Below are 144179 nucleotides of genomic sequence, written 5' to 3' on the forward strand. Positions count from 1 at the left end.
AGAATATAACAAGAGAAACTAGGCAGTTGTGACCATGTTATGAATATGTATTGCACTCTTAATTGCACTATTTTTTGTTGCAGTTTATTTCAGTATTGTTATTGTTTTGCATCCCCTGTCATCCTAGTACCACTCCTTCCCCCCCCAGAGAGGAGTTGTACAGTCTGATGATGTGTGGGACAACGGAGTGTTTGAGTCTATTAGTCCTGCACTTGGGATGAAGCAGTCGAGCACTGAACAGGCTCCTCTGGCTACTGATAACGATATGCAGAGGGTGGCTGGCATCATCCATGATGCTCAGTAGTTTTTCCACAGTTCTCTTCTCTGCCACCGTCACCAGCGAGTCCAGTTTTATACCGATCGTAGAGCCTGCCCACCTGATCAGTTTCTCCAGTCTGGAGCTGTCCTTCTTAGATGTACTGCCCCCCAGCACACTACGATGTACAAACCCCGTTTCCATATGAGTTGGGAAATTGTGTTAGATTTAAATATAAACAGAATACAATGATTTTCAAATAATTTTCAACCCATATTCATTTGAATATGCTACAAAGACAACATATTTGATGTTCAAACTCATAAACATTTTTTTTTTTTTGCAAATAATCATTAACTTTAGAATTTGATGCCAGCAACACATGACAAAGAAGTTGGGAAAGGTGGCAATAAATACTGATAAAGTTGAGGAATGCTCATCAAACACTTATTTGGAACATCCCACAAGTGAACAGGCAAATTGGGAACAGGTGGGTGCCATGATTGGGTATAAAAGTAGATTCCATGAAATGCTCAGTCATTCACAAACAAGGATGGGGCAAGGGTCACCACTTTGTCAACAAATGCGTGAGCAAATTGTTGAACAGTTTCAGAAAAACCTTTCTCAACCAGCTATTGCAAGGAATTTAGGGATTTCACCATCTACGGTCCGTATTATCATCAAAGGGTTCAGAGAATCTGTAAAAATCACTGCATGTAAGCAGCTAAGCCTGTGACCTTCGATCCCTCAGGCTGTACTGCATCAACAAGCGACATCAGTGTGTAAAGGATATCACCACATGGGCTCAGGAACACTTCAAAAACCCACTGTCAGTAACTACAGTTGGTCGCTACATCTGTAAGTGCAACTTAAAACTCTCCTATGCAAGGCGAAAACCGTTTATCAAAAACACCCAGAAATGCCGTCGGCTTCACTGGGTTTGAGCTCATTTAAGATGGACTGATACAAAGTGGAAAAGTGTTCTGTGGTCTGACGAGTCCACACTTCAAATTGTTTTTGGAAACTGTGGACGTCGTGTCCTCCGGACCAAAGAGGAAAAGAACCATCCGGATTGTTATAGGCGCAAAGTTGAAAAGCCAGCATCTGTGATGGTATGGGGGTGTATTAGTGCCCAAGACATGGGTATCTTACACATCTGTGAAAGCGCCATTAATGCTGAAAGGTACATACAGGTTTTGGAGCAACATATGTTGCCATCCAAGCAACGTTACCATGGACGCCCCTGCTTATTTCAGCAAGACAATGCCAAGCCACGTGTTACATCAACGTGGCTTCATAGTAAAAGAGTGCGGGTACTAAACTGGCCTGCCTGTAGTCCAGACCTGTCTCCCATTCAAAATGTGTGGCGCATTATGAAGCCTAAAATACCACAACGGAGACCCCCGGACTGTTGAACAACTTAAGCTGTACATCAAGCAAGAATGGGAAAGAATTCCACCTGAGAAGCTTAAAAAATGTGTCTTCTCAGTTCACAAACGTTTACTGAGTGTTGTTAAAAGGAAAGGCCATGTAAGACAGTGGTGAACATGCCCTTTCCCAACTACTTTGGCACATGTTTCAGCCATGAAATTCTAAGTTAATTATTATTTGCAAAAAAAAAATAAAGGTTATGAGTTTGAACATCAAATATGTTGTCTTAGTAGTGCATTCAATTGAATATGGGTTGAAAAGGATTTGAAAATCATTGTATTCCGTTTATATTTACATATAACACAATTTCCCAATTCATATGGAAACGGGGTTTGTAGAACAGAACACTGGCAACCATAGACTGGTAGTACATCCACAAGAGTTTTTTTGCAAATGTTGAAGGAGCGCAGCCTCCTCAGGAAGTACAGCCTGCTCTGTCCTTTCCTGTACAAGTGGTCCGTGTTAACAGTCCAGTCTAGCTCATTGTCCACCCACATCCCGAGGTACTTGAATGAGTATCAATATCATATCATCAATGACTGGAAATGTGCATGTTTTCTTCAGGCAGTCGTCTTCATCAATCTCAAGACAAAAGTTCCAGCATCATCACCTTGCCTAATGCAGACTTTGTTTAGTGTCATGTTTGTTATCTGCTTTTTGTTCTGCAAAGTGAAACAACTAAATGAACATCCTTCAAGTCCGGTGATTCCAATTCAAAAATAACATGTGCGGCTTGTTTCAGAAGTGTTCCACGGGTACAAAAAACACCAAATGAATGCTGACAACCATCAGTGCGAGCCTGGGGCATCAAGTTAGGTTTGAAACCTAGACCCAGAATAGGTTTGTGTTTGCTAATTTTTTATTGGCTGGGACACATTATAGTACATTATGCAATATATATTTTTTATTATTCATTGTACATCATACAGGTTGTGAAATTACCCTAAAAATAGAATGATTATCTTACATCTGGCAATGCTGAACAGAACTTGACAAGCTGTGAGTGTCATCTCTTGGCTACGCCCAGGACCGGGAAAGCGTCTCTAACAATAAAAGAAAACAGTAGAGGGCAGCACAAACAAACTACAGTAAATAACATGAAGGGGTGTGGAAGATGACATGGAGTTTGTTTTCACAGGTGGTAGTAGTTTAATCTGCATGAATAACTTGCCAGGCTCTGCGTGATTTTACAGTCTATTGTTTTGATTGTGGTTAGTGCTGAAAATGTAATCTTACACAAGTTTTTGGACAGTTCTACATAGATCCTTGTATATATATAAACCAAAATGACAAAACTGCAAACATATACCTGCACAAAAAAAGTTTTATATTGCGTCTGGAGGTTTTCTCCTTCCCCGCTCCGGCCTCGCCCATAAAGCGATGCCGGTCCACGACTTGTTGGTTGGAGGCTCCTGTTCTATGGGATTAAAGTCCGCAGACCGGCTAGGCCACTTTAAGATTTTAATGTGGTTCTTCTTGAGCACTCCTTTGCTGCCTGAACTGATCTTTCCCGTTCTTCAGATCTAAGAAGTGAAATCTTGCATTGAATTGAATTATTGAATTATGCATCAGCAGTGTCCCCATATTGCCAGGGACAGGACTAATTTGTTTGCACATAATAGGGATGGGCCTAAAATTTGTATCACGGTATATATTGCATCCTCCTGCTATAACGACATATATCACAATAGTATTATTTGGTATGTAAAGTATAATCGAACCATTTCAAAATGGTATATAAAGGCTACTAATGCAGTTGCTGAGCAATCATATTGCATAATTTATTGTACAAAACCCAAAACCAGTGAAGTTGGCACGTTGTGTAAATGGTAAATAAAAACAGAATACAATGATTTGCAAATCCTTTTCAACCTATATTCAATTGAATAGACTGCAAAGACAAGATATTATTTAATGTTCAAACTGAGAAACTTTTTTTTTTTTGGGAAATAATCATTAACTTAGAATTTAATGGCAGCAACACGTTACAAAAAAGTTGGCAGAGGGGCATTTTTACCACTGTGTTACATGGCCTTTCTTTTTAACAACACTCAGTAAACGTGGGAAGTGAGGAGACACATTTTTGAAGCTTTTCAGGTGGAATTCTTTTTGATTGATTGATTGATTTAAACTTTTATTAGTAGATTGCACAGTGCAGCACATATTCCGTACAATTGACCACTAAATGGTAACACCCGAATAAGTTTTTCAACTTGTTTAAGTCGGGGTCCACTTAAATTGATTCATGATACCGATATATACTATCATCATAATACAGTCATCACACAAGATAATCCTCTGATTATGTACATTGAATTATTTACATTATTTACAATCTGGTGTGTGGGATGTGCTTGATGTACAGCTTAAGTTGTTCAACAGTCCGGGGGTCTCCGTTGTGGTATTTTAGGCTTCATAATGCGCCACACATTTTAAATGGGAGACAGGTCTGGACTACAGGCAGGCCAGTCTAATACCCGCACTCTTTTACTACGAACCCACGCTGTTGTAACACATGCAGAATGTGGCTTGGCATTGTCTTGCTGAAATAAGCAGGGACGTCCATGGAAAATATGTTGCTTGGATGGATTGTTCCAAAAGCTGTATGTACCTTTCAGCATTAAAGGGGAACATTATCACAATTTCAGAAGGGTTAAAACCATTAAAAATCAGTTCCCAGTGGCTTATTTTATTTTTCGAAGTTTTTTTCAAAATTTTACCCATCACGCAATATCCCTTAAAAAAGCTTCAAAGTGCCTGATTTTAACCATCGTTATATTCTCTCGTCCATTTTCCTGTGACGTCACATAGTGATGCCAACACAAACAAACATGGCGCATAGAACAGCAAGCTATAGCGACATTAGCTCAGATTCAGACTCGGATTTCAGCGGTTTAAGCGATTCAACAGATTACGCATGTATTGAAACGGATGGTTGTAGTGTGGAGGCAGGTAGCGAAAACGAAATTGAAGAAGAAACTGAAGCTATTGAGCCATATCGGTTTGAACCGTATGCAAGCGAAACCGACGAAAACGACACGACAGCCAGCGACACGGGAGAAAGCGAGGACGAATTCAGCGATCGCCTTCTAACCGACGATTGGTATGTGTTTGTTTGGCATTAAAGGAAACTAACAACTATGAACTAGGTTTACAGCATATGAAATACATTTGGCAACAACATGCACTTTGAGAGTGCAGACAGCCCAATTTTCATAAATTAATATATTCTGTAGACATACCCTCATCCGCTCTCTTTTCCTGAAAGCTGATCTATCCAGTTTTGGAGTTGATGGCAGCAGGCCAGGGAAGCTAGGGTCGATATTCTTCTCTTGATCATCTTCGGTGGCATAAGGGACGGTGTGAGCCAAGACATCCAGGGGGTTTAGCTCGCTCGTCTGCGGGAACAAACTGCCGCCATTGCTTGCCGTGCTACCGAGGTCCTTTGTCCCTGAATTGCTCACACACTCCGGCAGATTCAATGGGGGTCTGGCGGCAGATTTCTTTGACTTTATCGTTGGAAATGCATCTGCTTTGAGTGTCGCAGGATATCCACACATTCTTGCCATCTCTGTCGTAGCATAGCTTTCGTCGGTAAAGTGTGCGGAACAAACGTCCAATTTCTTGCCACTTTCGCATCTTTGGGCCACTGGTGCAACTTGAATCCGTCCCTGTTCGTGTTGTTACACCCTCCGACAACACACCGACGAGGCATGATGTCTCCAAGGTACGGAAAACAGTCGAAAAAACGGAAAATAACAGAGCTGATTTGACTCGGTGTTTGAGAAAATGTTGTGACGTCATCGCTCCGAGAGCGAATATAGAAAGGCGTTTAATTCGCCAAAATTCACCCATTTAGAGTTCGGAAATCGGTTAAAAAAATATATGGTCTTTTTTCTGAAACATCAAGGTATATATTGACGCTTACATAGGTCTGGTGATAATGTTCCCCTTTAATGGTGCCTTCACAGATGTGTAAGTTACCCATGCCTTGGGCACTAATACACCCCCATACTACAGATGCTAGTTTTTGAACTTTGCACCTATAACAGTCCGGATGGTTGTTTTCCTCTTTGGTCCTGAGAAACGTAACTTTCTCAGTCTTTTGTGCCACTTGTGCCAGCCTTTTTGAAACATGTTGCTGGCCTCAATTTCCAAATCAGCTAATATTTGCAAAAAATAACAAAGTTTACCAGTTCGAACAATAAGTATCTTGTCTTTGCAGTCTATTCAATTGAATATAGATTGAAAAGGATTTGCAAATCATTGTATTGTTTTTATTTACGATTTAATCCAACATGCCAACTTCACTGGTTTTGGGTTTTGTAATATTATCTCAAAACTATTATTAATCTACTTGTTAATTTATTGTTAATATTTGGTTACTTTCTGCTGTAACATGTGTATCAGGGGCCAGCCAGTGTGGCTGCTGTGTAAACCTCACCACCTAACAACTTCAAATAGTGTGCTCACCTCGCATAAGGACGCATAGCTGGGTTTGAGTCCCCGTGCAGACTGGGATAAAGGCAGGGAGCCGAACCAGCTAGGTTAGACACGGGTCTATCTACACTTTGATTAAAATGTTATAAGCACTTATTCTTCTGTTCTGATTTTTACGTTATGGGCGATACTACAAATTTGGATATTGATCCAATACCAAGTAGTTACAGGGCAGTATTGGTCATACCAATACAACTAATGATTCTTTTCTTACCACACCTGTAACCTGACAAAAACTGAGAATGGTGGTGTAACAATCTTAAATACGATTCATACTGTATTATTTTCTTGTTACATTTTATTACATACAACATTTATAATAAAGTCAGTAATGTAAAACAATTAAACATAATCATAAACTACTATTGGATATAATTTCCTTAATTTATAGACATTAACAAAACGATTTTGTGATAACAAAACAAATATTTAATCACTGTTGTATTGACAAGATACTGTACTGTCTGATACTGTACATGGTATCATTCCTGTTGATATTTGTATCGATCTGGCCAACATTTTATACATTTGAGAGATCTTTGTTTCGCGCTCAGCATGGCTTCTAAAGTGTATGTTTAGCTACTCCTCATCTCGTCCTCCAGTGATAATGGTACTTGTAAGAAACACAGTGTTTAGATGATTTAAAAGCAGTACTATGTAGGTACCTTGCGAAAACGCTACATTGCATTGAAGACACCTTCGTTCGTTCGTTTGTCGCTGTCGAAATTGCAGGACACCACGAGAATGGGTCATCGACATGCATTATCACTATAAAATCTCTATCGTTGGCCAAAATTATATTATATATAACGTGTATCATTTATAATGTATATCGTCTATATTGCGCAACCTTTGCGCATAACCAGTCTCTTGGCCTAAGAATTGTTGCCAAATACTAATCATTATTTTATTGTTATATAAAAAAATATTTTTTCCGGATGTTTAAGTTGATAGTCTCTCTTAATCTTTATACATAATAATTGTTCATGTCATTTTAAGGGGGCTAAACTTATCAAATCAGCTAGGCATCAACATATAATTTACCCTATCCTGTATATTCTCCTTGAAAGAGGCTCCTCCCACTGAGATGAAATATTGTAACATTATGATAGTTAACCCTTATTAATAGAGTTATCTTGCTAATACTGGCTGACTGCAACAATTAAAGCATTATAAGTTTTGAGAAGTGCTTCAAAAAAAAAAAAGATTAACCATGTTTATTCACAGGTTATTCCTCGCTTGCTTGATTTAAATTAACTTAAAAAAGAGCCCAATATTTGGACACAAATGCAATTTGTCAATGATGATGAATGCGCTAATGTTTGATTAATCACATGAGTTAACTCGTTATTTGTGACAGCCCTAGTTTTAAGATATGGCAACAGTTGTGTAATTGAACAAATCATTTACAAGATCAATGTCTCTTGTAATCAGAGAGCAGCAGATGCAGACGACCCCCTTTTCTGTGTACCAACACACACTTTTAGCTGATAAGAGCGAGCCTTGAGCTCCTCTTGTGACAATTGTAAATACTGGGGTCAGCTCGTTTGAAGTCGATGCACAACTGGACCAACAGGTTTTGGGAACAACTGTTGCCTGTTTCAGCCTGAAGACAAATACCGCTTGCTTGCACCTCCTACCCCTGGGATTTACTATCACCTGCAGACTAGTAAATACTTATATCTATATAGACATGTGGTTACTTGAGCATTATAGCAGATGTCATCATTGCAATGGGATTTAAGCCCTGCATATCAAGTAACCAAAAGTAGATAAATATAGTGTGTGTGCCTGTGTATGTAGGTGTGAGTTGGACTGAATTGCAACTTGTTTAACTGGTTAGGCCTCTCTTGTACTGAGCTTCACCCTTTTGCCTTTAACTGAAATGCCTTTGCTTTCTTAAAAAGCACCACGCCTTGGCAAGGACAAGGCGTGGCACGAAAACCGGCACTAGTGACCTAAACCATCTGTTCATCGTTAAATAGAATACAATTGTCGCCCGGGCCCGGTAAGCACGTGACGCAAGTTAGCAGATCAAGATACAAATTACATTTATTGTGTATCCGCAATACGATAAGCAGGAGAGGAAATGGATGGATAAAATGGAACATTAAAGGGGAACATTATCACAATTTCAGAATTGTTAAAACCATTAAAAATCAGTTACCAGTGGCTTATAATATTTTTCGAAGTTTTTTTCAAAATTTTACCCATCACGCAATATCCCTAAAAAAAGCTTCAAAGTGCCTGATTTTAACCACCCGTCCATTTTCCTGTGACGTCACATAGTGAAGCCAACACAAACAAACATGGCGGAAAGAACAGCAAGCTATAGCGACATTAGCTCGGATTCAGACTCGGATTTCAGCGGCTTAAGCGATTCAACAGATTACGAATGTATTGAAACGGATGGTTGTAGTGTGGAGGCAGGTAGCGAAAACGAAATTGAAGAAGAAACTGAAGCTATTGAGCCATATCGGTTTGAACCGTATGCAAGCGAAAACGACGAAAACGACACGACAGCCAGCGACACGGGAGAAAGCGAGGATCGCCTTCTAACCAACGATTGGTATGTGTTTGTTTGGCATTAAAGGAAACTAACAACTATGAACTAGGTTTACAGCATATGAAATACATTTGGCAACAACATGCACTTTGAGAGTGCAGACAGCCCAATTTTCATCAATTAATATATTCTGTAGACATACCCTCATGTCATCAGGCCAGGGGAGCTAGGGTCGATATTCTTCTCTTGATCATCTTCAGGACGGTGTGAGCCAAGTCATCCAGGGGGTTTAGCTCGCTCGTCTGCGGGAACAAACTGCCGCCATAGCTTGCCGTGCTACCGAGGTCCTTTGTCCCTGAATTGCCCACACACTCCGGCAGATTCAATGGAGATCTGGCGGCAGATTTCTTTGACTTTATCGTTGGAAATGCATCTGCTTTGAGTGTCACAGGATATCCACACATTCTTGCCATCTCTGTCATAGCATAGCTTTCGTCGGTAAAGTGTGCGGAACAAACGTCCAATTTCTGGCCACTTTCGCATCTTTGGGTCACTGGTGCAACTTGAATCCGTCCCCGTTCGTGTTGTTACACCCTCCGACAACACACCGACGAGGCATGATGTCTCCAAGGTACGGAAAACAGTCGTAAAAACGGAAAATAACAGCGCTGATTTGACTCGGCGTTTGAGAAAATGGCGGATTGCTTCCCGATGCGACGTCACGTTGTGACGTCATTGCTCCGAGAGCGAATATTATAAAGGCGTTTAATTCGCCAAAATTCACCCATTTAGAGTTCGGAAATCGGTTAAAAAAATATATGGTCTTTTTTCTGCAACATCAAGGTATATATTGACGCTTACATAGGTCTGGTGATAATGTTCCCCTTTAACAGATCTGAAGGACTATAACAGCATCTAAAGTGTACAAGCTTTAGTATAGCCTGTTGAGGCCCAATGATCTGGAATGAGATTGATAGCTCTATAAAAGAATCAAATTCTTTAAACATTTTTAAAAAGTGTTTTAAGCTAAAATTACTGTGAAGTTATGCTTAGTACTTTTAACACACCCCTCATGGTTGAGGAATTCACATTAGTCGCATAATAACTACAAATGTGCGCTACATTCGCTAACCGTGTTACAAAAAAGATCAGTTAGAATAATACATAATGTTGGATATAGAGAACACACAAACCCTTTATTTATTAAGTCAGAAATATTAAAGTTTGGTGATTTGGTAAAATTGCAAACAGCTAAAATGATGTACAAAGCAAACTATAACCTGCTACCAAAGAATGTACAACAATTCTTCTCAACTAAAGAGGAGAAATATAACCTTAGAGTAAAAAATAATTTAAAACATTTATATGCACGTACAACACTTAAAACTTTTAGCATATCAGTATGTGGAATTAAATTATGGAATGGATTAAGTAAAGAAGTTAAAAATTGTACTGATATGATCCAGTTTAAGAGGTTGTTCAAAATAATAGTGCTTACAGAGTACAAAAAAGAAGAATTATGAGAAATACTTTCAACCTTATTGAAAATAAGATATTCTTCATCTCAGTATGTTAATAATGACTGAATTAATTAATTAATTACATATTACAAAACTGTTGTATACTAATTCATAGATGTTATTTTATTATATAAAAAGGTCAGTAAATGATTCTATATATTTGTAAACGCTTTGAAGTGGGAAAAGGGTAGGATTAAATAAGCTTTGCTTCTTCCTACTCCTTTTCGGGCATGATGTAAAATTAAATGATATGAAATTGTGTGATGTATTATGATGTAAGTGTGTTCATGTTCAAAATAAACTAAAGAAAGAAAAAGAAAGAAATTTTGGTCTTGACCTCAGTATGTATGATGAGATTATCGCAGATCTTCAAGATGCAACCTTTTAATCAATAGGATATTGAGACTGATTTGCCGGATTTCAAGATTCCTTTTTTATTTATAAATGAAATTGTAAATGGGTATTTGGTGGGTAGATTTTGAAATGTATTGTATTGCACTGTATTTTGTATATTACATGATGATGTATATTTTAACTGTGGGTCCCTGTCCATAGGCTGTTTTTGATTGATTGATTGATTGAAACTTTTATTAGTAGATTGCACAGTACAGTACATATTCCGTACAATTGACCACTAAATGGTAACACCTGAATACGTTTTTCAACTTGTTCAAGTCGGGGTCCACGTTAATCAATTCATGGTACAAATATATACTATCAGCATAATACAGTCATCACACAAGTTAATCATCAGAGTGTATACATTGAATTATTTACATTATTTACAATCCGGGATGTGGGATGTGGAGGGGGTTGGGGGATAGGTTGGGTTGCTATCAGCACTTCAGTCATCAACGGTTATATCATCTGAGAAATGGACATTGTAACAGTGTAGGTCTCACTTCGTAGGATATGTACAGCGAGCGGTGAACATAGTGAGCTCAGAAAGCATAAGAACAAGTATATACATTTGATTATTTACATTTGATTATTTACAATCCGGGGAGGTGGGATGTGGTGGGGGTAAGGGGTTAGGCTAGGGTTGAAGTTGCCTGGAGGTTTTCTTTCTGTGTGCTTCTAGGGATTACCTTTTTGCAGAACGGACTCTGATATTAACAAAAGAAACAATAATTAAATACGAAACTATGTTTGTCTGTAAATAAATAAATATTAAAGTAATTTGATTTGGTAAGTCAAGGCTGCCCTTTGTCACCGATTCTGTTCATAACTTTTATGCACAGAATTTCTAGGCGCAGTCAAGGCGTTGAGGGGATCCGGTTTGGTGGCTGCAGGATTAGGTCTCTGCTTTTTGCAGATGATTTGGTCCTGATGGCTTCATCTGGCCAGGATCTTCAGCTCTCACTGGATCGGTTCGCAGCTGAGTGTGAAGCGACTGGGATGAGAATCAGCACCTCCAAGTCCGAGTCCATGGTTCTCGCCCGGAAAAGGGTGGAGTGCCATCTCCGGGTTGGGGAGGAGATCTTGCCCCAAGTGGAAGAGTTCAAGTACCTCGGAGTCTTGTTCACGAGTGAGGGAAGAGTGGATCGTGAGATCGACAGGCGAATCGGTGCGGCGTCTTCAGTAATGCGGACGCTGTATCGATCCGTTGTGGTGAAGAAGGAGCTGAGCCGGAAGGCAAAGCTCTCAATTTACCGGTCAATCTACGTTCCCATCCTCACCTATGGTCATGAGCTTTGGGTTATGACCGAAAGGACAAGATCACGGGTACAAGCGGCCGAAATGAGTTTCCTCCGCCGGGTGGCGGGGCTCTCCCTTAGAGATAGGGTGAGAAGCTCTGTCATCCGGGGGGAGCTTAAAGTAAAGCCGCTTCTCCTCCACATCGAGAGGAGCCAGATGAGGTGGTTCGGGCATCTGGTCAGGATGCCACCCGAGCGCCTCCCTAAGGAGGTGTTTAGGGCATGTCCGACCGGTAGGAGGCCACGAGGAAGACCCAGGACACGTTGGGAAGACTATGTCTCCCGGCTGGCCTGGGAACGCCTCGGGATCCCCCGGGAGGAGCTGGACGAAGTGGCTGGGGAGAGGGAAGTCTGGGCTTCCCTGCTTAGGCTGCTGCCCCCGCGACCCGACCTCGGATAAGCGGAAGAAGATGGATGGATGGATGGAAGTCCACTAAATTAGGCTCAAATAATTGTGTAATTTGTATTTGTATTTTTACTTTATTTTTTATTATTTAATTCATCTTAAAATAACAATGACCGTGGACAACATAAATATTAACACGACAAAATAAGGAAACAATGATGTTGTATTGATGTTTAACTACAACTACCATGATGCCTAGCGCTCTCGGTTGGCATGGTGATTTGTGACGTCACCCACCCTGCACGGGGGCCGAGTCTTTAAATAGTATAATAGCAGAGAAACCCCGTGGACTGTTCACAGAAAACTGCGAGAATCAGCCGAAGGTTTCGAAGCCGACATCGCTGGTATCCCCCTGTTGCACAGGTAGGAACCGACTAAAAGTTACAGCCGCGCCGTGTTTTTTTAGCTCAGTGGTCGGGTCGATCCTTGTCGTGGAGGAAACACGACGACAAACTGTGCCCATTGTCTGTAATTGACACAATTTCGAACAACGAGTTCCATAGCACGGGAGCTATAAGGAAGGTGTGTCAGGTGGGAAGTTGAGGCTGGTATTGTGTCTCGCTGTAAAACTGCTGTTCGCTAACCGAGTTAAGTTTATTTAGTTGTGATTATGGATACTGTTTGTAGTTCCGTCGCTGTATAAACAAGAAATGAAAGGTGTGAATATGAGCCAGCATACACCCAGTATAATGTTACAACGTGGTTCGTGCGTTTTACACATTAGGGCTGGGCGATATGGACGAAAAATATCTCAAAATATTTTTTCTTAAATTCTATATTCGATATACATCTCGATATATTTTTAGGTGAAAGTATACATATAAATATATTCATTTTTGAGCGATATTCAGTGAAATTGAAGTGAATGACAACTGTACTGTTAAAACAGTCAGTGGTACTTTTATTAACCCAGTTAGACAAGATGGGTATTAACAGCACAGAAAAGAAACTGTTTAAGTAGCACATAAATAAAATGGAAAAATATTATTTCTACGTAAAATAAATAACATAGGTGTACAAAGATTACAAGATTTGCAGACAGGCACTTTTTAATTTCACTTCCTGGTTCGATGACCCGCCCTATCTTGCCTCTGATTGGCCTGTCCCTAACCAATCGTGACTCATCATAGTAAACAACCAACCAATCATGGATGTTCTGATACGTGCAAGCATGTCTTGGAAGGAGGAAGGGGAGGGGTTTAGTAGCCCATGGAGGGGGAGAACAAGGAACACAACAAATAAGCAGCGTTTGGTAATTTTACATGAAAAAAGTTCTATCGATAATACGATATTTTCTTAATTCATATCTTGTTTAAAAATATATCGATGTATCTTACAAACTCAATATATCGCCCAGCCCTAATACACATATACACACAATATATGCAGATACATCATTGCTCTCCAATAATAAGTTTTTGTGTACGGTTTGATTTTCATACGCCTCGTGTTTTGAACGGTTCAGTTTTCGACAAAAAAAAATGCCGAAATGTTACCACAGTTTTTGTCTCGGTTCGCGAACAACCAAAAATTGCAGGCGGGCACTTTTTAATTTCCTTTCCTGGTTCGATGCCCCGCCCTATCTTGCCTCTGATTGGCCTGTCCCTAACCAATCGTGACTCATCATAGTAAACAACCAACCAATCATGGATGTTCTGATACGTGCAAGCATGTCTTGGATGGAGGAAGGGGAGGGGTTTAGTAGCCCATGGAGGGGGAGAACAAGGAACACAACAAATAAGCAGCGTTTGGTAATTTTACATGAAAAAAGTTCTATCGATAATACGATATTTTCTTAATTCATATCTTGTTTAAAAATATATCGATGTATCTTACAAACTCAATATATCGCCCAGCCCTAATACACATATACACACAATATATGCAGATACATCATTGCTCTCCAATAATACGTTTTTGTGTACGGTTTGATTTTCATACGCCTCGTGTTTTGAACGGTTCGGTTTTCGCCAAAAAAAAAATGCCGAAATGTTACCCCAGTTTTTGTCTCGGTTCGCGAACAACCAAAAATTGCAGGCGGGCACTTTTTAATTTCCCTTCCTGCTTCGATGACCCGCCCTATCTTGCCTCTGATTGGCCTGTCCCTAACCAATCGTGACTCATCATAGTAAACAACCAACCAATGATGGATGTTCTTATAGTGCAAGCACGTCTTGGAAGGAGGAAGGGGAGGGGTTTAGTAGCCCATGGAGGGGGAGAACAATGAACACAACAAATAAGCAGCGTTTGGTAATTTTACATGATATAAGTTATATCGATAATACGATATTTTCTTAATTCATATCTTGTTTAAAAATATATCGATGTATCTTACAAACTCAATATATCGCCCAGCCCTAATACACATATACATACAATATATGTAGATACATCATTGCTCTCCAATAATACGTTTTTGTGTACGGTTTGATTTTCATACGCCTCGTGTTTTGAACGGTTCGGTTTCCGACAAAAAAAAAATGCCGAAATGTTACCCCAGTTTTTGTCTCGGTTCGCGAACAACCAAAAATTGCAGGCGGGCACTTTTTAATTTCCCTTCCTGCTTCGATGACCCGCCCTATTTTGCCTCTGATTGGCCTGTCCCTAACCAATCGTGACTCATCGTAGTAAACAACCAACCAATCATGGATTTTCTGATAAGTGCAAGCATGTCTTGGAAGGAGGAAGGGGAGGGGTTTAGTAGCCCATGGAGGGCGAGAACAAGGAACACAACAAATAAGCAGCGTTTGGTAATTTTACATGAAATAAGTTATATCGATAATACGATATTTTCTTAATTCATATCTTGTTTAAAAATATATCGATGTATCTTACAAACACAATATATCGCCCAGCCCTAATACACATATATACACACAATATATGCAGATACATCATTGCTCTCCAATAATAAGTTTTTGTGTACGGTTTGATTTTCATACGCCTCGTGTTTTGAACGGTTCGGTTTTCGACAAAAAAAAATGCCGAAATGTTACCACAGTTTTTGTCTCGGTTCGCGAACAACCAAAAATTGCAGGCAGGCACTTTTTAATTTCCCTTCCTGGTTCGATGACCCGCCCTATCTTGCCTCTGATTGGCCTGTCCCTAACCAATCGTGACTCATCATAGTAAACAACCAACCAATGATGGCTGTTCTTATAGTGCAAGCACGTCTTGGAAGGAGGAAGGGGAGGGGTTTAGTAGCCCATGGAGGGGGAGAACAAGGAACACAACAAATAAGCAGCGTTTGGTAATTTTACATGAAATAAGTTATATCGATAATACGATATTTTCTTAATTCATATCTTGTTTAAAAATATATCGATGTATCTTACAAACACAATATATCGCCCAGCCCTAATACACATATATACACACAATATATGCAGATACATCATTGCTCTCCAATAATAAGTTTTTGTGTACGGTTTGATTTTCATACGCCTCGTGTTTTGAACGGTTCGGTTTTCGACAAAAAAAAATGCCGAAATGTTACCCCAGTTTTTGTCTCGGTTCGCGAACAACCAAAAATTGCAGGCAGGCACTTTTTAATTTCCCTTCCTGGTTCGATGACCCGCCCTATCTTGCCTCTGATTGGCCTGTCCCTAACCAATCGTGACTCATCATAGTAAACAACCAACCAATGATGGCTGTTCTTATAGTGCAAGCACGTCTTGGAAGGAGGAAGGGGAGGGGTTTAGTAGCCCATGGAGGGGGAGAACAAGGAACACAACAAATAAGCAGCGTTTGGTAATTTTACATGAAATAAGTTATATCGATAATACGATATTTTCTTAATTCATATCTTGTTTAAAAATATATCGATGTATCTCACAAACTCAATATATCGCCCAGCCCTTATACACATATACATACAATATATGTAGATACATCATTGCTCTCCAATAATACGTTTTTGTGTACGGTTTGATTTTCATACGCCTCGTGTTTTGAACGGTTCGGTTTCCGACAAAAAAAAAATGCCGAAATGTTACCCCAGTTTTTGTCTCGGTTCGCGAACAACCAAAAATTGCAGGCGGGCACTTTTTAATTTCCCTTCCTGGTTCGATGACCCGCCCTATCTTGCCTCTGATTTGCCTGTCCCTAACCAATCGTGACTCATCATAGTAAACAACCAACCAATGATGGATGTTCTTATAGTGCAAGCACGTCTTGGAAGGAGGAAGGGGAGGGGTTTAGTAGCCCATGGAGGGGGAGAACAAGGAACACAACAAATAAGCAGCGTTTGGTAATTTTACATGAAATAAGTTATATCGATAATACGATATTTTCTTAATTCATATCTTGTTTAAAAATATATCGATGTATCTTACAAACACAATATATCGCCCAGCCCTAATACACATATATACACACAATATATGCAGATACATCATTGCTCTCCAATAATAAGTTTTTGTGTACGGTTTGATTTTCATACGCCTCGTGTTTTGAACGGTTCGGTTTTCGACAAAAAAAAATGCCGAAATGTTACCACAGTTTTTGTCTCGGTTCGCGAACAACCAAAAATTGCAGGCAGGCACTTTTTAATTTCCCTTCCTGGTTCGATGACCCGCCCTATCTTGCCTCTGATTGGCCTGTCCCTAACCAATCGTGACTCATCGTAGTAAACAACCAACCAATCATGGATGTTCTTATAGTGCAAGCACGTCTTGGAAGGAGGAAGGGGAGGGGTTTAGTAGCCCATGGAGGGGGAGAACAAGGAACACAACAAATAAGCAGCGTTTGGTAATTTTACATGAAATAAGTTATATCGATAATACGATATTTTCTTAATTCATATCTTGTTTAAAAATATATCGATGTATCTCACAAACTCAATATATCGCCCAGCCCTTATACACATATACATACAATATATGTAGATACATCATTGCTCTCCAATAATACGTTTTTGTGTACGGTTTGATTTTCATACGCCTCGTGTTTTGAACGGTTCGGTTTCCGACAAAAAAAAATGCCGAAATGTTACCCCAGTTTTTGTCTCGTTTTGCCAACAACCAAAAATTGCAGGCGGGCACTTTTTAATTTCCCTTCCTGGTTCGATGACCCGCCCTATCTTGCCTCTGATTGGCCTGTCCCTAACCAATCGTGACTCATCATAGTAAACAACCAACCAATCATGGATTTTCTGATAAGTGCAAGCATGTCTTGGAAGGAGGAAGGGGAGGGGTTTAGTAGCCCATGGAGGGGGAGAACAAGGAACACAACAAATAAGCAGCGTTTGGTAATTTTACATGAAATAAGTTATATCGATAATACGATATTTTCTTAATTCATATCTTGTTTAAAAATATATCGATGTATCTTACAAACTCAGTATATCGCCCAGCCCTAATACACATATACATACAATATATGCAGATACATCATTGCTCTCCAATAATACGTTTTTGTGTACGGTTTGATTTTCATACGCCTCGTGTTTTGAACGGTTCGGTTTCCGACAAAAAAAAATGCCGAAATGTTACCCCAGTTTTTGTCTCGGTTTGCCAACAACCAAAAATTGCAGGCGGGCACTTTTTAATTTCACTTCCTGGTTCGATGACCCGCCCTATCTTGCCTCTGATTGGCCTGTCCCTAACCAATCGTGACTCATCATAGTAAACAACCAACCAATCATGGATTTTCTGATAAGTGCAAGCATGTCTTGGAAGTAGGAAGGGGAGGGGTTTAGTAGCCCATGGAGGGGGAGAACAAGGAACACAACAAATAAGCAGCGTTTGGTAATTTTACATGAAATAAGTTATATCGATAATACGATATTTTCTTAATTCATATCTTGTTTAAAAATATATCGATGTATCTTACAAACTCAGTATATCGCCCAGCCCTAATACACATATACATACAATATATGCAGATACATCATTGCTCTCCAATAATACGTTTTTGTGTACGGTTTGATTTTCATACGCCTCGTGTTTTGAACGGTTCGGTTTCCGACAAAAAAAAATGCCGAAATGTTACCCCAGTTTTTGTCTCGGTTCGCGAACAACCAAAAATTGCAGGCGGGCACTTTTTAATTTCCCTTCCTGGTTCGATGACCCGCCCTATCTTGCCTCTGATTGGCCTGTCCCTAACCAATCGTGACTCATTGTAGTAAACAACCAACCAATCATGGATGTTCTTATAGTGCAAGCACGTCTTGGAAGGAGGAAGGGGAGGGGTTTAGTAGCCCATGGAGGGGGAGAACAAGGAACACAACAAATAAGCAGCGTTTGGTAATTTTACATGAAATAAGTTGTATCGATAATACGATATTTTCTTAATTCATATCTTGTTTAAAAATATATCGATGTATCTTACAAACACAATATATCGCCCAGCCCTAATACACATATACATACAATATATGCAGATACATCATTGCTCTCCAATAATACGTTTTTGTTTACAGTTTGATTTTAATACGCCTCGTGTTTTGAACGGTTCGGTTTCCGACAAAAAAAAATGCCGAAATGTTACCCCAGTTTTTGTCTCGGTTCGCCTACAACCAAAAATTGCAGGCAGGCACTTTTTAATTTCCCTTCCTGGTTCGATAACCCGCCTGTCCCTAACCAATCGTGACTCATCATAGTAAACAACCAACCAATCATGGATTTTCTGATAAGTGCAAGCATGTCTTGGAAGGAGGAAGGGGAGGGGTTTAGTAGCCCATGGAGGGCGAGCGGGGGAGCACAAGGAACACAACAAATAAGCGGCGTTAGGTAATTTTAACGTGAAATAAATTATATTGATATTACGATATTTTCTTCATTCATATCTTGTTTAAAAGTATATCGATGTATCTTACAAACTCGATATATCGCCCAGCCCTGATACACATATACATACAATAAATGCAGATACATCATTGCAAACAAAAATCATTGTTCTCCAATATTTTTGTGTACAATTTGATTTTTATACGCCACGATTTTTTAACGTTTCGTTTTTCGACAAAAAAAAGGCCGAAATGTAACCCCAGTTTTCGTCTCAGTTCGCGTACAACCAAAAATTGGGCGTAACAAACTAGTCTGTATCATTCTGTGCAATCGAGCCGGTGACTCAGTCTGTGAGTATTGTTTTTTTGTTGCGTAGCACAGGAAATGAATCCACAATGTGGCCAAACAAAGCCTGCACATTGATAAAGAAGGTGAGAAACACTCATATTTATATAGCGGTAACTCTCTCGCTCCTATTTTTGTCAATAAGAGTCTTCAATACAGGTAAATATCGGGGCCAAAATGTGCATGTACCATGTTGGCACATTGGAGGGTGTTGCAGGCTAGGATCTTATTGTGATGTAACCGGAAGGCAACCCGTTTTGACCCCGGTTTGTGTGGAATGTGAGAACTGTCTGGTGTGTCCTTTTGAATATTTCTTTGATCTCTCTTGTCTTTTCATTTACGCACCGCGGAACAAAATTAATGAGTGAAGCAGACGAAAGACACACCCTGCTGTATGAATACTACACGTCACAGCAGGTACAGCGTTTGCTGCCATAGTGTGTCATACTAAGTCAGTTCGAACAACACTTCATTGGCACAGCACAAAGTAAGATTGACATTTCATTTGTGTACAGCTCCACTAATGGACATTGGAGTGTTACTTTCAAAGGCAAAATTAAAGTATTGCTAGAAACATAATTTTATAAGGGACTTTATTGTATTATATGTATAGTACATGTTCCAAAAAGAAAAAAAGCATAAAACACCACCAGAATTAGAGATATTACAAGTCAAAGTGATGAAGCTTAGTGTTACGCTCATGACTTGGTGTAACTAAACATTACCCTACAAGATGAAGGCAATTGCATTTTATTGATATTTGAAATGTATTCAATGTTTATAAATGAATATTTAAATATACTAAATGTAAGAAAGGGAATAAATATTCACAATAAGATCATTAAATGAAATCTAGTTTGGTTACGCCATCATGAGCGCAACACAAGGTTGTAAAAGTTTCAACTACAATTCTAAATAAAGATGTCAAAAGCAAACTGAAATCAAATACACACAGCTTAAATATTGATCAATACCTATTTAAATTTAGTAATACGTAAATATGATGATTTATCAAAATATAAAAAAATATACTTGAACAGAACGCTCATGATGATTACACCAAAAAGTAACGCTATGAATCGCGTTTTTCCACGTTTTTGGGGCATTTTTATGCTATTTCCAAGCATCTCCTTTTTATTATCGTGGTCAAACTAATGCATATTATATATGCATGCCCTAGTAAACAAACAAAAAAAGTCATATTTATTTTGATTGTTACATTTTGAAGTACCGTATTTTCCGCACCATAAGCCGCCCTGGGTTATAAGCCGCGCCTTCAATGAACGGCATATTTCAAAACTTTGTCCACCTATAAGCCGCCCCGTGTTATAAGCCGCATCTAACTGCGCTAAAGGAATGTCAAAAAAACAGTCAGATAGGTCAGTCAAACTTTAATAATATATTAAAAACCAGCGTGATGTGGGCGCGCATGGAGTCGTATATCAACATGGACAGAGCTGCGTGAAAAAAGCCACCCGGCCTCTTCGCGTAAACTTACCTTAACCACTCGCTCATCTTTTCTTCATCCATCCATCCCTTCGAGTTAGCTTTTATGATGACGCCGGCTGGAAAGGTCTCTTTTGGCAAGGTCTTCCTTTTGAATATCACCATGGGTGGAAGTTTCTGGCCATTAGCATGGCAAGCTAGAACCACAGTGAAGGATGACTTCTCATTCCCTGTGGTGCGAATATTCACCGTACGTGCTCCCGTTGTATCCACAGTGCGGTTCACAGGAATATCAAAAGTCAGTGGAACCTCGTCCATGTTGATAATGTTCTCTGGCCGGATCTTTTTTTCAGCTATCTTGTTTTTACAATATGCACGGAAAGTAGCCAGCTTTTCTTGAAAGTCTTTAGGCAGTTGCTGTGAAATAGTAGTCCGTGTGCGGATGGAGAGATTGCGTCTTTTCATGAACCGGAAACCTGTCGCTTAGTAGGAGCCATTTTGTGGTCTTTACAGATGTAAACACACAAAGGAAATGAAACGTAATATCCGCGCGCTTCTTCTTCTTCTACGGGGGCGGGTGGTTGCTTACAGTAGAAGAAGAAGCGCTTCCTCTTCTATGGGGGCGGGTGCTTACCTTGGCGGTTGCTGGCGTAGAAGAAGAAGCACTTCCTCTTCTACGGGGAAAAAAGATGGCGGCTGTTTACCGTAGTTGCGAGACCGAAACTTTATGAAAATGAATCTTAATATTAATCCATATATAAAACGCACCGGGTTATAAGCCGCACTGTCAGCTTTTGAGTAAATTTGTGGTTTTTAGGTGCGGCTAATAGTGCGGAAAATACGGTACATTTGTGCAGGTGGGTGCGAATGTACCCATTACCAGAGCTTTACACATTTATAATTTATATGGATTTTGCAATGTTTTCTGCATGTAAAACATTCCTACATTAATTTGTTTTAGAAGAAATTGCTTCGGTTTTTTGGAACGGGTTACTTCCGAAAACAGACGTACCACTAAATACCAAAACCAGCTAGATCTAGTGCCTTTAATTCTGTATTTTAGTGTCCGCTTTTTGGCAGAACTACAGGTATGAGAATGGGTGTGGTGTGTATGCGGGAGCAGAAGGGTTGGGAGACTTGTCTGTTTTCCCTGCAGGTTTGTAAGGAAGACCAAAACTATTACTTAAGAATGTTGCTATTATGTAAGGCATTTCATTACGTTATTCAGTTGAACTGTCATCTATTATTCATTTTGATTTCACTTTACTCAAATATTTATTTTGCCAGTCTTGAAAAGATGATTCAAGAAAATGTGTTATTTAAAAAAAAATGGTCTTGAAAAAGAGGTCATCATACCAACGACCGTCCTATTTTCTAGTCAATGCTGTCCTGAAATGTAAATAGACAACACATAGGCATAATTATGTGGACCGCATGAACATCGTTCATAACAGCGATAAGGGCGAAAAAACGAAACAATCTCTATTACAAAACCCAAAACCCAAAACCATGAGTCCGTCTTAGATGAGCTCGGGCCCAGCGAAGCCGGCAGCGTTTCTGGGTGTTATTGATAAATTGATTTTGCTTTGCATAGTAGAGTTTTAACTTGCACTTACAGATGTAGTGACAAACTGTAGTTACTGACCATGGTTTTCTGAAGTGTTCCTGAGCCAATGAGGTGATATCCTTTACACACTGATGTCGCTTTTTGATGCAGTACCGCCTGAGGGATCGAAGGTCCGTAATATCATTGCTTACGTGCAGTGATTTCTCCAGATTCTATGAACCTTTTAATGATATTACGGACCGTAGATGGTGAAATCCCTAAATTTATTTGTAACGATTCTTAATCGATGAAAAAAAACAAAACAAAAAAACTTATTTTTTATTTTTTTAAATGTATTTATTTATTTTATTTTGTCCTGTCCAGCCACTCGGGTAAATCATATTGTTGATGTAGATGCCCATATTTTTTGTACAGTTTTGCTTTAGAAAAGAGAAGTGTGGAGTATTTATTTTGTTGCCAGTTTTCCTTTAGGTATTATGGAAATGTACCAGAGTTGTTATTTTATGGAGGACTGCAGTTAATCATTGAACTGGCACCAAATGTTTTTTTTAAAAGTATTGATTTTGAATTGAGAATCGTTTTGAATCGAGAATCGATTCTGAATCGAATAGATACCCCCAAGAATCGAATCGTGTGGTGCCCAAAGATTCACAGCTTTTATAAACAAGCATTTAAGTGGACATGTTCTCCTTAAATGTGATTAGATTGGTGTATTTAAAATCTGTGATTGGCTCAAAAAATGCTGATTGTGTGAAGAAGAGTCCACTGACAGATTGTTTTAAACAAATAACCAAACAAAGAGGTTTTTTTTACTCCGTGTAAAGGAGGTTTTGAGCTATTTTCTCGTTGAGCTCTGGGAAGACATCGCCTACTTCTTAAACCATGATGTAGTTTTAACAAGTAGGGCTGGACGATATGGACCAAAACTGATATCTCAGTACATTTAGGCCGAAGGGCAATATACATTTGTATTTTAAACAAAACGTGCTAAGTGTTTAGTTCAAACTCAACAACTCATGTTAGAACAAGGCAGGTAACTTCGGGACAAGGATTGCCTCTAAGGTCTGCATTGGTCGGGCTGCGGTGCAAAGCAGGGCTGGGCGCGTGTCGCGGCGGGAGGAGTCACCGCCCCGCCAGAGGTATGGTGTGGGCACGTCTGCTGTGCACGAAGAAGAATGTGGCAGGGTGTCGGCAGTCTGCAGTAGCGACTCCGGACGCGCACTAGACCCGTCCTCCGCGGTGTCTGTCGGTCTCCCCGACAGGTCTCCTCGGTTGGTGCCTAGCAGCGGACTTAGATCTGGTACATACAAGGAGAGTCCGACTGCTTTGAGAATCTTGTGTGAATGCTTTGTGCTCTACACAAATAAAGCAAAGCATTGGAGGCCCACAGCGGGTGTTTACGCCATGTGATTTCTGCATAGTGGACTGAATGTCCAAGTGAAGAAATTCAATAAAGCGCGGATAAACGGCGGAAGCAACTATCCAGCACAACATCAAAAGATATTATATCTCGGTATGGCAGTATTGTCTCAAATACATATCTATTTTTAAACTTTACCGGTATAACTCGTAATACAGCCCAGCCCTATTTATGTGGTACTACTAACAGTACATCCAGAAAGTATTCACAGCGCTTCACTTTTTCCACATTTTGTTATGTTACAGCCTTATTCCAAAATTGAATAAATTAATCCGTCAGTGAGGGGCTCGTTCATCCGAGAGACGCTCAGAGTAGAGCTGTCGCTTCTTCACGTCAAGAGGAGCCAGCTGAGGTGGCTAGGACATCTACTATGGATGCTTCCTGTACGCCGTCCTGGTGAGGTGTTTTGGGCATTTCCAGCTGGGAGGAGGTTTTGGGGCAGACCTAGGACACGCTGGCGGGACTATGTCCTGGGAACGCCTTGGTGTCCCCCCCAGTGGAACAAGAGGAGGAAGCTGGGAACAGGGAAGTCTGGGCAACCCTGCTTAGACTGCTGCCTCTGCGACCCAGACTCGGATAAATGGCGGAAAATGGATGAATGGATGGATTACATTCATTTTTGTCCTCAAAATGCTTCAGACAATACCCCATAATGACAATGGGAAAATAATGTTCACATTTATTACAAATAAAAATCAATGTACATAAGGATTCACAGCCTTTGCTCAATACTTTGTTGATGCACATTTGGCAGCAATTACAGCCTCAAGTATTTTTGAATACAATGCCACAAGCTTGGCACACCTATCTTTGGGCAGTTTCCCTCATTCCTCTTTGCAGCCCCTCTCAAACTTCATCAGGTTGCGTTAGTTTTTATCCAGGAAGTCTCTATACATTGCTGCATTCATCTTAGTCTAGTCAGGAAGGTGACCAAGAATGCAATGGTCACTCTGTCAGAGTTACAGCATTCCTCTGTGGAGAGAGGAGAACATTCCAGAAGGACTACCATCTCTGCAGCAATCCACCAATCAGTCCTGTATGGTATAGTGTCCAAACGGAAACCATTTCTTAGCAAAAAAACAAAATGCACCTGAAAGACTTTCAAATCATGAAAATCAAAATTGTCTGGTCTGATGAGACAAACATTGAAGTCTGTGGCGTAAATGGCAAGCATCATGTTTGGAGGAAACCAGGCACCGCTAGTCACCAGGCTAAAACCATCCCTACGGTAAAGCATGGTGGTGGCAGCATCATGCTGTGGGGTTGCTTTTCAGCGGCAGGAACTGGGAGACTAGTCAGAATAAAAGGAAAGATGAATGCAGCGATGTACAGAGACATCCTGGATGAAAACCAACGCTTCCCATCCAACCTGGTGAAGCTTGAGAGGTGCTGCAAAGAGGAATGAGGGAAACTACCCAAAGATAGGTTTGCCAAGCTTGTAGCATTGTATTCGAAAAGACTTGATGTAATTAGTGCCAAATGTGCATCAACAAAGTATTGCGCAAAGGCTGTGAATACTTATGTTATTTTTTTTTTAATTTGCAAAAATTTAAAAAAAAATCCCATTTGTCATTCTGGGATATTGTCTGCAGAATTGTGAAAACAAAAACATAGTTATTTCCTGGAATAAGCCTGTAACATAACAAAATATGGAAAAGGTGAAGCGTTGTGAATACTTTCCGAATGCACTGTTGCTTGATGATATGATTGCCCAGTAATTTTTTCATTTTTTTTTTTTTCATTTATTTATTTATTTCAGGCAATGACATAAAAAAAGTACAAAGTTGACAACACATAATAATATAAATTAATATAGTGCAAAATGTAATGTACAGTATGTAAACATAATTGTCCAGTTTTGCCTGCAAGGCAGTGGGAAGAAGATAATTTATTTAATCCCACCCCCAGTTCTCCATTCTATGAATATGAATGTTCTGGAAATCTATTTTCTAAGTTGCATTTACCTTTTGTGGAACTGCTGTTAATCCATTTTGTTAATGTTTTCATCACACTTATCTTTTTCCCCACTTTTCTTCTTTTTTTTCCAGTGAGGAGCCATGAGTGTGGAATCCATTGAAAACCTGCTCAAAAAGGCCAAGCTGGCTGAGCAAATCGAGCGCTATGATGACATGGCCAAAGCAATGAAGTCTGTGGCAGAGCTTGAAGAGAAAGAACTGGACAATGATCAGCGTAACCTGCTATCTGTGGCCTACAAGAATGTAGTCGGGGCTCGCCGGTCCTCTTGGCGTATTTTGTCCAGCATTGAGGGAATGGGAGACAAAGACAAAAAGCAGGCCTTGACCAAAGCTTACCGGGAGAAAATTGAAATCGAGCTGAAAGACATCTGCAAGGATGTGCTGGTGAGATTTATTGCTATATAATATTTATTGGTTGTTATTTAATTTGTTTGAGGTTTGGTGTGGCAAAGGTATTAAATTAGTGTAAAAATTATAATCTGGTCAAATTATTTTACTGTACTTCTCAAAATCATTTTGAGACGTAGGCACTTTAGGGATGTTCCAATCAGGGTCTGTGTTGCCGATTCCGATCACACGTATTAAACTGTAAATGTTTCTATTTATTTATGGTGAGCGCTATTGACATTTTAACAATATCAACACAAAATTTAAAGTACTTCCATATTCTCTTTTATTCCATAGAATTGTTAGAGGAAAGCAAAGTCAGTAGTACACGATAACTAAACAAAAACTACTACCTACCACTCATTTAAATACATTGGTTTTTGCCTTCAAAGTTGTCCTCTGATTAGGGCAAAGTATAAAATATTAATAAAAAACAAAAATAAAAAAAAATAAAAAAACAATCACTCTAGTATTGATCGATACCAAAATTACCCTTGGTATCAACACCACCAATTTATGGATCAATCAGTTCTCCTCTTACATGTTGTGTCCCGACTGTCACAATGTTGACGTACCAACAGATGTTGTTGTATCATCCTCTGTCTATCTCTCAATAATCTACTTGTTAATTACCTGTTAATAACTGATTTCTGATGTAACGTGGTTCCACCAACACTTCCTGAAGGTTACAAAGCACTTATTTATTGGTGTTCTGTTGTTGTGTTAACCTTAGTGCCGGGGCCCATTGTTGGGCCACGAGCACAAATATCTATGTCTCAGCTATCATCCGTATCAGTATGGGCTGTAGCAGGTACTCAGTTGTAATACACTTTTCCACCACTTGTGGCAGTAATGACAACATCAAACAAACAGAAGAAGCCTAGCTTTTATGTCATAGAAAAGTTTTTAAGCGCAAAAATTGTGAGGCTGTATTTTCATTTTCACTTTAATTTGTTTAACAGTTGAAAAACGTATTCATCATTAATGTAGTTTAATTTATTTTTCGGACTTATTTTTCTAATTACCTGACCTAAGCCTAAGGTGTATGTGTTAAATAAATAAAATTAATGAATACAATTCAAATCAAAAGTAAGATTTCTAATTCAAAGTTAATATTTGAGTGGGCCCCTCCTGTAGTGGAAAATTTGGGCCCCGAAGTCAAAAAGGTTAAAAACACCTGGTTTAAAACTAGCTTAGCTTGTAGCATATCTGCTCTTGGCTTGCTCTGTGTGTAAGATGTTTAGCCTTGGCCTCATAATAATGCATAATAATGTGTTAATTCTACTTGATAATACTTATGAATAAATGCAATTTATTTTCCGTAATTGAGGTGATTATTATTTGCTTAGGGGAGCAGCTACACTCGGTGTATAAATATAAATAATTAGCTGGTAGCTGCTTGTCAGTCAGCAGACTACGAATCAAAAACGTGACAGCCAGATGGGATTGGCGTTAATCGGCATTATTCGGCAATTGCGACAACCTACTATTTCTCAAAAATTGTCTGATGCTGATTGGTGGCCTATCAATGAACACATCTCTAACATACTTTCAAGAAGTTGAATCATTTAAAAGGTAAAAACACAATGTGACTTGAATTTGAATTGTAATTCTACTTCCTGTTTGCAACCCTCAATTAAAAATCATGAAATTGCATTGGGACTTGGGGGAGGCTGTCCATTCAGTTTGTAATTTTGCACAAGCCTGATGCTGATACATGCTTTCAAAGAAGGTGACATGATTAATGTGATATCAGCATGTACGTGTAAAAACAAAAATGGAAATACTTCCTTCAACTGGAATTGGGGCCAAAGTCAAGTTTCAAAAAGTGTATATGAAGTGAACAGTTAAGATTAGGGATGTCCGATAATATCGGACTGCCGATATTATCTGCCGATAAATGCTTTAAAATGTAATATCGGAAATGATCGGTATCTGTTTCAAAAAGTAAAATGTATGACTTTTTAAAATGCCGCTGTGTACACGGACGTAGGGAGAAGTACAGAGCACCAATAAACCTTAAAAGCACTGCCTTTGCGTGCCGGCCCAGTCACATATCTACGGCTTTTCACACACACAAGTGAATGCAAGGCATACTTGGTCAACAGCCATACAGGTCACACTGAGGGTGGCCGTATAAACAACTTTAACACTGTTACAAATATGCGCCATACTGTGAACCCACACCAAACAAGAATGACAAACACATTTCGGGAGAACATCCGCACCGTAACACAACAGAACAAATACCCAGAACCCCTTGCAGCACTAACTCTTCTGGGACGCTAAACACCACCCCCTACCCACCCCCAACCCCGCCCACCTCAACCTCCTCATGCTCTCTCAGGGAGAGCATGTCCCAAATTCCAAGCTGCTGTTTTGAGGCATGTTAAAAAAAATAGTGCACTTTCTGACTTCAATAATAAATATGGCAGTGCCATGTTGGCTTTTTTTTTTCCATAACTTGAGTTGATTTATTTTGGAAAACCTTGTTACATTGTTTACCTACTCAGTGGCCTAGTGGTTAGAGTGTCCGCCCTGAGATCGGTAGGTTGTGAGTTCAAACCCCGGCCGAGTCATACCAAAGACTATAAAAAAATGGGACCCATTACCTCCCTGCTTGGCACTCAGCATCAAGGGTTGGAATTGGGGGTTAAATCACCAAAATGATTCCCGGGCGCGGCACCGCTGCTGCCCACTGCTCCCCTCACCTCCCAGGGGGTGATCAAGGGTGATGGGTCAAATGCAGAGAATAATCTCGCCACACCTAGTGTGTGTGTGACAATCATTGGTACTTTGACTTTAACTTTAACTTTTATTACGATGTCCGTTTTTCACATTCTGCACAGATTGCAAGTAGAACAAACTCCATACAGTAAGACGGTGTTGTCGTCAAAATCACAGAATTGATGTTATCTGCACAACAAATGACACATATCTTTATCCAGTTGTAATGATGGACATGGGCTTGCCAATGTTTTCATGACGAGTTATGATCGACCAATAATGGTGGTTAGTGCAAGAAGGCTGGACCTAAAAAGAAACAGAAGTGCAATCGTAAATGAGATTTTCAGTGTTTTGATCAGATCACGCTTTTCCCAAAGTCCTCTTGGTGTAGCAAAAATTTCACCAGAGCGTTTGATGCATATCATTTGAGTATGGTACTTGCTGTAGCATCTATGCTTTGGCCCAGGTTTAACTCAAAAAGAGTCATCTTATTTGGTGCTGAAAAACTGGGGGGGGAATCATTTTTGATAAACTAACGTCAATAATTCATACAAGCTATTATGACTTGTATTCTTATCTGAACACGTAATCATGTTGATTTAAAAACCTGTGATGTCTTTGTTCAACTTCATATCTCTTAACTCTCCAGGGTCTTTTGGAAACCCATCTCATTCCAAAAACCACAGTGCATGAGAGCAAAGTCTTCTATTTGAAAATGAAAGGGGACTACTACCGCTACCTAGCTGAAGTGGCAACAGGAACAGAGAAGGAAGGTATGTAAAGGAGTTTAGGACTGTAAAAATATGAACATTTCATATCACGGTTATTGTGACCAAAATGATCCTGGTTTATTTTGGTATTGTTGAATGTGTTCAAAAAGTACTTAAACACACACTGAAATCTTTTCACCAAATTATTTTTTTTAAATAACTAAAATAAATACACACTTAGAACCCCACTTTTTTGCATGTTTTGTGTTTCTTATGCTTCAATGACAATGTTTTAGTTTTAGTATTTTATCTGTTTATGGATCATCATCACAGCCCATCCATAAATTTGTTATTAATCTTGTGTCCTAATTTCCATTTATCAGCGTGTTAAGGAGTGTGGCAATAATGTTGTATTGTATTTTTAAGATTCATTCTTGGATTTAAGACTGTAGTTCTCAAACTGGCTGCAGAAAAATATTTAAAGGGGGGGGCATCCATTTTTTAGGGGGGGCGATGCCAAAAACTGATTCCCGCTGCGGTAGGGATGTATTAATTAAATCAATATATTTTTGGTTGCCAAAAAGTGATGGAAAGTAATATTTTGATACATCTCATCTGTGCATACATTAGTTATAGTTTGTGCACTGCAGGAGATGAGCAAGACTCAAAGGTGGAGTTGGCAAACTGTACCTGTAGATTTGATTTGTGCTAACCAAATAGGAAATTACGACTGCTTGAACTAACTAAAGACAAGTTTATTTATAGAGCACAATTCGTACACAAGGCAATTCAAAGTGCTTTACGGAAAATTAAGAGTGCAAAATGAAAAATTATATTTCAAATGTAAATTTAAAAAAATACAATCAAAACATAAAAACAATTATAATTACAATTAAAATCAACTTGAAGGTTCCAGATTTGATCCCTGCTTCCACCATCCTCGTCTCTGCCGTTGTGTCCTTGTGCAAGACACTTTACCCACCTGCTCCCAGTGCCCCCCACACTGGTTTAAATGTAGCTTAAATATGTAGATTAAGCGTTTCACTATGTAAAGCACTTTGAGTCTCTAAAGAAAACCTCTAGATAAATATAATTCATTTCACTTCACCATGTTTGGTCCTGACTCTAGGCACCAGCAGAAACTCCAGGTGGTTCTTATGTCTCTAACCTGTCAGAGATGTACTTTGGCACAAGAACATGAAAATACTTGTACACAAGGAGAGCTTTGTACATCCATCCATCCATTTTCTACCGCTTATTCCCTTCGGGGTCGCGCTGGAGCCTATCTCAGCTACAATCGGGCGGAAGGCGGAGTACACCCTGGACAAGTCGCCATCTCATCACAGGGCCAATACAGATAGACAGACAACATTCACACTCACATTCACACACTAGGGCCAATTTAGTGTTGCCAATCAACCTATCCCCAGGTGCATGTCTTTGGAGGTGGGAGGAAGCCGGAGTACCCGGTGGGAACCCACGCAGTCACGGGAAGAACATGCAAACTCCACACAGAAAGATCCCGAGCCCAGGATTGAACTCAGGACTACTCAGGACCTTTGTATTGTGAGGCAGACGCACTAACCCCTCTTCCACCGTGCTGCCAAATAACATCACATTTATAAATTAGTAGTGAATCTTGTGTCCGTATTTCCATTTGTCAATGTGTTCAGGAGTGTGGCAATCACGTCATATTTTGCTTGTAAACATTTGTAATGGATAATTTACAAATGTAATTCTTAGCTGTAAGCTATAATGTACTAACCTTAGCAGCTGTGATATGGTCCCAATTCCCTTGGTCAAATGTGTTCTGATAAACTGAATGCAATGAACTACAATGTTTTGATTTAACAAAATGTTTTGTTATCTATCTTTTAGAAATCATCAGCAACTCTCAAACTGCCTACCAAAAAGCCTTTGACGTCTGCAAAGAGAGTTTGCCGAGCACCCACCCAATCCGCCTTGGACTTGCACTTAATTTCTCGGTTTTTTACTATGAAATCCGCAACTCACCAACAGAGGCCTGCAGTCTAGCTAAAACTGTAAGTACTGCTGACAAATATATATTATTGCTACTTAGTATTGTATACTATAATTTTTTAATTTCATTCAAACTGTCTTCATTGTTTTAACATGAATACATGGACTTCTCTCTTGGCCTACTGCTAAAAATGTAACCTTAAGGTACCAGTAGAATGGGGGGGAAAAAACAAGTTGCCTCAATATTGAAACTATTATCATATATATGATTTATAACACCAAAGACTTACAAAGTTTGCAAGTAAATAGATATGAGCCATTTTGAGAGATAATGAGCTTGCCAGTCACGAAGAAGTGGGAACCGCAGATCCCTTCCCTATCAACAATGCTAATCATGCAGACTTTGTGAGAGCCAACAGTGATTACTTTGGGAACAATTATGATCCATACCCTTATATTTTTTGCCTGACTATAAAGAGGTAAGCAACCACTTTTAGAAACTCTGCAAAACAGATTCAACACTATTGCATCATGCAGCAGTATTGCTAAGTGCTAAACAAGAAATACAAATATAATAAAAAGATATACTGTAATATATAAGTTTTCAAAATGGCCATTTGAAAATGTGGCATTTTGTGATGTTTGGGCGATGCTTTCCCATACTTTGCAGATTGTAAAAAAAAATTGGATATGGTTTAATGCAGTGGTTCTCAAATGGGGGTACGCGTACCCCTGGGGGTACTTGAAGGTATGCCAAGGGGTACGTGAGATTTTTTTTAAATATTGTAAAAATAGCAACAATTCAAAAATCCTTTATAAATATATTTATTGAATAATACTTGAATGTAAGTTCATAAACTGAACATCAAATCAAGTAGGCTATTCCATTCATTACAATGCAACAATGCAATATTCAGTGTTGACAGCTAGATTTTTTTGTGGACATGTTCCATAAATATTGATGTTAAAGATTTCTTTTTTTGTGAAGAAATGTTTAGAATTAAGTTCATGAATCCAGATGGATTTCTATTACAATCCCCAAAGAGGGAACTTTAAGTTGATGATTACTTCTATGTGTAGAAATCTTTATTTATAATTGAATCACTTGTTTATTTTTCAACAAGTTTTTAGTTATTTTTATATCTTTTTTTCCAAACAGTTCAAGAAAGACCACTACAAATGAGCAATATTTTGCACTGTTATACAATTTAATAAATCAGAAACTGATGACATAGTGCTGTATTTTACTTATTTATCTCTTTTTTTCAACCAAAAATGCTTTGCTCTGATTAGGGGGTACTTGAATTTTTAAAAAATTCACAGGGGGTACATCACTGAAAAAAGGTTGAGAACCACTGGTTTAATGGATACAGTGAAACACAATTAAGCATATAAAGTCAACAGGTTTTTCCATTCTACTGGTACTTTAAGGGCGTTGGATGTGAGAGAAACATGCTGACCTCAAAGGCACTCATTGGAGAGCTACTGATGCCTTGCAGAGGAATTCAAAGTCAGATTCTTTATAATAACTATAATTGAATTTTGCAGGCTTTCGATGATGCCATTGCAGAGCTTGACTCACTGAGTGAAGATTCGTACAAAGATAGTACACTTATCATGCAGCTACTGAGAGACAACTTGTCAGTAAGTTTAAAATACATTACACAACTCCTCTTTTTTTTTTTTTTTTAACATTTGTTTTAACGTGTTCATCCAACATTGTATACATGTTGGTGGACAAAATTTTAAGATGAAATTACATTTTTTGGATAAAACTCCTTTGTTTACCGAATTAAAAAAATTAAAAAAAAATATTTTACTAATAAGCAGTGTTGGGAGTAACAGCGTTAAAAAATAACCATGTTACCAATGCCATTACTTTCCAGTTATAAGTTTTCCAGCAAAGTACTTTTACAGATAATCAAATGTGGCGCGATTTTATCAGAGGTGGGTAGTAGAGATGCGCGGTTTGCGGGCACAACCGCGGAGTCCGCGGATTATCCGCGGATCGGGCGGATGAAATTTAAAAAAATTAGATTTTATCCGCGGGTCGGGTCGGGTCAGGTGTTTGAAATAAAAAAAAATTAGATTTTAAATAGATGCAGGCGGGTGGCAGTTAAACCAATTCGGAAATATATATACATAGTTAAATGTTGTTACCCACATACGAAAAACGAGCAGGCACCTGCAGCATATGCCACAACAGAAGAAAAAAAAAAGAAGAGATGGACACTTTTACGGAGCGGAGAAGGGACGCCTCGCCGGGGTCCGGGACCGAGGCCCCTTCCCCCGAGAGGGCCCCACCGGAAGTTGTAGCTGAGGCGATCCGCGAGAAGGGCCCGACGCACGTCTAGGGTCACCACCGCGCCCACCGCACCGACACCCCGCCTCGTCCGCCTTCGCCGCGGCCGGCGTCACGCGCAGCAGGTAAGCAGCTTACCTGCCCGCCACCCCCTTGGCCGGGGGCTCGTAACAGGGGTCACTCCGCGCGCTCCGCCCGCGCAGCTTACCTGCCCGCCACCCCTGTTGCCGGGGGCGCGTAACAGGGGTCACTCCGCGCGCAGTGCGCTCACGAAAGGGGTGGGGCTCACCCTGGTTGATATAGACAGCAGCTAGGACGGTGGCCATGGAAGTTGGAACCCGCTAAGGAGTGTGTAACAACCCACCTGCCGAATCAACTAGCCCTGAAAATGGATGGCGCTGGAGCGTCGGGCCCATATACCCGGCCGTCGCCGGCAGCGAGACGCGCTTGGAGGTGCGCTCAGCGCGGCTCCCATATGATTGCGCACTGGTGTGCGTCTGGGTCGTGACAGCGTGGCACGCGAATGTCTGTGCTGCATTGGATCAGTCTCCTTTCTTTAACAGGCAAAAGCTTTATAACCTCAATAATGCCTTGCATCGTCTATATTAGATATATAACAACGGGCGGGTGCGGGCGGATGCGGTTCTGATCAAATGTTAGATCGGGTGGATTGCGGATGGTTGACGACTTTCTGATGCGGTTGCGGATGACATAATTGCCTATCCGCGCATCTCTAGTGGGTAGTAAAGTGCTACGTTTACTCCGTTTCATATACTTAGTGTCCATATTATGATTTTTTTTCTACATTTAAAGCACTTCCTTGTGGTCTAGACGACATGCAATGGTGGGTCTTTGGCCAAAATATTGCATAGATTGTTTTTTTTTACAGACCATCTTCGAGCCGCTTTCTGACTGTTTCTTCAGGATGTGCCGTTTTGTGGGCGGTCTGATTTACCTTATTATTGGCCTCCACTTCAACTGCGTCTTCTGCTCATCAGCCAAGTTTAAGTTTTAGCGTTTCCATATAGAGTCTACTGACCGATATAAGTTAGAACTATACACTACTTTGTATTAGAAATGGCAATAGCGGAGGATGCATGTGCATATACAGCCCCACAACAAGAAGATGGAGGAAAAAGAAGGAACTTTTTGACCACAGCGTCAGACTAAAATGGCAGACTTGCGCAAAGCTCTTTGGGTAAACCTTCACTATATACGAAGATATCCACGGATGTAAACAAGGCAAAATACATCACATTCGTTTTAAATTTCGAACGACTTGTTTGGAAATAGGCAAAAGTGTTTTAAAAACATCTCCATCATGCCTCCATGGCTTGAATTCTAATTTTCAGGAGTTACGGAGATCCCAAACACGCAAAAAGAGGTGATTAAGTAACTTCTTGGGTAAATTGTATTTATCAGAGTCATTTTAAAGCAAAATACTTTTTGTGCGTATTTTTGTATAGAAGAAACGCTACATTTTCACTTCGTTACATTGAGTTTCATTCCGCTACATGTACCGTATTTTCCGCACCATAAGGCGCCCTGGGTTATAAGCCGCGCCTTCAATGAACGGCATATTTCAAAACTTTGTCCACCTATAAGACGCCCCGTGTTATAAGCCGCATCTAACTGCGCTAAAGGAATGTCAAAAAAACAGTCAGATAGGTCAGTCAAACTTTAATAATATATTAAAAACCAGCGTGATGTGGGCGCGCACGGAGTCGTATATCAACATGGACGGAGCTGCGTGAAAAAAGCCACCCGGCCTCTTCGCGTAAACTTACCTTAACCACTCGCTCATCTTTTCTTCATCCATCCATCCCTTCGAGTTAGCTTTTATGATGACGCCGGCTGGAAAGGTCTCTTTTGGCAAGGTCTTCCTTTTGAATATCACCATGGGTGGAAGTTTCTGGCCATTAGCATGGCAAGCTAGAACCACAGTGAAGGATGACTTCTCATTCCCTGTGGTGCGAATATTCACCGTACGTGCTCCCGTTGTATCCACAGTGCGGTTCACAGGAATATCAAAAGTCAGTGGAACCTCGTCCATGTTGATAATGTTATCTGGCCGGATCTTTTTTTCAGCTATCTTGTTTTTACAATATGCACGGAAAGTAGCCAGCTTTTCTTGAAAGTCTTTAGGCAGTTGCTGTGAAATAATAGTCTGTGTGCGGATGGAGAGATTGCGTCTTTTCATGAACCGGATCCCTGTCGCTTAGTAGGAGCCATTTTGTGGTCTTTACAGATGTAAACACACAAAGGAAATGAAACGTAATATCCGCGCGCTTTTTCTTCTTCTACGCGGGCGGGTGGTTGCTTACAGTAGAAGAAGAAGCGCTTCCTGTTCTATGGGGGCGGGTGCTTACCTTGGCGGTTGCTTGCGTAGAAGAAGAAGCACTTCCTGTTCTACGGGGAAAAAAGATGGCGGCTGTTTACCGTAGTTGCGAGACCGAAACTTTATGAAAATGAATCTTAATATTAATCCATATATAAAGCGCACCGGGTTATAAGGCGCACTGTCAGCTTTTGAGAAAATTTGTGGTTTTTAGGTGTGCCTTATAGTGCGGAAAATACGGTATTCATATCATCATTATATTTCTTGATAAAAGTGCAGCTGAGACAGTCTCCAGCGACCCCCGACAGGGATAAGCGGTAGAAAATGGATGGATAATATATTAATTACAGCTTGTTAGAGAGACCTCTTCCAGCGGTACACAGTCACATGACTCTGTTTCACCAACCCAACGTAAGCAGTGACATTGTCTTTATTTCACCAATCATACAGAGCCTGACAGTCACATGACCACTCTCATATTACGAACTGTAAAAAGTGACATGACCTCAGCCGAGGCAGCCCAACTCTTCAATGTTTATTACAAACAAGGAAAAAGAACAGCTACATCGTACGCCGTCATCTGTGTTGGTAGACATGTTCACCTTTCAGTTTACAAGAATTTGACTTCCAATTACCGGTAGCCAAAACATGTAGTGGTAAGTTGTAGACCAGGGGTGTCAAACGTACAGGCCATATCAGGCCCGCAAACAGGTTTAATCCGGCCCGACCCACATCACACATGACACTAATTAAAGATGGCGTGTCAGCTGACTTTAAACACCCTCTGGATTGGCGGCCCCTACTCCAATTAGCGCAGGTGCAAACAATCATTTGCTCCTGTTGGGGCTGGCAGCAGATGGCGGCAGACTGATGCAGTAACAACGCACAATACCTTCGTTCATTGTAAATTATCGGTTCACGGATAAAAAACGAGACTGTAAGATGCAAAGACTTGAGTCAACATGACCATCATCTTTGTAGTTGGAGTTCTATGCAGCGCTTGCAATTGGTTGAATGCATGATGCGCACACTGAATGCCATTGTAGAAATGTGTGTCGACACATTTGTTGTTTGTTCTGTTTAATTTTATGCTTAAATCTACCATGTTTACGTTACTTAAGTTTGTTGTTATGTTACTTTGATTTTCGGCTGTGGTGTCATTTTGTTAATTTTTTTGTTTATATTGGGATTGTATTATTTTAATAATGATAAAGGAATGTTTTGGCAGTTGTTGATGTCACCAACGCGGCGGTTTGAGTCAACACTCGGTTGCTTTTCCAAACACTTTTTTAATGGTGAACTATCAACATGAGAATGCTAAACAGGAAGTGCTTAAAGTTTGATGGCTTTGTAAATACACTTTGACAAAGTCTATGTTCATTGTGTTCTTCACGGTGTTTTTGAAACTGCACCATTTTTTTTCCTCAGAATTTTCAACTAACTTAAAGTGTTTTGCCAAGAGGATTATTTGTAATTTGTACATTTTTAGAATATACTTGTTCTATGTTTGGCCAAAGTAAAACAAAGAAAATAATCTGAAGTTGTCTTTATTTTTAAGTTATTATGTCATGATTTTACCAGTCCGGCCCAGGTGGGAAAATAATTTCCTCCATGTAGCCCCTGAGCTAAAAGGAGTTTGACACCTCTGTTGTAGATTATAACATAAGTGACTGTAAAATGTGTTGTAGTACACGCTGTGGAAGGGGGTCTCAAGACCTCTTACACGCACACAAACTATGGTTGTAGTGCAATTGCCATTTTTTTTTTTAAATAAAAAATTAATTTAAAAAAAGTTATTCACTCAGTACTTGAGTAGTTTTTCCACTAAATACCCATTTAATCTGAAGTAATAATTTGGATGACTACTTTTACTTGAGTCATATTACTCCTATATAAAGGGAATATAATTTTAGGCTACTCTATAGCGTGTGATGCACTGATATCTAAATCAACCTTCTGGATGCAGTCGCCATTTTTCACAATTGCCAAACAAGAAGCAGTATAATTACATTTCCTGGTAACTCATTAAGATTCTTTTTTTTTTTAAAGTAATTTGTTAAATACTGCTAAGGTTGAGCATTTACATGTTTTAATGAAAATCATGTTCATTATGTACATTGATATGGATGTCGTATGGCTCTTTGTTTACAGTTGTGGACCACTGAAACCCAGACTGAGGATACAGAAGAACCCAAAGAATGAGCTAAACCCCATTTGTCTTTTTTAGCGAGTTGTCATTATCCCAACTCCTCTTCATCATGACAACTAATTGTGAGACCACCTTAACCATAATTGTTGTCCATCTCTCTGCAAAACGGCTCCTTCTTTTTTGTTTGTTGTTAAAACCCATCTCACTTCTGTTAACTATTTTTTTGGAACGGATTAAGGGCATGGGCATGTCTGGTGTAGAGGACACATAGTATAGGTTTATATTATCACGGTGGTGGGTTGGGGAGCACAATTTCAACTCGTAACTCTAAAAAGCTAGAAAGCAGTATGCTAACACCATTTATAAAGCAACTTACCTCACAAAATCAAACATTGGCTGTTTAAAACGAGGTCAATGAAAGCATTGCAAATTATTAATGTTTGTATTTCTATGTATCGGTTACATGATATAGAAATGTTGCAAAAGCCTACATGTTTGTTTTTTGTTTTTTTGGGGGTTTTTTACCACAGTGGGAAAAAAAGCACCTCATACTCTTATTTATTTCTAATTTGCATTTTAAGTTCTCCTTTTTTTTTCATAACACTAATGCAGTTTTAATTACATTAATACAGTTTTTAAGCACCAAAGTACAACTTTTTTTTTTTTAATTCAGAAACATGTACTTCCATGTGGAATTTAACACTATTTAACATTTTGAATGTTTCCCGATACAAGCAATCTAGACTGGAAGGTTGCTTTTTTTAATGTCTGCAAAAATCCACTGTATTCAAAGGAACATTAGGCTATTTCCTAAAAGATCATATTTTTGGATTGTAATTCAATCATTTAAATTTGGAATCACACTGTAATGCAGAAGTCAAAAAGTTGTCTCCCCGTTGTAATTTGCTGTAAAACTCTTTGAAAGTATATTTTAGAAACTTTTCCACCCACCCAGCGGACGTCATCAAAATATTGTCAATTTGCTGAAAAATGTTATATTTTTATAACCAATATTGAAAACATGTTTAGAAAAAAAAACATTAATCTGGTCCTTGATTTTGTCCTAAATATTGTATGTTGAAACAGGGGCAGTCTTATATTCAAGGTGGTCTTATATATGTTCATTTGTGGTACTAGGATATTGGCCATCTTTTTCACTTTCACATCCTCTCATAGAAGAGCTAAGCGGACGAAAAAACTTAAAGGACACAGTTTGCATGAGTTACCTGTGGTTCTTGACTTAAAGGTGATGCTGTATTCTTATTTAACCATCAATAATGCATAGGTGACATTTATAAAACCAAAATAAATCATCCCCAAGTGGCTTCTTGATTTATTTAAATGGAGACGGTGCCATTCATAGCTGCATTGGAAAATAATGTTCTACTGTATGTTTCTAAAATCATATTGCTCATCTTTGTGCTTTCTAAGTTATCTTAATTCTGAACAAAAAATATAAAGTACATTAATGGTTCTGTAAACATGAGGAACAAAACGGGCTTGACAAAACACTAACAACTAGAAAATGCCGTTTCTGGTGGTTTGATCCTGAGCTAAAATGCTATAGACGTAAATTCATTGAACAGAAACACAATATGGAAAAGGTTTCATGAGACATTTTAAAATATTGGAAAATGACGAATCGTTAATATGTGACAGTGACAATCCAACATGCTAAGGTTGCAATGGTAGGAATCTGAATTTTGTTTTAAATTCTGTCCCTCTGTGTTACAATAAATGTACCATACAAATTCTGGCCTGTTCTTTTTTTTTTTTAAGGAAGTAAACTTACACATTTCGCAGGGCCAAGATCAAACATTTACGATTCATACTTTATACCAGTGGTTCTCAAACTTTTTTCGCCAAGTACCCCCTCAGAAATATATATATATACAAGAAATACTTGACTTTCAGTGAATTCTAGCTATAAATATATATTTATTTTATTTTATATATATATATATATATATATATATATATATATATATATATATATAAAATAAATACTTGAATTTCAGTGTTCATTTATTTACACATATACACACACATAACACTCAACTACTCATTGTTGAGTTAAGGGTTGAATTGTCCATCCTTGTTCTATTCTCTGTCACTATTTTTCTAACCATGCTGAACACCCTCTCTGATGATGCATTGCTGTGTGGCATGCACAAAAGTGCTTTCATCAAATGCACTAGATGGCAGTATTGTCCTGTTTAAGAGTGTCACAACATTGCTGTTTACGGCAGACGAACTGCTTTACGGTAGACGAAAACGTGACAGCTGTTGTTGTGTGTTGTTGCCGCGCTGGGAGGACGTTAATGAAACTGCCTAACAATAAACCCACATAAGAAACCAATAACTCGCCCTCCATCATTCTACAGTTATAACGTGATTGGGCAGGTACGCTGTTTATATTGTGGGAAAGCGGACCTGAGTCTGCCTGAATTCCGGGAGATTTTCGGGAGAAAATGTGTCCCGGGGGGTTTTCGGGAGAGGCGCTGAATTTCGGGAGTCTCCCGGAAAATCCGCGAAGGTTGGCAAGTATGGCGTTAGCGCTTACTATAACAACATTGCTAATATTTGTTAGATATTCAGGTCACGATATGTCTAAAGAGTTTTGTTGGCAGGTTTCGGATTGTTATTTAGAGGGTTTTGTGGGCAAAATAGAGAGCCACCATTGACTTTGTATGTATTTATTTTACGACTTAGAATGCATATAAAAGTAAAAGAATGTGTTCATGTCTTACATAAGGATTGTGAATGATAGACAGCATATCTCTCTCTCTAATTTTGGCATATTTCCAGTATGACTGATCTGATACTATGGTCAGAGTGCTGCTACTGTGACATCAATATCTGAAAATAGCCAAAGGTATTCAGAGTGGAATATTCCAAATGGCTTACTGAATTTGTGGCATTTTGTGATGTTTAAGCAATGTTTATACATACTTTGTGGATTATAAATACAATTGGAAATGGTTTATTGGATACAGTGAAACACAATTAAGCATATAAATTCAACTTGGTTTAATTCCACTCTACTGGTAAAGCATGTCGCCAATGGACTCTAGAGCAGGACTCTAGAGCAGTGGAGACGCGCTCTCTGGAGTGATGAATCACGCTTTTCCATCTGGCAATCTGATGGACAAGTCTGGGTTCGCAGGTTGCCAGGAGAACGGTAAATTTCGGACTGCATTGTGCCGAGTATGAAATTTGGTGGAGGAGGAATTATGGTGTGGGGTTGTTATTCACAATGGCTTACTGAATTTGTGGCATTTGGTGATGTTTAAACAATGTTTTTACATACTTTGCGGGTTATAAATACAATTGGACATGGTTTAATGGAAACAGTGAAACGCAATTAAGCATATAAAGTCAACTTTTTTTTCCCACTCTACTGGTAAAGCACGTCGCCACTGGAGTCTAGAGCAGTGGAGGCGCGCTCTCTGGAGTGATGAATCACGCTTTTCTATCTGGCAATCTGATGGACAAGTCTGGGTTCGCAGGTTGCCAGTAGAACGGTAAATTTCGGACTGCATTGTGCCGAGTATGAAATTTGGTGGAGGAGGAATTATGGTGTGGGGTTGTTATTCAAAATGGCTTACTGAATTTGTGGCATTTGGTGATGTTTAAACAATGTTTTTACATACTTTGCGGATTATAAATATGATTGGACATGGTTTAATGGATACAGTGAAACACAATTAAGGATATAAAGTCAACTTGTTTTTTCCACTGTACTGGTACTTTAATTAACAAATGTAAAATGATGACAGTGAATTTACCAGCACTCAGCAAGATGGTGCAAAGTACCAAAAAAGATTATTAAGAAGACCTAAAGGGAGTTCACTATTATGATCTAACTGATCAAATGCTGCCTGGAACCTTGCAAGGTAGCAGTGAATATTGAAAGTGCTAAATATGCTTAACATGTTGACAATGGAACATCCATCCATCCATGTTCCATCAGCTTGTTCTTATTAAGGTCGCAGGTCAGCTGAAGTAGCAGACTCGGGCAAGAGGAGTGGACCAGTAGCCAGCCAATTATATATATCATGGGTGCTCACACTTTTTCTGCAGGCGAGCTACTTTTCAATTGATCAAGTCGTGGGGATCTACCTCATTCATATATATAATTTATATTTACTTATTTATGAAATATATGTTTTTGTTAATATGTTAAAGGTGTTTAATGATAATGCAAGCATGTTTAACACATATAGTTAATATTGTTAATAAATTAAAGGTGTTTAATGATAATGCAATCATGTTTAACACATAGTTAATATTGTTAATAAATTAAAGGTGTTTAATGATAATACAAGAATGTTTAATACATATAGTTAATATTGTTAATAAATTAAAGGTGTTTAATGATAATACAAGTATGTTTAATACATATAGTTAATATTGTTAACAAGTTAAAGGTGTTTAAAGATAATGCAGGCATGTTTAATACATATAGTTAATATTGTTAACAAGTTAAAGGTGTTTAAAGATAATGCAAGCATGTTTAATACATATAGTTAATATTGTTAATAAATTAAAGGTGTTTAATGATAATACAAGAATGTTTAATACATATAGTTAATATTGTTAATAAATTAAAGGTGTTTAATGATAATACAAGTATGTTTAATACATATAGTTAATATTGTTAACAAGTTAAAGGTTGTTTAAAGATAATGCAAGCATGTTTAATACATATAGTTAATATTGTTAATAAATTAAAGGTGTTTAATGATAATACAAGTATGTTTAATACATATAGTTAATATTGTTAACAAGTTAAAGGTTGTTTAAAGATAATGCAAGCATGTTTAATACATATAGTTAATATTGTTAACAAATTAAAGGTGTTTAAAGATAATGCAAGTATGTTTAATACATATAGTTAATATTGTTAACAAGTTAAAGGTGTTTAAAGATAATACAAGAATGTTTAATACATATAGTTAATATTGTTAATAAATTAAAGGTGTTTAATGATAATACAAGTATGTTTAATACATATAGTTAATATTGTTAACAAGTTAAAGGTGTTTAAAGATAATGCAAGCATGTTTAATACATATAGTTAATATTGTTAACAAGTTAAGGTGTTTAAAGATAATACAAGCATGTTTAACACATATAGTTAATATTGTTAACAAGTTAAAGGTGTTTAATGATAATACAAGCATGTTTAACACATATAGTTAATATTGTTGATAAGTTAAAGGTGTTTAAAGATAATGCAGGCATGTTTAACACATATAGTTAATATTGTTAACAAGTTAAGGTGTTTAAAGATAATACAAGCATGTTTAACACATATAGATTCCTTTCTTTCATGAAGACAAGAATATAAGTTGGTGTATTACCTGATTCTGATGACTTGCATTGATTGGAATCAGACAGTGGTGCTAAAAACGTCCGCATTTTCAAATGGAGGAGAAAAAAGTCCTCCTTTCTGTCCAATACCACATGAAAGTGGTTGGTTTTTGGCATCTTATTTGTCCAGCTTCCGTACTCCTTTGTATACACTTTACAAGAAATACATTGTCGGCAAACTCCGTAGCTTGCTAGCTTGTGCACGCCAGATTTCTGAGACTCGTTTTGTTAGCGCAACTGTGCAACTGTGCAGTCGGTCTTTGGAGTTTTGACGACAGGTACGGCGCCAGAGTCTGTTGAAATAAAGTGTTTCTCGCCTTCCAGTCGGTAATTTTAATGAGCTGGCAGCAGCCAGCGTCATCTCAGAAGACCCTCGGGTGCCGTGAATGTCAATCAAGTGACGAAAGTGACGTCATAGTGAAGATTTATGATCGCTCATTTTTAGGACTATTTTTTTAATGCCTGGCTGGTGATCGACTGACACACCCTCCGAGATCGACCAGTAGCTTGCGATAGACGTAATGAGCACCCCTGATATATATACACACGCACACACAAGTGGAATGTCTCTATGGGGCCGGGCTGACCAGCGTCCCATCAGAGGTAAAAAGTGTGCCCAGGTTCAGCTCAGCAGAGGTGTGGCCCTCGGCAGAGTGGTTGAGAGGTGGTACCTACCTGCCTTCCTCCTCAATCAGCTGGAGATGATGACTGCTGTGTCTAATCACCAATGGAGGACACCTGGGTTCTGATCAGCCTGGGTCATAAAGGCAGCAGATTGAACCTAAGCTCACCCTTTTGTTTTTAGCTCACTCTACCGCTGCACAGGATGCTTTCAGGTGGTAAGACGCACACTCTACTTCCTCTCAAACATAATGCTCGATGTATATACAGTATATACTAATTGATGATTTTGTCGGTTTTCAGGGAACCGATGCTGGACAATGCTAATGTGATGAAAATAAACCCATTTTCTTGAGAACTGAAGCCAGCGTCTTGGTGTTGGTCAGTTTCATGTGTGTGTTTCTACCCTTCTTGAGACATTCATCCATCCATCCATTTTCTCCCGCTTATTCCCATCAACAAGGAAAAGTACCTTCCATATGAATGAGATAGGACATAAATCATGGTCCCAATACGGAAAACCATTGCATCTAATAGAGTGTCTCATTTACACCCTGGTGGTGAAATCTATCAAAATTAGAGTGGTCCCAAAAAGGAGGGATTTTTCAAATTGACTGTCGGTTTTAAAAGTGGGCAGCACGGTGGAAGAGGGGTTAGTGCATGTGTCTCACAATACGAAGGTCCTGAGTAGTCCTGAGTTCAATCCCGGGCTCGGGATCTTTCTGTGTGGCGTTTGCATGTTCTCCCCGTGACTGCGTGGGTTCCCTCCGGGTACTCCGGCTTCCTCCCACCGCCAAAAACATGCACCTGGGGATAGGTTGATTGGCAACACTAAATGGTCCCAAGTGTGTGAATGTGAGTGTGAATGTTGTCTGTCTATCTGTGTTGGCCCTGTGATGAGGTGGCGACTTGTCCAGGGTGTACCCCGCCTTCTGCCCGAATGCAGCTGAGATAGGCTCCAGCACCCCCCGCGACCCCAAAAAAGGGACAAGCGGTAGAAAATGGATGGATGGGTTTTAAAAGTGCTCCCCCTCTGGTCAACATATGAAATAACAAGTGTGTGTAAAAATGTGAAGCGCTCCCCTTCTGACCTACATATGTAATAAGTGTGTGTAAGAAATTGAAATGTGTACCCTTTTGGCCAAAATTAATTAAAAAAATAAAGTAAATATGTATATAGAGACATACTGTAATAACTGGAAGTAAACAATGAAGATTAAAAGCCAATTACAAACAAAAACAAACAAAAAAAATTCACTAAAAGCAGTCTTTTTCTCACAATGTGCCAACTTTTTTCTTATAAAATTGGGAACAATTTGTCATATTCTTTCTTTCTCTGTAATATTGCAATATATTCTCGTCAAATTATTACTTTTTAATGCAAAATCTTGCCAATTTCTTTGGTTGTTCTTGTAAGTACATATTTTCTTGGAGTAAAATAATGACTATTGTCAAAATTTTGCCAGGCAAAATTCCGATTATTATTATAATGCCAACATTTTAAAGTTTTCTTATAATATTGTGACTTTTGTCGAGTAAAATTACGACTCTTTTCATTAAATTGCCAAACTGTTAAGCTTTTCTTGTAAAATTTTTATTGAGTAAAATTTCGACTTTTATCATAATATTGCACAAATGTTCAGTTTGTCTTGTAGAATTTTGACTTGCAATGAGTAAATTGACAACTTTTATTATAATACTGCCTAAATAGTTTTAAAAGTTTTTCTTGTGAAATTGTGACCTTTTTCTTGTGAAATTCCGACTCATTTTTCACAACAAGCTTTTTTTAAATATTTGCATAGTATGTATATATTATTAACGTTCCACAAACCATGTTAAACCCAGATTCCGATCTAACAAAGGTCTAAACTCATTCTCCTTCTATGCCACATCAATATGGAATGCACTCCCAACAGGTGTAAATGAAAGTGCATCTCCATCCTCCTTCAAAACGGCACTAAAACAACACCTCCAGGCAATTTCAACCCTTGACTAACACTCACCCCTTCCACATCCCACCTCCCCGGATTGTAAATAACCAAATGTAAATAATCAAATGTATTTCTAATGTACATACTTGTTCTTATGCTTTCTGAACTCACTATGTTCAATGCTCGCTGTACATATCCTACCAAGTCAGACCTACACTGTTTCAATGTCCATTTCTCTGATGATGCAATTGTTGATGACTGAAGTATACTGTTATCAACCCCCCCCCCCCCCCACACACACACACACACATCCCACCCCCCGAATTGTAAATAATTCAATGTATATACTCTGATGATTAACTTGTGTGATGACTGTATTATGATAGTATATATCTGTACCATGAATTGATTTAAGTGGACCCCGACTTAAACAAGTTGAAAAACGTATTCGAGTGTTACCATTTAGTGGTCAATTGTACGGAATATGTACTGTACTGTGCAATCTACTAATAAAAGTTTCAATCAATCAATCACACACACACACACACACACACACACACGCACATTCGGCCATTGATTGATTGATTGAAACTTTTATTAGTGGATTGCACAGTTCAGTACAAATATCTTACAATTGACCACTAAATGGTATAAGGAGGGGCACAGCTAGGGATTTTGGGCCCCATGAAAAGAATCTTTACAGGGCCCCCAACACAGTGTCATTATTTTTTCTGTATTATAATTTCATCATCATTAGGGGCCTCTCTGGGCCCCCCTCCATCATGGGCCCCTAGAATCCGTCTCCTTTACCCCCCCTTTTTGGCGCCCCTGGGTATAAGAATACGTTTTTCAACTTGTTTAAGTCAGGGGTCCATGTTAATCAATTCATTACCATGAATTGATTACGTGGACCCTGACTTAAACAAGTTGAAAAACTTATTCGGGTGTTACCATTTAGTGGTCAATTGTACGGAATATGTACTGTACTGTGCAATCTACTAATAAAAGTCTCAATCAATAAACAAATTCATTACCATGAATTGATTACGTGGACCCCGACTTAAACAAGTTGAAAAACTTATTCGGGTGTTACCATTTAGTGGTCAATTGTATGGAATATGTACTGTACTGTGCAATCTACTAATAAAAGTTTCAATCAATCAATCACACACACACACACACACACACACACACACACACACGCATATTCGGCCATTGATTGATTGATTGAAACTTTTATTAGTGGATTGCACAGTTCAGTACAAATATCTTACAATTGACCACTAAATGGTATAAGCAGGGGCGCCGCTAGGGATTTTGGGCCCCATGAAAAGAATCTTTACAGGGCCCCCAACACAGTGTCATTATTTTTTCTGTATTATAATTTCATCATCATTAGGGGCCTCTCTGGGCCCCCCTCCATCATGGGCCCCTAGAATCCGTCTCCTTTACCCCCCCTTTTCGGCGCCCCTGGGTATAAGAATAAGTTAATAAGTTAATCAATTCATTACCATGAATTGATTACGTGGACCCCGACTTAAACAAGTTGAAAAACTTTTTCGGGTGTTACCATTTAGTGGTCAATTGTACGGAATATGTACTGTACTGTGCAATCTACTAATAAAAGTCTCAATCAATCAATCAAAGTGTGTGTGATTGATTGATTGGAACTTTTATTAGTAGATTGCACAGTACAGTACATACACCTCGCCCAACTTTTTTAAGAAGAGCATGTATTTCAATACATACTCTATTTTTAAATAAATCGGAATATGTACTGTACTGTGCAATCTACTAATAAAAGTTCCAATCAATCAATCACACACACTTTGATTGATTGATTGAGACTTTTATTAGTAGATTGCACAGTACAGTACATATTCCGATCAATCAATCACACACACTTTGATTGATTGATTGAGACTTTTATTAGTAGATTGCACAGTATAGTACATATTCCGATTTATTTAAAAATAGAGTATGTAATGAAATACATGCTCTTCTTAAAAAAGTTGGGCGAGGTGTATGTACTGTACTGTGCAATCTGATGGACAAGTCTGGGTTTGCAGGTTGCCAGGAGAACGGTAAATTTTGGACTGCATTGTGCCGAGTATGAAATTTGGTGGAGGAGGAATTATGGTGTGGGGTTGTTATTCACAATGGCTTACTGAATTTGTGGCATTTGGTGATGTTTAAACAATGTTTTACATACTTTGCGGGTTATAAATACAATTGGATATGTTTTAATGGAAACAGTGAAACGCAATTAAGCATATAAAGTCAACTTGTTTTTTCCACTGTACTGGTACTTTAATTAACAAATGTAAAATGATGACAGTGAATTTACCAGCACTCAGCAAGATGGTGCAAAGTACTAAAAAAGATTATTAAGAAGACCTAAAGGGAGTTCACTATTATGATCTAACTGATCAATCAATCAAAGTGTGTGATTGATTGATTGGAACTTTTATTAGTAGATTGCACAGTACAGTACATATTCCGATTTATTTAAAAATAGAGTATGTAATGAAATACATGCTCTTCTTAAAAAAGTTGGGCGGGGTGTATATGTGTTTATAAATGGGACATATTTATTTAACAATAAAGTTACCATGAATTGATTAACGTGGACCCCGACTTAAACAAGTTGAAAAACGTATTCGGGTGTTACCATTTAGTGCAATCTACTAATAAAAGTTTCAATCAATCAGTCAAAGTATGTGATCAAATACATGCGTCGGTTTTTCTCGTTAAAAAAAAAAAGTTGGGCGGGGCTGAGTTCGAACTGTGAACGGAGATGATGAAATACAACCTCAAAACCTCGCGAGATGTGTGACGTCTCACGTGATATTGAGCGCCCAGTGGTTTGGACTGGTATCGGAAACAACCTCCGCCGACCTTCCTTTCATTCCTGTAATCCGTCTGCGTTGGGTGTGCTCCGTAGCTAGCCTCGGCACACATTTTATTATTATGAAACAAACCAAAAGCTAAAGCGCACACGCAGACATATTTTTATAAGAAAAAAAAAAAGAAAAAAAAATCGGTGAAGCAGGATTTCATTTGCCAACTCAAGAGGGGAAGAAGAAGAAGAAGCTCAAAAAAACGCAACGAGAAGGACGCTAACGTTAAAGATAACCGCCATTACGGAACGCGTGGGTATAGCTCTATTCGCCCGTGTCACGCACGTTTCTGCCCGCGGAATTACTCCTTTCATATTGTTTTAGATAAAGATAAGTCACGGAGCTTGGGAAGCTTACGGACGATTTAATTTGACTAAGGCGGCAACGAGCAACTAGGCCGCGCTTCGATAGCTTGCTAGCTCAGCCCACGTTGTCACCTCCTGGACTTTAACGTTAGGGGCGGGTATTCGGTGACGACGGGACATAGACGGTAACATTCTTTTTGAAGACTGTATTCTCTTCCCCCCCCCCCCTAAACATTTCACAGAGAAACTCGTCATTACGCGTCTTTAGTGTCTGAACACGCGTCGACATGAACCCCAGCGCTCCTAGCTACCCCATGGCCTCCCTCTATGTGGGAGACCTCCACCCAGACGTGACCGAAGCCATGCTCTACGAGAAATTCAGCCCGGCCGGGCCTATCCTATCTATCCGGGTGTGCAGAGACATGATTACCCGTCGGTCGCTCGGCTACGCCTATGTGAACTTCCAGCAGCCCGCTGATGGTGAGTGTCAACCATGTGTGTTTGACTCCATTTTGAACTGCTAGGCTACTATATGTGTACAGCTCCACAAATGGACATTGGAGTGTTACTTTCAGGTGTACAGCTCCACAAATGGACATTAAAGTGTTACTTTCAGGTGTACAGCTCCACGAATGGACTTGGAGTGTTACGTTCAGGTGTACAGCTCCACAAATGGACATTAAAGTGTTACTTTCAGGTGTACAGCTCCACGAATGGACTTGGAGTGTTACGTTCAGGTGTACAGCTCCACAAATGGACATTGGAGTGTTACGTTCAGGTGTACAGCTCCACGAATGGACATTGGAGTGTTACTTTCAAAGGCAAAATTAAAGTATTGCTAGAAACATAATTTTATATGGGACTTTATTGTGTTATATGTATAGTACATGTTCCAAAAAGGAAAAAAAAGCATAAAACACCACCAGAATTAGAGATATTCAGTGTTGGGTTAGTTACTGAAAACCAGAGGTGGGTAGAGTAGCCAGAAATTGTACTCAAGTAAGAGTACTGTTACTTTAGAGATTTATTACTCAAGTAAAAGTAAGGAGTAGTCACCCAAATATTTACTTGAGTAAAAGTAAAAAGTATGTTGTGAAAAAACTACTCAAGTACTGAGTAACTGATGAGTAACATACACACTCGTATCATACATATATATATATATATACATACATACATACATATACATTGATATATACAGTATAAAATTTATAAGTATTTATTTTGCTGTTTTTGTTTACATGTTAAAGGTGTTTTAATGAATATACATGCATGTTTAACATATAGATTCCTTTCTTTAATGAAGACTAGAATATAAGTTGGTGTATTACCTGATTCTGATGACTTGCATTGATTGTAATCAGACAGTCGTGATGATAACGTTCACGTTTTCAAATGGAGAAGAAAAGTTCCTCCTTTCTGTCTAATACCACATGAAAGTGGTGGGTTTTTGGCATCCTATTTGTCCAGCTTCCATATTCGTTTTTATACACTTTACAAGAAATATATTGGTGTCAAACTCCGTAGCTTGCTAGCTTGTTTGCGCTGGCTTTCGGAGACTCTTGTTTTGAAAGCGCAGGCGCGATGGCGCGGCACTTTTATTGTGAAGACAGGAACGTCCTCATGTGCGGTCAGTATTGAGGCTTTTGACGGTACGGTTGAAATAAAACAAGTATCTTTTTTCCTTCACACTTTTGATTGATTGATTGGAACTTTTATTATTAGATTGCACAGTACAGTACATATTCCGTACAATTGACCACTAAATGGTAACACCCCAATAAGTTTTTCAACTTGTTTAAGTCAGGTCATGTGACCACCTGGCTCTGTTTGATTGGTCCAACGTCACCAGTGACTGCATCTGATTGGTGGAACAGAGTGAACGTCACCAGTGACTGTATTTGTTGAAACGCAGGCACTATGAAGGTCTGTCTGACAGACCAAAACAAACAAAGCGTGCATTAACAGATCGATAAAAATTAGTAGCGAGTAGCGAGCTGAATGTAGATAAAAGTAGCGGAGTAAAAGTAGCGTTCCTTCTCTATAAATATACTCAAGTAAAAGTATGTTGCATTAAAACTACTCTTAGAAGTACAATTTATCCCAAAAGTTACTCAAGTAGATGTAACGGAGTAAATGTAGCGCGTTACTACCCACCTCTGCTGAAAACTAGTTACAGTTACTAGTTACTTTATTTCAAAAGTAACTCAGTTACTTAAACCAAAAAGTAATGCGTTACTGTGAAAAGTAACTATTTAGTTACTTATATATATTTTTTAATTTTTTTAAGGCCCCATTTAATGCCCTTTTAGCCTTCATTTTAGTACGGTACTGTTATTGCACTGGAGAATAATACAATCTGTTGATCAACTTGACATGCATTTGCATCACTGAACTCTGCTAAGCAATGTGGTCTACATACAACACACAAAGACAAAGATATGTTTTAAAGGGCCAATTTGTTTCAGACCACAACAAATTGACAAAACTATTTTAAATAGCTGCAACTTAACATACATAAGTAACAAACAGCATAATAACAACATAGCTGTAAAACAAGAAAGGCACACACTACATACATAAAGCCTAACCAGGCGGTTTTTTTATCTCAAGGAATTCTGAAAGAACACTCTACACATTTCCCCACTTAGTTTAGAGAAAAGGAAATATTAGCCTGGCCCACTAGTATCCCTCTTTATGTTTGTGAACTTTATAGTCTAAACATTTAGAGTGATGTGATAATCAAACACTCTAAAAGTCTAAAATGAAAGAGTATATAAGAGAATTGACAGAGTGTGTGTACCTTCAGTGTGCAGTGCCTCATTAAAATCCAGCCGCTATTGGAGGTGGAGGTGAAGTGTGTGTCTCTTTACTAGCTTCGTCGAAGCATGTTGTTTTTGTAGCTGTTTCAGCATATTTGAAACTTACATTCAACTAAAATGTTCTTTTCTTTGTGGTCGATAAAAGAAACGTACTGAAAATATCTCCATTTTAAGAAACTCTGCTTCGGGGTTCGCCATGACGTCTTGATAGTAGACACAGACACGCCCCCTCCCACACACACACGTACACACAGACAGCGCGCGGCGCGCCTCTTTTTTGTCGCCTCTTCAGCAGCGCTGCAACACTCAGATCTTCTCAGTTTCTAGCCGATACTACATAAAAAATAACGCAGTAACGCATCATGTAGTAACGGTAACTGAGTTACTGAATATAAAAAATAACGCGTTAGATTACTAGTTACCGCAAAGTAACGCGTTAGTCCCAACACTGGAGATATTACAAGTCAAAGTGATGAAGCTTAGTGTTACGCTCATGATTTTTTGTAACTAAACATTACCCTATAACAGTGGTTCTTCACATTGTTTGAGGTACCGAACCCCACCAGTTTCATATGTGCAGTCACCGAACCCTTCTTTAGTGAAAAATTAAAGTTGTTTTTTTTAAATTCAAGACAGTTATGTTTTTTTTTACCGGTGCACAAAATGAACCGTTCAAAGAACAAAACCAACACAGTGCATAAACTCACAACAAATTACACACCTGCAAATAAGATGGAAAATTAGAGGGAACATTGTTTGGGGGGTATCCATTTGCTGATAGGGAGAAGTTTTTATTTACAAGATGAGTCGGGTGTGTCTTGACCTCCGCGGCGGAGGCTCCACCGAACCCAGGTTAAGAACCACTGCCCTATAAGATGAAGGCAATAAAATAATTAAATGAAATCTAGTTTGGTTACGCCATCATGAGCGCAACACAAGGTTGTAAAAGTTTCAACTACAATTCTAAATAAGATGTCAAAAGCAAACTGAAATAAAATACAGCTTAAAGATTGATCAATACCTATTTAAATTTAGTAATACATAAATATGATGATTTATCAAAATATAAAAGAAATATACCTGAACAGAACGCTCATGGTGGTTACACCAAAAAGTAACGCTATGTATCGCGTTTTTCCAAGTTTTTGGGGCATTTTTATGCTATTTCCAAGCATTTCCTTTTTATTATGTTGATTTTAAATGGTCAAACTAAGGCATATTATATATGCATGCTTTAGTAAACAAACAAAAAAGTCATATTTATTTTTGATTGTTCCATTTTGAAGTACATTTGTGCAGGTGGGTGCGAATGTACCCATTACCAGAGCTGTACACATATGTTGTACTACTCAAAGTAAGGCTGTCTCATGTATTAAAACTGTTTTTCAACCACTGTGCCGCGGCACACTAGTGTGCAGTGAGATACAGTCTGATGTGCCGTGGGAGATTACGGTATGTAATTTCCCCTATTTGGGTAAAAAATATTTTCTGCAAACCAGTCATTAGAATCCGCAAATAATGTGTCGGTGCTGTCTAGAGCTCGGCGGAGTAACAATGTTATTCTCTTCCGTATCAGTAGGTGACACTCTGTCCGCCCTGAGATCGGTAGGTTGTGAGTTCAAATGCCCGGCCGAGTCATACCAAACACTTTAAAAATGTGACCCATTACCTGCCTGCTTGGCACTCAGCAACCATGTTATTCTCTTCCATATCAGTAGGTGACACTCTGTCCGCCCTGAGATCGGTAGGTTGTGAGTTCAAACCCCGGCCGAGTCAAACGCAGGGACTCCATACTGTTTATGGTAAACTTCGTCAGTTCATGGTTTGTTTTTACACTTCAGCGTGAATAGTAGGATATATATTTCAGATTTTGTTTATTCCGTGTCGTGTATATTTTTGAAAATGCCGAAGACAATTTGCACCGTGGTATGTAGTAAACAAACATATCACCTCACGGGATGGAAACAAACTGACATTCATGAGTGTTACTTAAAATGTGGTGATCTCACCATATGGTATCATTAAAATACAAACAAAAAGGAAATCTGACATGTTGCGAAATAACTGTAAGCCTTGCCTTCTTTGTAACTTTGAAGCATTTGTTGTAATCACAATATGCAGGGGACAGCGGGAGGCAATGTGCAGGAAAAAAAGGTATCCAATGCTTAAACCAAAAATAAACAAAATATTAGAGTGCCCCTAAGAAAAGGCATTGAAGCTTAGGGATGGCTATGCAGAACAAAACTGAACTGGCTACAAAGTAAACAAAAATAGAATGCTGGACGACAGCAAAGACTTGCAACGTGTGGAGCAGAGACGGCGTCCACAAAGTACATCCGTACATGACAATCAATGTCCACACACAAAAAGATAGCAACAACTTAAATATTCTTGATTACTAAAACAAAGCAGGTGCGGGGAATATCACTCAAAGAAAGACATTAAACTGCAACTGGAAAATACCAAAAAAACAGGAAAAGCCACCAAAATAGGAGCGCAAGACAAGAACTAAAACTACGCACGGGAAAACACCAAAAAACTCTTATGTCACGGCGTGATGTGACAGGCTGTGACAATAGATAGATAATACTTTATACACCTACTTTGAGACAATAGCTGTAGTGATGCATGGTTGGTTATGGTTTAAATTCATATCCAACAATTGCGACGACTTTTTATTGTCTACCGAGTTTCATTTTTTAAATGATTTCTGCTTGTGGTGTGCCTCCGAATTTTTTCAAAGAAAAAAATGCGCATTTGGGTCAAAAAAGGTTGAAAAACAGTATTAGAATCAGAGCACCCACGGTTGACTAACATACCATGCTTATTGTTACATATCGTTATTGCCCTTGCATAACTGGTAAATTACCGACCGTTTGTTTCAGCTGAGAGAGCCCTGGACACCATGAATTTTGATGTGATCAAAGGCAGACCACTACGCATCATGTGGTCTCAGCGGGACCCCTCCCTTAGGAAGAGCGGAGTGGGCAACATTTTCATTAAAAACCTTGACAAGTCTATTGATAATAAGGCACTCTATGACACCTTCTCAGCGTTTGGAAACATCCTGTCCTGCAAGGTAGGTGGAGAAACGTTAGCTATTTGAGCCTGTTTGTATGTCTGTATGCTTTACATACTCACTACTACTGTGCATGACTTTGGATTCGCAGAGGAATCTCATCGTTGCTTACAATATATTTGAAATGCATGGTGTTTGTGAATGTCACTGAAGTGCTCAAAATGTTCCCTCTCCAAGGTGGTTTGTGATGAAAATGGCTCAAAGGGTTATGGCTTTGTGCACTTTGAGACCCATGAGGCGGCTGAGCGGGCCATTGAAAAAATGAATGGCATGTTGCTCAATGACAGAAAAGTGTAAGTGGGAATATCATTTATGACCCATTGATGTGAATAGTTTGTGTAATGTCTTACTAACATGTGATTTGGTAATCAAATGCAAGCCCCGTTCTGAGTGTTTTGAGTGACAAGATAACATTGCATTGTGCGCACTACATGTTTATTTGCAAAAAACTGATCTGTTTTGAATTTTGCTCTATAAATACATTAATTGGTGGTTTTTAATATAACACTAGATTTGTTTTAACACAACCAGCATTTTAACATTGGAACTAATTTTATTGGGATGTAGCGGGATAGGAAATATAGCCCTAATGCTGTGACAGTAAATGAGAACTGGGAGTACACCCGCCAGTGTAGTTTTTTTATTTAGTACTGTTGAGTGAGCCTGTCTTAGAAGCAGACCGCATTTCCCATAGTCCCCTGCGTAGCCTTGTAAAATATGGGTAGGAAACACATGAGCAGAGTAGAAAGCTCAAGCTTGTGGATCCTCTCGCAAAGTTTAAATCGGACATTTGGGTGCATTTTGGCTTTGTAGTCAAAGAAGAGAAAACATGACGGACATGCATAATACCGTTTGCGGCTATTGCCAGATAGTGATAGTCTACAAAGAAATACAAGCAACACGAGAAGTCACTTGATTATCACCTGCTGCAAAACAAAGATGTAAGCCAGGTCAAACATTAATTTTTAAGGCATTTCAATCAAGTTTCGTTATGACAGCACGTTTACAATTGCCAGTTTAAACACAAAAAACTGAAAGTAATTTATAATTTCTTGTGACTTGAAACATTGTTTATTCACTGTTCTTTGCACTTTGAAAATACTTATTTGTGGTAATAAATAGTATTGCAACATTTGAGCACTAGGTTTGTTTGTTTGCAGTAAGTTTGTTTAACCTTCGCATAAGTAGCCCTTAGGCTCAATTCAAATACCTGTACTCCCCCTTCGCTTTTGCCCTCTCTCCTTGGTTTTGTGGATTCACGTCAATCAAGAGTCATTCAAATTTTCTGTCAGGTAGGGAGGGGGAAGGGCAAAGTACCTTGTTTGAAGCGAAGTGAGCTCGCAGACCATCCTACATTGAGTGTCGTAAGGAGAAAGATGGCAGTGCTACTGCATGTAAATATCCGCTTCAAATACACAATGAAACATTGTACATACCGCTGATGCACCAGCACTTGCATATTTCGCCAAAAACATTATTTTCTAAATGGTCTTATTTTTAAAGGCAAAAGAAAATAAGAGCACGAGCTAAGTTGAACATTGCATGCGCTGACATCTTGAAAGCGAACATTTTGTGCATCTGCCTTTGTTACTGCTGGCAAACGGCGAGGATTGAGGATGTAGCAAGATTCGAGTGACGACCATATGCATACAGGGGTATTTGCAAAACTTCACCATGGCACAAGATGCTAGAGCGAAATGGGGGCGAGGAGGGAGAATTGGAATTGTACCTTAATTTTCCTTACTACATCAATTTTTCAAAGCCTGTTTTTTTTTTTTTTTTTTTTTACATGACTGCAATATCTAACTGTGGCCTGTGATAATGGTGTACCGTGATATTTTGATATTTTTGCATCCCTATTAGATTACTATTTAATGTTAATCTTATTAGACAAAATAAATAACTATTTAATTTTAATCTAAACAAAAATAAATAACACAACATAACAAATTTGAAATTTGGTTAAAAAAAACTTTGGCTAGTTTAGATTAAGTCCAGGCAATCCTGATTAAAATGTTTCTGTATCCGACCAAAAGGTTTGTTGGACGCTTCAAATCACGTAAAGAGAGGGAAGCAGAGCTTGGGGCCCGTGCTAGAGAATTCACCAATGTTTATATCAAGAATTTTGGGGAGGACATGGATGATGAAAAGCTAAAGGAGTTGTTTGGAAAATATGGTAAGTAAACAGCACAGCCAATGCCATAACTTAATAAGTGGGTCATTTGGCACATTACATTTTATTAATTGACTTTCTCTTTTAAGGACCAGCTCTCAGTATCCGGGTTATGACTGACGAGAGTGGAAAATCCAAAGGATTTGGCTTTGTCAGTTTTGAGCGACACGAAGATGCACAAAAGGTAGGGATAGAGTTCAATTAACAATGCAGAGACATGGTCCAATGTGTTTTAAGTTTCCTAAAGTTGTTATTTTTACTTTTAGGCTGTGGATGACATGAATGGTAAAGAACTAAATGGCAGGCAAGTTTACGTGGGCCGTGCACAGAAAAAAGGAGAGCGCCAGAATGAGCTCAAACGCAAATTTGAGCAGATGAAACAGGATCGCATGACCAGATACCAGGTTAGTCTGTCCTTAGTTAAAAGAAAATTGTACACTTGCATACTTTTGAATTGATCTACAAGGAAGTGCACAATTTTGAGGAATAACTTAATTGCAATTTTTCTATCCAAAATTTCGATTCGATTTGCGATTATATTTTATACATAAAACAGCGAAAATAGTGTGGAAAATAGTGAAGGAAGACTGTCAACCAACATATTTTTGTCTTGAGGTGCCACACAGAGCAATATTCAACAATTAACTTTATTCAGAGCTTTTGTCTACATAATTCTCTTAAACTAAATAATTGATAAAAAGTATACAGTGATTATAATGTAATCATAATATAAATTAATGCAGGTAAGCATTAAAAAGGATATCAACTTTTATTTCATTACTGTAGACTATTTTAATCATTGTAATTGTAAAATAGATTTTAATCTCTGAGTTTTTCCTTGTTAAATAAAGGGAAATGAATTAATGTAAGGCAAATAACTTTATCCTAAATTAATAAACCAAAAAAAGACTACTGTAATTTACGAAAGCAAAAATTTAACAAATGGCTCAGTGCGATTTTTTTTTTTTTTTTTTTTTCCAGTTGGAAAAATAAAGTTGTACTTTGTCTTTTTGTGTGTTGCCATCACATGACCATGGCTTTTTTCCCAGTGTTAATGGGATCATATTGCCCATCCGATTTGTAGCTGAACTATTACAACGGGACAGTTGGCTTTGTAACCATATTTTTTTTTCCCCTAATTTTTGTTACTTTGCGGGGACTTCATTGGCGAGTCGTGAAGCTCTGTGTGTGTATAAAGCTGGTGCCCTGCTCTAGTCTCCACTGAGACAATGACTGAATAGAGGGGTCACTCTGTTCAGTTCATTCTACTGTTAAACGTGCCTAGGTGCTGAGAGCGATGCACAAAAAAAACGTTTTTCTTCCTCTTTGAAGTAAGAGATGATCAAACCCGAGGCTTAGCAGTTCTAATTGGTGAACATGGCTGTCACTCAAATGCCGGTGATTGCGGAGGAATACAAATCTCATCCTTTAGCAGTTACTTACCCCACTATTCAAAACCTTGTCGATTCGATTTTGATTAATCGTGCAGTGGTTCATATGATTGACAAAGAATTGCTGTTTTCCAGGGTGTCAACTTGTATGTGAAAAACCTTGACGATGGCCTTGATGATGAGCGTCTGCGCAAAGAATTTTCTCCTTTTGGAACAATAACAAGTGCAAAGGTGAGAAGTGAACAGAATCGTGCTGCGTTTTTTTAACGTGAAAATAACTCGTAATAAAATTGTGATTTCCACCAAGAGTGAAAGTTGACTCTGTTCTTGTCTTCCCCAGGTTATGATGGAGGGTGGCCGCAGCAAAGGCTTTGGATTTGTGTGCTTTTCTTCTCCAGAAGAGGCCACCAAAGCTGTAACCGAGATGAATGGTCGTATTGTTGCCACTAAACCATTATATGTGGCCCTGGCTCAACGCAAAGAAGAGCGCCAGGCCCATCTAACCAATCAATACATGCAGAGGATGGCTACTGTCCGTGCTGTGCCCAACCCTGTTCTTAACCCATACCAGCCCGCTCCACCTTCTGGCTACTTCATGGCGGCGATACCTCAGGTGAGTCCCAAAATGACACACATCCTATTTGAGTACGTATTTTTTATGTTAGGTTGTCTTCTGATGTAAATTACTCTTTTTAAACGAGCGATTCTAATGATTTAATGTGTTCACATCAGGCCCAAAACCGTGCTGCATATTACTCTGCCAACCAGCTTGCCCAGCTGCGTCCCAGCCCTCGATGGGCCGCTCAGGGAGTGCGTCCACAACGTAAGTTTCAACAAGAAATGATCATTTTTTTCTACTACTGTTGAAAAGCTATAAAATGCTTTTGTTTCGCTCCAGACTTCCAGAACATGCCCAATGCAATGCGCCCGTCAGGTCCAAGGCCCCAGACTTACAGCGCAATCCGTCCCACCGCAACCGCCAACGCCCAGGTCCCACGGATGATGGCCTCTCAACGCATGCGTGAGTATACTTCAATGATCGTTAAGTTACTGCCTTCATGATAATGAATTTGAGACGTAATCCATTTTTCTTTACCTCAGCCACCCAGACCCTCAGCCAGCGCCCTGCCAGCGCGTCGGCCACTGCCGCTCCAGTGCGTCCGATGCCCCACTACAAATACGCTGCCGGAGTCCGCAACCCTCAGCAGCACATGGCTTCCCAGCCACAAGTCAACATGCAGCAGGTTTGTAGTCTGTTCTTTCAATTTCAGTTAGACTGTGATACTCAAAATGGCCTTAATGCATAGTTTAATGTACCGTATTTTCCGCACCATAAGCCGCCCCGTGTTATAAGCCGCGCCTTCAATGAACGGCATATTTCAAAACTTTGTCCACCTATAAGCCGCCCGTGTTATAAGCCGCATCTAACTGCGCTACAGGGAATGTCAAAAAAACAGTCAGATAGGTCAGTTAAACTTTAATAATATATTAAAAACCAGCGTTCTAACAACTCTGTTCACTCCCAAAATGTACGGTAATGTGCAAATGTGCAATCACAAACATAGTAAAATTCAAAATAGTGCAGAGCAATAGCAATAACTTAATGTTGCTCGAACGTTAATGTCACAACACACAAAATAAACATAACACTCACTTTCTGAAGTTATTCTTCATTCATAAATCCCTCGAATTCTTCTCCTACGGTGTCCGAATTAAAAAGTTGGGCGAATTACGGGATCCAAAATGGCCGGCTCCGTCTCGTCGAAGTCATCAGAGTCAGTGTCGCTGTTGTTTTTCCAGCAGTTCCGTGAATCCTGCCTTCCGGAAAGCTCGGACCACAGTTGAGACCGAAATATCCGCCCAGGCATTTACGATCCACTGGCAGATGTTGGCGTATGTCGTCCGGCTCTGTCTCCCTGTCTTAGTGAATGTGTGTTCGCCTTCGGTCATCCATTGTTCCCACGCCGTTCGCAGTCATGCTTTAAATGCCTTGTTGACACCAATATCGAGCGGTTGGAGTTCTTTGGTTAATCCACCCGGAATGACGGCGAGTGTTGTATTTGTGTGCTTCACTTGTTTTTTGACACCATCTGTGATGTGGGCGCGCATGGAGTCGTATATCAACATGGACGGGGCTGCGTGAAAAAAGCCACCCGGCCTCTTCGTGTAAACTTCCCTTAACCACTCGCTCATCTTTTCTTCATCCATCCATCCCTTCGAGTTAGCTTTTATGATGACGCCGGCTGGAAAGTTCTCTTTTGGCAAGGTCTTCCTTTTGAATATCACCATGGGTGGAAGTTTCTGGCCATTAGCATGGCAAGCTAGAACCACAGTGTGTCGCTTAGTAGGAGCCATTTTGTGGTCTTTACGGATGTAAACACACAAAGGAAATGAAACGTAATACCCGCGCGCTTCTTCTTCTATGGGGGCGGGTGCTTACCTTGGCGTAGAAGAAGAAGCACTTCCTCTTCTACGGGGAAAAAAGATGGTGGCTGTTTACCGTAGTTGCGAGACCTAAACTTTATGAAAATGAATCTTAATATTAATCCATATATAAAGCGCACCGGGTTATAAGCCGCACTGTCAGCTTTTGAGTAAATTTGTGGTTTTTAGGTGCGGCTAATAGTGCGGAAAATACGGTAGTTTGTGACATTTGTAGGAAATGTCAAAGTCAACATATGTGTACTTTTCCCATTAGCCTGCAGTTCATGTCCAAGGACAGGCGCCCCTGACTGCATCCATGCTGGCTGATGCCCCTCCTCAGGAACAGAAACAAATGCTCGGTCAGTCCTTTGTCTGCTTGTTTTAAAATAAACAGACACTTAAGTGTTAGTAGACACAGTATGAATGTTTATAATAATTTATGTTGTTCCCCCAGGTGAGCGACTGTTCCCTCTGATTCAGAACATGCACCCGAGTCTGGCGGGCAAGATCACTGGCATGCTGCTGGAGATTGACAACTCTGAGCTTCTTCACATGCTCGAATCGCCTGAATCCCTGCGCTCAAAGGTCCGCAATCAGTGTCACAACATTTCAAGCTTCAAAATTCAGTTTTTGAACTTGAAGATTTTTACTCCTATTGCTGTGGTCATTTGTCATGAGCTTGTCATATATAGTGGTTAATTTGGTCTTTGATTTAGGTGGATGAGGCTGTTGCTGTGCTCCAGGCCCACCAGGCCAAAGAGGCTGCACAGAAGTCAACCACGCCCGCTGGTGTTCCCAGCGTCTAAGGTATATACATCTTGGACAACATTGCGGAAGAGTTACAAACAAAATGTAACTTGTGATTTATTTCCCTCTCCGCAGATTGAGCATTTTGAAACCTGCTTCACCGATGGAAAAAGATAAAAAAATTTAAACATTGAAAAATCCAAAACACTGAAAACATTGCAAAATGATAAATTTTTTCTTAAAAAAAGAAAACTATTTACTCTGCCAGGTCTAGGAATGGTTTGACTAGACCTTGATCATAAACAAAAAAAGTCCTTAAAAAAAAAAAGCAAAAAGTTAAAATTCAATTATAAATTTGAATGCATTCCTCTGTTTTGTCATTTTATTGTGTCGATGCCATGGGATAGAATATCAGCCATGGTACAGGATGGAGGTGTCCAAGCATTTTGAAGGTTTATAGTTAACTGATGGATAATAAATTGTTAAATATATGTGTCCTATTTCATTCTTTTACATTCACACTGTTACACAATGTCAACCAACTAGTATTGTGTTTTAAGAGCCCTTGATAACAATTGGAGTTAAGATTGGGCTTAAGTCCACATCTAGGAAATGGTGGACAGCATGGCTGTTTTAAACATGCAGAACTCCATGTTTGGTTTTTCAAGGTGGGCCATAATGTTCAATTCCAAACATTGTGAATAAGTGGATTTATTATGGGTTTTACTAAAGTGTAACTTGGTCATCTTTACATATTTCAATATACAGTAGAGATAGTGGTTGCATATTCAATCCACCTTGAGAAAACAGTGGTCAAAACAGAGATGCATCTGATAGACAAATTGATCGTTCATTGGACAACATAAAGGAAATTACAAGTGTCATTGTAGTTTTTCAAAGACTTTCCATATCTCACTTTGGTACAACAGGCTTAACCAAGTGTGCCTAATAAATTGGCTTCTGTTTTTTTTTTTTTTTTAGAGAAGTCAATTTAGAGAACAGGAAGTGTTTCAGTACTGCATGTTTAGCCACTGTTTCATCAAATACTGAAGTCTTACGTGGCGTGTATTTACTCGAATACTACACACAATAATGCCTGTAAAAATGTAATCTATTCAGTTGCTAATTTAACCGACACCTGAGAATCTTGTCCTTCAGAATCGGCAATTTTAGGGTTGCATATCCGATCCCAGCTCCCTAATGGCGGCCGTTCTGTCTTTCTCCCACTACTACACTAGTGTATGAATGTGCTCCCTTGGAAAAAGAGGTTCTTAATCTCAATGGGACTTCCCTGTGTAAATAAAAGTTAAAACAATACAAGTAATTTAGTCGGCTTATCATTTTTAGCATGGACAGAATTTCTAGGCGCAGTCAAGGCGTTGAGGGGATCTGGTTTGGTGGCTGCAGGATTAGGTCTCTGCTTTTTGCAGATGATGTGGTCCTGATGGCTTCATCTGGCCAGGATCTTCAGCTCTCACTGGATCGGTTCGCAGCCGAGTGTGAAGCGACTGGGATGAGAATCAGCACCTCCAAGTCCGAGTCCATGGTTCTCGCCCGGAAAAGGGTGGAGTGCTATCTCCGGGTTGGGGAGGAGATCTTGCCCCAAGTGGAGGAGTTCAAGTACCTCGGAGTCTTGTTCACGAGTGAGGGAAGAGTGGATCGGTGCGGCGTCTTCAGTAATGCGGACGCTGTATCGATCCGTTGTGGTGAAGAAGGAGCTGAGCCGGAAGGCAAAGCTCTCAATTTACCGGTCGATCTACGTTCCCATCCTCACCTATGGTCATGAGCTTTGGGTTATGACCGAAAGGACAAGATCACGGGTACAAGCGGCCGAAATGAGTTTCCTCCGCCGGGTGGTGGGGCTCTCCCTTAGAGATAGGGTGAGAAGCTCTGCCATCCGGGAGGAGCTCAAAGTAAAGCCGCTGCTCCTCCACATCGAGAGGAGCCAGATGAGGTGGTTCGGGCATCTGGTCAGGATGCCACCCGAACGCCTCCCTAGGGAGGTGTTTAGGGCACGTCCGACCGGTAGGAGGCCGCGGGGAAGACCCAGGACACGTTGGGAAGACTATGTCTCCCGGCTGGCCTGGGAACGCCTCGGGGTCCCACGGGAAGAGCTGGACGAAGTGGCTGGGGAGAGGGAAGTCTGGGCTTCCCTGCTTAGGCTGCTGCCCCCGCGACCCGACCTCGGATAAGCGGAAGAAGATGGATGAATGGATGGATCATTTTTAGCACATTGGATATTTGATTCATCTTAGAGATAAAAATATGGCCTTCAAAATAAAACTTATAGTATTTTATTTTGTCTGTTTTAAACACATCGGATCTTTAATATTCATCCCTTTTATTTATTTTTAAAAACATTTTAACTTTTCCCCCATGTTGATTCTTTGCAAATGTGTTTCATTATCTGATTTTATGTCAAGTGTATAGGATCTGTTTTATTTGATGAATACTAACTCACGTAAGTTCACGCGGCACTAACATGTCCAACTCTCGCGATATGATTTGAATTAGCGAGCTTGAGGGACAGCTTGAACTGAGCCTGCTATGTCTTGCTCGCCCACCAGTGGACCACATCGATGTTATAGTCAAGACCGAAAAAAACAGTACTAGCAATAAAAGGGAATACTTTATTTTTTATTTTTTTGTACTCATTGCCTTTTTGTTAAACACATTTTCCCCCCTTCGCTGTGCCCAGAAGAGGAGCGACGAGCAACAGACGGTATGTTCTCATCGGGTTTTTGCTAACCTTGTTAGCATGATGCTAGCGCTAAATCGTGTTTGGGGAAACCTCAGCTTGCTCAAGGGCAGCCAGACAAAACGTCCAGACTAGTGTGTAAATATAACCACTGCACTTTCATCTGACTTATTTTCGCCTTATTCGTCTGATTTGGCATTAACACGGTCAACCGTACCGAAAGCAAAAGCACATTAGTGTTGACTTACTATTGCATCATAACTACTAGCTGTTGGTAACGACGACCATTTAATTGTGTTTATGTGTATTAGTTACCCAGTGTCGCATTCTATCGGTACCAAATCTGAACTATTATTAGCATTGTGGTCGTCAACGCCACTGTACTGCTGCCGCTCGTTGAAAGGCAATCACAGACTTTGTTGAACTCCACAATCTCTTGGGTTAAAAGCACATTATGCCCAAATAAAATCGAGTACAATGAGACGTGCGGTGAACTATACACCAGGTGAGGCATAGATACTTTTGAGTTTTTCTTCTTCTTTTTTTTTTTAACTTAAATTCATATGTGCAGCTCTAAACATTGTTTGATTTAGGTTGCACATTAGAATAACAGGAACAATAAGGAAGTAATTCGCTTTCATAAAAACGTCATAATGATATGGTAAATGGGTCCAAAAAGTATTTGATAAAGTTGTTATTAAATACTTTTTGGTCCAATTTGCTTGTAACAAAATAAACAAAGTATTGTAAGTGTGTCTTGCCTCTCTGTATTTGTATCTGAAGTAGCAATAGCTATCCTCCATGAAAACGTACTTTGTGTGATCACATTAATTTTGTCTTAAAGTCCAGTTTCGATAAGTGTTTAATCTTGGATACAGTATATTAGCAGAGGTGGGTAGAGTAGCCAGAAATTGTACTCAAGTAAGAGTACTGTTACTTTAGAGATTTATTACTCAAGTAAAAGTAAGGAGTAGTCACCCAAATATTTACTTGAGTAAAAGTAAAAAGTATGTTGTAAAAAAACTACTCAAGTACTGAGTAACTGATGAGGAACATACACATACACATACATATCATATATATATATATATATATATATATACATACACACACACACATATATACATATATATATATATATATATATACATACACACACACACATATATACATATATATATATATACCGTATTTTCCGCACCATAAGCCGCCCTGGGTTATAAGCCGCGCCTTCAATGAACGGCATATTTCAAAACTTTGTCCACCTATAAGCCGCCCCGTGTTATAAGCTGCATCTAACTGCGCTAAAGGAATGTCAAAAAAACAGTCAGATAGGTCAGTCAAACATTAATAATATATTAAAAACCAGCGTGATGTGGGCGCGCATGGAGTCTTATATCAACATGGACGGAGCTGCGTGAAAAAAGCCACCCGGCATCTTCGCGTAAACTTACTTACCTTAACCACTCGCTCATCTTTTCTTCATCCATCCCTTCGAGTTAGCTTTTATGATGACGCCGGCTGGAAAGGTCTCTTTTGGCAAGGTCTTCCTTTTGAATATCACCATGGGTGGAAGTTTCTGGCCATTAGCATGGCAAGCTAGAACCACAGTGAAGGATGACTTCTCATTCCCTGTGGTGCGAATATTCACCGTACGTGCTCCCGTTGTATCCACAGTGCGGTTCACAGGAATATCAGTTGCTGTGAAATAGTAATCCGTGTGCGGATGGAGAGATTGCGTCTTTTCATGAACCGGATCCCTGTCGTTTAGTAGGAGCCATTTTGTGGTCTTTACAGATGTAAACACACAAAGGAAATTAAACGTAATATCCGCGCGCTTTTTCTTCTTCTACGCGGGCGGGTGGTTGCTTACAGTAGAAGAAGAAGCGCTTCCTGTTCTATGGGGGCGGTTGCTTGCGTAGAAGAAGAAGCGCTTCCTGTTCTACCGGGAAAAAAGATGGCGGCTGTTTACCGTAGTTACGAGACCGAAACTTTATGAAAATGAATCTTAATATTTATCCATATATAAAGCGCACCGGGTTATAAGGCGCACTGTCAGCTTTTGAGAAAATTTGTGGTTTTTAGGTGCGCCTTATAGTGCGGAAAATACGGTATATACACACACATATATATATATATATATATATATATATATATATATATATATACATACACACACACATATATACATATATATATATATATATATACATTGATATATACAGTATATAATTTATATTTATTTTTTTTGCCGTTTTTGTTTACATGTTAATAGTGTTTTAATGAATATACATGCATGTTTAACACATATAGATTCCTTTCTTTCATGAAGACAAGAATATAAGTTGCTGTATTACCTGATTGTGATGACTTGCATTGATTGTAATCAGACAGTGGTGATGACAAACGTCCACGTTTTCAAATGGAGGAGAAAAAAAAGTTCCTCCTTTCTGTCTAATACCACATGAAAGTGGTTGGTTTTTGGCATCTTATATGTCCAGCTTCCATATTCGTTTTTATACACTTTACAAGAAATACATTGGCGGCAAACTCCGTAGCTTACTAGCTTGTTTGCGCAGGCTTTCGGAGACTCTTATTTTGAAAGCGCAGGCGCGATGGAGCGGCACTCTTATTGTGAAGACAGGAACTGTGCAGTCAGTCTTTAGGCTTTTGACGGGGTGTACGGTTGAAATAAAAAATGGTCTTTTTTCCTTCATACTTTTGATTGATTGATTGGAACTTGTATTAGTAGATTGCACAGTACAGTACATATTCCGTACAATTGACCACTAAATGGTAACACCCCAATAAGTTTTTCAACTTGTTTAAGTCAGGTCATGTGACCCCTGGCTCTGTTTGATTGGTCCAACGTCACCAGTGACTGCATCTGATTGGTGGAACGGAGTGAACGTCACCAGTGACTGTATTTGTTGAAACGCAGGCACTATGAAGGTCTGTCTGACAGACCAAAACAAACAAAGCGTGCATTAACAGATCGATAAAAATTAGTAGCGAGTAGCGAGCTGAATGTAGATAAAAGTAGCGGAGTAAAAGTAGCGTTTCTTCTCTATAAATATACTCAAGTAAAAGTATGTTGCATTAAAACTACTCTTAGAAGTACAATTTATCCCAAAATTTACTCAAGTAGATGTAACGGAGTAAATGTAGCGCGTTACTACCCACCTCTGTATATTAGGGATGATGTTTGATAAGAAATTATCGAGTTCGAGCCTATTATTGAATCCTCTTATCGAACCGATTCCTTATCGATTCTCTTATCGAGTCCATATTGTTGTATATGGAAAAAAACACAATATTTGGTTTAACAAAAGCTCACTTTTATTATATAAGAAAAAAATAAAATCTAATAAATAAATAAATATTGACTGTTACCACCCTAAAAAAAATAAAAATTGACTGTTGTTACCCAAAGTATATTAAGTGGGATTTTTCAGAAAAACAAATATATACAGTAACACAAAAACAACCTGTGTCTGTGATCACTATAGGGGTATAAATAATAATATAGTGTTAAATAAAATCAGTCCCTTGGGCACAAAACTTAAAATAATATAGTTCTCCAAAAAGTGCACTTCTGCTGCTATTTGACATAACTGTTTGTTATGATGCTTTGACATTTTTGCACGTAATTTCTTTATTGAAAGAAAATTCTATGAAGAGAAAAGTTGTTTGCAAATGTGGTTACAATGCTAAAAAATGAAAAGTTAAAGCTAAAAAAAGAAATACACTTTATTGAGTTAACATTATTTCTTTATAGGGGGAAGGATGTGATGTTATGAGCTAGGCTAGGGAATATAACAACTACACTACCCAGCATGCAACTGGAGTGACGAGCATGTGCGGTAGCCCCGAGAAGTGTTGTTGCATGTCACCACCAGGCAGCTAAGAATGAGGTTATGAGCACGCTGTGAAAGTAAATGTCAAGTACTCAGCCAACACGCCTCGTCTGCATTATTTATAATTAGACAGACAACACATATACAGTGTGATTTTGTTTTGTTTACAAGGAAAGAAAAACAAAAGTTAAAAAAGGGAGATCATGTCATATATGTTGTATATTTATGAATGTGCTGCGGTTGCTTTAAGAACGTTGTGACAGCTGCCGTAAAGGAGGTGCGTTGCTAGCCTGGTTGCTATGTTTCCGGTTGGTCGTAAAAGTGTTCGTCATGTGTTTGTACCCTGCTCAAATCTCTCAGTAAAGTTATTCATTGGATTATACCTTTTGTTTTGAACTTTATTATTGTTTTTCCTGCTTTCCCTATCTGCGCCTAATGACTGAGCTACGCGACATAATTTCTTGTGATGTCTCACGGGGCATTTCTGGTCGGGACGGGATTCCTTTCGAGGGATTCGAATAAAGAACCAACTATTTTTCTTTACTATAGTGGTCTCGATAACGGGTACCGGTTCTCAAAAAGTTATTCGAGTCCGAGGACTCGGTTCTTTTCTTATCGAACCACCGGGAAAACCGGTTTTGAGTATCATCCCTACAGTATATAATCCTCCATATTGGCAGACACATTCATTTAATTCAATTTCCCAATCCAAGCAATAAAACAATATTTTCACATCTGACATAAAACACCCCACAAACGCTGGCTTGCTGAAATAAAAATACCATGTTTGTTTTAAATACAGTTTAAAAGAAAAAGAAAAAGAAAAAAGGCTGGCTTCCGCTGGAGAGACATGCGCTGCTAGCTTGAGCGCCCCCACTTCTCCCAGTGTGGCAAGTCAGAGTACTGCTGAGGCATTGAAGTGCAAGTTGACAATATATCGCCCCCTACCTTGAGGCAGAGGTACTTGTATTACTACGACCATAAAACTAATTCAATGAAAAGCACTGTTGTACACAGAGGCATTTCATTATGGAAAATTATTATTATTTTTTTTAATATTAGGACTATTCCCAGTAAAAAAAAAAAAGCATTTAAGAAACATGTACCGTATTTTCCGCACCATAAGGCGCCCTGGGTTATAAGCCGCGCCTTCAATGAACGGCATATTTCAAAACTTTGTCCACCTATAAGCCGCCCCGTGTTGTAAGCCGCATCTAACTGCGCTAAAGGAATGTCAAAAAAACAATCAGATAGGTCAGTCAAACTTTAATAATATATTAAAAACCAGCGTTCTAACAACTCTGTTCACTCCCAAAATGTACGCAAATGTGCAATCACAAACATAGTAAAATTCAAAATAGTGCAGAGCAATAGCAACATAATGTTGCTCGAACGTTAATGTCACAACACACAAAATAAACATAACGCTCACTTTCTGAAGTTATTCTTCATTCATAAATCCCTCGAATTCTTATCCTTCGGTGTCCGAATTGAAAAGTTGGGCGAATGTGGGATCCAAAATGGCCGGGTCCGTCTCGTCGAAGTAATCGGAGTCAGTGTCGCTGTTGTTGTCCAGCAGTTCTGTGAATCCTGCCTTCCGGAAAGCTCGGACCACAGTTGTGACCGAAATATCTGCCCAGGCATTTACGATCCACTGGCAGATGTTGGCGTATGTCGTCCGGCGCTGTCTCCCTGTCTTAGTGAAGGTGTGTTCGCCTTCGGTCATCCATTGTTCCCACGCAGTTAGCAGTCTAGCTTCGAATGCCCTGTTGACACCAATATCTAGCGGCTGGAGGTCTTTTGTCAATCCACCCGGAATGACGGCGAGTATTGAATTAAGCGCGTAAGCGTGTCTCTTAATGTGATGTTATGAGCTAGCAAATATAACAACTACACTACCCAGCATGCAACGATAGTGACGAGCATGCGCGGTAGCCCTGAGAAGCGTTGTATGCTGGCAGTTAGAATGTGGTTATGAGCACGCTGTGAGTAAATGTTGAGAACTCAGTTAACACGCCTCGTCTGCATTATTTATAATTAGACAGACAACACACTTAATAGGAGCCATTTTGGGGTCTTTACATAAACACACAAATGGAAATGAAACGTCACATATCCCAGCATGCACGGCGTGCTTCTTCTTCTTCCGGGGCGGGTGGTTGCTTACAGTAGAAGAAGAAGCGCTTCCTGTTCTATGGGGGCGGGTGCTTACCTTGGCGGTTGCTTGCGTAGAAGAAGAAGCGCTTCCTGTTCTACCGGGAAAAAAGATGGCGGCTGTTTACCGAAGTTGCGAGACCGAAACTTTATGAAAATGAATCTTAGTATTAATCCATATATAAAGCGCACCGGGTTATAAGGCGCACTGTCAGCTTTTGAGAAAATTTGTGGTTTTTAGGTGCGCCTTATAGTGCGGAAAATACGGTAAACACTTTTTAGACTTAAAGAGTTTAATCTTTTATGTTATCAGTTTTGAGAACTTTTTTTCCCCCTCTTTCACTTTTTCTTTTCTTATAACTGGATTTGCGTATGTTCTGTAACTGTATCTGTGTACTGTTATTTGAATGTATTATTTTGAGAATTTTATTTTTATTTTCCTTTTATCTCTCTTTTATTTGTAACTGGATTTGTGGATGTTTGGTAACTGGATCTGTGTATTATTATTTTACTTTGAACTTTTGAAAAGGACCCCAGGAAGACTAGCCTGGTGTTTGTGCGTCGGCTAATGGGGATCCACAATAAACAATACTATAAAGCTGTGTAACAGCAACATAGTGAGGACTCAACAAGTACATCTTGTGTTTTTTTTAAACACTTTGTTCCTCTTGAAAAACCATTATTGAGTTAAGTTGAGTTTGAGTTTATTTGGAACATGCATGCATACAACATGATACATCACAATTTTCAGTTTCTCCATTGAACATGTTCAAAAAGGTGTAGGAAGAAGCAGAGCTTATTTAAGTCTACCCCTTTTCCTTTACATAGCAGTTGCTAAAACTTTTGTTCACTTCCTGTTCTCAATTTATTCACAATATACTCACAATATACTCCATAAGTAATAACGATAAAAATAAATAAATAATAATCGGTGAAGTAAGTTATATTTCTTATGGTCAGATGAGTAAGATTTATCTTGACAATGAATGGATGGATAAGATAAATTCAGAATTTTCATCATGGTTCTTCTTCTTTGTATTTTGTAAACACTTTATGGCTATAGCAGTATAGTTCGGTTGGTAGAGTGGCCGTGCCAGCAACTTGAGGGTTCCAGGTTTGATCCCCGCTTCCGCCATCCTAGTCTCTGCCGTTGTGTCCTTGGGCAAGACACTTTACCCACCTGCTCCCAGTGCCACCCACACTGGTTTAAATGTAACTTAGATATTGGGTTTCACTATGTAAAAGCGCTTTGAGTCACTAGAGAAAAGCGCTATATAAATATAATTCACTTCACTTTAAGTTTGAAGAGTTTCTTGAAGTGGATCATATTAGTACATTGTTTGAGTTATTTGCTTAATCCATTCCATAATTTAATTCTACATACTGATATACTGAAGGTCTTAAGTGTTGTACGTGCATACAAATGTTTTAAATGACATTTTTCTCTCAGATTATATTTCTCCTCTTTTTTTTTTAAATAATTGTTGTATATTCTTGGGTAGCAGATTATAGTTTGCTTTGTGTATAATTTTAGCTGTTTGCAAATTCACTGTCGTGGAATTTCAGTATCTTTGATTCAATAAATAAAGGGTTTGTATGTTCTCTATATCCAACATTATTCTAACTGATCTTTTTTGTAACACCATTAATGAATGAAGTGTACTTTTGTAGTTATTTCTACATTTCTACTCAAGAATGAATGAATTAATGGATGTTGCTGGATGCTTTCCAGATCGTTGTTCTTCCATTGAGGTTATCAGTTCAACATGACATGTGTGTGTTTGTTTATCAGGACCTGGGATTGACCTGTTTTCTTTCCCCCATTGTAAACACCGCTGCAAATGGTGGTGGTGTTGACATTGTGAACCCAGCATCATCAGTTCGTTTTACATGCTCAAAATCTGTGGTTCTTCAAACTTTTTTCACCAAGTACCACCTCAGAAAACACCTACCTCTGCAAGCACCACCAACATGACCAACATTAAAATACCATAGCGTAATAGGCCTAAGTATTCATTAAAAATAAGGCAGATGTTTTATTTGACAAGTATATTGAATATTTTTGGCAACTGTAACATTACACACACACAGTTTCCCCTAGATTGCCAAGATACCTGTGGCGGTGGGGGCCTGATTAGGGGTGTGACGGGATGTGGCATACTTGCCAACCCTCCCGGATATTCCGGGAGACTCACGAAAATCAGCGCCTCTCCCGAAAACCTCCCGGGACAAATTTTCTCCTGAAATTCAGACGGACCTGAGTGTCGTGTCGACAGCCTGTTTTCACGTCCGCTTTCCCACAATATAAACAGCGTGCCTGCCCAATCACGTTATAACTGTAGAATGATGGAGGGCGAGTTCTTGGTTTCTTATGTGGGTTTATTGTTAGGCAGTTTCATTAACGTCCTCCCAGCGCGGCAACAACACACAACAGCAGCAGTCACGTTTTTGTCTACCGTAAAGCAGTTCGTCTGCCGTAAACAGCAATATTGTGACACTCTTAAACAGGACAATACTGCCATCTACTGTACATGCATATTTGACAATAACATCTACGGCTTTTAGATAGTGCAGTGCACAACTGCGCACACAACAAGGAGACGAAGCAGAATGCATCATCAGAGAGGGTGTTCAGCATGGTTAGAAAAATAGTGACAGAGAATAGAACAAGGATGGACAATTCAACCCTTAACTCAACAATGAGTAGATGAGTGTTATGTGTGTGTATATGTGTAAATAAATGAACACTGAAAATCAAGTATTTCTGTTATTTATTTATATATATATATATATATATATATATATATATATATATATTGCTAGAATTAACTGAAAATCAAGTATTTCTTATATATATATAAAATACTTGACTCCTCCCCTTTTAACCACGCCCCCTGACCACGCCCATCAATTATTTACCTTTAAATTACTTTTCAATCTGGGTTAAATTTGAGAGCAGTCTCTTTTACGTAGTTGGGAAACCACCCTATACTTCCTGAAACTTCACCGAACAACCGTTCAATGTCAGCCTATTTTTCTCCAATTTAAGGAAATAAAGAATATCTCTAATCTAGCGGGTGTGGCAGGGAGGCGCTGCAGCTGGATTTGGGTAGTTTGTTCGCATAAGATTAGCAATAAAAGTAACAAAAAGTAGTGTCGGACTTTGTGACTTCTTCTGAGGGCTAGAATACACATCCATCAATTTTCTACCGCTTGTCCTAAAACATTTGTTTTCATGTAAAAAAAAAAACAACTTCCTTTCAACGTGTGGCTGTTGTGATATTGCCGTGGCGGTGTGCCACTTTCAGTTACATTAAGGGGAAGCCCTGCATAGAGATTGAGCAGTAACAGTTGTTTGAATATTTAATGGATTCTTTGGCGTACCACTATATAGAGCCCACGTACGTACCACCGTTTTAGAATCACTGCTCTAAATGAAACCAAAACAACTGCATTAAATCAACTGAAACACGCTTTATAAAATGCATGAAAACAGCTCGTCTGATCCAAAAGTTGGATTAACACACCACCACTATTTTAATTGGAAACCAGACGCATGTATTGAACTGATTGATTGGGATTTCTTTACTCATGGAATGTGCATACAGACAATATTACACAGAGGACAGGCTGGCCAGGAATGCAGTCAGGCATACCGTCTGGCTAACTGCACAGGCTCAACTGTATGCAGTATGGTAAATAAGTATTTAATCATGTGCTGATTGTGTTAGTTTACCACTTTAACCCTTACAAAGTTATCATCAGGGTATCATTTTATGGTGGGGTCATTGTAACCAAGAGAGACAGAATAAATATTTGATCCCCCACCAACTTGGAAATATTCTGAGACCTAATGTGCTTTTAGGCCTGTGCTTTTAGGAACGTACACCAAAACTCAATTTAGGATAGCATATGACCGACTTAATTCATCCCACAACGAGAAAATTATGTGGTTGCAGTGCAGATACAAAATCTTCACAAAAATAAGGTTAAACCCAATGAAAATAAGAAGTAAAGAAATTAAACGAGCACAGAGCTGATGCAACCAGCTGCCTCTTCAGTAGCACCATTTATACATACAGCTACAAAGTAAAATACAGTTATGCTGCTCCCTGGTCATAGAATGACATCCAGAAAGATCTGAGGCTACCAGAATTGATCACTTTAGGGGAGTTTAAGTCCATTTCAAAAGATCGAGAAACCAGTTCTCTTGGGCAATGTACTTGCTTTTAAATAGAATTATTACTTAATCGTTTTAAATTATTTTTGACCTGTTGTGGTATGACTGCTGACATGTGGTATGCCAAAAAATGACATAAAACTTATGTGAAATAAAGGCACATCTAAACGCAAAAATGGTTTAATCCGTGCAAATATCTCCACCCAAGTTGATAAAAGGACACGATTTTAGACCGGCACAAGACTTGAATTAAGTCTCAAAACATTAGCAAGTAGCTTGGTGACAAAGCACTGCATGCATGTACGCACATTCTTCTTTCAAGATGTTTTTTATATAAACCAAAACATTACCAAAATAAATACTTTATGCAGCTTTCATGCCATGTTTTATTTAAGGTACGCAAGGTTTAAAAAAAAAAAAAAAATTAAACCAGAAAAAAATCTCATTAAGATCAAAAAACTATTTTTCAAAGGAGTCCTGTCCAAGAGGCAGCAAAGTTACACATTCCAAATTGCACATTAAAATGACAAGATGGATATCAAGTAAAACTGTTACATATAACTGAGACTGCTTCAAATGCTCTGTTTAGATTTAAAAACATTTAAGGATAAAAATTCAGTCAGCTTCCAGTCTCTTTGTAACATGTTCTAAGCACAAGGAGCTGCATAGACAAAAGTGTTTTTTTCCCTAGCTCAGTGCGAGCAAAAAGGGACAGAGACCAACAGATGATCTTAGAGCATAAGAGTCTCAGTTACATCTGTGTTTAATCAATGTACAGATGTAAAAGGGTAATAGTCCAACACGAGCTATGTAAATATAAGTGGATCAATGACACTGTCTCCTACTGGGCAGAGAAGGCCATCCTACCCAAGAGTACAAGTCACAATGGTGTGTCATGCCTCTGCAGTTTGTGATGAAGCTCAAAGAAACATGGTAAACATGGAGTCGACCATCTTAAGAGACCCCAAGACCTCTGCAACACTATGCTTTGGACAGATGAACAGCGATGAACATGTGAATCTTTTGTTAACATGAGTTCCACAAAGTAGGATTATTATTATTAATAAATCAATTATTTCTATAGTTAGAGCATAAACAACTGTTTGAGACTTTCTAAATATTTTTAAAAACATTATTAGAGCCCTCTAAACATGAAATAACACCCATATAGTCTTTCACCCTATATAGTAGCCTTGAGTGTGTCCTACTTTAGGTTACACTACTCACCGGTAGCGTCATTGCTGTGGCTGTCAATAGGGATGGAAATTGATAAGAGACTTCCGGTTTCGATTCTGCTTAACGATTCGGTTCCGTATCGTTTCTCTTATCAATTGTTATTTGGGAAAAAAAGAACAAAAATGTGGATTGCCATACATTTTGCTTGGTTGAGAGGTTTATAAAGCCAACATTGAGGATTTAAAAGGCACATCACATAGAACAAAATAACTGTATAATATAATAAATATAAGAAATAAAGTCTTCTGTTTAAAAGGCACATCACATAGAACAAAACAACTGTATAATATAATAAATACAAGAAATAAAGTCTTCTGTAGAAACTAACAAAATAAAACATGTGGAAATTACGCAAGATGGTAACGTACAGTAACATTTTCAAAACCTTTAAGAATCTTTTGTCATTTTCCTAGAACATATGCTGGTGAAACTGAAAATATTAGAATAGTTTGTTTGGATTTATAAAGTGAAACTATCATGTACATAACATGCAACTCAAGATATTTCAAGCCTTCTCTTAATATAATTTTGATGGCTATGGCTTACAGCTGATGAAAACCTTGAATTTAAAATCTCAGGAAATGTGGCCTCTTCAAAAAAAATGTGAGTTATGATCATCAAAATTATAACAAATAAAGGCTTGCCAATCTCACTTTACATGTAATGAGTTAATATCACATATTAGTTTTACATTTGAAGTTGAATTGCCGACATGAATGGACTTTTGCACAATATTCTAATTTTAGGAGTTTGACCTGTATAATGGAAACGACTAAGTGTCAATGTGGTTGCAGGAAAACATGCAACTTTTCTCCAACTACGATTGAACATTCACTTCTTGAAAACCTGTGGCACATTTGTGCAAGCCTTTGACCACAAACGTATTCACTATTTGTCTGTCCTGCGTATACTCTTCCCTGTCGCGTTGAAAGGAGAAGCTCACGCCAGGCGGCAGACATGAACTGGAACTAGTCAGAATCTGTCTCTCGTTTTGCTCATCGAAATGAGAAGGCATTCATTTCAGTTTAACAAATAATCGCACGAACATGATAGGTGATTAATACCTGTTGTATTTACGGCTAATGATGTGCTAGTGTTACTGCTGCTGGTATGAGATCTGGGTGGTTTAAAAACGCAACTTTTCTTTATAATTATCGCATGCTCTGTTTATTTGTTTAAGTATATCGCTTGTATGTCTTCCTCTTGATGAAGTTGCAATCTTTTCTTGTAAAATTTAATTTAAGAGTATTTGTTCCGCTCGGGTGCCGCCATTTTGCTGTCTGACATCACTACGCATGTTGCATAATGACGTAATTCCCATCCGTGGCATCGTTAAAAGAATCGTTTGAAAAATTGTCAAGCGATTCCAAAAAATGTATACATAGGAACAGGTTCTGAACAAAAAACGGTTTTCAATTCCTATCCCTAGCCGTCGACAAGGAAATACTTTGTCACATTCTGGGTAATTCCCCAAAGTTAGAGCAGGGCTTTTATGTGCTGAAACCACAGACGTAAGTTCTGCACAAAGTTGGTCAACAACAGTCGTAGCTACGACCATTAGCTTTGATGTTAGCGTTCCGTGTTAGCTTTGCGTGTCTGCGCTGACGTTCCACAACTCTAAAGCTGTGTTCTTGATGTCAAAGATAAAGTGCATCAAAAGAGTGCATCTCCACTTTGACTGGACAGTTGCAGAGAGCTGATTCCAGGTACTCCTCTCAAATACAAATAAACAAATAAAACTCAATTTAACACTTATTGTTGGCCCAAAACATGTAGAATTACACCAAAAAAAAAAAGAAACATTGTTTTTTCCCCAAAATATCTGAGATGTGTTGCGATGAAGTGTGGGAGGAGTGTAATCCAATTAGGTGTAATGCATTGTTACCCCAACTGTTTTAGGTAACAGTTCTTTCAAATATTATTTTTGATCTGTATATATGTCTTGATATTTACATGACAAATCATGGCCTTGACTCCAAGCACACTCTATATTGACATTGTTTTGCTCTCTTTTATTCTGTCTTTTGCTAGATTCTGTTGCAACCATTTCTGACCACGTGAGCATTTTCCGCAAACATCCGTCTCTTAGATGTGACAGCGAGGTTTATCAGGAGAAGCCACCATGTCTTAAGCGCAGAAGGGCCTTCTGGAGCCCTACCCCCTCCCCACCCTGGACCTTCCCCCATCCATCACCTTACTCCTTCTCCCAGCCCCACTTTACTCCCTGATCTTCCTGCACATGTGAGGGACAGGCTACCCTGCCCTGGCTCCCCAGTGGCTAATCCCTCCCCTCCTCCTGGAGAGATGAGCCTACATAAGCACCATCAGTTTGGCAATGGCAGTAGTGGGGTAACGGGCTCTGACCGGGATCTGCAGTCCACAACCTCCACCATCTCCCTGTCCTCTGTGAAGAAGGCTCCCAAGAAAAGACGTCTATCCCTGGCTTCCCTTTTTAGATGGCGGGGAAGGGAAGCCAAATCGATACGCCGAAAGTCTCGAGAGCTGCACAATCCCGGACCTGGAGGGCTTACAGGGGTGGATGGTATAGCTAACATCGAGAGCATCCACTCCGAGATGTGTTATAATAAGACCTCTGCCGTCTCCACTGTGGCTGGAGCTGCCTCTGCTGTTGATGCCTCCACCTCATCTGCCTCTGGAACCTGTTTGTCTGCCTGCACCACAGCCTCCTCCAAGCAGGGGGTTGAAGTGGAGAAGGACTTCCTGGAATGCCCCCTGTGCCTTCTACACCACTCTAAAGAGAGTTTTCCCGACATCATGACCTGTCACCACCGCTCCTGCGTTGACTGCCTACGCCAGTACCTGCGTATTGAAATCTCAGAGTCACGTGTCAACATCAGTTGCCCTGAGTGTTCGGAGCGCTTCAACCCACATGACATCCGCATGATTCTTAGTGACCGTGGACTCATGGAGAAATACGAGGAGTTCGTCCTCAGGAGATGGTTGGTGGCTGACCCTGACTGCCGTTGGTGTCCGGCACCTGACTGCGGGTAAGTATATTATAGTTTGGAATAATTGAATACTACAGTACTTCCTGTATTAGTTTTATTTATGACTGATTTACATTTGCAATCCCATTCATTAGTGTTTTGAGATAAAGCTGTCTCTCGGCTAATTGTTATGCATTAAGTTGCAAGCAAAAATTTGAGTTACAAGCATCCCAGTTATTAGTTGGTTTAAGGAAATGCCCCAATAAACCTTGTAAAATCTGCCCAAAACATCTGGTCTTAACTCACTAGCATTAGCTTATAGCTAGAGGTTGACATAACTTTGTTTTTCCAACCATGGTAAGGAAGAAAGTGAGAGTAGAGGACAGTGCTGAATACAGTACAAGTTGAGCGTTTCACTGCTAGTCGGCTCCACATTGAAGCAGGAGGAGTTTAAAGTCAGCAAAGGATGTTAAAATATCTAAATGGGGAACATTTATCCATGAAAATATGGCGAAGCTGGTAATGATGTGTTTAACGTAGAAGCAGCTCGTAGGAGATACGGTAGAAGTCTGTTCTCCAAGGTAAATGCTGTACATTATTACATTACTTAAAAAACTACTGTATTTGTTTGCGTTGATTTTCATACAACTTATCTAAAAGTTTGTTTTCTTTGGAAAAAGCATGTTAAATTAGGCTTGGGCGATATGGCTGAAAACCACATCACGATATAAGTGTTTTATATCGGTCAGTATCGATAATAACTGAAATGTTTTATGTCCTATCGAGAATAATGACCAGAAGAAAAATATATTGAATGTAAACATTATTTTCAAATGTAACCTTCCTCTGATTATAATCCCCTTAGCAATCAAGGCAGAAATGAAAGGAAATGTCAACACAACCATGGAAAACACTTAATCAATGTAAACACAATTCTAAAATCAAATTGAACACTGAGCAATAACCTCTTAAAATTAAGGTGCAAGGAATATATAAGAAATGCTTAATAATGTGTAACAAAATAGTGCGAAGTGTGAAAATGTATACATAGAGAAACCTTAGAAGAACTATTTTTTTTTACAGATTTAATGCCAGGAAGTTACATATATGTAACACTTGATTTGGTCTGTTATTCTTATTTAAAGGGAACTGCACTTTCTTTGGAATTTTGCCTATTGTTCACAATTATTATGAGAGACAAGAACATACATGTCTTTTTTTTAGGATTTTAAAGATGATACAAAATGATTCAAAGATGTGTCTAATGGGAGTCATAGTTGTAGCCTTGTAAAAAAAACAACCTTCGAAACCCTCCAGCAACGTTTTATACACACACTGCAAGTATATGTATACAATGTAGTTACAGACACGTTCATAATAATATGTAATATGTTCAATATTTACCGTATTTTGATCATTTGAATCATTGCCTGGAATCATTGATTTCTGTTTCCACAGCAGTCTGACTTCTGGCAACAAATATTTGTTCATACTTCTAGAATCAAACACGGGTGTGTTGTAATCATGGCAGACTTTGTAACAGACAACTAAAGCGATTATTTTTGGACAAATGAAGATTCACCAACTTATCTTTTTTAAGCTAAATATATTATTGAGGATGAACTATACTTATAGAAGCGAGCACAAAGAAGAGGGTGAAACGTTGGAGCAGACTGAAGCCGAGAGAGTGAGGTGAAAGTCACTCAAAGCTGCAAATGTGGATTTTGGAGACAAGCTATTTCGACATAAATTGGCGCGCTTACCCAAAATCAACAGGAAACGTCCCGGGCCAGCTGGACCAACTGTCACACTTTATATTGATCATGATACATGCAGCCCATCATGCGTGTCATTACAACTACAGTGAACACGCTCTCTGGCAAGTTCAGCTTTGTACAAACAAAACATGAAATGTGGGCTAATACTTTACAGACACTGTAATATGATTGTTCATGTTTTTCAGTCAGTACAGATTGGTGTTCTATCACAGTGTTTTGCATTACAAACTCAAACGCTGACATAGAAGCTAGCGTGTCTCTTGCTGTAGTTAGCTTCTACGGCTAATACCGTAAGCATGCCGATGCGTTACTCCAATAGAAAATTAGTTCCTTCAGTGTTTGCTCTTACAATAACAACGTAGCTCCAGTTTGATTCTTCTAGGTTACGGAACATGAATGAAGTATTGTTGACGGTTTTTGAATGCATTTTTTAAGTGATTTAGAGGTAGAATCGATGGCTCCCATTAGCTGCATTGCTCGCCACCAAGGATGAGACGATTTTTGTTGGAATGCAAAAGAAAGAAATCCAGAGAATCAACAGCAAGACAGCGCAACCAAACATGATACTTTTACGTGATTGGCTGTTAGCGTGTCCCTCCCATTACTGATCACTTCCTGTTTTGCTAACCAACCTTGCTTTGTAACTTTCGGTTTCTTCCAACTGAAAGTTTTATCGAACACATTTGTTACGCATATCAATTACGTGCCTATCGCGATATATATTGATATCGTTTTATCGGACCAGTCCTATGTTACATGTTGAAATTGGGTTGTTTTGGGGGGCCAAGGAACGATTAAATTGATATCAATTTCTTTCTTTGGGAGAAGTTGATTTGAGATACAAGTGTTTTGAGTCAAGAGCTCCGTCACAGAACCAATTAAGCTCTATGTTGAGGTATTACTGTATGGCACGTCTTTATATGGTTCCCAAATGTATTCATTGGTGAGTGAGCAAGTCAAGGGTTTTAATTTTCTGGATTATTTTGCATTCTTTCAACTGATTTCTATTTTGTATGGTTTAACTATAAAAACTGGTGAGGAGCGATCGCATTGCTACACTGCACACGTGTTTGTGTCCGCATTCATTTTGAGCCATGGACTGCAGCCATTATGTTATATCACCTTTGTCAAATTAATTACCTTGTACTTAGATGTAGTTATGTCACTATATGTTTGTTTTTTTGCTAGGTATGCAGTCATTGCCTTTGGTTGTGCTAGCTGTCCCAAGATCGCATGCGGGAGGGAGGGTTGTGGTACAGAGTTCTGTTATCACTGTAAGCAGCTATGGCACCCCAACCAGACATGCGATGCTGCACGACAACAGAGAGCCCAAAGCCTTCGTCTGAGGACAATTCGCTCGTCATCTCTCAGCTACAGCCAAGAGAGTGGAGCTGCAGGTTGGCTGACTAAGCACACACTGTCATTCTACATGTTACGTCATCATGTCAAACTATGGACTCTTCACCCTTTTCCGACATTAGGTTGCTGGTCCACACTGCAGATTTTTTTATAAGCCAACATGAAATTTAGGTGGATTTTGCTTTATCCATTAGTAGTTTGAATCTATTATGTGACAATAGTATACGTAACTCAACTTAATAATAATGCCAGATTCCCCAACTTTAGTTTGTTGCAAGGAGATACTTTATAATTTTAAGAGGTCATGTTTTTTTTATATATAAAACAATTCCCTGTGATCTACAAAACATGTAATGGTGGTGCTTTAGTTCACATTTTTTACAGACCATCTTCAAGACGCTTTCTGACTGTCCTCAGAATGCAACATTTTGTGGGCTGTCTTATTTACGTGCCAAAGTCCTCCTCTGTGCCAATCCCCCTTCAACTGCGTCCTTACCCTGTCAGCTATGTTGTATTTTTTAGCGCTTCCATATGGACTTTACTGACAGATTTAAGTTAGAACTATAGCTACTTTTTATTAGAAATGGCAACAACGGAGGACTTTAGCATGCGTGTCCATATATGAGCCAATTTGCCTTACAACAAGAGGATAGAGGGGAAAAAAAGGAAACTGTTGACTAAAACTTTGGACTACAACTGAATAAAAATGGCCCACTCGAGTAAAGCTCTTCGGGTAAACCTCTACCATATATGGAGATATCCGCTGACCTAACTGAGGCAAAATACGTCATTAAAGTCTCAAATTCCAAACGCCTCGTTTGAAAAGAGGCAAAAGTGTTTTATTAATGTCTCTGCCATGCCTCTATGGTTTGGATTACATTTTTGGGGCGTCATGGGAATCGCAAACACACAAAAACAGGTGAGATAACACAATCCATTCTTTTCAACCCGGGATGCTCAGAAAATTCATTCACATCTGAATTGCGTTTTTTATTTATTCCGATTTTTAAATCGATTCATAATTTTCAAACATTTTATATTTTTTTGAAAAATAGGTTTTTTAGGAGATCTGCAGCCAAGAGGAGATTTTTGTAATTTGTAACCTGTTTTTAAAGGTTTTATTATAATTTTTACAAGTTTACCAAATAATATATTGCGAGAATCCGTTTGAATCAAGACTCGTGTTAAACTGAGAATCGATTCTGAATCGGAATGTCACCCCAAGAATCAGAATCGAAACGAATTGTGAGTAGTTGCAAGATTTCCATTTCTATTTTGAACCATTTTTCTCATAACAAAACATAGATATTAGATTAATTTGGTACAAGGGGAAATTGTTGTTTATTGTGCAGGCAATGATTTGAGTGACAATATTACATTCTTAAAGGGGACAACCTATGATGATTTTTTATTTATGATGTTTTCTTATGATGATTTTAAAACCCTTCCTTGTGGTGTATTGAACATGTTTTGGATAAGCTTTGTTTTTAAATTTTGTGTACGTTTTGCTTTAGAGTCACTTTTTTTGAGTCTGTCTGCAAGCTGGTCGTTTGTGGAGGCGTTCACAGATTGCGATTGAAACCACGCCTCACCCCAAAACTATATTTTATCTTTTTTTGTTTTTTCGTTGCCTGAAGCAGAAGGGAGGAGCTCCTCAACCCTCTGGTTGAGAGCTAGGCCTATTGTCCATATAAGGACATCCAACTCGCCGTGACGTCATCTTGTTGCCACTGCAAAACCCCGCGAAGAGGCATCCAAAACTGTATGCAAGCTCACGCCTAAATTTGTGAACTTTATGATTTGATACTTTGACATTGTTTAACACGTGTATCCAACTTTATAACACCATGTATAAGTCAGATAAGACAAATTTCATCATAAATATCACGCGTATATGAGTACCCATCTTTCATGAGGTGAAGCAAACAGCGTGAAACTATTTTTTTTTTGCTCAAGTGTCCTACCACTTGTGCTACTAAATCAAAAAAAATGTCATGACTCATCAATCATCTTAGCGGAATGCATAAGAAAACATATTTTAATCATGTATTTAGCGTTAGTGGATGTCAGTTTCCTTTTTCCTCAGTACCTCAATTTAAAAATATATTTTTAGGCTTTTATTGCCTTTGTCACATGTCTGCCTTTTCTCGGAAAAGAAAAGGATGTAAATGCACTACTGCTGGTTGAAAGTGTGTATATAAATTGTATCAGTCTTATCATAATGTATATTTTGGTGATTGAAATTATATACTGACTGTTAAGTCTTTGATTCACTGTGTCATTGTGCCCACAGCTGATGACATCAAGCCATGCCCACGCTGTGCTGCGTACATCATCAAAATGAACGATGGCAGCTGTAACCACATGACCTGCGCCGTCTGCGGCTGTGAGTTCTGCTGGCTGTGTATGAAGGAGATCTCCGACTTGCATTACCTGAGGTTTGTATGTGCGTGCAAAGGACAACACATACTTGAGAAGTGTTTTTATTGCTTAATGGGGATATTCTAACTTTATGTTCAAAGAGACTGTACTTATGATAGGTTGTGTAAGACAAGTTAGATGTGCTAAATTACGGAAACGTTAATTAATTTGTAAGTTTGATGGTTTTATCAAAAATGGATCTTTCAGCAAGTGTTAAACCAAAATCTAAATGGCCCAGATTTACAGGTGACAGTGTTCATGGGCACCATTCTGCCACAAATTCACAATTATCTTTGCGCGCATGTGCGAGAAAAGAAAGTAATTCTAAATCCCCTTGATTTTTTTCCCCCACCTACTACTTTCTCAGTCCATCAGGCTGTACATTTTGGGGGAAGAAGCCATGGAGCAGGAAGAAGAAGATTCTTTGGCAATTAGGAACACTTGTTGGTGCCCCTGTTGGCATTGCTCTGATTGCTGGCATAGCTATCCCCGCCATGGTTATCGGCATCCCTGTATATATTGGAAGGAAGGTAAGAACTCAAATATTTGGATGAACTACTTTGGAATACAGTACAGTATATGGAATTTTCTCTTTTGGTTTGCAATTTCCCTCAAAAGTTTGAGATAAAGCTATTGACTAACCAAAGAACATTACTGTAAGACCTAAATTTATTGCAGATATCGCCACTAAATTACATGACTACATAGTTTGTGGTCGTCCACCATGATCTATGTGGTACAAACATCCAAAACAATACTTTTACTAAATAGCTTACTAAAATGTAATAAGAAGCCCTATTGATTTTAAAGTGAACTGAACACAAGATGGTAGACATTTTCTGGTTTGAAAGGTTGCTTCAGTACTTGATTGATCCCTCATTTCCAATCATCGTTGACTGTAAAGAGAAAAAAAACATTTCACCTGGTAGGTCTATGTAACTCAGATCAGAATGCAGTTATGAAAAGCTCATTGATATATTTTTTTTAAATATCTGACAAAATATGCTAAATTGCTTCATGCACTTTGTTTCAACCCTCCCTGTCACATTTTTTCCCTTTTAATTTATTTTTGTATTGGAAAAAATCTTTAATTGTGGGATTTTTCTGAGTTCTTCACATTTTCAATACTGATAAGATTTATGTTATTTATATTTGTAGTACATTCAGGAATGATCACATGACTGAGCATTTGTTTATACATTTAATGTACCTTACATTGCCAAGAACTATTTACAATTTGCACATAGTGTTTTCACATATATTGCATTCTTTTAAAAACTGACAATATACCTGATTGTTGATTTTACTCATGTCATTTAAAGGGATGAGTACCAAATTCAGTACTTTTATGCAGACCGACTGTATCCAGTCGGTACAATAAGGTACCTATTACCAATTTTTGATATCTTTTGTGGCACGTGACGTCATGTCTGGTTTCAGACTCGGCCTCGGCTCAAGTACTTGGCGGGCAAACACGTATTTATAGCAGACTGCCTTTAGTTAATTCCATGCCAACAAAGCAATCAATGCCTGCCTGATAGAAAGTGTTTAAAAGCAAGGCTTCACTTTTCAAGCTAGCTCAATGCTAATTTATATTAGATATTCAATATACATGCTACGGATTAGCATTAGAGATTTTACATTGCAATTTCAACACCTTTTGACAACCAAGACTACAGCTAAAATGGGCGTTACAATCTAATAGCTGGTGTGTAATAAGTACAATACTTACAGTACAAACACTTTGTAGGGCTAAAAGACAAGATTGGCAGATTTAACTTCACGGCAAAGACAACTTCCTGACTACGACAACACATGTAGGACAAACTGAAATTTTTGCATACTAGCAAATGAGACTCGGAAGTATAAGAAAACAAGATATAACAACCCGACAGTGCATTGATCATTATCAACTCGGTGTTAAATTAAAGAAAATGGTTTATTGATAAACAACATTTATTAACACATATACGCACACAGAACTATCAAATTAATGATTTCCAGGTATTGGGAATTGAAACCGCATTGATTTAAATGTGAAAGGTACCAATCCCTAGTCATTTATGAATGCATCAAAAACACATGCTGTCTATTAAATCATATTTTATCAGTAATGAGAAATTGATAATGTGCCTTTTTTTTCTCCTCCTTTTCTCTGCCAGATTCACAATCGCTATGAAGGTAAAGATATTTCCAAACACAAGAGGAACCTGGTGATTGCAGGTGGCGTCACTCTGTCTGTCATTGTGTCTCCAGTGGTTGCAGCAGTCACTGTCGGTCAGTCTGTGCTTCAGTTCCCTGCATCTTTTTCCATCTTGTGACATAATAGGAGCCTTTGCTAGAATTTGGCTTGTTTAATATTAAAGTTCACATTATGCAAAACATCATCAGTAAGTGAATGAGGAAAAGTGTGGGTTACAAAAGTGCTATCCAAGCAAAAAACAGTTACCGTATTTTCCGCACCATAAGGCGCCCTGGGTTATAAGCCGCGCCTTCAATGAACGGCATATTTCAAAACTTTGTCCACCTATAAGCCGCCCCGTGTTGTAAGCCGCATCTAACTGCGCTAAAGGAATGTCAAAAAAACAGTCAAATAGGTCAGTCAAACTTTAATAATATATTAAAACCAGCGTGATGTGGGCGCGCATGGAATCGTAAATCAACATGGACGGAGCTGCGTGAAAAAAGCCACCCGGCCTCTTTGCGTAAACTTAAACTTACCTTAACCACTCGCTCATCTTTTCTTCATCCATCCCTTCGAGTTAGCTTTTATGATGACGCCGGCTGGAAAGGTCTCTTTTGGCAAGGTCTTCCTTTTGAATATCACCATGGGTGGAAGTTTCTGGCCATTAGCATGGCAAGCTAGAACCACAGTGAAGGATGACTTCTCATTCCCTGTGGTGCGAATATTCACCGTACGTGCTCCCGTTGTATCCACAGTGCGGTTCACAGGAATATCAAAAGTCAGTGGAACCTCGTCCATGTTGATAATGTTCTCTGGCCGGATCTTTTTTTCAGCTATCTTGTTTTTACAATATGCACGGAAAGTAGCCAGCTTTTCTTGAAAGTCTTTAGGCAGTTGCTGTGAAATAGTAATCCGTGTGCGGATGGAGAGATTGCGTCTTTTCATGAACCGGATCCCTGTCGCTTAGTAGGAGCCATTTTGTGGTCTTTACAGATGTAAACACACAAAGGAAATGAAACGTACGGTAATATCCGCGCGCTTTTTCTTCTTCTACGCGGGCGGGTGGTTGCTTACAGTAGAAGAAGAAGCGCTTCCTGTTCTATGGGGGCGGGTGCTTACCTTGGCGGTTGCTTGCGTAGAAGAAGAAGCACTTCCTCTTCTACGGGGAAAAAAGATGGCGGCTGTTTACCGTAGTTACGAGACCGAAACTTTATGAAAATGAATCTTAATATTAATCCATATATAAAGCGCACCGGGTTAAAAGCCGCACTGTCAGCTTTTGAGTAAATTTGTGGTTTTTAGGTGCGGCTAATAGTGCGGAAAATACGGTAACCGTAAATGAATGGGTATACACATTTGGTCCCAATAGAAACCTTAATTTTCCTAACTTGGCACTGCTTTGTGTGTGTGTTAATCTGTGCTTCAGGAATTGGTGTCCCAATCATGCTGGCGTATGTGTACGGCGTGGTGCCCATCTCGCTGTGCCGCAGTGGGGGCTGTGGTGTCTCGACAGGGAAAGGAAAAGGTGTCCGCATTGAATTTGATGATGAGAACGACTTGAATGTTGCCACTGGGACAGCAACCACCGGTAAGCCCACCACAGTGCACACCACTACCCTTGTGGTCTGCATAGCAAAGAAATGATGAATATTATGACTTACAAGTTAAGTCTTGCCACAACCTGGAATGTGTGAAAAGAGGAACTGCAGAGTACATGGTTTCCCCTTGATTGCCGAAATACCTGTGATGGTGGAAGTCTGGTCACCAGGACGTCATCGTATAATTTGCTATGATGATATGATACTCTTTAATAAGGCTCCAAAAAATTACTTACATTTAAAAAAAAAAAAAATCTGTGTTATTAATAATTTAGGCTCCAAAAAAATATGTTTCCATATATTAGCCGCATCGGACTATAAGCCACAGATATATCCGTTGCGAAACAAGTTCTTTACACAGCAAGAATCTGTAAATGTTTATCTACATAGCTTAATAGTTTCCAAACAATGCTTGTTAAACAGCAGTAAAACGGCTGATCAAACCAAATAGACGTAATTGTCATGGACCCGCTAACTCGCTTTCCAATCAGCTAAACACTCAATAACTCCAAGGTGACATCTTGGTGAGTTTACTGAGGACTTTGTAAAACTGAAACAATACCAAAAAGAATGCCATTGTAAGTTAATGTTACTAACATAGACTACTCGTAAACGTGTTAGCAAGTTAGCTAATACTAACGACGCTAGAGTCATTACATTACGATAGCACGTACACATATGCATTAAAATACTCCTACAGATATCACACATGGGACAGTTCAGTAGGTATAAACCGTTTTAACTATACTGTAAAACTTACCAGTGTTGCGTGCAGTGATGATGGAATAATTCATACGAGTAGGAACGCTATGAACGTCTAAAAAAATGAACGACAATTCAGTTGAAAAAAAAAGCACTTCTGGTAAATGGAGGGACACTGCAGCACCTGCAGTGAGCAAATATGTCCAAAAGATGGTGCCATAGCACAAACAATAAAACATCCTCTCAGTGTTTGTGCTTGTTTTCTTTTTTTTATAAAATAATTTTTCTTAAAGACGCCAGCGGAAAAAAATCCATAAATTAGCCGCTCTGTTTTATAAGCCACAGGTTTCAAACTGTAGGAAAAAAGTAGCTGCTTATAGTCAAGAATTTAGGGTACTTTGATTTATTGTCACGTAAAAAAACCCTCATTAAGAATAGCTATGATTTTGCCGTGGGGGTGTGCCACATTTAGTTACATTAAGGGGAAACCCTGGAGTGTTTTTGTTTTTTTCAGAATGAGAGTTTGTCAAGCATCACTTGCCTTGACAACATGAAATGTCAATATTTTGATTTGTTGGTTGAGCACATTTCGTTATTACATTAATAAGGAACACTTTCTACAAACGCCCATATGAAGTAGGTGTTGCTGCATTTGTGCATGCTTGGATGTTGAGCCTTTCATGCAATACCACTGCATACCATGTTCTTTAGGATATCACATTGACCCTTCAGTACACTGTACAAGTCCCATATTGAACAGGTATTTTTTTGTTACTATTTGAAATAAGTCTCAGAGTTCCCACAACAGTGTAGGCAAACCTAGCCTTGTAAGTCATATTCGGAACATTTACTTCTGTGTGTCGTTTTAATACTAATGAGCTGTTTTTGTCTTTAACCTCCAAATTTAAACATTCGGTTTGACATTATAAATGTTGAACAGGTCTTTATTTAATTTGGCATGGAGCTAAACTAATTAGTGTTTTTGTTTCATCATGACACAAGGATTCATGAACATTTTTACAGACCTTATTCATAATCAACTTTCAGTGAGATGTTTTGTGGATGATATTTAATGTCTTTAAATGTTCTCATTCATCTAGGTCATTGTAATCTTAGGGCATTCAATCAATCGCAACTGGACTGTTTGGTTTGTCTTAGAAGACGTTTACGCCTCTTATCCGAGGAGGCTCCATCATTTCATGCTCATAGACTTAGATTGGTCAGATCTAGTCTAGCGGCTGGTGCCAATACCTCAGTAGGCTTGAGCATGAACTGATGATGCCTACTGATTTTTTGCTGAATCATTGTGTCATAATGAAGCAAAAATGCTATTTAATTAGTTGAGTTCCATGCCAAAGTAAATTAAGACCTGTTCAATATTCATAATGACAAACCAAATGTTTAAATTTGGAGGTTTCAGACAAGCACAGCTCATTAGCATTAAAAGACAAACAGAAGTGCATGTTCCGAATATGACTTACAAGGTTAGATTTAACTACACTGTTGTGGGACCTCTGAGACTTATTTCAAATCAGGTAATGCTCAAGCCTACTGAGGTATTGGCACCAGCCGCTAAACTAGATCTGACCCATCTAAGTCTATGAGCATGAACTGATGAAGCCTACTTGGATGTTGATATTTAATGTTTTCTACACAATTCTAACTGAGCGTTTTTGGTGTTTGTAGATTCAACATTTGTGGCAGACACTAGAAACAACCCCAGTATATGCGAAGGCAGTGTCGGGGGTCTTACAGGCAGTTTAAGTGCCAGTGGCAGCCAAATGGACAGACTTGGGGCCATCAGGGACAACCTTAGTGAGACGGCATCCACGATGGCTTTGGCTGGAGCAAGCATCACAGGAAGCCTCTCCGGCAGTGCCGTGGTCCACTATCTTAGCAGGTACACTACATCATCCATCCATTTTCCCTTAGGGCAAGCCCGGTGCAATGCCAGGGGTTGCACATGTGACCCCGGGGAACATGCCTTATCAGTATCATGCAGTATCATTCTGTACACTACCAAATGTGCTCATTGTAGCCATTAATCCTGGCTTTTATATCGATTAGAAACAAATCTGCACAAATTGTTTTAGTCAATTTGTTTTTTAGGCTAAAGTGTTTCATATATTGTGCTCCAGAGTTATTGTTGCTGATCAATTGTAATTTGCAATTACTTATTGGATTTATTTTATTTTATTTTTCAGTATCAAATGGTCCAAGTCAGTCAAAAAATGTTTCGAGATTCAACAAGGATATGCATATATTTTAAATTTCAGTTAATTTGATGCACTTACATTTTTGTTGTTACATACTAAAAAATAGTTTAAAGTTTTTCCTTGTAAGTTGATGTATACCTTATTTTCCGCACCATAAGGCGCCCTGGGTTATAAGCCGCGCCTTCAATGAACGGCATATTTCAAAACTTTGTCCACCTATAAGCCGCCCCGTGTTGTAAGCCGCATCTAACTGCGCTAAAGGAATGTCAAAAAAACAGTCAGATAGGTCAGTCAAACTTTAATAATATATTAAAACCAGCGTGATGTGGGCGCGCATGGAATCGTATATCAACATGGACAGAGCTGCGTGAAAAAAGCCACCCGGCCTCTTCGCGTAAACTTAAACTTACCTTAACCACTCGCTCATCTTTTCTTCATCCATCCCTTCGAGTTAGCTTTTATGATGACGCCGGCTGGAAAGGTCTCTTTTGGCAAGGTCTTCCTTTTGAATATCACCATGGGTGGAAGTTTCTGGCCATTAGCATGGCAAGCTAGAACCACAGTGAAGGATGACTTCTCATTCCCTGTGGTGCGAATATTCACCGTACGTGCTCCCGTTGTATCCACAGTGCGGTTCACAGGAATATCAGTTGCTGTGAAATAGTAATCCGTGTGCGGATGGAGAGATTGCGTCTTTTCATGAACCGGATACCTGTCGCTTAGTAGGAGCCATTTTGTGGTCTTTACAGATGTAAACACACAAAGGAAATGAAACGTACGGTGATATCCGCGCGCTTTTTCTTCTTCTACGCGGGCGGGTGGTTGCTTACAGTAGAAGAAGAAGCGCTTCCTGTTCTATGGGGGCGGGTGCTTACCTTGGCGGTTGCTTGCGTAGAAGAAGCGCTTCCTGTTCTACCGGGAAAAAAGATGGCGGCTGTTTACCGAAGTTGCGAGACCGAAACTTTATGAAAATGAATCTTAATATTTATCCATATATAAAGCGCACCGGGTTATAAGGCGCACTGTCAGCTTTTGAGAAAATTTGTGGTTTTTAGGTGCGCCTTATAGTGCGGAAAATACGGTAGTTATTTCTTTTTGTTACCTTTAATGTTAATAAGAATACCATCCTTCTTCCTAAGAGGGGACGCAACATAAAAAAATTAAGCACTGCACTAAGTTAAAAGTAACTATTAATTTAACACTAAAATGAGGCACTTAGAGTTACATTGTTTTTTGGTCTGGGTATTATTGTTTAGGTCTGCACCGGTGCCATTACTGTAACAACTTTCAGTACGCATCCTTAAGCCCTAAAGGCTGAAATATGCTCTCGCGTCACATAGCTTGCATGGCTGCGACACCCTATATTTCTAAAATATATTAAATATTTCTAACCTCGCGTCAACGGCAACATGGAGTGCAGAGCTTTGATTGGTCGACTTTTTTAGCCTATCATTGCACAATAAAAGTGACTGTTGTTGCAAAATTATATATTCCAACTCCAATAACAGTGTGTATGTCGCTTCAGTCGCCATGTTTACTTCAACTACTACACATAATAAGCTTAGTCAACGAGAGTTGTGGCTGCTCACTTAGGAAAACACTGCCTCTAGCGTTTTGGAGGAAAATAGTCTGTCATGCGTCAGCCCCCGTCGTTAAGCTATAAATAAATCGAGACGCCGTCATAGGAGACTCAAGCTATGTGACGCAAAAGCATATTTCAACCTTTAGTCTAGCCGGTCATAATCAATGAATTTTCCTTGGGAGACCCTACCAGGTGTGTGACCTGTCTACCCTCTAACATGACGACAGGTTGGAGGTGCAAGCTGATGTGCAGAAGGACCATTGCAGTCTCAGTGGCGAGTCAGGTTCTGTCAGCCTAGGAACAATCAGTGACAATGCAAGTACCAAAGCATTGGCAGGATCCATCCTGAATGCCCACATTCCTTTTGACAGGTATGTCATTTAAAATGTGGCCGAAGTAAGCAGCGTGAAACATGTTTGTTATAAGACCTCAAATCTGCAAGTTATTGGACAGATGATAAAATCATAGACTGCTTTGATCAGCCAGCAGCACATGTGTTTATGTTTAATTGCTTTATTCCCAGCATTCATTTTGGCAAAGTAAACCAGTACCTTGTAGGACAGACACTGTCAGAATTGTGTAAGAAAAAGTAATGAACCAGTTGAACCTCGATTTACGAACTTAATGGGTTGTTAAACATAGTTTGTTAATAGAAAAGTTTGTAAAATAAAGCACATTTATGTAAACGTGAATAATGGGTTGCAGCCTCGACAAAAGTTTATATTTTCGTAACAGTTTGAAACCTTTGAACACAATATAAAGCACTATACCGTCCTGTATATCAAATAAACAACAAGGGAGTGATGATCAACTTTCTATTTAGTAACAAAGTCAAAACAACAACAACAACCAGCGAAACTCATTTTGAGCGGACATGCACACACACACACACACATGCGCGCACACACACACTGTCACTAGCCCTGTGGTGCACTCACAGCCAGGTCACTACAACGATGAGCAATAAAAAAATAAAATTAACTTAACCTTGTCAGTTAATCTTCTTTGCATGCTGTTGTAGGGAGGGGTAGTGGCAGTAGGCAGTGTCGACAACGCTGTGGATACGTCTTGAATGTTTCAAACCACACATCGTTTGTCCGTTGCTTTCATTAGACTCATATTAAACTCGCAAAACTAGAAAAAAATGTCAAAACACTTAAAAAGTACAAAGTTGCACAGTAGCTACCATGAATTGATTTACGTGGACCGACTTAAACAAGTTGAAAAACTTATTCGGGTGTTACCATTTGGTGGTCAATTGTACGGAATATGTACTGTACTGTGCAATCTACTAATAAAAGTTTCAATCAATCAGCTAACAACAGTACTTTGCTGACTGAATGAGCAACGGAGATAGATTAGCCCGCCCACAATGGATGTGCTGCCAAGTATAAAATGGCTGTGCTGCAGACACACAATGAATGGGTGGATGAAACATTCGTACACAAAGCCTATTTATGTGGTCTCTGCATTGTAAATCGAAAGGTTCGTACATTGACGATTTCGTAAATCGAGGTTCCACTGTAACCCCTTCAAGAAAGTCACGCTCCCCAATTGTTTTATTTTGGTAACAGTAAGGACTTGGCGGAGGTTTGAGTGGTGGTCTAGTTATGTGTGGTCAGAAAAACAATCCAATGATTCTTATCAACTGATTAGTATTGAATCAGTAACTGTGAGCTACACACCCAAGTTAGAAAAGTAATACTGATGTTTTTGTGATCAACATCCGATCCAATGTCCTCCTGTGTCTCCTCTCGGTTTTCACCTCGCCTCCAAGAGATGGGAACAGCATGGAAGTCCAGGTTGACATTGAATCCAAACCCGACAAATTACGCCACCACAGTGGCGGTAGCAGTGCCGATCACGGCAGCCATGTTGGCCGCTGTGGCTGGACCTGCCCCTCTAACGACTGCATGTTCTCGGAGGGCCGAGGAACGTCTACCAAATGGGTCAAAGAAACATGCGGCCCCTCCTCTTCCAGTTCAGGAGGCAAAAAGTGCAAAGGCAAACTGCGCAAAAAAGGCGGCGGCGCTAGGATCGATGAGACTAGAGAAGACATGGACACTCAGCTTTTGGAGCAACGTAGCACCAACTCGTTAGAGTTTGACTCTCCTTCTCTGAGCGGCAGCCTGCCGTCTGTCTCTGACTCTCACTCCAGCCACTTCTCAGAGTTCAGCTGCTCTGACCTGGAGAGTATGAAAACTTCCTGTAGCCACGGCTCTGGCGGAGGCGACTACCACACACGCTTCGCCACCATCAGCCCCTTACCTGAGGTGGAGAACGACCGCCTGGAGACATGCCCTGCTTCTCGGACTTCCTGCAAGGGCCCTGATGCCGCCGTCGTCCCCACTCCCCACTCGCCAACATCCTCGCTGAGTCATGCGGAACTTTCCAGCGTAAACTTCATCACAGAGGAAAGTGTCAACCTGGCGTATCACTCTCAGGGCCGCAGTACACAACTCGTCAAAGAAACCAACAACAATTACCACCAAGCAGAACAGTCCAAGAACTTGTGCGTACAGACGGACATTTAGAGTAACACCTGAAGTGCTGCATCTTTTCTTTCAGTGAAATACCAGCCGGCCTTTGACTAGGAGGAAGTCATGTGTGTCAACAGGCTGTCATCTAAAAATGAGCCATGAGACAAATACGACTCACTTGAAAAAGTTAGGGAGATTCAGCTTTCAGGATGTAGCTTAAAAGCGTTTTGCACAACTTGCTGTTCTCGAAAAACACGACATTATTCTCCAGTCTCTTCAGCACTGGTTCACTTCACACTGGAACCTCAGCGGCCACTTCCTCATGAGAACTTCCTGTTTGAAGCCACACCATTTTTTGGTATCATTTTGGTTTCATTACGTGAGAATGTGAAAAGCATTTAAATACCGTTCATAATTGAACCAGGACATTTTTTTGTTGCACTCATGTTGTCATTTTTGTTATTCAGCAAGTTGTGCAGAAGTAGTAAAACGTGAAACATTTGGACATCCAAAAGTTTAGAATTAAATTTAAAAGGGAACTGCACTTTTTTTTTTTTCGAGAATTTTGCCCATCTTTCACAATCCCTATATGAGACAAGAACACATGCCCTTCTCTTTTCTGTGCATTCTAAATAGTGAAAAACTGCTAGCAAAAGTTAGTTATGGTATCCAATCGATTCCGCCTATACCTCCTTTCATATACACACTGTAAGTATATATGTAACAGGCACATTCATAATATGTACCGTATTTTCCGCAACGAGATATAAGCCGCACCCACTTAAATTTTAAAATACATTATTTTTCCATAAATTCGCCGCACTAGACTGTAAGCCACAGATATATACGTTGTGAAATGAGTTAGTTACACAAATATGTTGTAAATGTTTTTTTCCATACCTTATTTGTTTACAAACGGTGTTTGTAACATGGCAGCAAAATGGCTGATCAAACAAAACAGAAGTCATCTTCATGGACCCACTAGCTGCAGAAGCTAACTTCACGGTGGTGTTTTGGTAAATTTACTGATGAATTTGTGAAACAAACAATTCAAACATAGTGCTATTGTAAGTTAATACTTCTAACACAGACACTTGTAGACATGTTAGCATATTAGCTAATGCTCACAAAGCTACCTTCATTACATTAAGATAGCACATACAAATATGCATGAAAACACTAGAGAACCTCTATTGGCAGTTTTACTTTCGGTTCAAGGCAAAACGAAGTAGATTTTCAACTCGAAACACTGCAGTGAGCCACGTCGTCCAAAAGATAGCGCCATAGCACAAACAATAGCACACCATTTCAGTCCTATTCTTGGGTTTAAAGAAAACTATTAAACACAAAACATGGCAATTAGCAGAAAACAATTCCATAAATTAGTCGCACCATTTTATAAGCCGCAGGATTCAAAGTGTAGGAAAAAAGTAGCGGATTACAGTCCGGAATTCACGGTAATATTTACGTATTTTGATAATTTTAAGCATTACCAGAACTTATTTCCTTTCTTTGTATTTCCGTTAACAACAATTACTAATCGATGACTACTTTGGTACAAATGATCCATAACTTTATATTTTTGAGCCTGAATATACCGAATATGAGCTACACGTTTAAGAAGCTGAGTGATAAGCAGAGACAGCTTCAGTGAAGCCTTAAGCATTATGTAGCAGTTTTGCTGGGAGGACAAGAAGTACACTACAAAGAAGGATAAAAACATGACCTACAGTGTTTGCTCTGACTGAGATGCCAACTGTCAGGATGGTTGTATCTTTCAGCACAATACTTAACATGATTAATTCACCACAATACTCACTCCTAGGATTATACAAGCTTCTTGTCACATCTTCCTAGCAATGATTTCTGGTCTAAGTTGAATTTCAAGGTGACCAACTTCTTGGCTTATGGCCACAACCTCGGTCTATAAAAGTGATAGGCTTGATTTATTATCTAGCACACACTTTTACCAACTCGGGCGATTCAGCACCTAAAAGTAGTTCCTTGTTGTTGGCTCTTACAATAAGTGTTGCTACAACTTGGTTAATGTGCAGGTCACGACATGAAAATGGAGTATTGTTGGGAGGTTTTTAGAGGACCTCAAGGCACAATGGATAAATCCCCATTACATGCCTTGTTTTCTGCCTCTTGCTAGCAGTTTTTTATTATTTAGCACGAACCGAAAAGAGAAATATGTGTGTTCTTGTCTCACATAATTATGAATAATGGACAAAATAACATAAAAAAGTGTTTCCTCTTGAGTTTACTGTAAAGGTTATATTGCATCCTATCCTTGTCCTGAAATGTCACCTGGATATCCCAAACTCTTTTGAGTGGTGTGTGTGTCAGGACTCGGGAGTCCTGCAAACTGCTGAGTCATCATAGATGGACGAGGTAGACCTGTGGAGAACCACTGTGCCAGTTTTTAATCACTGTCTTTGGCTGGAAGAATTGTATCCAGATCGCCCTCGAAGGGTTTTGAGCTTCTTGGTGTGTCTTAAGTTTAGGGGTGTGGCCGGGAATGATTACAAAATGTAAAAAGAAATGCTAAAAAAGACGACGTATTTGGGCTTACCGAGTATGATAAACATGTGCTTTGATATCTTTTTGGTGCCTTCATGAAGCAGTTTGTGTTGTGTGCGTGAACAAGCTCACACCACGGGGAGTGTGGAGTTTCTCTAATCAGCAGCATACTTGAGACAAAGTGAACTTTGGTGAATGAAGACTTTTCAATTGCCTACCAAAGACAGCACTCTGGCTCTTGTTAAATCTAACACCTTTGACCTTTGTCTGGAGCAGACACACTGTGGTGCATTCTTTTTTCAGTACTACTGTACCCAAGAAATGATGCTGAGTCATGAACATAGTAAGAGAGGACACATAGCGGCCAAAGGCACATGCACTGTTAGCTGCATTTCTTCTAACCTTGATTTTCCTTGGAGTCTTTGTGTCCCGAGTTGGTGCTGCGAAGCTGACTTGGGCTCAGTTTGTATTTTCTACATCTGTTTTGTTTCAGCCTGCTTTTTACCGCTCAAAGGCTGCATCTTGGCCTCTGGCATGGCTCAGGTCAACCTCTTATCAGGTGGATGAAAACACTTGGATTTGTATTTTGACTCCCGCCAAATTTAACATTTTGTTGGCTGTAACTAGCCCTCTTTCTGTTTCTTCATCTGCAAAACACACTAGTGCCAGATACAATTCATTGTAGGGGTCATACGGTATTTTTGGGGGGGATTTACATTATTTTCTGCATGGAAATGCATATCAAAATTAAAAAAATTAAAAATTACATTTTTGGTTGTGTTTTTTCGTAGCACTTTGAATGCTTACATCATACCTGCCAACTTTTGAAATCAAAAAAACCTAGTAGCCAGGGTCCAGGGGCCGCAGGCCCGGTAGGTCCAGGACAAAGTCCTGGTGGGGGGTTCAGGGGGGCGAAGCCCCCCGACGCAAAATGATTGATTGCATTCAGACAGGTTAAAATGTTGCTAAAACCATCACTTTTCTATCAGTCACAGTGACTTTTCAAAACAAAAATATTACAGCAAAAATCATATGGGTTGATTGACATGTTTATTCTGTAAGCTAACTTCAATAGTTTGAAATTATTTTGACAGTTAATGCCAGTTATCCTGTCAACCTTTCACAAGACTTCAATTTGTTAATTGAAAGTATAAACACTTTTTACAGTAAACAAATGGTAAAACAGTACTAAACAATTCCATAAAAAAAAAAATTGGTGTCATTGTTAACTTTCTGTCCAAGCTTGTATAATCTACTGCCTTGTTCAATTGTATAAAATATTCTGTGCCTAAAATTCACATTTCTATCACAATTATCATACTGTAAACATGGTAAGCTAACTTCATTAAAATTAATAGTCCTGTCAATAGCATGGAATTACAATTCAAATGTAGTTTTTTTGTAAGCCTTTCAAAAGAATTCAAAATATTAAAAATTAATGAAAATTAATTTAAGCCATCAGACACTTGAAAAGTGGCACACTTTTCAACAGAAATAGCACTGCAAAAATATTAAGGACATACTTCTGTATTTTGGTAGTTATGCTGTCAACATTTAACAAGATTTCTTCAACTTGGACTTGAAAGCATAAATAGTATAAACACTTTTAACAGTATAACAGTACTAAACAATTCCAATAGATAACATTGGTGTCATTACCTTTTTGTGGCTAAAATCCAAATTTAGCAACGGCATTAGACTTGTGTTTTTTTGTCCCAACGTGGTCTTTTACATCGCTAATTCCTCCGTGTCCGATCGAAAAATCTTGTCTGCACAAGGTGCAATTCGCGTAGTTTTCACCCTTTTTGGAACGGATAATTATTCCCGGAATATTCTTCACGGAATGACTGCAGTTTTCTTTTCGGTTTAAGACTCGTTTGCGATTTTTCTCCGGCTGATTCCATGATCGTTCGCTCGTTTGGAAACAATGGGCAACAGGTGCCTCATGCTTGGCAGCGGTGCTATAAATAGCCTCGTGCATGGCATTCGGAATGGCTCGATAGGAAGTTACGGGAAGCAGTGTCGATTGTGATTGTTGTTACGCGATTTCGTGAATAAAACTTAAAAAAATAAATAAAATTTAATTAATGAAAAACCGTATTTTTTATCACTGCAACCGTAACCCGGAATAGGTTGATGAAAACCGTACTAATTACGGGAAAACCGGAGTAGTTGGCAGGTATGTTACATTAATTTGTGGCCCACCACAATTGTTTCTCATGCTAAAACATAACGATTACCTAAGACAGGGGTCGGGAACCTTTTTGGCTGAGAGAGCCATGAAAGCCAAATATTGCAAAATGTATTTCTGGGAGAGCCATATAATATGTTTTAACACTGAATACAACTAAATGTGTGCATTTTTAAGTCAGACCACCATTTTTAGAGTATAATATGTCTTGTTCTTTTTACCGTATTTTTCAGACTATAAGTCGCAGTTTTTTTCATAGTTTGGCCGGGGGTGCGACTTATACTCAGGAGCGACTTATGTGTGAAATTATTAACACATTAGCGTAAAATATCAAATAATATTATTTAGCTCATTCACGTAAAAGACTAGACGTATAAGATTTCATGGGATTTAGCGATTAGGAGGGACAGATTGTTTGATAAACGTATAGCATGTTCTATATGTTATAGTTATTTGAATGACTCTTACCATAATATGTTACGTTAACATACCAGGCACGTTCTCAGTTGGTTATTTATGCCTCATATAACGTACACTTATTCAGCCTGTTGTTCACTATTAAAAAAAAAAAAAATTTCTTGGATTTTCAAATTCTATTTGAGCATACTTGCCAACCCTCCCGAATTTTCCGGGAGACTCTCGAAATTCAGCGCCTCTCCCGAAAACCTCCCGGGACAAATATTCTCCCGAAAATCTCCCGATTTTCAGCCGGAGCTAGAGACCACGCCCCCTCCAGCTCCATGCGGACCTGAGTGAGGACAGCCTTTTTTCACAACGGGAGGACAACAGGGTGACAAGAACTAAATCATCCAGACTAGAGATAAATTGTATTATTATGTTTATCTTACCTAAAAATAAATATATTTATTAATTTAAAAAAAAACTAAATACATTTTTACTATATTTTGCTAAAAACATCAAAATTATTATTATTTTTTTTCCTGACTCCTTATTACATCCAGCCATAGAATTATACTGGTACATTAAAATAAACATATTTGAAATAATACATTTTAAATTATCATAATAATTCATTTAAAATGACCATATTTAATTATTAAAATAATTGCTTATTTATCAACAACTTTAGCATTTTATTCATTACATTTTTAAGCTCTCAGAACCCAAGTTATGTTGTATTCATGTTATATTTATGCAAGTTTGAAGTATCAAGTATCTAAACACAGTTTTGTTTGCATATTTTCAGGATGTAGATAAATATATATATATATATGTGTGTGTATATACAGTGGGGCAAAAAAGTATTTAGTCAGCCACCGATTGTGCAAGTTCTCCCACTTAAAATGATGACAGAGGTTTGTAATTTTCATCATAGGTACACTTCAACTGTGAGAGACAGAATGTGAAAAAAAAAATCTAGGAATTCACATTATAGGATTTTTAAAGAATTTATTTGTAAATTATGGTGGAAAATAAGTATTTGGTCACTTCAAACACGGAAGATCTCTGGCTCTCACAGACCTGTAACTTCTTCTTTAAGAAGCTCTTCTGTCTTCCACTTGTTACCTGTATTAATGGCACCTATTTGAACTCGTTATCTGTATAAAAGACACTTTTCCACAGCCTCAAACAGTCAGACTCCAAACTCCACTATGGCCAAGACCAAAGAGCTGTCGAAGGACACCAGGAAAATAATTGTAGACCTGCACCAGACTGTGAAGAGTGAATCTACAATAGGCAAGCAGCTTGGTGTGAAAAAATCAACCGTGGGAGCAATTATCAGAAAATGGAAGACATACAAAACCACTGATAATCTCCCTTGATCTGGGGCTCCACGTAAGATCTCATCCCGTGGGGTCAAAATGATCATGAGAATGGTGAGCAAAAATCCCAGAACCACACGGGGGGACCTGGAGAGAGCTGGGACCAAAGTAACAAAAGGTTACCATCAGTAACACACTACGCCGACAGGGAATCAAACCCCGCAGGGCCAGACGTGTCCCCCTGCTTAAGCCAGTGCATGTCCAGGCCCGTCTGAAGTTTGCCAGGGAGCACATGGATGATACAGCAGAGGATTGGGAGAATGTCATGTGGTCAGATGAAACCAAAATATAACTTTTTGGTATAAACTCAACTCGTCGTGTTTGGAGGAAGAAGAATACTGAGTTGCATCCCAAGAACACCATACCTACTGTGAAGCATGGGGGTGGAAACATCATGCTTTAGGGCTGTTTTTCTGCTAAGGGGACAGGCCGACTGATCCGTGTTAAGGAAAGAATGAATGGGGCCATGTATCGTGAGATTTTGAGCCAAAACCTCCTTCCATCAGTGAGAGCTTTGAAGATGAAACGTGGCTCGGTCTTCCACACACCGCCCGGGCAACGAAGGAGTGGATCCGTAAGATGCATTTGAAAGTCCTGGAGTGGCCTAGCCAGTCTCCAGACCTCAACCCCACAGAAAATCTGTGGAGGGAGTTGAAAGTCTGTGTTGTTCGGCGACAGCCCCAAAACATCACTGCTCTCGAGAAGATCTGCATGGAGGAATGGGCCAAAATACCAGCTACTGCGTGTGCAAACCTGGTAAACCTTTGTTATTGCCAACAAAGGTTATATTACAAAGTATTGAGTTGAATTTTTGTTATTGACCAAATACTTATTTTCCACCATAATTTACAGATAAATTCTTTAAAGATCCTACAATGTGAATTCCTGGATTTTTTTTTTCACATTCTGTCTCTCACAGTTGAAGTGTACCTATTATGAAAATTACAGACCTCTGTCATCATTTTAAGTGGGAGAACTTGCACAATTGGTGGCTGACTAAATACTTTTTTGCCCCACTGTATATATATATATATATATATATGAAATACTTGACTTGGTGAATTCTAGCTGTCAATATACGCCTCCCCTCTTAACCACGCCCCCAACCACGCCCCGCCCCACCCCCCTACCTCCCGAAATCGGAGGTCTCAAGGTTGGCAAGTATGTATTTGAATTTTGTCTCTCTTAGAATTAAAAATGTTGAGCAAAGCGAGACCAGCTTGCTAGTAAATAAATAAAATTTGAAAAATAGAGGCAGCTCACTGGTAAGTGCTGCTATTTGAGCTGTTTTTAGAACAGGCCAGCAGGCTACTCATCTGGTCCTTACGGGCTACCTGGTGCCCGCGGGCACCGCGTTGGTGACCCCTGCTATAACGTAATTGCAAAACGGAACCAAAGTGAGCTACTTGTGCTGTCCCGGTCAGAATTTAAGGCGCACCACATGCTATGCGCGCGCAGCGGTGTGTTGACAGCTTAGTTAGCATAGCAGCGGAGAAAACGTAAAAGCCCACAACAAAGCCAAATTACTTGTATAAGAAACACCCCCCGCGACCCCGAAAGGGACAAGCGGTAGAAATAGATGGGTAAGTAAAAGTTCAACCATTTGTGGCTCCAGAACAATCAGTTTTAATTCATGCTTGAAAGCCAGTGGATGGAAACGTATGACGCGTTAGGACCCGGATGTGGAGCTAGGAGCAGGTAAGCGTAAACATGGCGGTGAAAGTGAATGGAATGATTATGTAAAAGTCAAAAATCGGCAGAGGTGGGACCAAGTCATTGTTTTGCAAGTCACAAGTAAGTCTCAAGTCTTTGCCCTCAAGTCCGAGTCAAGTCCCGAGTCAAGACAGGCAAGCCCCGAGTCAAGTCCAAAGTCAAGACTGGAAAGTCTCAAGTCAAGTCCTAAGTCCTGCATTTTGAGTTTCGAGTCCTTTCAAGTCCTTTTAACCACAGACTAATATATTAACACAGATTGTGTATGCTTTTCAAACGCTGTATTTATTTATTAAAACAAGTGCATTTGAAATTGCAGGAAAGAAAATTGTGCTGACATTGCACTTTATAATAGCACTATTAACCAGTCATTTTAAACATTAACTCATTCCTTTACAGAACCAACACATTGAAAAATAAAGTGCAAATGTACTTATTTGTACAAAAGTGTTAACATTGAAAAAACATGACATATACGTGGACATAACAAAAAAGTTGTACTTTTTATATGTCAGGGCCCTATGCTGCATTGCATTTGCAAAAGACCAAATTAGCCAAGAGTCTGTCAGTCATTTGTGCACGATGGGGGCGTAGTATGATGCCACCATGGCTGAAAACTCGCTCCACTGGAGCACTGGAGGCAGGCACTGCCAAGACTCTCATGGCCACTCGGAACAGTGAAGGAAGAGTCTTCATGTTCAATGCCCAGAACAAAAGGGGGGAGAGAGTTGTTTTGGGTTGGTGCACTACTTGTAAGTGTATCTTGTGTTTTTTATGTTGATTTAATTAAAAAAAGAAAGAAAAAAAAAATTATTTCTTGTGCGGCCCGATACCAATCGATCCACGGACCAGTACCGGGCCGCGGCCCGGTGGTTGGGGACCACTGAGGTAAACAACCAACAGTATGTCAGAAAGCTAGCTAAAACGGTACACATATTCATAATATAGTATACATTTTAACTGACTTTTATTTTACTATTTTTGTCTTTTTTTAGGTGGCTAAAATACGCGGTGCTGCTGACCGCCGTCTAACGTTACGTGTGATATATTGACTAACGTAACCCTGCTTAAAAAAAATCACTGAACAAAAAGTATGAATAAGGTAGTGAACTGCAACAGATTCCCGTGTTTGCAATAACGTTATAACGTTAGCAGTGAGTTTACAGCCTCACTGATTTAACTACACAGCAAATAAAAGTCACGTTACTTAGCCAATAAACGTTATCTTACATTCAAAACTTACCGTTCTTTGTGCAACTTCAAATGCCGGATGAAGTTGGAAGTTGTTGCCTCTCCATCAGTAATTTTCGAACCGCATGTGTTGCATACTGCAAACCGTTTTGTGTTGACCACCTCGTAATTTTTATACCCAAACAAAATTATTTTAGGTATCATTTTTTGTTCACTGGCGTGTGGTTTGGACATGTCTTCTTCGTTGGTTGTCCTGCAATTTGATTGGATGAATGCTGTGTGATGAAAACAAAGTAGATCTAATTTGATTGGCTGTTGTACTGACAGCACACCAGCTGACACACGCAACGCTGATAGACAAGTACACAATGAAAAATACGGAGCGCTCCCGAATAACTTTTTCATCTTTGGGTTTTGGGGAAAGTAGCAAGTCATGTCAAGTCATGTCAATTCAAAAGGCTCAAGTCCAAGTGAAGTCACAAGTCATTGATGTTAAAGTCTAAGTCGAGTTGCAAGTCTTTTTACATTTTGTCAAGTCGAGTCTAAAGTCATCAAATTCATGACTCGAGTCTGACTCGAGTCCAAGTCATGTGACTCGAGTCCACACCTCTGGAAATCGGGGATAAATTTGTGTCAAAAGCTGCTGAAACACCACAAACATTTGCTATATAAGGATCAACTTAACCCTCTGAAGGAGTGTTATGTGGGTAAAGTGCTGCCAATTGCCTAAAAAGATCAATATGAGATGTTTGGTAGTGAAATGACATACAGTAAGCACACGCTCATTTCTCTGTGGTAGTAGAAACAACAACACAGGAAATGTGACCTGAACTCTTAATATCTAAAGTTCCTTGGGTGAATAATGTAAACTCACTACACCGGTATGTTTTAGGGCTTTCATGGCGAGTTTACTGACAGATATAAGCAGAGGTGGGTAGTAACGCGCTACATTTACTCCGTTACATCTACTTGAGTAACTTTTGGGATAAATTGTACTTCTAAGAGTAGTTTTAATGCAACATACTTTTACTTTTACTTGAGTATATTTATAGAGAAGAAACGCTACTTTTACTCCGCTACTTTTATCTACATTCAGCTCGCTACTCGCTACTAATTTTTATCGATCTGTTAATGCACGCTTTGTTTGTTTTGGTCTGTCAGACAGACCTTCATAGTGCCTGCGTTACTGGTGACGTTTCACTCCGTTCCACCAATCAAATGCAGTCACTAGTGACGTTTGACTCCGTTCCACCAATCAAATGCAGTCACTTGTGACGTTGGACCAATCAAACAGAGCCAGGCGGTCACATGACCTGACTTAAACAAGTTCAAAAACTTATTGGGGTGTTACCATTTAGTGGTCAATTGTACGGAATAAGTACTGTACTGTGCAATCTACTAATACAAGTTTCAATCAATCAATCAAAAGTGTGAAGGAAAAAAGACACTTTTTTATTTCAACCGTACATCCCGTCAAAAGCCTAAAGACTGACTGCACAGTTCCTGTCTTCACAATAAAAGTGCCGCTCCATCACGCCTGCGCTTTCAAAATAAGAGTCTCCGAAAGCCAGCGCAAACAAGCTAGCAAGCTACGGAATTTGCCGCCAATGTATTTCTTGTAAAGTGTGTGAAAACGAATATGGAAGCTGGACAAATAAAATGCCAAAAACCAACCACTTTCATGTGGTATTAGACAGAAAGGAGGAACTTTTCTTCTCCTCCATTTGAAAACGTGGACGTTATCATCACTACTGTCTGATTACAATCAATGCAAGTCATCAGAATCAGGTAATACACCAACTTATATTCTTGTCTTCATGAAAGAAAGGAATCCGTATGTTAAACATGCATGTATATTCATTAAAACACCTTTAACATGTAAACAAAAACGGCAAACTAAATAAATATAAATGATGTATTGTATACATCAATTTATGTGTATATAAATATATAAATATATATATATATATATATATATATATATATATATATATATATATATATATATATATATGATATGTGTGTGTATGTTACTCATCAGTTACTCAGTACTTGAGTAGTTTTTTCACAACATACTTTTTACTTTTACTCAAGTAAATATTTGGGTGACTACTCCTTACTTTTACTTGAGTAATAAATCTCTAAAGTAACAGTACTCTTACTTGAGTACAATTTCTGGCTACTCTACCCACCTCTGGATATAAGTAAGAACTTTACGCTACTTTATATTAGAAATGGCAACAGCGGAGGATGAATGTCCCATAACAAGAAGGTAGAGAAAAAGAAGCTTATCGACTACAGAGTCGGCACGGACGACAAAGGCAATCTTTCAGGATTTATGCAGATCCAAAATACAGATCAGAAGGTAAGAAAAGTGGCTTTTGCATAATATTGCGAAACAAAACGCCAGATAATCCATCCATCCATTTTCTACCACCGGCCACTTTCTGGGTCACGGAGGGTGCTGGAGCCTATCCCAGCTGCACACGGGCGGAAGGCGGCGTACACCCTGGACAGGTCGCCACCTCATCGCAGATAATATGTCTGAACTTATACACACACCATAATAATACGCGTATGTTGAAGCACATCAAGCGGTGCGGCTTCATAGCGTACCAAACTCGTACTAAAACATTTTGATAGATTTTTGAGTGCCGTGTGTAATGTTCTATATTCTCAATGGAACATATAAAATGTTGGTGTTGTTTACTTGAGTCATATTGCCATCATAGTGCGGTCTACATGTATCTCTTATGTATGACTGGTCACATGTACCAAATAAAATTGCTTCAAGGTCGGTAAGCAAAACCAGAATTATTCCGTACATTAGGCGCAACGGGTTATAAGGTCCGACTTACTACCGGCAATGCGGACCAAGCTCTGGCACTGATCAGTAGTAAGTCGGACACGTTTCCAGTGAGGGTTGGACTCCGCCAAGGCTGCCCTTTGTCACGGATTCTGTTCATAACTTTTATGGACAGAATTTCTAGGCGCAGTCAAGGCGTTGAGGGGATCTGGTTTGGTGGCTGCAGGATTAGGTCTCTGCTTTTTGCAGATGATGTGGTCCTGATGGCTTCATCTGGCCAGGATCTTCAGCTCTCACTGGATCGGTTCGCAGCTGAGTGTGAAGCGACTGGGATGAGAATCAGCACCTCCAAGTCCGAGTCCATGGTTCTCGCCCGGAAAAGGGTGGAGTGCCATCCCCGGGTTGGGGAGGAGATCTTGCCCCAAGTGGAGGAGTTCAAGTACCTCGGAGTCTTGTTCACGAGTGAGGGAAGAGTGGATCGTGAGATCGATAGGCGGATTGGTGCGGCGTCTTCAGTAATGCGGACGCTGTATCGATCCGTTGTGGTGAAGAAGGAGCTGAGCCGGAAGGCAAAGCTCTCAATTTACCGGTCGATCTACGTTCCCATCCTCACCTATGGTCATGAGCTTTGGGTTATGATCGAAAGGACAAGATCACGGGTACAAGCGGCCGAAATGAGTTTCCTCCGCCGGGTGGCGGGGCTCTCCCTTAGAGATAGGGTGAGAAGCTCTGCCATCCGGGAGGAGCTCAAAGTAAAGCCGCTGCTCCTCCACATCGAGGAGCCAGATGAGGTGTTTCGGGCATCTGGTCAGGATGCCACCCGAACGCCTCCCTAGGGAGGTGTTTAGGGCACGTCCGACCGGTAGGAGGCCGCGGGGAAGACCCAGGACACGTTGGGAAGACTATGTCTCCCGACTGGCCTGGGAACGCCTCGGGGTCCCACAGGAAGAGCTGGACGAAGTGGCTGGGGAGAGGGAAGTCTTGGCTTCCCTGCTTAGGCTGCTGCCCCCGCGACCCGACCTCGGATAAGCGGAAGAAGATGGATGGATGGGTTATAAGGTGCACTGTCAAGTTTTGAGGGGAAAAAAGGATTTTAATTGTGCCTTATAGTCCGGAAAATACGGTACTCACAATTCATTCTGGCCCTCCAATTTTCCTTTGTCTTTGTACTTTTTTGTCCGTATGGATGTGAAATGGTCAAATTATTTCCAATATGGTCTTAAAAGTCTTAAATTTGACTTGTTGAAACCTACAGAGACCCTGATTAAGCACTGCCTTTGTAACGGTCGCTTAAAGAATGACAACATGGGTTAGTTTAAAGCTGTATTTTCAGCAGTTGAACAGCTGGGGTTTGCCATACTGTACTTAACAGTACTAAAGATGATCATGCAGACCTACAGTAAATGTCTTTTATAACAACAATACGGTTATAGAACGTGGTGATCTTCCTCTACAGCAAGGAATGTCTTAAATAGCTTCATGGCAAATTCCCTGAAATAAAAGTCATCATGCTCCTCTATTATAAACATTTGGATATTCAAAGACTGCAGTCCACAAGTAACTGAGAAACCCAACTTATTTTGGACCCAATTGATCAATACCCTCAAGGTCCAAAGTACTGTGCATACTTGAATGGTTAGAGTGGTACAAAAGCAATTCTTTGTAAAAAATATAGATCTTTTTTTGATGCAGTCACTTTAAACATAGTCTCAGATCATTTCCAGCAGTGTTTAAATGTATTGCTTTGGGACACATTCTCTTATCGTGCGGTTTTTGCATAGATCCAAGAGTTGTGGTGCAGGTGCAGCAGCTGATGCGGGCGACGACGATGTGGACGCTTTAGATGTATTTGTTGGCCAGGTTCTGGACGTCATTCTGGGTGAAGTCTGCACTCTCCACGGCAGACAGGCGCTCGAACAGCTGGCCTATGTGGGAGCGCTCGTCCTTCTCCAGCAGGATCAGCGCGATCTGAAGGAAACAAAATATTTGTCATTCATCACTCGTAAAATAAGAACCGCGTGGAGATGGAAAAATGTGGGGGGCGTTTAAAAACCATAAAGATCCTCCTACCGAGAACCTGTCCGCAGTGTGTAGATGACTGAGGTGTTGGTAGACTAGGTTAGGGTCTTTCTCCAGGAGGTGCGAGTCCAGCACCTTCATGATGAAGCTAATGGTCTGCCCGCTGAGCTGAGTGCTCAAAAACTGCGGAAGCTTCTCCGGAGCAGTCGAAGCCAGCAAGTCGGCGCATGCTGCCATGTTGCCGCTGCTGCAGGCGATGTTTAAAGCTTGGCCAAACTCGTAGGCATTGCTTGTTTGCAGTTTATGGCTGAACTCTTCCCTGAAACAAGTGTCAGAACTTGGAACACTTGATGCTTCGTGATCGCCCGTCACCTGCGGAGGAGGACAAAGACCATTACATTGAGGGGAGGCGGTGAACAGGCTTTTTGTGGCCCTAAACAACATTTTGTTTGTGGCCCAATTTCGGTCTTTAATATAGATCGGCCGATAAATGCTTTAAAATGTAATATCGGAAATTATCGGTATCGGTTTCAACCTCCCGATTTTCCCGGGAGACTCCCGAATTTCAGTGCCCCTCCCGAAAATCTCCCGGGGCAACCATTCTCCCGATTTCCACCCGGACAGCATTATTGGGGGCGTGCCTTAAAGGCACTGTCTTTAGCGTCCTCTACAACCTGTCGTCACGTCCGCTTTTCCTCCATACAAAACAGCGTGCCGGTCCAGTCACAAAACATATGCGGCTTTTACACACACAGAAGTGAACTTACTTACTTGATCAATAGCCATACAGGTCACACTGAGGGTGGCCGTAGAAACAACTTTAACACTGTTACAAATATGCGCCACACTGTGAACTCACACCAAACAAGAATGACAAACACATTTCGGGAGAACATCCGCACCGTAACACAACATAAACACAACAGAACAAATACCCAGAACCCCTTGCAGCACTAACTCTTTCGGGACGCTACAATATACACCCCACCTCAACCCCATACCTCCCCACCCCCCACCTCAAAACCCCCCCATCTCCCGAATTCGGGGGTCTCAAGGTTGACAAGCAGAGGTGGGTAGTAACGCGCTACATTTACTCCGTTACATCTACTTGAGTAACTTTTGGGATAAATTGTACTTCTAAGAGTAGTTTTAATGCAACATACTTTTACTTTTACTTGAGTATATTTATAGAGAAGAAACGCTACTTTTACTCCGCTACTTTTATCTACATTCAGCTCGCTACTCGCTACTAATTTTTATCGATCTGTTAATGCACGCTTTGTTTGTTTTGGTCTGTCATAGTGCCTGCGTTTCAACAAAAACAGTCACTGGTGACGTTCACTCCGTTCCACCAATCAGATGCAGTCACTGGTGACGTTGGACCAATCAAACAGAGCCAGGCGGTCACATGACCTGACTTAAACAAGTTGAAAAACTTATTCGGGTGTTACCATTTAGTGGTCAATTGTACGGAATATATACTGTACTGTGCAATCTACTAATAAAAGTTTCAATCAATCAATCAAAAGTGTGAAGGAAAAAAGACCCTTTTTTATTTCAATCATACATCCTGTCAAAAGCATAAAGACTGACTGCACAGTTCCTGTCTTCACAATAAAAGTGCCGCTCCATCGCGCCTGCGCTTTCAAAACAAGAGTCTCCGAAAGCCAGTGCAAACAAGCTAGCAAGCTACGGAGTTTGCCGCCAATGTATTTCTTGTAAAGTGTATAAAAACGAATATGGAAGCTGGACAAATAAGGTGCCAAAAACCAACCACTTTCATGTGGTATTAGACAGAAAGGAGGAACTTTTTTCCTCCTCCATTTGAAAACGTGGACGCTATCAGCACTACGGTCTGATTACAATCAATGCAAGTAATCAGAATCAGGTAATACACCAACTTATATTCTTGTCTTCATGAAAGAAAGGAATCTATATGTGTTAAACATGCATGTATATTCATTAAAACACCTTTAACATGTAAACAAAAACGGCAAAATATATAAATATAAATATACTGTATATATATGTGTGTGTATATATATGTATATGTGTATATATATATATGTATATATATATATATATATATATGATATGTGTGTGTATGTTACTCATCAGTTACTCAGTACTTGAGTAGTTTTTTCACAACATACTTTTTACTTTTACTCAAGTAAATATTTGGGTGACTACTCCTTACTTTTACTTGAGTAATAAATCTCTAAAGTAACAGTACTCTTACTTGAGTACAATTTCTGGCTACTCTACCCACCTCTGTTGACAAGTATGCTCTAGTATACTCTGGACTGAAGCTGTGTGCCTTCATTGTGTTTGTAGCTGTTGTTTTGAGGCATGTTTAAAAAAAAAAATTTTTTTTTTAATTATGCACTTTGTGAAAGTCAAAGTATAGTATTTCCCATAGTTGTAGTGGGTATTAGGATTATCTCAGGGAGAGCATGTCCCAAATTCCAAGCTGCTGTTTTGAGGCATGTTAAAAAAAATAATGCACTTTGTGACTTCAATGATAAATATGGCAGTGCCATGTTGGCACTTTTTTCCATAACTGGAGTTGAAGTTGTTCTCTTATTTTGGAAAACCTTGTTTTTGATTGATTGATTGAAACTTGTATTAGTAGATTGCACAGTACAGTACATATTCCGTACAATCGACCACTAAATGGTAACACCCGAATACGTTTTTCAACTTGTTTTAAGTCGGGGTCCACGTTAATCAATTCATGGTAAAGTTACATTGTTTAATGCATCCAGCGGGGCATCACAACAAAATTAGGCATAATAATGTGTTAATTCCACGACTATATATATTGGTATCGGTTGATATCGGAATCGGTAATTAAAAGTTGGACAATATCGGATATGGGCAAAAAAGCCATTATTGGACATCTCTAGTCTTTAATAATACTTGTGTAACACACTAGGGCATGGATATTCAACTCAATTGTTTTGCGGGCCACATTTCCAGAATTTAATTAGATGCATGGACCTAATTAAGAGTTATTTTAGTTGCAAAAAAACAAACAAATTTAACATAATTAAAACAAATTAGCAAACCTTTCTGCCACAGTTCCTACCTGGGGTCTAAGCCAGTACATCTGGCTTACAAAACAAGTACAGGACTGTGCGTGACTTTGTCAGGGGAAATTCGCCACTACATCCTTAACAGTCATGGAGCAGGAAAGGGCTAGGAATAAGTTTGGAGTAAAATTTCATTTGAAACACCTGGTCATCCATTCATTGACATTTTACATGCCCCTCCTCTCCCACGGATGACATGACGCGACCCACAGTGCGTGGTCTGCTTATAGTTAACGCTGGCCTTTGGGGGTTAAAATGTCAATGCAAAGATTTACACTCATCCAAGTTTTTGGATACAACAGGAGTGCTTTAGTGTTTGAATTATGTTTAATTTGCTGCAAATATATTAATCTTTGAACTGCCCGATTGTAGCTGAGATAGGCTCCAGCGACCCCGAAGGGATTAAGCAGTAGAAAATGGATGGATGGATGGATGAACTCTGGGGCTGGTGTGGTGTCTTTCCCGGGCCGCCAGTTTGATATCTCTGGCATATGCTGTACTGACTTTAGCGGCCATGGTCTCATCTAGCGGACAATACCACCGTAGTATTGATATTATTTGTTAATATTTAGCCATTTTTATGCCTGAAAATACTTTATTCAAGATTTAAAAAAGAAAGTGCAATAGACTGAACCTGCAAACGAGAGACGACTGTATATAAAGTATCTTACAATTAATCAAATGAATACCGATTTATTTATATTACACTATTGTTTCATATTATACTGTAAATGCATTTATTATAGGAACTTTAGGGCCGCTCTGTGTAATTTATAATAAATGATAAATGGGTTATACTTGTATAGCGCTTTTCTACCTTCAAGATACTCAAAGTGCTTTGACAGTATTTCCACATTCACCCATTCACACACACATTCACACACTGATGGCGGGAGCTGCCATGCAAGGCGCTAACCAGCAGCCATCAGGAGCAAGGGTGAAGTGTCTTGCCCAAGGACACAACGGACTTGACTAGGATGGTAGAAGGTGGGGATTGAACCCCAGTAACCAGCAACCCTCCGATTGCTGGCACGGCCACTCTACCAACTTGGCCACGCCGCCCCGTGACACCTGAAAAACAGGTGTGACATTAAGAACTGGGTGTGGTATTTAATGAAGTTGAAGGCACACTTTATTACAAGTTCTGCCTGTTAGAAATAGGACTGACTTCAATGTTTCTGCTTCATTTGTCAAAAATGGACGACATACCAGACATGAAAAATGTTTTCTGCTTAAATCCAGAGGCAGTAGCGTTATTGCAATACTCTCTTTGATGATTAGTGTTTACTGAACTCATGGACTTTAGATCTATGGTTGGGTGAGGTTTCACCGCCCTTATCGGTCTTAACTTTTACCCTTCTTTGAACTTCTTCACTTATCTTCACTTGTCAGTTCTGCTTTGTGAAGGACTTTATAATGCACGTATTAGGTCTAATTATCAGGTGTTATTATTGTATGCCAAGACCGAGGAACTATGCACTAGACCAGGGGTGCTCATTACGTCGATCGCGATCTACCGGTCGATCTCGGAGTGTGTGTCAGTCGATCACCAGCCAGGCATTAAAAAAATAGTCCTAAAAATGAGCGATCATAAATCTTCACTATGACGTCACTTTCGTCACTTGATTGACATTCACGGCACCCGAGGGTCTTCTGAGATGACGCTGGCTGCTGCCAGCTCATTAAAATTACCGACTGGAAGACGAGAAACACTTTATTTCAACAGACTCTGGCGCCGTACCTGCCGTCAAAACTCCAAAGACCGACTGCACAGTTGCACAATAAAAGCTCTGCTTCATCCTGCCTGCGCTACCAAAATAAGAGTCTCAGAAAGCTGGCGTGCACAAGCTAGCAAGCTACGGAGTTTGCCGACAATGTATTTCTTGTAAAGTGTATACAAAGGAGTACGGAAGCTGGACAAATAAGATGCCAAAAACCAACCACTTTCATGTGGTATTGGACAGAAAGGAGGACTTTTTTTCTCCTCCATTCGAAAATGCGGACGTTATCATCACCACTGTCTGATTCCAATCAATGCAAGTCATCACAATCAGGTAATACACCAACTTATATTCTTGTTTTCATGAAAGAAAGGAATCTATATGTGTTAAACATGCTTGTATTATCTTTAACCACCTTTATCTTGTTAACAATATTAACTATATGTGTTAAACATGCTTGTATTATCTTTAACCACCTTTAACTTGTTAACAATATTAACTATATGTGTTAAACATGCTTGTATTATCTTTAACCACCTTTAAGTTGTTAACAATATTAACTATGTGTTAAACATGCTTGCATTATCTTTAAACACCTTTAACTTGTTAACAATATTAACTATATGTATTAAACATACTTGTATTATCATTAAACACCTTTAACTTGTTAACAAAAACATATATTTCATAAATAAGTAAATATAAATTATATATATGAATGAGGTAGATCCCCACGACTTGATCAATTGAAAAGTAGCTCGCCTGCAGAAAAAGTGTGAGCACCCCTGCACTAGACTGAAGTAGGGTTGTACGGTATACCGGTACTAGTATAGTATCGCGGTACTAATGAATCAAAAACGGTACGGTACTCTGTTTAAAAAGTACCGGTTCCCGGGCATGACGCTGCGTCGTGACATTGCTGGTTTTACGAGCAGAGGAGCATGTTCGGCAGCGCACAATCATGGAGTACTTACAAACAGACAATGTGTGTAGACAGAAAAGGAAGAACGGACGCATTTTGGCCTAAAAACCGACGATAAAAGCGAAGTTATAACACTGAAACACTCTCAGAAAGAGGTGCTTTAAGACATGGCTAGCTAGCAAGCAGCGAACATCCATCCGCAGTCGGCAGTGTTTTAGCTACTTCAAAATCACTAATCCTCGCCTCCATGGCGACGAATAAAGTACGTTTCTTACAGTTATCATCGCTGCGGGACGAGGAATAGCTAAACATGCTTCACTACACACCGTAGGAGGATACAACAGCTCACCGACGTCACCGCTAACAAAAGCTAGCGCACCATAATGTAAACAAATGCCATGGGTGGATCTACACCTAACATCCACTGTAATGATACCAAGTACAATAGCATATCTAGTCGTTGATAATTACATCTATATTTTTTACCGTCACAAAATATTTTTTCCTTTTTTAAAAATTCACATTATGTTTGTAATCTCAGGAAATACGTCCCTGGACACATGAGGACTTTGAATATGACCAATGTATGATCCTGTAACGACTTGGTATCGGATTGATACCTAAATTTGTGGTATCATCCAAAAGTAATGTAAAGCATCCAAACAGAAGAATAAATGATGATTACATTTTAAGAGAAGTGTAGATAGAACAAGTTAAAACGGAAAATAAGCAGATATTAACAGTAAATGAACAAGTGGATTAATAATTATATTTTACAGCTTGTCCCTCATAATTTTGACAAAGTAATAGAATGAGAAATGACACAATATGTTACTGCATACGTCAGCAGACTAATTAGGAGCCTTTGTTTGCGTACTTACTACTAGAAGACAAGCTGTCTAGTATGTTCACTATTTTATTTAAGGACACAATTGTTCTTCGGTTGCAATAAGAAGCATATGTTTAATGTACTGTAAGATTTTTTGTTAAAATAAAGCCTATAATGCCATTTTTTTGTGGTTCCCTTTCTTTAGAAAAATATCGAAATGCATTTTGGTACCGGTACCAAATTATTGTTATTGGGACAACCCTAGAAGTGAAGTGAAGTGAAGTGAATTATATTTATATAGCGCTTTTCTCAAGTGACTCAAAGCGCTTTACATTGTGAAACCCAATATCTAAGTTACATTTAAACCAGTGTGGGTGGCACTGGGAGCAGGTGGGTAAAGTGTCTTGCCCAAGGACACAACAGCAGTGACTAGGATGGCGGAAGCGGGAATCGAACCTGCAACCCTGAAGTTGCTGGCACGGCCGCTCTACCAACCGAGCTATACCGCCCCAAGCTATACCCCTGAAGTAATGAACTCAATTCTACTCTACTAACAGATGGGAACACATCCAAAACCCCAAAAATATATTTTCCGGTCTCATCAAGTCTGCATCAAAGATTGAAAGAAAAGAGACTCCATTATCCATCGAATAATAATAATAATAATAACAACTCCAGCTCTATGTACCTCTGTAACGGGGATGACCTTCCTGGGTTTAGCTTGTGATTCGCTGGTCAGACTTTGCTTGAGTAGAAGCGTCACCTCCTCCAGCTCGTTCTCTGCCTCCTGCAAGTGGGGGTCCTGCTGCAGCACCTCCTGCAGGTCTGAGCTGGACGCCAGGTAGTCCTGGGGCAAGGGTTGACGATTCATCAGGTTAATATAATGTTGCAAATACATTCATAATTAGGGGCAAAGTTAACAAAAAGATTTGGTTAAACATTCATCATGTTTCACCTTAAGTCCTTTATTGGCCATCGCTCGTCTGTAGAAGGCCTTTTTATTGCTTGGCTCCACTTTGAGCGCCGTGTCACATTCTTGCTTGGCCTCCATAAATCTCTCCAGTTTCAAGTAGCACAGGGCTCTGCCGACACACACACACACACATATACCTTGTGACTTTTTTGTCTCATCAGCATCTCACCTGATTGTGACTCGCTGTGATGCTAATGTAAAGTTTGTTTATTTGATACACGTACAACATCAAGGCAAAAGGGAATACACACATGAATACATAACGAATAACACTACACTACTTGACAAGCCTGTAAATGTGTGTTGGTCATGTATGATGTCTTTTTGTTATTTTTTATGATGATGTGTAATGTCTATTGTTTAAATGTACGGCAGTGACAATGAATTTCCCCAAGGGGACCAATAAATCTAAATCTAAATCTAAATTTACAATTTAAAAAAAACAGCGCCACAATATTACGTATAATCGTTAGGCTAGCATAGAATCCCACAATAGCCATAACAATACAATACTGTTTACAAAAAGGTATACATTATTTTTTGCACGCATTCAGTTAGAAACCAAATATAGACCATAAACTCAAATCAAATCAAATCAAATCAACTTTATTTATAAAGCACATTTAAAATTTACCACAGGGGTAGTCAAAGTGATGTACAATGGACAGGTTAAAAGATAAAACGAGTACCGAGCCAACACAACACAAACAGAACACGATAAAAAATAAATAAATAAAATAGAATAAATAAAAACATAAAAACAGGTTCACAGCAGGTGTATTATGGGGCGCCATTGCAGGATGGATATCACTCAGTGTTAAAAGCCATGGAATAAAAGTATGTTTTTAAGAGAGATTTAAAAACAGGAAGAGAGGAGGCTTGTCTAACACTCAGGGGTAGGTCGTTCCAGAGCTTGGGAGCAGCAACGGCGAAAGCTCTGTCACCTCTAAGCTTCAGCTTTGTGTCAGGGATCGTCAGTAGCAGCTGATCGGCTGATCTTAAGGATCGGGTGGGGCAGTAAGGCTGAAGGAGGTCTGAGAGATAGGTTGGCGCGAGGTTGTTTAGACATTTAAAAACAAATAAAAGGAGTTTAAAATGTATTCGATAACGCACAGGGAGCCAGTGAAGGGACGCTAAAATAGGGGTGATGTGCTCACGTCTGGGGGTCTGTGTTAGCAGACGAGCAGCAGAGTTCTGCACAAGCTGCAGGCGGGCGAGGGAGGCCTGGCTAATGCCTACATACAGGGCATTACAGTAGTCAAGACGAGTCGAGATAAAGGCGTGGATTAATTTCTCAAGATCATGTCCTGATAGAAGCGGTTTCACTTTCGCTATTTGGTATAAAGAAAACAAATATTGTGTAAATATTAGGGGTGTAACGGTACACAAAAATTTCGGTTCGGTACGCACCTCGGTTTAGAGGTCACGGTTCGGTTCATTTTCGGTACAGTAAGAAAACAACAAAATATAAATGTTTTGGTTATTTATTTACCAAATTTGTAAACAATGGCTTTATCCTTTTAACATTGGGAACACTATAATAATTCTGCCCACGTTAATTAACATTAAACTGCCTCAAGTTGTTGCTCAGATTAAATAAAATTACAAAACTTTTCTTCTACATATAAAAAGTGCAACATTCAACAGTTTCAACTCAACTCATCATGCTTAATTTATTACAGCATTTGGGAAGCCTGTAGTTGATTTGTTTTATGTAAATGTTATATTTGTATCAACATGTGATAGCAGGGACCCTGCCATTCAAAACTAGGCTGCTCCATTACTAATGATTAATGTAACTGTAGCTGACAAAATAGTACTATAGCAATAGGAGAGACTATTCATCCCTTAACACCATGGAGTTCATGTAGGCTTAATGATGCAGTTACATTATTATATCAACTATCAGAGACAGAAACTCTTCATTTAACATAATGTCCTTTTTTGCTGCTTCAACACAGCTCAATCAACACAGAAAAAGGTCAAGTGAAATAACAGACAGACAGGGCTTTGCTGTCCGTAACACACACACCGCAAAATGAGCTAACGTTACGCTAAAAGCTAATTAGCCTTCACCTCAAGCCAGGACTGCGAGTGAGCTGAGCTGCCGTTTACGTTTATGTCACTGCTGATTGGCTGTTACCGCTCTGAATACGCACTGCTGATTGGCTGTTACCGCTCTGTTTGTAACCAATCAGATGGTTGTGTGGGTGGGACAATGCTGGGTGTTGTGTAGAGTACTGACAGAGACAGGCAGAACGAAGCGGAGCAGCTTGTTAAGACTTTAGCTTAGGCGGCTACTTAATATGCTCGTGTGGAAACTCGTTCGGTACACCTCTGAACCGAACCGAAACCCCCGTACCGAAACGGTTCAATACAAATACACGTACCGTTACTCCCCTACCTAATATACAAAGTTTTAATCGTCTACAAAAAGTTACTGAATTCATTCCCATGATGCAACATTGAGGAAGTGAAATATAAGATAAATATTTTAATACATTAAAAAGTGACTTTCTATTGATTAACATGTGGCATCTTGAGGAATATCTCTAAAAATATACACAGTACAGTACAGTACAGTACAGTAAACCAAGCAAGCTGGGAATTCATTTCTATAACACTCGTCTTGAATAGGCATTTAAAAAAAAAAAATTTTTAGTTTCAGCAATTTTAAGAATTTGACCAAATTACAGAACAGTAATCTAAATGTGACAAAACAGTGAAATTCACTTCTTCCAGTGCTTTATTACTGACATGCTTCTGCCCATTTCCAGTACAATTGTATTCATTTGACTGTTCAAATTGAACATTTGACACCAAGTAGCTTTACCTCAGTAACCTGTTTCATGACAGAACTTCCTACAGTCAAATTAGCACAGGTGATTCTTTTAGAATACATTTGGATCCCATCATTCTGTACATTTATTATTTTCTGCATTCATAAGCATTACATTTTCTTTAATCCAATTTGAAAGTGAACACAACAAAAAGGTATTTAATTCTGACGATTTGTCTTCTCGTCACAAAAGGCGCAGCTGGAAATGTGCCGTAAAACGTGTCTCAGCAGCTACGCGTGCGTTTGCTCAGGTGGAGCTTAAGGTGTGAGCTGAGCCACACATAAAACAGCAAACACAATAGGAATGCAATTCTGTCAGCTGCGTTTCACAGTCCACTCATGAAAGAAAAAGGCTTGATGACATGTTGCATTGTGACATGTTCTTTAACGCCCTTTACGGTTAAATAAAGGACGACCCACAGCGTCCAGATGACCAACATTTCACTAACAAGTTCTCCAAATGTATTTTTCCTCCTGAAAGGTAAATCTGGGAGTAATTTCCTTTATTACCCATTAGTTTTTAGCAGAGGTGGGTAGAGTAGCCAGAAATTGTACTCAAGTAAGAGTACTGTTACTTTAGAGATTTATTACTCAAGTAAAAGTAATGAGTAGTCACCCAAATATTTACTTGAGTAAAAGTAAAAAGTATGTTGTGAAAAAACTACTCAAGTACTGAGTAACTGATGAGTAACATACACACACATATCATATATATATATATATATATATATATATATATATATATATATATATATATATATATATATATATATATGTATATATGTATATATATATATATATATATATATGTATATATATATATATATATATATATATATATATATATATATTTATATACACATAAATTGATATATACAGTATATCATTTATATATATATATATATGTATATATGTATATATATATATATATATATATATATATATATATGTATATGTATATATATATATATGTATATGTATATATATATATATATATATATATATATATATATATATATATATATATATTTATATACACATAAATTGATATATACAGTATATCATTTATATTTATTTAGTTTGCCGTTTTTGTTTACATGTTAAAGGTGTTTTAATGAATATACATGCATGTTTAACATACGGATTCCTTTCTTTCATGAAGACAAGAATATAAGTTGGTGTGTTACCTGATTCTGATGACTTGCATTGATTGTAAACAGACAGTAGTGCTGGTAACGTCCACGTTTTCAAATGGAGGAGAAGAAAAGTTCCTCCTTTCTGTCTAATACCACATGAAAGTGGTTGGTTTTTGGCATTTTATTTGTCCAGCTTCAATATTCGTTTTCACACACTTTACAAGAAATACATTGGCGGCAAATTCCGTAGCTTGCTAGCTTGTTTGCGCTGGCTTTCGGAGACTCTTATTTTGTAAGTGCAGGCGCGATGGAGCGGCACTTTTATTGTGAAGACAGGAACTGTGCAGTCAGTCTTTAGGCTTTTGACGGGATGTACGGTTGAAATAAAAACGTGTCTTTTTTCCTTCACACTTTTGATTGATTGATTGAAACTTGTATTAGTAGATTGCACAGTACAGTACTTATTCCGTACAATTGACCACTAAATGGTAACACCCCAATAAGTTTTTCAACTTGTTTAAGTCAGGTCATGTGACCGCCTGGCTCTGTTTGATTGGTCCAACGTCACCAGTGACTGCATTTGATTGGTGGAACGGAGTCAAACGTCACTAGTGACTGCATTTTATTGGTGGAACGGAGTGAAACGTCACCAGTAAGGCAGGCACTTTGAAGGTCTGTCTGACAGACCAAAACAAACAAAGCGTGCATTAACAGATCGATAAAAATTAGTAGCGAGTAGCGAGCTGAATGTAGATAAAAGTAGCGGAGTAAAAGTAGCGTTTCTTCTCTATAAATATACTCAAGTAAAAGTAAAGGTAAGTTGCATTAAAACTACTCTTAGAAGTACAATTTATCCCAAAAGTTACTCAAGTAGATGTAACGGAGTAAATGTAGCGCGTTACTACCCACCTCTGGTTTTTAGTATTTGGTAGATAACTAACTGTACTTGGAAGACCCGCTTTCCATTGCCAGACTTGATATATCGCCCCCTTTTGGTGTGACGTCATCTACAGAACTGGAGCACATTTCCCCACATTGACAGTGTGGATAAACGCATGTAAAAAATTCATTTTTATCATTTAATTGTATGTTTTTGTAGCCCTGGTCCAAGATTACGTTACAATTGATCTGGTTAACATTATGAACAAAAATGAAATATAAAAGAGTCGTCATTTCCAAACTTTCATGCTCTTCCATCTCCTCTTCCATAGACTGTTTCCTCATGCTCTTTCTGTATTTCCTCAAGCATCTTGATAAAACATCAGTAGAAGAGGACAAAAAATAGAATACTGCCAGCCTATTTTCTTTTTCTTTTTTTGTCACGTCTGCTCCTTTCTTCGTTTTCCCTCAGATTCAGACTCAGTCTTTTTCCACTCGAAAATGTTTCAGATTTTTAGAATCGAATTTGGCTTGACTCTTTAAATTTTTTTCAATCTAATCTCCGATTAAAGGCCTACTGAAACCCACTACTAATGACCACGCAGTCTGATAGTTTATATATCAATGATGAAATCTTAACATTGCAACACATGCCAATACGGCCGGGTTAACTTATAAAGTGCAATTTTAAATTTCCTGCGAAACTTCCGGTTGAAAACGTCTAGGTATGATGACGTATGCGCGTGACGTCGATGGTTGAAACGGAAGTATTGGGACGCCATTGTATCCAATACAAAAAGCTCAGTTTTCATCGCAAAATTCCACAGTATTCTGGACATCTGTGTTGGTGAATCTTTTGCAATTTGTTTAATGAACAATGGAGACTGCAAAGAAGAAAGCTGTAGATGCGATCGGTGTATTAGCGTCTGGCTACAGCAACACAACCAGGAGGACTTTGACTTGGATAGCAGACGCGCCATCCGACGCTAGCCGCCGACCGCATCGATGATCGGGTGAAGTCCTTCGCCGCGCCGTCGATCGCTGGAACGCAGGTGAGCTTCGGTCTTCATGAGCAGATGAGGGTTGGCTAGGTGGAGAGCTAATGTTTTTATCACAGCTCTGTCGAGGTCCGTAGCTAAGTTAGATTCAATGGCGTCGTTAGCAACAGCATTTTTAAGCTTCGCCAGGCTGGAAAGCATTAACCGTGTAGTTACAGGTCCATGGTTTAAAAGTATTGTTGATTTTCTGTCTATCCTTCCAGTCAGGGGTTTATTTCTTTTGTTTCTATCTGCAGTTAAGCCCGATGCTATCACGTTAGCTCCGTAGCTAAAGTGCTTCGCCGATGTATTGTCGTGGAGATAAAAGTCACTGTGAATGTCCATTTCGCGTTCTCGACTCTCATTTTCAAGAGGATATAGTATCCGAGGTGGTTTAAAATACAAATCCGTGATCCACAATAGAAAAAGGAGAGAGTGTGGAATCCAATGAGCCCTTGTACCTAAGTTACGGTCAGAGCGAAAAAAGATGCGTCCTGCACTGCACTCTAATACTTCACTCTCACGTTCCTCATCCACGAATCTTTCATTCTGGCTCAAATTAATGGGGTAATCGTCGCTTTCTCGGTCCCAATCGCTCTCGCTGCTGGTGTAAACAATGGGGAAATGTGAGGAGACTTTCAACTTGTTACGTCACGCTACTTCCGGTACAGGCAAGGCTTTTTTTTATCAGCGACCAAAAGTTGCGAACTTTATCGTCGTTGTTCTATACTAAATCTTTTCAGCAAAAATATGGCAATATCGCGAAATGATCAAGTATGACACATAGAATGGATCTGCTATCCCCGTTTAAATAAAAAAAAAATCATTTCAGTAGGCCTTTAAACCCTTATTTTTAGAAGTCAGACTCATTAAAATAATCACTATAAATTACAGGGCAGCACAGTGGTACAGGGGTTAGTGCGTCTGCCTCACAATACGAAGGTCCTGGGTTCGATCCTGCGCTCGGGGTCTTTCTGTGTGGAGTTTGCATGTTATCCCCGTGACTGCGTGGGTTCCCACCGAGTACTCCGGCTTCCTCCCACCTCCAAAGACATGCACCTGGGGATAGGTTGATTGGCAACACTAAATTGGCCCTAGTGTGTGAATGTGAGTGTGAATGTTGTTATCTGTGTTGGCCCTGCGATTGTCCAGGGTGTACCCCGCCTTCCGCCCGATTGTAGCTGAGATAGGCTCCAGCTCCCCCCGCAACCCCGAAGGGAATAAGCGGTAGAAAATGGATGGATGGACTATAAATTACACTCTATTTAACTGGAGAGGTACAAACTTTCCTCATATTCCCGTTATTTGGGAATGTATGCAGACTGACCCCTCCTTTAGTTGTATCGCTACAAACTGCAACAATGCATCTAGCCGACATATTTGATCATTTCTTCAAATAACGTTGTTGAGCTGAATCTCAGGTCTTGGTTCTGTATACTACATTTCCCAGAGTGCACCAGTAACAGCGAACAGGCGCTTGGCACCTAATCGGTCATCACTGATGAAGAGCACCTGGGAAGGACTGGGAGAAGTCATTCTTTGTCATTCAGACAAAGAAACTTAAGAGGAAAGAAGCTCCAAGTCTCCTTAACGCTTTGGTCCAAAGACGGCAATGGTTGGTTGAAATGTTTTCTTTGCTTTCATTGTATTATAAATGTTGCTTAATATGGTCAAATGTAGGTTTAACTGTAGTGTGATTTGTGATTGACTTCACTTCAGAGTTTACATAATTGATTTTGTGGTAAAAGAGTTTGCATTGAGAGATTTCATTTTTGAGTTTGGTAAACTAAAAGTACTGTATAGAATTAAAATGTAACAATTCTGTTAAATATTTTATTAAAAGGTGTTTTTTCTTCATAAAATTTAAAATGCAGGTCAAGTACGATTTTTGTTGTTGCCCATATTCAGCCTGTATCAGATTTTTTGATGTCACTGTGAACAATGCAATTCTGAAATTCGCATGTGGATATAAATCGGATATAAACTGAACAAAAATATGAACGCAACACTTTTGGTTTTGCTCCCATTTTTTATGAGTTGAACTGAAACATCAAAAACTTTTACGATTTACACAAAATACCTATTCCTCTCAAATATTGTTCACAAATCTGTCTTGTGTGAGTGAGCATTTTTCTTCTTTGCCAAGATAATCCATCCCACCTCACAGGTGTGGCATGTCAAGATGCTTATTGCACAGGTGTGCCTTAGGCTGCCCACAATAAAAGGCCACTCTGAAATGTGCAGTTTTTATCACACAGCACAGTGCCACAGATGTCGCAAGTTTTGAGGGAGCATACAGTTGGCATGGTGACTGCAGGGATGTCCACCAGCGCTGTTCTCCGTGAATTGAATGTTAATTTCTCTACCATAAGCCGTCTCCAAAGGAGTTCCAGAGAATTTGGCAGTACATCCAACCGGCCTTACAACCGCAGACTACGTGTAACCACACCAGCCCAGGACCTCCTCATCCAGTAGGTGCACCTCCATTATCATCTGAGACCAGTAGAATGGATTACCTTGGCAAAGAAGAAGTGCTCAGTAACACAGATTTGTGAGCAATATTTGAGAGGAATATGTCTTTTGTGTATATAGTAAAATGTTTAGATCTTTAAGTTCAACTCATGAAAAATGGGAGCAAATACAAATGTGTTGCCTTTATATATTTGTTCAGTATATGTGAACGCTCCCACACTCCATTTGCATTCATCCGGCCAGAACATCCTCAAAAATCGATAAGCGGCCCAATTATTCGCCATAGTTGACGGTCAGCAAAAAACAGCAGAAAATATTGTTTTAGGAACTCGCATCAATGTTCCACCACTCATGTGTCCGACTGCACGCCTACATGCTCTTCAGGGTAAACAGGAAAGTAAAATGTCCGGCGAGAGCCAAAATACCTCTTCCTTCTTGATGTTCTATGCGCAATAATTCAGTTCAGAAAATGTTGAATTTGATTGCACAAAATCCTTAAAATTGTCACAAATGCGCCAAGACTGAGACCTACTAGAATTGGAGCCATGTTTACTTCTGTAAAAACTGTGTGACATCATGTCTGCATGCAAGTCAGATTGCGTTCACATTTGACATCACAGTTTTTTTATAATATAACAATTACATATAAAAATCGAATTAGACAAAAAATCTGAATTGGACATTCGACCCTGCAGTGTGAACGTAATATCCTTAATGATGTTAAAGGAGAACATTATCACAATTTCAGAAGGGTTAAAACCATTAAAAATCAGTTCCCAGTGGCTTATTTTATTTTTCGAAGTTTTTTTCAAAATTTTACCCATTACGCAATATCCCTAAAAAAAGCTTCAAAGTGCCTGATTTTAACCATCGTTATATACACCCGTCCATTTTCCTGTGACGTCACACAGTGATGCCAATACAAACAAACATGGCGGATAGAACAGCAAGGTATAGCGACATTAGCTCGGATTCAGACACGGATTTCAGCGGCTTAAGCGATTCAACAGATTACACATGTATTGAAACGGATGGTTGTAGTGTGGAGGCAGGTAGCCAAAACGAAATTGACGAAGAAACTGAAGCTATTGAGCCATATCGGTTTGAACTGTATGCAAGCGAAACAGACGAAAACGACACGACAGCCAGCGACACGGGAGAAAACGAGGATGAATTCGGCGATCGCCTTCTAACCAACGATTGGTATGTGTTTGTTTGGCATTAAAGGAAACTAACAACTATGAACTAGGTTTACAGCATACAAAATACATTTGGCAACAACATGCACTTTGAGAGTGCAGACAGCCCATTTCAGGCGCGCTAAGAGCATATATTTTTCCACGATTTCAGCACTCAGGTTAACCATACCTAAATAGACACAAAATACTGCATTACACAAGACTACCCGAATGTACTCGAATGATTGAAAAAAATTAATGTTTTTAAGCTAAATTATTGGTAAACACAGTTTATGTATAATCATTTACGTAAAACCGCGAGTAATGAATAAAGTTTTCATCAATTAATTTTTCTGTAGACATACCCTCATCCGCTCTCTTTTCCTGAAAGCTGATCTGTCCAGTTTTGGAGTTGATGTCAGCATCTGCTTTGAGTGTCGCAGGATATCCACACATTCTTGCCATCTCTGTCGTAGCATAGCTTTCGTCGGTAAAGTGTGCGGAACAAACGACTGACCATTTCGTCGGCTTTCCCCACAGCCTCGTATTTTGAACAAATTTTGTCCAATTTCTTGCCACTTTCGCATCTTTGGGCCACTGGTGCAACTTGAATCCGTCCCTGTTCGTGTTGTTACACCCTCCGACAACACACCGACAAAAGTGAGAAAATGGCGGATTGCTTCCCGATGTGACGTCACAACATCGGGAAGCTCCGAGAGCGAATAATAGAAAGGCGTTTAATTCGCCAAAATTCACCCGTTTAGAGTTCGGAAATCGGTTAAAAAAATATATGGTCTTTTTTCTGCAACATCAAGGTATATATTGACGCTTACATAGGTCTGGTGATAATGTTCCCCTTTAATTATTCTTTATTCCATTTAAAATGCTTAGGTGAATGATTGATTTAAAATGTTTAAAGCCTTGTTCACACTGCAGGTCAATTCAGATTGTTTTGCCTATAAGCAACTTTTATCTGATTTTTTAATGTTCGCGTGAACAGTGCCATTACGAATTTTTCATGTCCGATCCGGGATTTTTTCGCATGTGGATATAAATCAGATATATATGCGATGCGTTCTCAATGTGAATGCTCTTGCGCTCAGGTCGCATTCATCCGACCAGAACGTCATCGCCAAAATAGAAGGTTACACAATTAAATAGTTGACAGCAGAGCAGAAAACAGGTGAAAATATGTTAAAGGAACTCACGTGAAAGTTCCACCACTCCTGTCTCTGACTGCTCGCCCACAGACAAACACTCTTAAAGCAGACATCGAAGCAAATTATCCCGTAAAACTGCCAGGCTAAAAATACTTGTCTTTCTTTACTAATCTTCTACGTGCAATAATTTGGTTCACAAAATGTTGACTTTGATTGCACAAAACCCTTGAAATTGCTACAAATGCGCCAGTACTGAGACCGAAGCCATGTTTACCTTTGTAAACGCTGCAGTGTGTGTGACGACGTGACGTTATGTCCGGATGTGGGTCTGATTGCATTCACATTAGAAATAAAATGACAAAAAATTCCACTACAAAGATCGGATTTGCCAAAAAAACCACATAATTGGACAACTTGTGTGAACGTGTGAACGTAGCCTAATATTTTAACTTTTGTCTCTGTTTTAAATGTTTACAACCTTTTGAAATTAATTAACTATGCAACCAACTAAGAGAAAAATCCACTTTTGAGCTTGAATGGAATTGTCCTTGCATCTTTTGGAGGAGAAAGAGGTGGACTTGACAAACATAATTCGGGATGAAGATGCTAGCAAAACACATACTATAGTGTGAATTGCCTCTAGTCTTCTGTAGGTGACGTCAGATTTTTTTGCTAAAAGTGGGCATTTCAAAATGTTCGAAACCCAAAATCACTACTGTTTATTTTGGGGAGGAATTTTAGCTGTAGGCACCATTTTAGGTCAATAACTATGAAATAAGTGCCAATGTTGTCAGCATTAGAAGGATCCTTTAATTCTACTGTACACAATATTTATGACTGAGGATGACATAAAATAGACATTTGATTCTTTGCTGTAAACAACACGACAATTTCTACAACAAAAAAAGCTAATGAATTGTCAGGACTGTCTGTGGAATTGTTTCTAACCTGTTAGTGTAGATCGCACATTCTTCTGGCTTTATCTTAAGGCAGTCGGAATACTTTCCCAGAGCATCTTGGTATTGGCCCTTTTTCACAAATGCGTTCCCTTCCTCCTTCAAAGCAGCAAAACGGACTTGTGCTTTCCTTTCTAAAGGAAGACAAAATAAACAAGTCATTTGAGTCAGCACAAATACATGATGCCATGGGAAAAATACATATTTTAATTTGCTTTTAAATCTGTCAATCATTTGCAGAAAGTCTTCTGAATATTGCAGTAACTACATACATTGTAGCACCATCAGTATGTAGCATGATCAGAAACACATTGAAACATAGTCTGTGCAGTATGACAACTTCTGCTCCTGTAAAGATGTTCTCCCCCAAAGCACCTGTTAAGGACTCACTGAAATTGCCCTTGTCTACCGTGTTGTGATGTTTTGTGTGGATATTAAATATTGTAGCTTTTGCCTGGACGTTGACGGTAATGACGAGGAGGTGGTCTATCGACAGTCACTTTAATGAAACTAACAACCACGACAATACAACATGGCTCACCCTCCTTCCTCCTTGCCTTCCTCACGCTCATCTAATCACACCAGTCAGGAAATATTTACCATACTGTTAGGAAAACTTAAGCAGGAACGAGCAAACATGAACACAGATGTTTTCAAATGTACTCACAGTCCAGTGTTAAGCTACACTGTGTTGCCTACCCAAGAAGTAGTCTTTGCTATCAAGTCGAATGTGCCAGTCTTTTCGTTTGTTGCACCCTACCAAGAGTTTATACTTTTTCGTATTGTATTTATTACACACCAGCTGTTTAATTGTGAAGTGCATTATAGTAGTAGTTTTGATTATCCAATTTGGAGTTGTTGAAATCGCCATAATGTAAGTTAGCATTGAGCTAGAGCCCATTTAAAAAAATGAAACCTTACTGTACATTTAAGTGTTTTCTATCAGGCATACTTTCTTTGTTGACATGTAAATTTGTATCATTACCTAGAGATAGTCTGGCTGAGTTTGCTGAGTGCTTGAGTCTGCAACCCGACGTGACGTCATGTGAAACACTTTTTATTTAACATATTATAGGTATAACCTGATACCTGGGAGCAGGGACAGAATTTGGTGAGTACCTATAAAATTACCGAATTCAGCACCCCTCCCTGAAGTTGTTTTTTTAGAATCCCTGGAACTTTTGAAGCCATACTTTGTACTAAAGAATGCTTAATGGTGGACTCTGTTTCTTTATGGTTTCTGTTCACCCCCCATGATATACAGGTAAAAGCCAGTAAATTAGAATATTTTGAAAAACTTGATTTATTTCAGTAATTGCATTCAAAAGGTGTAACTTGTACATTATATTTATTCATTGCACACAGACTGATGCATTCAAATGTTTATTTCATTTAATTTTGATGATTTGAAGTGGCAACAAATGAAAATCCAAAATTCCGTGTGTCACAAAATTAGAATATTACTTAAGGCTAATACAAAAAAGGGATTTTTAGAAATGTTGGCCAACTGAAAAGTATGAAAATGAAAAATATGAGCATGTACAATACTCAATACTTGGTTGGAGCTCCTTTTGCCTCAATTACTGCGTTAATGCGGCGTGGCATGGAGTCGATGAGTTTCTGGCACTGCTCAGGTGTTATGAGAGCCCAGGTTGCTCTGATAGTGGCCTTCAACTCTTCTGCGTTTTTGGGTCTGGCATTCTGCATCTTCCTTTTCACAATACCCCACAGATTTTCTATGGGGCTAAGGTCAGGGGAGTTGGCGGGCCAATTTAGAACAGAAATACCATGGTCCGTAAACCAGGCACGGGTAGATTTTGCACTGTGTGCAGGCGCCAAGTCCTGTTGGAACTTGAAATCTCCATCTCCATAGAGCAGGTCAGCAGCAGGAAGCATGAAGTGCTCTAAAACTTGCTGGTAGACGGCTGCGTTGACCCTGGATCTCAGGAAACAGAGTGGACCGACACCAGCAGATGACATGGCACCCCAAACCATCACTGATGGTGGAAACTTTACACTAGACTTCAGGCAACGTGGATCCTGTGCCTCTCCTGTCTTCCTCCAGACTCTGGGACCTCGATTTCCAAAGGAAATGCAAACCAAACCAACCCAAACCATGCAAAAGTGTTTTCATTTCGATCAAATTAAGCAAAATACGATCTCTATCTTTTAAGGACGCTCCGTGGACTGCGCTCTCATAAATGACCAGTGCTGTACTAAAAGAAAACAAGTTCTAGTTATGTTTGTGCGACCTGAGAATACATACGTAGCTTTAGTTTGTAATCATAACCTCCATTATGTCTCCCTGAGCAAGGCCAACTTTTCTAGTGTAAAGCAGAAAGTGCAAAACTTATACCCATTTTCACTTCCGTTCATTTACATACATGTACATGTACAGAGTTAAGGCAAAATTCGAACCCAGAGAGTTTTTGCTGTTGGCTAGTTTGGTTAATAATAACAAATACCGTATTTTTCGGAGTATAAGTCGCACCTGCCGAAAATGCATAATAAAAAAAGAAAAAAACATATAAGTCGCACTGGAGCCCGGCCAAACTATGAAAAAAACTGCGACTTATAGTCTGAAAAATACGGTAATACTTTATATGGAATGTATTACCAGGAAGTTACAGTGGTGTGTTATGTTAAAGCTCAATCAATCGGCTTCTCCCAAGTCTTCCTCAGCTTATGGGCTTTCAGATTGTATAGCTAGATATTTATAGCTCTTGTTCTCACACTGTTATCCTCCAGTGTGTCTGTGGACAGGCTAAAAACAGCAAGTAATGCTCACCCCCTTTTTTCCCCCCCCCCCATCACTGACCTGCGTCTCTGGCTGCCTTCTCGGCCCGAGCCTGAAGGACCTCGGCGCTGGGTGGCTCCTCTCTGCGGTGTTGCTGGGCCGACAGAGGAACCGAAGGGATATCTGGGAGTTGCTCTCTCCATTCTGCACCGTCTTGCTCAATAAGCAACCGTGTGATTCTAAATGAGAGAAGTGACGTGGACAAATCAGTCACATACAAAAAAAAAAAAGTATTTAATCTATTGAAGTCTTAAGTCACCATATCAACTCATACGTGTGTGTGTGTGACTTAATCAAGGTCACCATATTCAATGCTAACAGCAGTGCGGTACGATCAAAAGACTTTGGATTTATGTATTTAATGAGTCCGTAAAATGTTTGGCCTCCCTCGGTGAGAGTTGAGACATGAAGGGTAATACCTGTTGACACTGTCGTGTGCTGCCTGCACGCTGACGTCTATCTGCAGAACAGTCTTGTAATCCACGTAGGCCTTTCGGTAGCGCTCCAGGGACTCATAAGCCATGGCCCGGCGCAGGAGGGGCTTGAGGGAGAAAGGCTGTAGCTCCAGAGCTCTGGTGAGTATAAGTAGAAAACAACATATGAGGAGACCGGAGCAAAAGATCAAGTCTGGGAGCTGACAAGATGGAGTCTCTCATACAGTTTGTTGTGTTTAGATGCACAATCTAATGATGTTGATACAAGAGCTGCATCAAAACTTTGAAGAAAATGATAATAAATGCTCACTAATGCAGTTTTACAAATATATATACACACCGGTAAAAGCCAGTAAATTAGAATATTTTGAAAAACTTGATTTATTTCAGTAATTGCATTCAAAAGGTGTAACTTGTACATTATATTTATTCATTGCACACAGACTGATGCATTCAAATGTTTATTTCATTTAATTTTGATGATTTGAAGTGGCAACAAATGAAAATCCAAAATTCCGTGTGTCACAAAATTAGAATATTACTTAAGGCTAATACAAAAAAGGGATTTTTAGAAACGTTGGCCAACTGAAAAGTATGAAAATGAAAAATATGAGCATGTACAATACTCAATACTTGGTTGGATCTCCTTTTGCCTCAATTACTGCGTTAATGCGGCGTGGCATGGAGTCGATGAGTTTCTGGCACTGCTCAGGTGTTATGAGAGCCCAGGTTGCTCTGATAGTGGCCTTCAACTCTTCTGCGTTTTTGGGTCTGGCATTCTGCATCTTCCTTTTCACAATACCCCACAGATTTTCTATGGGGCTAAGGTCAGAGGAGTTGGCGGGCCAATTTAGAACAGAAATACCATGGTCCGTAAACCAGGCACGGGTAGATTTTGCGCTGTGTGCAGGCGCCAAGTCCTGTTGGAACTTGAAATCTCCATCTCCATAGAGCAGGTCAGCAGCAGGAAGCATGAAGTGCTCTAAAACTTGCTGGTAGACGGCTGCGTTGACCCTGGATCTCAGGAAACAGAGTGGACCGACACCAGCAGATGACATGGCACCCCAAACCATCACTGATAGTGGAAACTTTACACTAGACTTCAGGCAACGTGGATCCTGTGCCTCTCCTGTCTTCCTCCAGACTCTGGGACCTCGATTTCCAAAGGAAATGCAAACCAAACCAACCCAAACCATTTGGGTTCTCTCAAAATACAGCCCTGTATTTTGAGAGAATAGCATAGATGAGGTTGTTTTACAGTGAGCGAATAACATACATATGGTATATTAGTTGAAAGTTGAAACTAGAGATAATATCGGCAGGCTAATGTAATATTGGAAAATATCGGTATCGTTTTTTTTATTATCGGTATCGGTTTTATTTTTTTATTAAATCAACATAAAAACACAAGATACACTTACAATTAGTGCACCAACCCCCCAAAAAAACCTCCCCCATTTACACTCATTCACACAAAAGGGTTGTTTCTTTCTGTTATTATTATTCTGGTTCCTACATTATATATCAATATATATCAATACAGTCTGCAAGGGATACAGTCCGTAAGCACACATGATTGTGCGTGCTGCTGGTCCACTAAAAGTACTAACCTTTAACAGTTAATTTTACTCATTTTCATTAATTACTAGTTTCTATGCAACTGTTTTTATATTGTTTTACTTTCTTTTTTATTCAAGAAAATGTTTTTAATTTATTTATCTTATTTTATTAATTTTTTAAAAAAGGACCTTACCTTCACCATACCCGGTTGTCCAAATTAGGCATAATAATGTGCTAATTCCACGACTGTGTATATCGTATCGGTTGATATTGGTATCGGTAATTAAAGAGTTGGACAATATCGGAATATCGGCAAAAAGCCATTATCGGCAGTCCCTAGTTGAAACCATGAAAATAATTGTTTTTAAATGTTGTACACCTGTTAGTAGTACAAAACAGTGTTACTTTGATTTTCGTAAACCCCACTTTTCATATGCAGCAACGTAAGAGTCAGTGTTTTGAGATAAGAGCTGTCTCTCGGCTATTTGTTCTGCTTTAAATTACCGTACAAGCAAAAATTTGAGTTAGAAGCAATCCCCGCCATTAGTTGGCATAGCAAATGTCACGGTGAGCCCTGCAAGATCCCTCCAAAACATCTGGTCTTACTCACTAGCATTAGCTTATAGAGGCCGACTTTGTTTACCAACAATGGGAAGGAAGAAAATGAGTGTGAAGGACAGTGCTGAGAAGAACCGGATTATGTTCATTAAATAAAAAAAATCATCAAAAACATGACTGAACGTGGTCTGTCGCCAACTTGGCAAAGCAAAATACAGAAGCAGAATAAGGCTAAGGCCAGCCAAGAATGTTAAAAAAATATATAGACGTTCGCAATTTGAATTATATACATTTGGCCGATGATAGCACTGTTTATACTATCCTTTTATCGTGATGACACATTCGAGCTGTGTCCCGCAAATATGACCGCGACAAGCGAACAAACGTGTTCTTAACACAATGTAGCATCCTCGCTAGCGGCTAATGTCCCTCCACAGTGCAAAGCCACTTCTTATTCAGCAATTCTAATCTCCATGGCAGCAAATAAACTGTTTCTTACAGGTACCTTATCACCGTAGGACGAACTATAGCTAAACATACTACACTACACACTGTAGAAAAATATGCAAACCGCTAAGCTAGAGCTCTTGAATGAAGGTGGCCGATCAATACAAACAGACAGTAACGATACCAAGGCGTGTCAATATATGGTCGATACCACAGTGATTAGAAGAATATACAACCTTTTTTTTTTAAATCTTTTTGGTTTTTTATATAGTTTCCAATCTCAGGAAATACGTCCCTGGATATAGGATGGCTTTAAGAGCAAAAACCAAAGGATTTAAATCAGAGCCAATAGTAGGAAGTAATTCAAATATTGTGTTGATATTGTTACACCGCCATCCTTTGTTTTTGTTTAAAATAAATTGTGATCCTTAAATTGTAATCATTCAATGAAATTTAAAATTTGAAGCATCAGTATCAGCATTCTGTTCTGTAACGACATTATTTTGTAGTATCGCCCAAAACTAAAGTAAAATATGAATACAACAAAAGAATAATAGCTTATTACAGAAGGTAACCAGCTATTGATAATAAATTAGCAAGTAGCTTAATAATGGTTTTGAGAAAATAATTCAACTAGAAACAACACAATATGTCACGGCATATACCAGCAGCCAAATTAGAAGTCTTTAACTTGTTTTGAAATGGTTCTATGATTGTTTTAAAACCCAAAAATATATCATGATATATATTGTTATTGCAGAAGGCTGCAATACATATCGCAATATAAATCTTAGGCAATATCGCACATCCATGAGCTGTATTTTATATTGTGTTCTGCAAGTACAACTCCAATAATTCTTTAAAATGTGTTAATAATTAGTGTCTGGAACTTATAGGAAAAACTGCTTTGGTTTTTGAACGATTCGGTCTTCGTCTGGCCTTTTTGAACAGATTACTAACGAGAACCGAGGTGCCACAGTAGTACAATAAACATGTTTTTACTGAGGTGTTGTTGGTGGAGGTTACATTAGGGTCATGATTGGTATAAATCACCTTGTGCAGTCCTGTATGCAGTCTTGACTGTTGCCATCTTTCAGGTAACAGGCTGCTCTGTTGGCGTATAGAATACATAAATCCTCTGGACTATCAATACCTGAAAGAAAAGCAAACGCATCATGTGAATGCAAATGCCAAACAATGTACATACATACAGAATCTGAAAGGATATTTTCACCCTGATAATAAGCAAAATGTAATGGTGTTAAACATAACTACGCTATTAAAACTTTGTGTTTATTTATGCAGATGTGTTAATATATTCTTCTTTTTTTGACATCAAACCAACATGATTTAAAGTTCCTGTACTTGCTTAAATGGAACACACAACTTCTCTGTTTCTGTTGGTCATCTCCATTTCCATTTTCTACGCCGCTGGTTCTCAACAAGCCACCCACCGTACGCTGATAAAGGGTTATATGTATTTAAAAAAAAAAACTGATAATACGTTTAGATGAACTCAAGTTTCATTTCGGTCGGTGCCTTTCAAAGGCTTCATGATTCTATCGATCGAAAGTGAGCGTCAACCTACTGTGTGAGTGAAGGCTAAGTTACAAGGTGTTATGTAAGGAGGTGTATTTAGACTGCATTAATACGCTTAGTGTAAGTGAAATTAGCTTATGGGAGGGGACGCAGGCAAGCACAGAACAGTTGAGTTGAACAAACATGACTTAAAACGCTCAGTGGGCTGACTCCCGTCATACCAGTCCTGATTCCACCTTGGGTTGTCACAATGAAAACATTAATGCAGAGCAATCAAGTATCATCAGTCTGTTCGGAAGTTTTAAAGGGGAACATTATCACCAGACCTATGTAAGCGTCAATATATACCAATTGATGTTGCAGAAAAAAGACTATATATTTTTTTAACCGATTTCCGAACTCTAAATGGGTGAATTTTGGTGAATTAAACGCCTTTCTATTATTCGCTCTCGGAGCGACATCGGGAAGCAATCCGCCATTTTCTCAAACACATTACAAACACCGAGTCAAATCAGCTCTGTTATTTTCCGTTTTTTTCGACTGTTTTCCGTACCTTGGAGACATCATGCCTCGTCGGTGTGTTGTCGGAGGGTGTAACAACCCGAACAGGGACGGATTCAAGTTGCACCAGTGGCCCAAAGATGCAAAAGTGGCAAGAAATTGGACGTTTGTTCCGCACACTTTACCGACGAAAGCTATGCTACGACAGAGATGGCAAGAATGTGTGGATATCCTGCGACACTCAAAGCAGATGCATTTCCAACGATAAAGTCAAAGAAATCTTCCGCCAGACCCCCAGGAAAAGAGAGCGGATGAGGGTATGTCTACAGAATATATTAATTGATGAAAATTGGGCTGTATGCACTCTCAAAGTGCATGTTGTTGCCAAATGTATTCCATATGCTGTAAACCTAGTTCATAGTTGTTAGTTTCCTTTAATGCCAAACAAACACATACCAATCGTTGGTTAGAAGGCGATCGCCGAATTCGTCCTCGCTTTCTCCCGTGTCGCTGGCTGTCGTGTTGTTTTCGTCGGTTTGGCTTGCATACGGTTCAAACCGATATGGCTCAATAGCTTCAGTTTCTTCTTCAATTTCGTTTTGGCTACCTGCCTCCACACTACAACCATCCGTTTCAATACATGCGTAATCTGTTGAATCGCTTAAGCCGCTGAAATCCGAGTCTGAATCCGAGCTAATGTCGCTATAAACTTGCTGTTCTATCCGCCATGTTTGTTTGTGTTGGCATCACTGTGTGACGTCACAGGAAAATGGACGGGTGTTTATAACGATGGTTAAAATCAGGCACTTTGAAGCTTTTTTTAGGGATATTGCGTGATGGGTAAAATTTTGAAAAAAAACTTCGAAAAATAAAATAAGCCACTGGGAACTGATTTTTAATGGTTTTAACCCTTCTGAAATTGTGATAATGTTCCCCTTTAACGTACTTATTAACCCCTAAGGTCTCTGGCAACGCATTTTGTGCAGTTTGTCCAAATATTATTTTTTCGGTAATGACAGGCCGCAAAACCAAACAAGTCAAGATAGAAGACCTTCTAGATTGAAAATCTAAGGACAAACAAAACATGACTGAACAGTATTGTATGCTAGTTTATGTAGGTATGTACAAATGAATGTATTAGCATTAATAAGGAGTAACAGGTCCACATTATTATTGGGCAGCACGATGGTAGAGGGGTTAGTGCATCTGCCTCACAATACAAAGGTCCTGAGTAGTCCTGAGTTCAATTCTGGGCTCGGGATCTTTCTGTGTGGAGTTTGCATGTTCTCCCCAGTGACTGCGTGGGTACTCCGGCTTCCTCCCACCTCCAAAGACATGCACCTGGGGATAGGTTGATTGGCAACACTAAATTGGCCCTAGTGTGTGAATGTTGTCTGTCTATCTGTGTTGGCCCTGCGATGAGGTGGCGACTTGTCCAGGGTGTACCCCGCCTTCCGCCCGATTGTAGCTGAGATAGGCTCCAGCGACCCCAAAAGGGACAAGCGGTAGAAAATGGATGGATGGAAGGTCCACATTATGTTATGGAAAACAGTTAACAGTGAACATAATAATGCATTAAGTGCACATATATTACCTTTGTTTGCTCTCAATCGCAATTATTCAAAATGATCTTATTATAAACTCTTTCGCTTTGACAGCACTACCATGCAAATGCTGTAACTCAGCGAGATGCTCAGGATGCATCCGTTTCCCTTCATCCATCTGCCATTCTTTCACTTTCTGGCTTCCCCTGTGAGATGTATAGCTGCAGTCACATCCAATTTGACACTGACCGGCCTGCAGTCATGTGACCCGGATAGACCTGAGCAGAGAGGCTTAGCACCAGGCTGCGGCAACAAAACAAACAGCGTCCATTTGCAGCAAAGTGACGCATCGCTCTTCTTGAAGGAGCGTCGCTCCTCAGGTCCACGTTGGAACTGCGGTGAGGTTCCACGTGTGCTAGAACTCAAAACGGGCTTTTGTTTGGACTTAGCCTGAAACGGACGGGAACGCCTGCAAGGTCACGACCTTAACATTACAACCCGTCATACACTGAAGTGATGTTCATTCAATGTTTATCAGCGTTGCGTCGCAACATGTGCAAGTAATGTCATTTAGTTTTTACTCTGACTTGTTTACCATGAAATACAGTACAAGCAGTACTGTAAATAAAACACCCGGGACTATAACCGCACAATCGAGCTTACCTGCATCTGTACATCCTTGAATAGCCTGAGAGTATTTTTCCAGTGCGTCGCCAAACTGTCCATTCTTAAACAGCAGATTTCCTTCGTTCTTTAAGCGGGAGAGCGACAAGGGGAGGGCTCCACATAGTGCATCAAGATTGACAGGTTCCCCAACATTTCCACACGCTGGACTCTCCTTGCTGCTACTGGCCGGATCAGCCTGCCCCGACACCGTCGAGCCCCTCTTGCTCGTTCCATTAGCTACCTTGGACTCCTGCGGGACTTTAGACTTGTCCGAGCTGCTACCTTTGCTCCTCCAGTGTCCGGGATGGGAGTTGGTGGAATCGCTGTGCGGAGCCCCGTCCCCTTTGCCGTGGGGCCTCTTTTGTGCGTTACCCATGTCTCCCCTCTCTGCAGGAACAGCTGAGCGCTCGTCCCCTCCCACAAGCTGGCTTGGTTCGACCAGACAATCTAGAGGGGTAGAGAGAAGGTGGGGGTGGGTCCCGGGGAGAGGTTAGAATGGAACACACCCACAGGAAGCCGTCAGCGGTTACATCACAGTTGGGGGAGGGTTGGGACATTCATGGGCTACATAAGAGGAGGAGTTCCAGGAAGCGGCTGGAAGAATGACAAGAGCACTGGTTATGGGGGCAGGGCGGAGCACACATGCGTGCATACGGGAGTGAGTCACATGGCCCCCAGGGAGGGGATTTCCACAGCTGTTAGTGTAGTTTGTGGTCAAAATGACATGTGTGGCAGAAATGAGGGCATAATGGCGACTAAATCCTTTAAAAATACATACCTTTTTAGGTCACATGGTTACACTTGCACCATCTAATGGGAGCTAAATCATACACTTTATCAAAAAGTCTGCTTTTGGAATGGAATTAAATAGAATGGACAGTTTTAAAAGAAAGCTGCTTTCAGTGTAGCTGTATATTATATGAAGGAATACTTCAACAAAAACATTTTTTGTGGTATTAATGTGGCTAAAAAATGCCAGATTTTACGGCAAAAGTTGCAATGTTTTGAGTCTTGTGATTGTATGACTTTATCAATGTTTTAGACGTGCTTTGTACCTGTGATACACTGTAATGTGCGGTTGCACTGCAAAAACTGAAATCTAAGTAATATGAAATATCTCAAATAAGGGTGATATTTGCTTATTTTCGGTCTAAGATAATTCTTCTCACTAAGCAGATTTACTTGTTTTAAGGGTTTTGGTCCTAAATGATCTCAGTAAGATATTACAGCTTGTTGCTGAGATTTGATGACCTATATTGAGTAAAACATGCTTGAAACTAGAATATCAACTGATGCAAAGCTGTGTCATTAACACTCACGAGTATAAAACTACTTCTTTAAAGTAATCATTTCTTACTTCAAGCATGAAAAAAAATAAATCATGATTTTGACACGAATGTGTCTCATAATTAAAACAGATGACAGCCAAATGGACTTTGCTGTTTTATTTTCAATGAAACAAGAGAAAATACGTACTCGTATAGTAGTACAGTTGGCACAGTACAGTAAACTGACAGTTAATATTTAAACATTTAATATTTCAAACAATTTTGAACAGAAATAGTTCATGCACATTCAGATAAATTCTTCAAAATTACAATAAAAAATTTTTTGGCCGGGGCCAAGGCTGTATATATGCGCACTAATTGACTGAAAGAGCACGCACTTGGCGCGATGATGTCATGTTATCGATGGAAAAATACATTTTTGAACAATATGATTTGCCTTAGCGGCTAGTAGACCCCGAGAGTAACAAGCGGTTGCCTTGTTGCCTTTCCATTAAGAACAATAAACTAGTTTTTAGTGTAAGTTTGCTGGTTTCAAGAAATATAATGCTGAGCGCATATCATTATGTCAAGATAATGACACTAGCATTGACTTAATTTAAGAATATTTTTCAACATATTGAGCAAAAAAGGTCTTTTTTTTCTACCAAGAAAAGTGCACTTGTTATTAGTGAGAATATACTTGTTTTAAGGTATTATTGAGTTCATTGAGGTTAGCTAATTTTACTTGTTTTGGAAAGTCTTGAGTAGCCGAATTTTCTTGTTCTATTGGCAGATAATTTTGCTTAGTTCAAATAAAATACCCCTCATTTTTGTATTTTTTTTTCTCGTTTTTGAACACTGACTTTTTGCAGTGTGGGTTACATTAAGCAATTTACTTGTATTCAAGGGGGTTCTATTAAGTTAAACCAACTTTTCTTACCTGTTGGTACCTGTTTTGGTTTATTTGGGGTCCCCATAAGTCCTGGAAAAAAATGTTTTTTAATTTTTTTTATTTATGTATTTATTTAATTGGGACAGTGCACATTAACCAACACTTCAATCAACAGTGTAAATGCACCGGACATAGCATAAATGCTAATTTTCAGCCGTAGTACCAAGGCAGGTTTCTAAAATAACACATAAGACTTTAAAACCACGATGACAGAAATAAGAACCGAATAAATAAGACATCATAAAACAGACAAGACAAGTCAATAATCAAACCATAGAACCATGGCGGAGATGTTTATAGAGCTATCGTGCCTTTTTCCAAATTTGTTCTAAACAAATTATTTTGAATTTGAGACTTTACTGACATATTTTGCATAGTTACATCAGTGGATATCTCCATATATGGTCGAGGTTTACCTGAAAGCTTTGCGCAAGTTCACCATTTTTATCCAGTTGTAGTCCAAAGCTGTAGTCAATGGCCTCGTTTACTCTGCACACCAAATCAGATTTTTTGCCAGTCCAAAGTGCCGCTCCAAAGTGCTTCAAACTTATTTTCACATCAAATTCAAGCCACATCAGGAGGTAGTCCAAATCCAGTTGGATCTCTTCAAATGTGACTTCAATCTAAACACAATGCGACCTGTATGTGACTTTTTCGTCAGTTTTGGGCAAGCTACATCATTCATGCTTGCCAGCTGAAGTGGAGGCTATATGTAATAAATGAATATATGTAATAAATGAATATATATTTTGGTTACGATTGACGCTGTGGCATATTTGCTTACATGTTACGTACATTGAGTAAATTGTTTACATAAGTGAGTTGAAAAATAAAGCTAACGTAGATCCACGCTGATGTCTGTGTCTTCTCTACGTAACCGCTATAAAAAGACTAGAACCCTACCAAATATATTACGCTATATATATATCTATTAATGTATTACTTTAATTTGTTTTCACGTAAAAAAACTATCATTTTAAGATGTGGCGACTTAATTTATTTTGCAGTAGTACTAACAACTTCCATGTTCAATTACGCAATCCTTTTTCACTTTATTGATCTATGCATGCTTGACGGTAGGAATGGTGTTCCTGGGATTAAAGGCCTCACCTTTTCTCCTCCAAACATATTGCTGGGTATTGTGGCCAAACAGCTCAATTTTTGTTTCATCTGACATCACATGGACAAAGATAAGACCTTCTGGAGGAAAGTTCTGTGGTCAGATGAAACAAAAACTGAGCTGTTTACCCAGCAGTATGTTTAGAGGAGAAAAGGTGAGGCCTTTAATCCCAGGAACACCATACCTACCGTCAAGCATGGTGGTGGTAGTATTATGCTCTGGGCCTGTTTTGCTGCCAATGGAACTGGTGCTTTACAGAGAGTAAATGGGACAATGAAAAAGGAGGATTACCTCCAAATTCTTCAGGACAACCTAAATTCATTAGCCCGGAGGTTGGGTCTTGGGCGTAGTTGGTTGTTCCAACAGGACAATGACCCCAAACACACGTCAAAAGTGGTAAAGGAATGGCTAAATCAGGCTCGAATTAAGGTTTTACAATGGCCTTCCCAAAGTCCTGACTTAAACATGTGGACAATGCTGAAGAAACAAGCCCCTGTAAGAAAACCAACAAATTTAGCTGAACTGCACCAATTTTGTCAAGAGGAGTGGTCAAAAATGACCTTATACCAAAAGCGCCTTATTGCAGTGAAACTTGCCAAGGGACATGTAACCAAATATTAACATTGCTGTATGTATACTTTTGACCCAGTACATTTGGTCACATTTTAAATTCATAAAAGAACCAAACTTCATGAATGTTTTTTGTGACCAACAAGTATGTGCTCCAATCACTCTATCACAAAAAAATAAGAGTTGTAGAAATGATTGGAAACTCAAGACAGCCATGACATTATGTTCTTTACAAGTGTATGTAAACTTTTGACCACGCACAATACTGGGAGAAGGAGATGCAAATATAATCCATTAGCACTCAATGTGAATCATCAAAACTAAAAATGTTTTGTTGCCCCTGTTTTACGTCTGGAATGTTTGTGCAAACTGGCACAGTGATGCACAAATGCATGAGAGACATGAGGTGATCGCGCTGCAAAGACAGACGATTGAGACAGAGAATTTTCTTTCTGTGTGCATGACAACATATTTGGACTGTCAAAAATGTAAAAAGATCTCAACAAGATATAAGAATTATATTTTAATGTACACTGAACAAAAATGTAAACGCAGCACTTGTTTTTGCTCCCATTTTTCATGAGTTGAACTCAAAAGCTCTAAAACTTTGTCTACATACACAAAAGACCTATTCCTCTCAAATATTGTTAAAAAATCTGTCCAAATGTGTGTTAGTGAGCACTTCTTATTTGTCAAGATAATTCATCTCACCTCACAGGTGTGGCATATCAAGATGCTGATTAAACAGCATGATTATAGCACAGGTGTGCCTTAGGCTGCCCACAATAAAAAGGCCATTTTGAATGTGCAAGCGGTAGAAAAATGGATGGATGGATAAATGGATTTATATTAATGTTGTGCACAGCCAGACCGAAGCAGGAGGAGCTAGATGGAAGACAGAGGGGGAAATTGCGGGAACGAGAGCGGGATAAGACAAAGAGACAACAACAACAACCACAAAAACAGAACAGCATCAGCAAATCCGACATGTACATATATGGTACAAAAAGTGATATTGAAGCAGTAAATTAAATATTAACACAGAAATGACAATTAACATTATTGCACTACACATGGAGCAATAAAAATACCTACAGAAATAGCACTATTGATAATGAATAATAATAATTACGTCTATTATCAACAATACAATTGTTTGAAATGCAACAATACATATACAAACCCCGTTTCCATATGAGTTGGGAAATTGTGTTAGATGTAAATATAAACGGGATACAATGATTTGCAAAT

The 144179-nt window shown here is 39.3% G+C and overlaps 4 protein-coding genes across 6 annotated transcripts in view; 3 read left to right on the forward strand and 1 right to left on the reverse strand.

Moving 5' to 3' along the window:
• The first annotated feature begins 12531 nt into the window (after positions 1-12531).
• LOC133595890 (14-3-3 protein beta/alpha-B-like) lies at positions 12532-39715 on the forward strand. The gene is made up of 6 exons (XM_061948711.2): positions 12532-12679; positions 25871-26182; positions 29562-29685; positions 31501-31664; positions 33151-33246; positions 38394-39715. The coding sequence occupies exons 2-6, from the start codon at positions 25880-25882 to the stop codon at positions 38442-38444; spliced, it is 738 nt and encodes a 245-aa protein (XP_061804695.1). The 5' UTR covers positions 12532-12679; positions 25871-25879; the 3' UTR covers positions 38445-39715.
• A 9467-nt stretch (positions 39716-49182) lies between these two features.
• pabpc1a (poly(A) binding protein, cytoplasmic 1a) lies at positions 49183-62651 on the forward strand. Its single transcript, XM_061948731.2, has 15 exons — positions 49183-50004; positions 55232-55425; positions 55603-55718; positions 57462-57601; positions 57688-57782; positions 57865-58002; positions 59125-59220; positions 59330-59602; positions 59722-59812; positions 59888-60010; positions 60091-60233; positions 61688-61772; positions 61868-61998; positions 62130-62220; positions 62296-62651. The coding sequence occupies exons 1-14, from the start codon at positions 49812-49814 to the stop codon at positions 62217-62219; spliced, it is 1908 nt and encodes a 635-aa protein (XP_061804715.1). The 5' UTR covers positions 49183-49811; the 3' UTR covers position 62220; positions 62296-62651.
• Positions 62652-64660: 2009 nt separating this feature from the next.
• Positions 64661-97256, forward strand: LOC133595915 (E3 ubiquitin-protein ligase RNF19A-like). The gene is made up of 10 exons (XM_061948744.2): positions 64661-64882; positions 78317-79293; positions 82200-82408; positions 84664-84808; positions 85159-85321; positions 86954-87068; positions 88403-88564; positions 90963-91176; positions 93302-93445; positions 94852-97256. The coding sequence occupies exons 2-10, from the start codon at positions 78590-78592 to the stop codon at positions 95606-95608; spliced, it is 2613 nt and encodes an 870-aa protein (XP_061804728.2). The 5' UTR covers positions 64661-64882; positions 78317-78589; the 3' UTR covers positions 95609-97256.
• An 11812-nt stretch (positions 97257-109068) lies between these two features.
• Positions 109069-144179, reverse strand: part of spag1b (sperm associated antigen 1b) — a 48203-nt gene continuing 13092 nt past the window's right edge. For all 3 annotated transcript variants that reach the window (XM_061948755.2, XM_061948771.2, XM_061948762.2), the window contains 9 exons: positions 139016-139465; positions 135822-135921; positions 132189-132341; positions 131791-131948; positions 128965-129106; positions 117298-117424; positions 117031-117189; positions 109830-110150; positions 109069-109727 (listed from right to left, as the gene is read on the reverse strand). In XM_061948755.2, the coding sequence (XP_061804739.2) occupies positions 109599-109727; positions 109830-110150; positions 117031-117189; positions 117298-117424; positions 128965-129106; positions 131791-131948; positions 132189-132341; positions 135822-135921; positions 139016-139465 (1739 nt within the window). In that variant the 3' untranslated portion in view covers positions 109069-109598. The remainder of the gene's footprint in view (positions 109728-109829; positions 110151-117030; positions 117190-117297; positions 117425-128964; positions 129107-131790; positions 131949-132188; positions 132342-135821; positions 135922-139015; positions 139466-144179) is intronic.

Source organism: Nerophis lumbriciformis, linkage group LG04, assembly GCF_033978685.3.
Source record: "Nerophis lumbriciformis linkage group LG04, RoL_Nlum_v2.1, whole genome shotgun sequence".
NCBI lineage: Eukaryota > Metazoa > Chordata > Actinopteri > Syngnathiformes > Syngnathidae > Nerophis > Nerophis lumbriciformis.

What these genes read in the sequence shown, in the direction of transcription:
- pabpc1a (XM_061948731.2), top strand. Translation starts at nt 49,812, where the DNA reads ATGAACCCCAGCGCTCCTAGCTACCCCATGGCCTCCCTCTATGTGGGA. An exon ending in GGAGTTGTTTGGAAAATATG is followed by an intron (nt 57,602 to 57,687) that starts GTAAGTAAACAG and finishes TTCTCTTTTAAG; the next exon opens with GACCAGCTCTCAGTATCCGG. An exon ending in ATCGCATGACCAGATACCAG is followed by an intron (nt 58,003 to 59,124) that starts GTTAGTCTGTCC and finishes GCTGTTTTCCAG; the next exon opens with GGTGTCAACTTGTATGTGAA.
- LOC133595915 (XM_061948744.2), top strand. Translation starts at nt 78,590, where the DNA reads ATGAGCCTACATAAGCACCATCAGTTTGGCAATGGCAGTAGTGGGGTA. An exon ending in TCCGACTTGCATTACCTGAG is followed by an intron (nt 84,809 to 85,158) that starts GTTTGTATGTGC and finishes CTACTTTCTCAG; the next exon opens with TCCATCAGGCTGTACATTTT. An exon ending in GGTTGCAGCAGTCACTGTCG is followed by an intron (nt 87,069 to 88,402) that starts GTCAGTCTGTGC and finishes TCTGTGCTTCAG; the next exon opens with GAATTGGTGTCCCAATCATG.
- LOC133595890 (XM_061948711.2), top strand. Translation starts at nt 25,880, where the DNA reads ATGAGTGTGGAATCCATTGAAAACCTGCTCAAAAAGGCCAAGCTGGCT. An exon ending in ACATCTGCAAGGATGTGCTG is followed by an intron (nt 26,183 to 29,561) that starts GTGAGATTTATT and finishes TTAACTCTCCAG; the next exon opens with GGTCTTTTGGAAACCCATCT. An exon ending in TACTGAGAGACAACTTGTCA is followed by an intron (nt 33,247 to 38,393) that starts GTAAGTTTAAAA and finishes CTTTGTTTACAG; the next exon opens with TTGTGGACCACTGAAACCCA.